General features: G+C 35.9%; 2 protein-coding genes across 7 annotated transcripts; one reads left to right on the top strand and one right to left on the bottom strand.

The window, feature by feature from the left end:
- Positions 1 to 18,437: 18,437 nt before the first annotated feature.
- cep120 (centrosomal protein 120) lies at positions 18,438 to 56,118 on the bottom strand. Its single transcript, XM_015365786.2, has 21 exons — positions 55,837 to 56,118; positions 52,406 to 52,562; positions 51,527 to 51,641; positions 50,950 to 51,082; positions 49,722 to 49,870; positions 47,834 to 48,031; positions 47,223 to 47,450; positions 45,970 to 46,198; positions 44,491 to 44,580; positions 41,763 to 41,949; positions 40,730 to 40,879; positions 37,521 to 37,703; positions 36,869 to 36,965; positions 36,092 to 36,250; positions 35,684 to 35,773; positions 34,403 to 34,495; positions 33,652 to 33,813; positions 26,875 to 26,997; positions 24,562 to 24,660; positions 21,913 to 22,058; positions 18,438 to 20,420 (listed from the first exon to the last, which is right to left on the bottom strand). The coding sequence occupies exons 1-21, from the start codon at positions 55,883 to 55,885 to the stop codon at positions 20,195 to 20,197; spliced, it is 3,063 nt and encodes a 1,020-aa protein (XP_015221272.2). The 5' UTR covers positions 55,886 to 56,118; the 3' UTR covers positions 18,438 to 20,194.
- A 4,387-nt stretch (positions 56,119 to 60,505) lies between these two features.
- Positions 60,506 to 132,904, top strand: LOC102696553 (casein kinase I). Of its 6 annotated transcripts, none has more exons than XM_015368229.2 (14): positions 60,507 to 60,739; positions 79,115 to 79,615; positions 91,298 to 91,338; positions 91,431 to 91,500; positions 115,944 to 116,092; positions 116,652 to 116,886; positions 118,215 to 118,300; positions 118,402 to 118,486; positions 119,793 to 119,941; positions 121,285 to 121,377; positions 125,573 to 125,662; positions 127,394 to 127,500; positions 128,005 to 128,028; positions 130,268 to 132,904. In XM_015368229.2, the coding sequence occupies exons 2-14, from the start codon at positions 79,441 to 79,443 to the stop codon at positions 130,320 to 130,322; spliced, it is 1,359 nt and encodes a 452-aa protein (XP_015223715.1). In that variant the 5' UTR covers positions 60,507 to 60,739; positions 79,115 to 79,440; the 3' UTR covers positions 130,323 to 132,904. The 6 variants fall into 6 exon arrangements, with proteins under 6 accessions (XP_006626911.1, XP_015223715.1, XP_006626909.1 ...); XM_006626845.3 differs by having other exon boundaries at positions 60,511 to 60,739; positions 125,573 to 125,668; XM_015368223.2 differs by lacking the exon at positions 60,507 to 60,739 and adding an exon at positions 75,314 to 75,472 and having other exon boundaries at positions 125,573 to 125,668.
- Positions 132,905 to 137,472: the final 4,568 nt, after the last annotated feature.

Raw genomic sequence — 137,472 nt, 5'->3', positions numbered from 1 at the left:
TTGTTACCATTCCTATAGAGCTGGTACGCAGCCATTTGCAAATTATTTCAATCAAAGCAGGCATTAAAGAAGTCTCTTTTTCACATGTAATCACCACAGAAACAGAACTCTTAAGGACCTTATTTCTTCATATTTACTGTTCATAAGCCTGAGACAAGCCATGGCTACAATAGATGTAACCCTGATGGTGTAATGCATTGTTTTCATCTGGGACTCAACAGTAACTGAAGCAGAAACAGAAAATATACACTCAGTTTCATGTGATTGCTCATGACTACTTACTGTATGTTTTGACCATATTCAATTAGGAAAAAATGCATTTTGTAAAATCTTGAATCTAAGTATCCAATTCAATTTTTCATTAATTTGTAACGATTCTGTAAATTAAAATTTAGCCCAAGTGGTATTATAATGATTACCTATACAACAGTCACAAAACTGACTAAAAAGGGGTGTTTATAGGGTGTGACTAAATACATTTAAGGCAATGTTTTTGTACAGTACTGTATATATGTCACATTTATCTCATTAGAGTTTCATTATGAATACAGTGTATGCTTAAAATGCGTCTATCATATAATCTTGTCTATGTAAGCCCATGGAGTGTTCTTATAGCTATTAATTCAGTTTACAGGAGATTGAGAAGACACAAGATATATTTTAGATATTAAGATATAAGGAAAAATAAATAACTACAGGGTGCACCTGTGCTTTTCATCTTGTCTCTCCCAAACAATTTTATACTGTATATTATGGTTTAATAGTGATAGCTCATCTTTTACAAAAGAAGTAGACAATGAATGTGGTGGAATAGCTTTTATAACTTGTGTGGTATTATCTTCAGCAAATCTGTTAATGTGTGATAATTTAATCCTCAATTTAAGATTTTTTTGTTTGTTGTGTATTAAATAGTATTAAAATGTGTCAGTTTCCAAGCATATTAGATACTTTTATGCAATTTTATAATGCTAATTTGGAAAAAAATTATTTCATACAAATCATAGATTATTCCTGTAGACTTACAGTATGCATACTGTAAAAAAAAGATTTTGGGTGTGCTATTTGCTGGCTGAGAGAACATCTTCTGAGCAGTTAAAACAAGGTCCTATCAGCAGTTTAGAAATTGTGTCCCGATACTATTAGAAAGACAAAATGTTTTACAAGTCCTTGTGGTCTTGATAGTGCAGATGGGATACTTTACAGTATACAGTAGTATAGTATTTTGAGTTCAGGAGATACAGACAACAAGTATTGTATTTGAAACTTTATCAAAACTCAATGAAGCTGGACATTCCTTGCCTCTAATTCAGTCATTGACTTAAGGGATAGGATCTTGACCATGAAAATGAAGTAGTCACCTCCCCCCCAGAAGTTAAAACAATGGGTTGATGTGATAGACGGGTGGCTACTGAGGAATGAATGCTGAGAAGAAAAGTCTTAAGTCTCCATATCTGTGCCAATTACAAATATTCTACAGTCATAGAAGGGAGAGACATATTGTACAAGCTTGCAAAACCTTCCAAATGCTAATCCATCAGGAAATCTCATGTACTCTTACTAAATAGAGAGAATATAAAATTAAAGACTGATTTTGGTCATTGTATATGATTCTAACAATGTTGTTACTATGCTAATACTTTAATATAACCAGAACATTGTTTCCTAAGAGTTCTAGTTCATAGTTTTCAAATGGTATGTTAACCAGTTTTAAGATTTTTGCTTACAGCCTCAGTGGACTTAAATTGCAATATTTAATATCAGGTACTCCAGATTCTTACATTTCCCAATGAGATAAAAAATAAAGAAAATTGAGAATTGGTTATTGAATAGAGGAAACAACAAGGAGAGAAACCCATTAAAGCCTGACAACCCTGACATGTCTATGTTCAAAGGCTTATCCAAAACTGTCTTCTGAAATGTTCTTGCAAAGTGTTGTAAGTAACACTGCTCACATCACATCAGGCTTTGCAATAAAACTAGTGTTTGATTAGCTAGCTGTAACCACATTCACTTGTGTTTGGGTGTTGAAATTAAGGTAAAATCAAGTACCTTAGACTGTGGGGCGAACTGTGAAATTCATTTTTAATTCTGTAGTTTAAAAACGAGTACATATTAAAATTATTTTATTTTGTCTGACATAAGAAATACTTTCTGTATTATATAGACCATACAGTATGAGGATGTCTCTATATTATAAAACAAACAACATTATCCATATATTTAAAGACAGAGAAAAAATACTGAAGCCAAACGGTGTTTAGGAGATGGGCACCATTAATTTTACTGGATATTCGCCATAGGAATTCTTTTTGCATTACTTGCCACCCTGGTACTTTCACAGATAGTACAGTGTTTCCAATAAAATTGTCCTGCAATTCCCGAGACCACACGTGGTACATAAATTATATTCTAAATGCCCTTTTCTAGTACTCACAAGTTTCTAAATGTTTAATTCTGCCCCGACTAAATTATTTCTTTCCACTGCTGCTCAATGTGCCAGAAGAAATACAAATTTAAACACAGCTTACATCAACACCACAGGTTTATTTGTCTTCCACTTCTAGCAGCAGGATCATAAATTTATATTTTTTTGTTTAGGGACTTTAAAAAGGCCCTACAAAACTGGCAATGTTTTAAAACTACCCCCATCTCATTTGCACAATATATTCCTAAATAACTTTTGTATCACTTGTGAGCTGCAACTGTTTTGTACAAGATGCCAAAATAAAATTCTTATGATAACCCTTGGTTAGACCTATGGTTAATGATATGTTCAGAAATTGGGATTAATTGCTTATATCCAATTAATCTACAGTAGAGGTGGGATATTATCACATTCATGTCCCTCTATTAATATTTTATTATTATAATCCATTTCTAAAAGGTCTATATTGTAAATGACACAACCTAATTTAAATTATTGCTGCTAGCTTTGAGACAGAAGACAATTAAATATAATAATAATTGATTGCACCTATATAGCATATATGCTATATATAGCATACTTATATACATATTTCACCTTTTGGGTGAAAGGTTTTATCCCAAATCTTTTTACATATACTGTATGCTGTAGGAGGGAATCCACTTCACACACCACTGACACACAACCTTACTGCCAGCAGCCCCACTACATAGAAAATCAGGTCAAGGATAAAAAAAATGCTTCTAGAAGAAATTCTAGATAGATTCAGCAGACTCAGAGAGGAATTTAGCCCATGGGGGAAACACAAGGGTTAACACCTCTACTCATATGAACAGTGCCATGGGATCTTGAATGACCAAGTGTAGGACCTCAGTATAGCCTCTCATCTGATGTACACACCATTCATCCTACCGAGACATTGTTTGGGATATGGTCCACTAACACCACTCTCAGCAGCAATATGGCTTTTCCCTCCCCATATTCATCATCGCAATGGAAGAGTATGGAACAAAAGGCAAGTAAATAGAGTTGGTCATAGTGAAATAATGTTAAATGTACCTCTGCTGTCAAATCTGATCACAAATAATATATTTTCTCTCCAAGCTTCCTTTTTCAGGACATCTATCCATCAGCACTTTTTACCAACTGTAGTTTTGAGCTCTACTCATTTTAACATCCGTTACATTTATTCCTTTTAAATTGTTAATAATACAGTATTCCATAAAAGCTTTAGCTTTACTTTCCTCAGATGTTTCTCTATTAATTACTGCTGAATTGGTTTATTAAATCTTTACCTTGAACTCAAAATGCAAAGCATCTACTACCTTCTTCATCACAGGAAAGTGCGAGGAATGTAGTCAGAATCCGGAGGTCATACCAATGAAATTGCCAGCCTTTGAGTGATTTAAGCAAATTATTCTCTTGAGAGTTACACAAATTTGTAAAACAAATATAGTTAAAATTTCAGACATCAATCTCATGTTACTATACCATGGGAACAAGAGACCTGTGAAATGTAATTTTACCCTAAGGCCTAACAAATGATCACATGAAAATGATTTTTTTTTCTTTTTCAAATATACATGTGAATGTGGCCCAGGGGTTGAAAACTGGAATTTCCTGTTCAGGAAAATATTAAGCAGAAAAAGACACACTTTCAAAAACAATTAGAGACCAAGCAACAGGCTTTTAAAAAAAAAATCCTCACAAAGGAGTAATTGGAAACATGCAATGCAGAAAAAGTCTATGAGAAATATAAATATTTCTTTAACCTCAATGAATAAAGCATCATGTCATTTATTAGCATAAAAAATAGTTTTCTAAGCATATAAATCCATGTTAAATACATTCTGGATATGGGAGCTTTGACTGTAAGAAAAAAAGACTAATCCTTATACTGTATGTACTTTACTGTATATGTAAGAATATAACTGGATATCCACAGTCACAAGAAACAACCGAATGTTTAACAATAGCTTTAATAAGTAAAATACAGTTCCCATTTTCAAAACAAAGAAAACCTACACAACATGCAGGGAATCATTGGTGGAATTTGAAATTCAAGGATACTTACTGTAAAGACAGAACATATATATATATTTGTAGCCACAACAAAAATAGATAAAACAAACTACTATCGGATCCTTCTGAACTCACAATTGGAATATACTGTAGAGAAATCTACAGTATAACCAGAATCTTACTTCTAATAGAATGAACACTTGATTGTCACCCATTACTACTGTATAAAGGAACATATACAGTGTATAAAACATAAACTAGATATTGTGTCCCAAATGTATAAATCTCCCATTAGATGTTCTTTTATGAGGACATCACAAACATTTCTAAAGTTAGTGAAATTGTGTTCCATCACATTTTGTTAAACTACAGAAGATCCAGTAGAGTTAAAAAACAAAAGTACAAACACATTTAAAAATATGAAAAATATCAATATTTCAGAAAACGTATTTTATGTATGTGACGCATGTTTCCAAAGTAAAAAAAACATCAGTCCTTAATTAGTATATTTCCCAAGTTGAGGCTGTCTTAGCAGCACATCATCCAACAGATCTCTTGACAAGTCCAAATAAATGTTAGAGCAGGACTATCATGAGTTTCTGACTGTTTTAAGTTTCGTTGTTCACTATTCATAATGCGTAAATCATTTCAACATAATGACATTTAAAGTACCAGGCCAAACATACCGGACGCAAATGAGCAGATAAAAAAATAATTCAAATGGATTATTTAAAACGCATAATAAACACAGCAAGAGAAGTGAACAGCAGCAATAAAGCGAGTGAAAACAACAACAAAAAAGTTTCGTTTCTGTTCCGATGGAATCAATAACACATTTCCTTACTGTGACTACCATAATAGGTTCTGTACTATACAACTAATCTTGGAGCTGGTCAGAAAGCTTTTCGATAAGTAGTTATTTATTCAGTGATACAAGGCCCGAGTGACTGAAGTAGAGCACTCAGGTGTTCAGGAACAAGTAATAGGTTTATTCCATGCTGAAAAAAAGAAGAAAGAGAACTCAACGTTTCGGCCGAGGATCCTTCTTCAGGTTTGAGAGAGACGGGGCAGTAGGCAAAGGTAAAGTAGCGGGAGAACAAAGGTTGGGAGGGAGGAGGAGTGAGAGGCGGGAGCAGGGGACAGAAAGAGAGGCCAATCAAGAGGTGTGAAGTCAGAATGGGTGCAGAGAGGTGTGAAATGAAACTTCCAATGCATGGAGAAAATGTAAAAGAACAGTAGTCTGTCTATAAGGGAAGGGAGAATGTGTGATCTTAGCTGCAGAATAATTTTAGTTTCGGTGGACTTTCTGATGTATGAGTTCGGAAAACCGTCTTTGAGAACACAGACGGAGAGATTAGAGTGGTCGTGGCCGTCAGAGGTGAAATGAGAAACAATGGGCTTGGAGAGATCTTTAATTTTCACAGCCCTGACGTGTTCTCTGAAGCGGTCTCCGAGTCTCCTTCCTGTTTCTCCAAAGTAGATGGCTGGGCATTTACTGCAAGAGATACAGTAAATAAGGTGCTCAGCACTCAGGTGTTCCACTCTCTTCGGGTATAACATTGTGGTGTTTAAATTGTCAATGGTATTAGCATCACCTGCAAGTACACATCTCACACCACACTCATTCAAGACCCCTCAGGACAATTCCAGATCACCCAGAGGGCATCTTGTACCTCCAGCAACCTTATTTACTGTATCTCTTGCAGTAAATGCCCAGTCATCTACATTGGAAAAAGAGGAAGGAGACTGTTTCAGAGAACACGTTAGGGCTGTGAAGATTAAAGATATCCCCAAGCCCATTGTTTCTCATTTCACTTCTGACGGCCATGACCACTCTAATCTCTCCATCTTCGTTCTCAAAGATGGTTTTCCGAACTCATACATCAGAAAGACTCCAGAAACCAAAATTATTCTGCAGCTAGGATCACACCTTTCCCCGTCTCTTAACGACAGGCTACTTTTCTTCTAAATTCTCTCTATTCATTGCAGATTTCATTTCACACCTCCCTACACCTATTCTGACTTCACACCTCTTGATTGGCCTTTCTTTCTGTCCCCAGCTCTCGCCTCTCACTCCTCCTCTCTCCCAGCCTTTGTTCTCCCACTACATTACCTTTGCTTACTTCCTTGTCTTTCTCACACCTGAAGAAGGCTCCACAGCCGAAACGTTGTGTTTTCTTTCTTCTTTTTTTTCAGCATGGAATAAACCTCTTACTTGTTCCTTTGCAGCCTACGCATGCTGACGCAGCTACCCACCTGAACTACTAATGGCATCTTTTCCTGGGTGGAAAGATAAGTTTCAATTCACATGGTGGCAGTAAAATATTTTATGTTAGTAGAAGCCCTAGTAAACTAAGATCTACTTTCATCATTTTGACCAATCTGACCAACAGGCACTCCATATTTCCCTAGAAAAGCAAGAGGAAGGAGGAAATATTTGCGGACCGCGTGCATATTTGGGAGGGGATGCAGATTTCTAAGGGGATACAGAATTTTGAAAGGACCTGTAGAAGAAGCAGCTACAGGACCTTTTGCTTCATACCTACCTACAGTTATTTTTATTGTTTTAATACCATGAATAATAAATAAGTTTCTCTTAGCCATTGGCATGTATTAACTATTCACCAGGATTCTGCTCACTCGCTTGATTCTTTCACATCCGGTGTCCATATAGGCATTTAGACCTACAGTATATGGTGTCCTATATCCAACTTTACTGGCATTGCTGCAGACAGAGCTGTAGCTCATGCATGTCTACATAGTGATAAAACTTGAATAAAATTTATTAGATTAGATAAAAAAACAACAATGCTTCACGCTCCTTATTATTGGATATACAATGGAGTGTTTTCATAGTTGATCCTGAAGTCATTTTGAATTTAGACAACCCTTGATTAGAAAGAAGAAAAAAGCAACAAAGATGAGTCTTTTTGGGATTAGATTTTCATATGTTAAATACTGCAAACAACATTCTTATTAAATGGACTAGATGCTATTGATCAGGGATGGTCAACAAGACTCTTCATAGGTCACAACAACAACAATAATAATAATAATAATAATAATAATAATAATAATAATAATAATAATAATAATAATTGATATTACATGAATGATGATAGTGATTATTATTCACTCTTTGATTAATAGTTGAAGTCACCTAACTGCCTAAATAAGTCATATCACCACTTTCATGGACCTAATTGTTTGTTTATTGAAAAGGTCCTATAAAAACAAGTCTGTTGTAGACAATAATAAACAAAACTCAGCAATATTAAACATGTATACCTTAGAGGATAGTAGTTCAGGTGGGTAGCTGCGTCAGCATACGTAGGCTGCAAAGGAACAAGTAATAGGTTTATTCCATGCTTAAAAAAAGAAGAAAGAGAACACAACTTTTCGGCCGTGGAGTCTTCTTCAGGTTTCTTCAGGCCTTCTTCAGGTGTCTTCTTCACACCTGAAGAAGGCTCCACGGCCGAAACGTTGTGTTCTCTTTCTACCTTAGAGGATAACCCTTACCACATTCTCTAAAACAAAGACATTTAAAATGTTTATTTAAAAGCAAAAACGTGTCAGAATTAGTAGTCATGCCTTAAATGGAACATAAATTAACTATTTGCTTTGAGAGATTAGACATTTAATGTTTTTAGTTGGCTGTCTTTTTTCAAAATGTGATTAAGAAATCTCTTCCCACACAATGTGGAATTGGCAACTGCGTTTTTGCATCACGACTCACAGCAACGGCCTCTGTACCCACATGGGGAGAGAGTTGTACTTAGCAAATCAATGAAACATAAATCAAAATGTTCAGTCACAGAGTGTGTGGTGCTGGAGATGTGCAGATAGCCTTTGTTTATATAAGCTACATAAGCTGTCTGTGATGGGCTGTCCTCTTAAGTGCTAAAGATTCAGTCTCAGAGCTTTGGTGACTGTCTAAACAAGCCATATGTCACAATCTGCTTGTTCACATTTTAAAGACCAAATACCAAAACTGAGGTCTTTTCTGCAGAGTAATGTTGGAGTGTTAAGGTGGCCTGTCTCATACATTTGCACAGGGACAAACTACAAAAGGAACACTGCACCTAATTTTATTGATTGAAGGTTTTCTCATGTCCATTTTATGTCACAATGATTTCTTAATCATTTTACCATTGTACTTTAAAGTAATAGGCTACTTTTTTGACATATTTATATTTATTAAAAAGGATTAGGTATACATAAAATACCTTCAAACCAGTTACTTGTGTATTTTCTAGCAGCAGTCCTAATGTACATAAATTTAATTGAGTTGTTCCTTGAAGGCCCCGAGTAAACTGTCATTTGCAGACTGATGTCACAGAGTGAAGAAATGGGTGTGAGACAACAGGTTGCAGGGACTGTGTTGACTTTAAGTTTGCAAAGGAAGTTAGAAAAGGAAGTGCTGCCCTAAGGGTTGGTGCATTTCTTTTCTTGTCCTTTGAGCTCCCCATTGATTGAAGTCCCCCCTTGTACAGATGCACAGTAATTATCCGACAGTTCAGAGGTGACATGTGGGAGTGCAAGACTGGTCTTCTTGGGCCTCAGAGTGAGAGGACAGCTGTAGAACAGGGTCTAAATACACATAAGAATAGGAATAAAAATAATTGCTACACTTTTATAGCGCTTTTCTGGACACTCCACTCAAAGTGCTTTACAGGTAATGGGGACTCCCCTCCACCACCACCACTGTGCAGCCCCACCTGGATGATGCGACGGCCAGAGCCGCTCACCACACACCAGCTCTCAGCGGAAGTCCCCATTACCTGTAAAACACTTCAAGTAGAGTGTCCAGAAATGCGATACTAAAGAGGAGCATTAAGAGCAATAAATAATGATAAACAGGATCTCTGTTACAAATTATTGCATTGAAACCTTTGTAGAAACAAATTGCAGAAATGAATATGAAATTAATTAAGAAATAAAATAAACAAGTGCATTCAATAACAAGATAGGTGAGACCAGTAAAGATGGGAAAGTTTTATGAAAAAAACTTTCTGTAAATCAATTTGCCTATATTTCTACCTTTGAAAAGCTCCTCTCTGCTCCTGCCACTTTCACAGGGAGAGAGATTGCAATCTGAAGGTCTACAGGAGGAGTTCATAATATCCCCAAATTTTGCATTTCCATTATTATCTGAGCATACAGTATGTCTGTTTTGAGATCACTTCACCAACTCTTTTCTGCACTTCAGAAACATTAAGTACTCAATTCTGATTGGTCATTTTCTGACTGCTTCTCTATTAAGATAATCCACATCAGCAACAGAAAGAGCTGCTTTAGGAAGTTTTTCACTCACATTTGAATGTGCTGATTAAAAATATGTTGTGTTGGACATTGAGGGTAGCCTTGGGGCCCTAGACAGTCACCTAGTTCGCCTATGTCCAGGGCCAGTCCTGCAAACTGGATGGTGGGGGGAAAATGAGGGACCTCATTGTTCTGGGAGTAAGAGAATGCCAAAGAACAACCGAAGACCATGGAGGTTCTTCCTTTCCTTTGGTGCGACCGAAGGAGGCCCACCAGGTCACCAAGCAGAGCTCGTTTTGGGAGAATAATTTTGCCGGGGGTCCAAGGCATTCTTGTATGTTCTGCAAGTACAGTAAGTGTCTCTGATGGATACATTGTGTTAGAGTATGTGCTCTATGTGTTGGGTGGCAGTTATAGACACTGTTGTGTAATCAAGATACTTTTGGGTGATGAGTAGATTAATAGACTGTAATAAATTGGAAATTATTTAGGGTGACTGTCCGTGGATACACCGATGCTTCCGAGAGATAAAAAGAACCTGTTGTGGGGGAAATGGCACCCTTTAAAATTGCTAGGTGACATAGTCAGCTACAAAGCAACAGGAGTTTCTGCATTTAGGGGTCACCAGTCGTGACACTGGCACATCAGTCAGTAGCTGGGAACATTGTTTCTAAATGGGAATATGCAAATATGTTTTTCTGTGCTATGGTTCATTTCATGGGTGCATTTGTTAAAATACAAACACAAGCCAAAATACTGTACAACAACACGACAGGGGCAGGGGGCATTACATACTAGGTAGACTCATCTAACAATCCTTGTCTGTTGCGTTGCAAATTTGAAAGCTGTTGCTCAATTTCAGCCCGTGCTCCTCTTCCTGTTCTATCCAACACCCTATCGACAGAACCAGATAAACTCACAAATGTTAAAGCCTACCGTACATATTTTATTAAATACTAACTGCTTTTGCCATGATGAGCATCCTTTGTTGATGAGCATCCTACTGTTGGAGGAGGAATGCACTTCATTGCATAACCAAAGGAATAAAGACAACTGCTTAAATGTTTCTTTCCTTTCATTAAGGTAATGTATTTAATGTATTTTTAATTTTTTAACATTAATAATTAAGATTTTATTAAAGAAAAAGTATGGCTTAAGTCAAGTTAGTTGTGTTTACTATGCATAATATCATAACTATTATACAATATAACATCATACACAATCTAAACATCATTAAACATATCAAAAGTGACCTGTTAGGTTAACTAGGCTTTAATGTCAAATAATTAATATACAGTAAAATAGTAATACTGGTGGCAATCTAATGCTTCTATACTGTTCAAAAAATAAAAATGTAAATGATTCAGGAGCCAGTCAGAGGAATTTAAAACTGTATAATCTTATGGGACTTAATTTTAGATTTACAAAAATTTCACCTCATTTTTCATTGAACACATTACATTCATACATTGAGGGATGTCTGCATACTGAAATTTTGTACTACACATGTATTTTATTTTTGTGTTTCCATAACTCCTGCACATTGTTGTATTTCAGTCTGTACTTTTAATTGTACAGTTACTTTACATTCTTAAGACTTTGCATTTCAACCCTGGAGAATGCTCAGACTGGGTGATGTAATTAGTGGAGTACCACAAGGTTCGGTACTAGGAGCTCTGCTGCTCCTCATTGGTATACAGTAAGTAGGCTAGTTTTTGGTATGGTAGGTAAATTGGTTGGATTTGCAGATAATAGTAAAAAAGGAGGATAAGCAAACACTGTAGAAGTAGCAAATGAAATTCCAAAAGATTCATATAACATTTCCAGACTGGGCTAACATGTGGCAAATTACTTTTATTGCAGGCAAGGTACCAAAAATAAACTATAAATACAAACTGGGAAAAACTGAGCTAGAATGGGCTATTTATGATAAAAATGTAGGTGTTTATGTTGATATTTAGAACTTCTACACAATGTGGGGAAGCAATGAAAAATTAAACAATAATAAAATAAAATAATTAAAAGCATATAATTTATAGCAATAGATGTCATGTTAAAATTTTAAGTTTAGTATTAAAACCTCATTAAGTCTACTGTGTCGAATTTTGGCCTTCACATTATAAAAAAGATATTACTACTCTACTATCAGTCCAGACAAGAGCAACCATTCTGGGGCTTAAAGTAATGTCATTTACTGAGAGGATAAAACATCTGAAGCTTATTAGTTTTGAACAAAGACAACTATGAGAAGATCTAATATGAGTATTCAAAATTTTTGAAAAGCATTGCCAAATCAACTCAGGTCTTTAGTGTTAATAGTAAAACACCAACCAGAGGTCACAGTGAAAACTACAAGAATATACCTGTAAACAAGAGAATAGGAGGCACTTGATTCCATTAAGGCTTATGGGAGTATGGAATATACAGTACAGCCAGCCATGGTTTAGAAGCCAAAACCCTGGCTTTTTCAAATCAATTAGCTACTAACTACAAAATGGGCTCCTCTTGTTTGTAACAGTTCTTATGTTCTTAATTTCCCCTCGGATTTATGAGACATTATATTTTGTAAATTGTGACCCTTGTCAGTCATCTTTAATGAAGAAGTCAGACAAAGGAAGAAGTAAAACCTAAATTACTTGACTGATGCTTTTATGCATTGTGACTTACATTTTTATCTATTTATAAAGCAGAGAATTTTGCTGAAGAATCCTGAGTATTTTGCTCAAAGTAACAAGAGCAAATGTTTGAAACCACAGCCTTCCAGTTCCAAGTCCAGAGCTTTAACATCTGTTGTTGGAAAGAGTATTCTACCTTTCTTTAATGATATGTTCATGTCTAATTTAGTTTAAGCAACAAAATATTTACAGCTACGCAACAGTCTGATAATAAAGCAAATGCATTGAAAAACTTCAAGTAACTAAATATCAGAATACCTGCAAGTGTGCTTTGGCTTACAATGACCTAATATGTGCGCCCCAGAGTTATTATCATTAATTTCTGCTCTGTCTTCCAGGACAGATTGCACCATCACCTTAGCTCTCTGCTCTCTACAGTATTCAAACTGCTTCTCAGTGTAGTTGATGTCAGATATTTTAGCTAATTTTCTCTCAGCTGAGCCATGCGAAACATCATTATTCTGGAGTTATTTTTCGTTTAGCTAAAAGTGCCTCCCATGAGGCGTTTTTTTTTTTCTGAATGGGATCACGGTTACCTCAGATTGACCCAAAGACGGATGGTAGAATTGGCAACATGGTAATGCTTTCCAGCTGTGTACAACAAGTTGACACTCAAAATGTGCCGTTAACAACGCAACCTGCGCTCTGCTAGTCAGCTAAAATACCAGCATTATCTCACACTGTCCTCTTCAACATCAGACTGTTGCCCTGTGAGGACATGCTCATTGATGCACCTCCAAAAAAATATTCTGATAACATAAAAAAAGATAAAAAGTTCAAAGACTATGCCAGTGTACAAGGGTAAATCTGATGAATGAACTATGTTATATACTGATGTATAAATGAAGTGCAGCACTCAGGTGTAATGGATTTAAGTGAAATATTTTGAAGATAGATAAACACATTTCCTGTTTTCTGTAGGATTAATTATTTCATCTGCTGTGTACTTCCTCTTTCTCTGCTTTAACTCAGAAACAAACTACCATAGTGCATAAATTATGTAATATAGAAAATCTGCAGTGTGATAAAGGAAAATACCTTCGGCAAATTGCAAGGTTCTTACAGGGATTCAAAGAATTCTCCAGAAAGACACCAGAAGACACCAAAACTATCCTTAAAATAGGTTCAAACTTTCCTGGCTTTAAATTGACTGAGATCTGTTTAAACCTCTTCGTTCATTTACATATTGACCGGTTTCCCTTCCTTTTAGTCCCGTCCCATTTTCACATGCGAGTACCAACTCCAACATGTTTTTGTTTTGTCCTCCTTACCCCAGCCCTTTGCCTCATATCAGTGCTTTCCCCAGTCCTCCACAAACCTAAAATTGGGATTTTTCTTCTTTTCAAAGGGGTGTTAACCTCTGTTTGTTTCTATGCTCACATACTGACACAACCCCACACTCTAAAATTATAATGTATTGTATGCGGTTTTAAATAAATCTACACCAAAATAACTGTTTTTGAGCATGGACAAAAGGACTTATAAAAGTACTATGTACAGTACTTATAATGACATATTTTACCAGAAGATGGGACTCATATAATTATTTCCTTTGTAACATCTGTCATGTACAAGCAATGGTTACGTGATGGGCAGAAAATAATTAATTAAAAGGCCTTACTGTACAATAAAAGTGGCATATTTTTAAAAGTGTCAAATTAAAGCAGAATCTGTTTCTTGACAACATAAAAGTTACGAGAAAGCCAATGCTATATCAAATAGGCACCAGCACTTGGTATATCTTGAAGTACAGCTAAAACAATAATTGAGAAATATCACAGAACATATTGTTACAACTATTGCAAGTGACTATTGAAGTGTCAACCTACATACAATGGGTAACACCTGGCTAGTGTCGCCATTTCCAATTCTTGTACAGCTTGGGAGCTTCAAAGCAAGGAGATGTTTACTGAGATCTAGGGGTGAGAGATTCTGTGATCAAAGCATTCTTAAAGTTTACCTTGATTTACCTCAGTTAAGTTCTGGAAAAATTATTAAATGCCAATAGATAGTCCAGTAACAGAGCATAAAACAGGCAGACAGAAGAGAGAAAGGCAGGAGGAGAAGAGAGACTGCAGGGATGACAAGTGAGAGAAAGGCTGAAGACGAGAGCTCCTTGTCCTGATCATACATAAAGTCCAGATTGGAGTTAAGTATTTGGAACCTTGTTAAGAGAGCTCACTATTCTGTTGTTAGGAACTTTAATCTCCTGTGCAAAGAATGCGTCTGTTAAAAAATGTCTCTCCCCCTAAGTGGATGCAGTTTTAGAATAGTGAGATCGGTTCCCATTCTTTTTGTAGCACCCAGGCTAAGAGACAAGAAAAAGAGACAGATTTATCCACAGGTCGTATTCTGCTTAGTTAAGAAGGCAGTTTTCTCTTCTTTTGGCCTTTGTAGGTGTTATACAAGAGTTAAATATCTGGTAGCAGCATAGGGTTTTTCTGCATAGTCAGAACGTTTGACCATAGCGTAACTTGTATGTAGTATGTTTATGTTGTGTGAAGCTTAGTGTGTATTGCCTTAATTAATAAAAGTTTGTTTAACCCAGTGTGCCTGAATTATTAATCTTTTCACTAAAGCTGTGCCAGAGAACCAAGACCTCAGGTACCTCTAATTTACCAACCACTCAGGTATATTCCTGGCAAAATCTTTACAAGCTAGGGGTTATGATTATTTAATTTACTCATTGATTAAGCAGCTCAGCCACTTTTCTGATATTCACTATTTTTGTAACCCCCTATTTGTAACAATATATTAAACAAGATATTACCCTTATCTGAAAAAAATAAATAAAAGTATAATAAAGAAATATTAGAAAGGCCTGTGTGAAGGCTAGACTAAATGACAGAGGTCTTTCAGAATCATCAAAAGTAAGGAACACAAGTTTGTAAGAAAACTGATTTCATGCAAAGAGAAAAAAAAAACTCTCCAATCTCTTTTGAAAACAAGAGTTGGGACAGACTTGCACCTTGCTGTTGCTGGGGGCAACGTAATTATTTGCACAAGTTCACAGCCCACCTCGAAGCACACAAGAGCAGGATGCCTCTCCTGATTAGAACCACAGTCCTCCAATTGGGCAATTAATCAATTTCTCAATTGCCTCATAAGCTATATTTAAGATGGCTTTTAATGCTGACCAGCCCTCCGACATTGAGATAAACAGCGACTACTCACTTTCTCTAGCCAAGACATAGCAGCCTGCTTTCTTCTCAATATCTTCAGAGCACTGTTTCAGTGGATGCTCACCTTCATCTCTGCCGTTTCACCAGCCTTGTGAAGACTCAATCCACTGGCTTTCATTATTTTTCTCTAGCCTACTGCTGACATTTTTAAAAAAGGCACCTCCATCACTGCTTTTTTTGCTGCTACTAGACAGGCATCTTTTTCCTCCTCTGGATTTCAGCCCCTTTAACACACAACTTTCGTCCAGCTTTCTACATACTCCAGTCACCAGCCTGGGTGGATCTGTAAGAAGCAATAGTTTGCCAAGCAGCCACCAATTTAAACAGACTGAATGTTGATTGAATTGCAAACATTAAAAAAAATCTCAGAAGCGATGCCTCACCAATAAAACAAAATTTGATGCCCTTTTGTGTTTACTAGAGGCTTTCTTCTTCCTAAATGAAAACCATCAAAAGGGTTTTTAATTTGTGATTAAGAGAGCGATTAATTTTTGATTGATACAACCCTTAGTATCCTTGAGACATACATTTTACATACAGTGATTAACATTAAAGGCCTATTGGATGAATACTGGAACCAGTGCCATTTGCATTGCAGTTATTAATGCCACTCCATCCATAGACATATACATGTTTCATGATACTGGTCATTAATATCATGCATATTCAATGTTTTGCGTAGTTAGTACAGATGGACAAATACAGTATTTTGACTTTAACATTTTTTAAAAATCCAACTACATCCAACATTTCAAATTTTTGCTTTCACACAAGTAGTCTAGGATATGACCCATCTTGATTGACTTATTTTGCAGTTGCTTACTCTATGTAAGGTGTTACAGGACCAAGAAAAAATCATAATAAGCCAAAACAATGTCAAGATAATATTTCATATTGTGTCATAAAAGCTCTTTAAACAACTATGTATTCTTGTTGTTTTGACATATTCTTCCAAAATAATTGGGTTTCTTGAACCACATTGCTACAAAAGGTTTTTTAATGTTTTCACTCAAACTTTTAAAGTATTTATAATGTTTTTGGGATTTATTTCCATGTTACTCAACACCACCAATGTGAAAGATGACTTTAAGAGCAAATGTTGTCTTTGGAAATCTGTTCCATAGCTGCAGGAAATGTGGCATGTTTCTGTTTCCAACAGAACTTTCTGAAAAACAGAGTTCAGACAATGCCGAGAAGTAATTTAAAAAGTCAGGACTTTTTCAAGTATGTTTTTGATAAGCCTGCTTTAATTAGTGCAAAATAAAATCCATTTGTTGGTCAGACTGAATTAAAAGGAACATGAAAAGCAAAAATATGACTTTAAAAAGGAAAAAGGAAGCTTTGGAATCCAAAGTATTACCATCTTATATTGTACACCACCCACCCACACAGATCTCTCACAAACATGATCAGATGCAGTGGATTTGAAAAAAAGTCATGTACCAAATTCTGTACAGGTCTGTGTTTCATCACATCATGTACATCAATAAAGTGTATTTGTAATCCTGGAGAAAACAATGGAAAAAAAAGAACACATTACGGAACAAGTACTGTACAAGAATGCTTAGGCACTTACCTGGACAGAGGTTTGCCTGGTGTGTTAAGATCGGATGTTGAAATCGTGCCCTGGTTTGTGTTTAAGTCAAGAAAGCTTGCTTTGGTTTTTACTGTAACCTCAGGAGGATAAATTTACAAGGGATGATTTCTGTAACTGAGCAATAGAAATGATGACTATGCCGTCACCCTTGTGGCTATGGACCAACAGGCTGAATCCTAATTCCATTGCTTGGAGGCAAACTCAGATAGACAGGGCTGGTGAAGGATATGGGTCAAAGCATGTGTGGTGCTCCTCAGAGCTTACTACAAACAGGTTGAGAAGTAATGTGGTATCTCCGTATTTCAAAGTAAAACAATTTTTAAAAGTGGGAATGATATTATGATATTCTCTATCCTCTATCCCTTCAGAAAAAAAGTATAATATTGTTCTTTCTTAACATTAGTCTTTTAATATTTTGTTTCCTACTTAGATTTTCAAAGAAATATTTTAACTGGCAAAATTGAGTTTTTTAAATCTCTAAAGCAAAACGTCACAGATGTTTTTTTGTGTGTGTTTTTGATCACAAGTAAGTACATTGTATTGATCCCTGCCAGCAGTCCAGACACTTGGAAGAATCTCTTACAATATGTCTCTTCAGACGTGGTGACTAGAAGCCTGCAGCTGGAGAAAAAAATGTTTTTATATGTAACACATTCCGAACCCTCTGTCACCAGGAGAACAATCTCCTCCTAAGTCTAAATGAATGAAATCTAGATTATTATTTCTGTTGTAAGTTTTAATACAACAAAATGCAGTTCATTTGGAACAATCGAGGGCAGGTCATCTAGTTTATTTAGGTTGTTTAATTTCTAGTAGGGTATTGATGCAATGATCTCATCTAAATATTATTGTAAAGAAGCCATGGTATTGACTTCAACAAGATTGCTGGGTAGGTTGTTCCATTCTTCCTCACCTCTTTGTATAAAGAAGTGCCTACTCTTCTGAATATTAAATGCACTTCCCTATGGTTTCAACCATGTCTACCCTTTCATAGTTTACTGCTGACCTTGAAAAAGTTGATTTGACTTTTTAAATATCTTTAAGAATATTGGAAACTTGAATTAACACCTGTACACTTTTCTGTTCAAAACTGAAAAACAAAACTGCCCCCTCTATCAATGTCTTTTATCACAAAATGACAAAAGTTGTACAATACTGCATTTGACCAATAGCCTTGCACACTTTTAACATTGTTCCTTTATTTCAAAAGAGGAAAATGTGCCAGTAATTAAGCCTTTCACAAAAGTGTCTTCAAGTACAGTACCACTAGAGACTTTGATTACCAATTAAGATTTATTGTAATGTGAATTACCAAAGTTAATAAATTTGAACTTATTGACAGAAGGCAATTGTTTCTGGTCAAACTAGTCTGGTAAACCTGAAAAGCTTTTCTTAGTTTCTAAGTAGGAAACGAGGACCAGAGGAAAGACCCACAACATAAAAAAATCCACTTCTATTTTTTCACAAATAGGATGGGATTCTTTTCCAACATGAGTTTCTCCTTTCCAGGCTAATCATAACACTGGTGAGACTGACTCAATTTGCTTCTTTATGTGGTCCCGCTTGACTTGGGAGTCACTTAGTTATCAGCCAAATATGTCTCTTCTTTTTATGTGCCATGGAGCTCTGTCACAGACACCACATTCATGAGGTCAGCTTCAAACAGTAGTCTTAAAGATGTTGTATCTTGATTATGCCTAATTGGTTAAGGTCCCAAACCACATTTCATATATTTGTATTACACTTCTTGGATCAAACCATTATTTTAACCTTAAATATCTTGATGAAGGAAAACACAGTCAAAACCAGGATATCTCACTATCCCTGACACTAGAGGTCGAGGTGGTTGAAGTCGATAATATTTTAAGACCTTTGGACAAATCTCCCACTTTCCCCTTGATGATTTGGTACTTAGCATTTTGCTTTGGTGTTAAGCCACCTTTAAAACAGAGTGAAAGGCAACTTTCAGAAGTTTCTATAAATTTGCTGTGGCTGTGTGAAAATATTAGTGCTTTAAATTTAGAATATCTTAAATACTTTTAGATTGCACAAATACATTGACCTTTTAGCAGAAATAGTTTTTCCAACTACACTACTGATAAATTCTATACTCCTTTTCATACGTTTGTCACATTAATTCTTAAATACTGAAAAACCATTAAGTAAACCTAAATTTCCTATGCTAGATTAACTTCCAAAGCACCATTTCCAAGACAATACTATCAGTGAAGTCTGAGAAATACTGTAATTACAAACGCAGCTATTCACAAGCAGATCTTGTTTGTTCTTAACTTACACAATCATTTTTGATTTAAACAAAGAGGTATTTAAAATATTTTTAATTTGCTTGATCAAAACTTTATTCTGTACAAATGGAATTTATTTTGCTCTTTTAAATTAATAAAAATAGTTTTAAGAATGTTGTATTCCACAAACACAACAGACTTAAGTGAAACGACAAATTGAAGTGAAAAACAAAGTTCTGACCTTATTCCCCCCCAAGAACAGCCTTTCTTAATATTAGAGCTCCCTCTACTGGTCACAGAGACCACATATCCACTTGATCGCAGAGCAGAACTACAATTTAAATCTAATGCAGAGAACACTAGATGAGAAATAACTTAAACAGGGCAATAAATGTAAATCATTGTACAAAGCCCAATCACATGCAGCCTTTACTTTAAGAAACTCCATGTTGGACTTTTCAATGTAGCTATATTTTTACAGCTGTTATAATCATCTTCATGGAGAAAATATTTTCACCACTGCTGTGTTAGCCAATATTTACTTTACGCTCATATCGATGTGATGGGGTCAAATATTTTTACAAAAAATGGAATACTAAAAGAGGACTTTCATTAATACAGAATAATAAATTACACTTAAAATGCTACAAAATGTACACGTTCAAACATACATGTATAAATATGTACACACTTTTCAAATAACTTGTTAACACGTGACACGTTAGGTGCATTGATGGGAAGCAGAAGACTGGAATAAGGTTGGAGATAAGATGGCCCTTCCTGCATCAGTTGCTACCCCTGTTTGCCAAAGCTTCTCGAATCTGCCTGTCCAGCTCGCTGATAATGCGATCCTCGTGAGTGTACACCCCCGTCCTTAGCAGTGTGTCCCGCTCTTCTATCAGTCTGCTCAGATAATCGTCCATGCTTTCACTCAAGCCCTGGACAGGATGTCCATCTGTTGTCCTGGTTGCTGTTTCCCTTGACAGACGTTTGTCTTCATGCTGTTTTAACCTGCAAAGAGGGGGGAGGGATTACCACCCAGGAACAATACTACCACAGATACTTTTAAAAGGCACAGGGAAGCTCAAGCTGAACCACAACCTGGGTTGGAAGTGTACCCATGGTGTAATGACATGATACCCTGAAGTAATTCAGTTGTTTTTGTCTGAATACGCCTGGAACAACAATCTTCCTTTGTATTTTTGAGAAGGAGAAAAAAGACACTCATACCTTTTATTGTATGTTTTTATCACATAGTGCTAATTTCCATAACCACTGAATAAAGCAGGCTTTAAGAGCTCCTTTGCCTGAAACAACTTGTTTAATTGTAAATATGTTATACAAATTAATTATGAATATTTGTTATAAATATATAACAAATTGTAAATATGTTATAAAAATATACATTGTAAATTGTAAATAAGAATAAAAGTCCTACAATTAATAAATTCTTACTTCTGACCAACTTAACAAATGGCCTAATACCACTGGATACCATGCATGTGATGGATGGGGTGGTTTGTTCGAGAACTGGTGTATAAAAGAGCAGGAATTTGTGGAAAAAATAGAAGGCCGTTAGAGCTGCAGGTTATTTCCTAAACACAAACAATAATGTAGCTTGATTTTGATGCAGTGATAAGTTATAGCTAAAAGTTAGGAGCGAGTACTCTGTTATACATCACTACTCCACTTTTGTCTACTAGTCACTGACGTGCCTCTCCCAGTGTAGATGCCAATACATTTTGACAAGATAATATCATGCTGGCTGATGAAACTATGAAACAACTAGACTTTTCCTCAGCTTTTTGGTTAAGGAAGAAGCTTGCAAAACAGAATAGCCTCCAATACTGCCCCTTCGTAAATGAATTACACGTGCACCTCGACATAAAGCTAAGCCTTCCAGATTTGTGGATTCATCTAGATACAGAGCAAAGTACAGGCTGCTAATGACTTCGTTCATTAATTAGCTGCCATAGATTTGATACAACACTCTTGTCTAGGCGGTAAATCAAAATAAATATTTTTTTAGCTCTATCTCCAAGCATAGTGTTTTGAATCCAGTGACAGGTTAATATTCATTTCTCTGTAATTCAAGTATTATGCTTCTCCAGAGCCTCAGTCCCTTCCCCCAGAGATCTCTCACAGAGAGCCTCCTGGCTTCTTTTTATGCTGTGACCTAGGGCCACAGGAACAGCCTTGCTTTTGTATCAGACATTCCTTTTTAAAACACTCCATGACTTTAAGGTTCCCTGGAATCAAGAGATTTTGCTGTGGAATGGTCATCTCTATCTCCAGCACTTGTATTCACAATTGGCTGTTGACATAAGATGAATCTTCAAGAGATCTAGACTGCAGTATTAATCCCGAACTCCAGTTGAAGGATTTGGCTGCTGAAAGTTCTCATTAAGCAGGAAGTATTTTCAGAGCTGATGGAAGACACTTTCACATAAAAAAGCTCTACGCCTCTATCTGAAACTGCTTCTGATCGCTGGTTGGTTTTTACCTGTTAAGTTCGTTTCTGATCTCTTCCAGCTCCTGTTTCTCCGTTTTGACAACTTCCTTTTCCTCTGCTGCCAGGTACCGCAGTCGCATGTGCTCAAGCTCCTGCTGCTGCTTCTTCAGTCGAGCCATGGCGTTCTCCTGTTCTCTCTGGGACACAAGAGGAAAGTAAGACTCACTCCACAAGCACAAAGCAAATGGCTAGGAGAACAGGGCCTGGTGCCACGGTGCTGGCATGATTCCATCAATGTTGTCTCTCAGGGGCTTGATTCTAATAACCAAGAATAAAGCATACTTAGAAATGCAATGTACTGCAACGCTGGGGGGTTTGAATTAGCAATAAATTACACTTAATGTGGATTGCATTTGTTTAACTATAATAGTCAGGAAAACAAACCACATGAAGCATTTAACTGTTAGTGTAAACATTTGCTGGAGTAAAACATTCACAGAAATACATTTTTGGGGCTTTTTTGAATTAGCTTTGTATTTCTTTTTAAACATCTCTGAAGAACTGTTTTCATGGTTTGGCAACAGTTAATGTGGAGCACCTTCAGAGACAAGCCTCTTCAAACAGCTTTAGTCAACAAATGATTGAATATAGCATGTGTTGTTTGAAGAATGTTTTTTTCCTTTTGCAGAGGAATGCGCTTAATGGCTTTAAATGGATTAAAGTAAATATTAAAGCCACAGGTGAAGAAATGAAAAGGGCACTCTGCTTAGCAAACAAGTATCTTCTGTTGGTGGCTACAGTCTATAAATCTAGGGAAAAGTTGTAAACATGAACACACTGGATTAAACAGAGGCCAAATACTGGCCACCACACAGTCTCCCACTCCTACTGAGGGGTGACTAGACTGTGGGAAGCAGCAGAGACTGAACTCAATGGCAGTTTTCTGAAAATAACTAAGGTCTGACAAGTCAAGATGGGGGCCTGGATGATTTCAAATAACACTTTATACCCAAAGCTGAAATACCAAGCTTTTAAAAAAGATAGAAAAATGTGGCTGACCAAACCAACAACAAAATGATCATTTTAATGTATCTATTGGGTTACAAACTACAAGACAAGATAAGAACCTTGTTGGTTAGGAATGTCTGTACTGTCAGAAGGACCTGGCTTTATTGGGCTTCTTCAAAGATTTAGTATGAATTATGCGGAACAATTTCCTTATAAGACTTGAACAAGATTAATTACGCCCCCCCCCCCAAAATTAAACTAAAGGTCTCATTACATTTCTTTTAAAGTGAGGTATTTTGCATTGGATGTTCTACATTTCTTAAAAACAACCAAAGGGCAATTTTAAGAAGAAACTCATGTTGTAGGAACTTGCCACAGAGGCCCACTGAGTAATTCATATCATCTGTATTTCTCTGCTAATTCATATCTTACTTGCACTATTTTTTGTTTTGCTGTTTCAGTGTAGATTGCAATTTGACATGCTAGCCTTTGAAAAGACCTTTAAGGACTGAAATGGAGAAAACGACTAGCAGGAAGTACCTCACATGTTGAACTGGCTACACTATAAAAGCTCTGCAAAATGACATTGGGATGTGACCAGCGTTTAAAAAAAAAACGTGAATTCTTCAGTAAAGTAATTTTAAACAGGAGTATCACCAGATTTTCAGAGAGTAGAATGTATAAGAGAAAAATGGGACAATGTAGAAAGAAGCTACTGCATTATTGAGGATAAAAAAACAGATCTAAAAAACTCTGAGGTTCTTAAGCATGTAACAAATGTATAATTCAAAATGTAACGAACATGAATTAAGATAATTAATTTTAATTCTATTTGAAATAACAACATAAGACTACTAAGATGCTAAATCACTTCAATTACAGATGGAAAAATGAACCTGTAGGTCAGGTGCCAGAATTGTATTTTTTTTTTACTCCTGTAATTGGTAAAAATACTAAGATAAAAAAACATAATAGAAATCAATGTATACAGAATGTGACATTTTAGGCTCCTGTGCACAAGACTCTACTATATATGGAATGAAAGCACCCGATAACTCGCTGCTTTATCTCCAGCACTTCTCTCCTAAGGCTGAAGAAGGGGAACTCCTTGAGTTCAAAAGGCAGCGCCTAAAATGGTTAATCTTGTGGCTAATGCTTTATATAATGCATTTGATTTATAGCACTGTTTCACCTATAGTTATGAACACTTCAGTGTAACCAATAAATTAAGTTGCATTTTTTAACATTTCCCCAGCACTTAAGTAAAAAAAAAATCAAGATTTTCCAGCTGGGGTTTGTCTTTAACAGTTATTAACAATCCCTGATAGAGCTTTTAGCGTCTACAGAAATGTTTTTGTCAGCCCTCCAGTAGGATTTAGAGTGACAAATTGCTAACCGTAGTCACAAACTCGATGCTATTAAGCACAAACAGTTTAGAAACACAGCTAATAAATTAAGGGCAAAGGAGATTCTGGAAGAAGTTCTGAGAAAGGCCTCTGTGATAAAAACTAAAAACCCATCTAAACTAAAGAAATGCCAACCCATGCTATTTGGTCCGGAGTCGCGGTTAACAAAATCTTTATTAGTAGGTGTGCTTTCCTTTTGAATATATTTTTTAGTTTTGGTGTCATGTTCGAATCTGCTAAAAAGAAAAAAAAAAGACAATGTTTTGTTTACATTTGCAAGACATACCTGCTTGAGTCTGGCAAGTTCTTTTAAGGCTCGTCCCCACTGTTGCTTGTAGTGAAGCTTAGATTTTGTGGCAGATTCCAGCTTTCTTTCAAGTTCCACCTTAGACAGCAAGCACATTAAATCAAACAATGTAGTAACATTATCCTAATCCTAACAATCACTGAAAGATGATATATACAAATGTCTGGCTCAGGCAAAGTTTATCTCTTATGAAGCACTGTATGGTTTCAATCCATTATGTCATGTCATGTAAATATTATGGCAGATGAACATTTTCTTTCTTAAAATATGAGCTATTTTATGACTTACACAGTTGCTCACAGATGAACTAGACATCTTAAACCTAAGATGTCTGAAAAAAGAAACTTTTAACCTCTAAGCTAATAAAAATTGTAGTTTTGTCAAACTCTTATCAGTTTTACCTGTCAAGAAAATTGGTTAATGTTTTCTTTCATCTTGGCAAAAAGTATTTTATTTGAAATTTTTAGTGCTCAACACTAACTCAGCTCATTGAAGCAATGAGAACATTTGAAATCACAAGGTTATTAAAGGCGATTCATCTGGTAAAGCTTATTCAAATTTAAAAATCCTCAAAGAACAATTTCACACTGAACTATATAATCTGCTCGACTGTAACTACAAGTCTATAGGCATATTGAAGGTGCACAGTCAAACAAAACCCAGCTATAGCTAGAGAATTTATTGTTCTCTACAACATTTATTGTTCTGATTGTTACCATGTATTACGAACCATTTTGTAATGGACTGTCTGCATTGTGTGGTGTTGTCTGCTGTACTATACATTTTCTGAGAGAACAGAGTGGATAAGAATTCTAGTGTACATGTACATATGACAATAAACTCCTTTACATTGTACTATATAACTCTTAATATCCCAATTACTTTAATTCACACGGTCTAAAAAAACACAAGTGTTTTAAATGTGCCTAAAAACACATTAGCCTGAACAACTAACTATGGCTAATTAAATAATGTAAAATGATTTAATCCTTGCGCTTCTGGAGATCAAAAAGGTACATGAACACTTGCTGTGTACACATCTATGAAAAAGTTGCTTTGCAGTTTGCACAATTATGGCACAGAGTTCAGGTCCACTTCACAATCCACAATGACACAATCCAAGGCTGACCATACTAAGCACGGAGGTTATATTAGTTTCATTTTGAAACCAAGCTAAACGTGCCCTGAAATCCAGAACTGCACAAATGCACTCTTCAGGGGTAGTCCTGAATTCAGTTTTAAATTAAGATTTCCAGCATATGATTAGGTTTGGTAAAGAAGAAACAAGGCACTCGATATCAGGGATAAAGAAGTAGAATTTAAATGACTTTCACTTAATGTCGTATGATAGTTTAACCTGTTACATTACCGGAAAAAATACTGTACCTCCACTGCAGTATATACCAAACAGTGAGTAAAGCATTTGTTGTGGTTAAACTCTTACCTTTGTTCACGATCGGCTTTCTTAAATTGAAAAATTGAAACCAATTCCAAATGAACTAAATTCACTGTAGTAGACACAACATATAGCATGTGTTGCTATGTATTTCACAGGGCTGTGAAATTAGTAGGGCCTTTCCTATACTTACAAAAGTAATACTAATTCTGTGAGTAAATCTGCATTTTTAACTGAAGCTGAAGAGTAAGAGTTGCACTTTATAAAAACATTACTGGGATTACTTGGATATTGTCTAATATCATTAATGTAGTCTGGGAAAATGCTTAAGAATTATTGTATATGATTAATTAAAGCTTTGCTCGTTTAAATGGCATATACCATCATATATTCAGAGCAAAAAGCCAAATACTGATGATGAAAACCTCTAGTAGTGAATTAAATTATACTTATGAATTAATGTACTAGCAAGTCTTTCTTAAAATGCTTTTCATTCACAGTAGTATATAGTGGTTTTTACAAGAACATATTTTGGCATACCAGAATAGTGTTTAGAATTCAGGAGCACTGGTTTATTTTACACAGTAGTGCAGAAACTCAGTCCCAGTCATCTACTAAAATAATAAGCTGAGGTTTTCATGAAAGTTTTTAAAAGTGGTTAGTTACTACTTTAACTGAACATAAAGTGCTGTTGACATTACCAAAATAGTTTTTAAATAAAAAGGAAAATGACAGATTATAACTACAGACAAATCAAATATTTTCTTAAGACATTTTCAGTTTCTATTATTGCATCCTTAAGAAAGAAGCAACCTTTATATTAGTCCTTCTAAAAAGAAAAGGAGACGTTCTTCCATTGGTGATAAGTATCTGTGCCATGACAAAGAGCTTCTTACTTTTTCAAGACTCAGCAGATTGAGCTCTGACTGAAGTCGGATTTCTGGTTTGGTGTTTTGCTGCTCCCTGAACAGGAGAAATTCTTTTTCCAGTAGTCTGTATTTGTGCTCTGCATCCTGAAGCTGCAACAGACAGAAAAAAAGGCAGCCTTAATTGTACAGTAAAATTACAAAATCATTGCATACAAAGAATATTTGTCTTGTTGCAGATGCATCCCTTGTCTTCTGGGTGGCCAGTAAAACTAACATCTTGCCAAAATGATTTAAGTTATAATGTAAAAATTATGGAAAGATAAAAAAACATTGTACAGCTAAAATAGGTCATGGATGGTTCATATGGCTACATTTGACAAGAAGGTACAGAGTGTAGCAGTGGACGTCTAACTATACACACACATATATTTGAAAGGTTTTGGTTTTGTTTTCAACAGATGTCAAAGCTCTAATTCTGTTGTTTATCAATGTGAAGTACTTCATGAATCAGATGTTTATTATGATAGCCAAAGTATAAAAGAAAATTGATTGCTTGGCTAAAAAAATAATGACTGTTATCATCCAGATTCATAGCTTCCCATTAACAGTATTATTCATGTAGCAGTGCAAACACCAGAATGTGCAGATCTATACATACTGCATATATCCAGCACTTCAGGCACAAGATCACCATTTTTACTGCTATGGTTACCTAAATATCCCCAACCTGGACCATTTAATCAGGTTATACCATTAATAACACCACAGATATACAGTTGGTGACAGAGTACTTGTGCATTTCCAAACAAACTGAAAAATCACAAAGAAAGTAATTTCTCTAAATTCTAAACATACTATTGAAATACAGTAATAAAGAAATGTATGTTTAAAATAAACAAATATTACAATTACGCCAAACCTAATTTTGTATTTGGGCACCCTTATTCTTTATGCTCACCCTGAGTCTGGACCAGCACGCAGTCCTTTTGCTGGCATTTCCTGGCACTTTTCCAGAGATATTTTTACCACTTCAACATACCGCAAAAAGATTTGACTTCTGCAATTTCCTTTGGTTTTGTTTTTATAAAAGCAGTCTTCTACAAGTCAATCTACAACATCTCTATAAAGGTCATTCTGAAGATTGAAATTATTAATCCATGCTGGTAACTTTTTCAGAGTTTGCAAAATGCTTAGGGTCGTTAACCTACTGGAACACAAACTTTTGCTCAATAGGCCTTCTAACATTGGGTAGTACATTGGAGTGCAAACCGCTTGATATTTTTCAGTATTTATTGATCCCTCCACAATAAAAGGTTGCTAATGCCCAGGCAAGGAAAAAAAAAATCCATACCATCACACGAATTCCACTATCTTCAGTACAGAGAATTAAACTACTCTCTTCCACCAAACAATCATGCTTTCTTAGTGAAACAATGAACAGGTTTAAGGGAGGATGACGTTTGTCAATTTCCTGACCATCTTCTCTCAGTTAAAAGTTCTTAATTATGTTTGCAGTAATCTGAGGTTTTTGCGGGACTGCTGTCTTCCATAAATGCAAAAATCGTGCTACATTTCTCATACTTGGGCTACCTGTATGCTGAATTACCTGAATATCAAAATATGAAACAATTTGCACAAGAACACTTTTCATTATATATAATGCATTTTTTATTTTTAGTACCTATAATCTTTAAATAAAACAATTTACATACAAAATTTCTTTACAAAAATTACTTCATGTTTTTGCTTTAAAAACAAATTGACACCAATACTTCGGTCTGCAACTGTCCAATTACAAGCAAAGTGTTTTTCTTTTTAGAAGGGGTTGAAACCTAATACTAAATGTTTGGATTTCAGTTCTTGTAATGAGAATGTTAGGTTACTGAAGGAGCTAAAGAAAACATTTTTCCCTGCCACAACTTACAGTGAGAAACATCAGTTTAAGATAATATTCCCCTTAGCAATTCAGTCCTGTATACTAGTGGATATATTTTCTCAACACATCATGTCAAATAAATGGTATGTTCAAACCTTTGTAAGTGACATTACATATCTTTGGTATATACTTTGGCAATGGTTACAAATAAACAGTGCCATAAATGTCCTTTGATAGCCTGACGAAGATAAATGGATTGGTAAAGATACATACATTATACAGTTTCTATAGGAAACAACTTAATCTAGTCTTTGCTGCAAAGTGGTGTGTCCATTAAAAGAGATTTTTAGTCTATCATTTGACATGAAGCAGATGGGACAAAAACTCTTGCACACAATGAATGGGGTAGGCCAGTGGGGAGTATAGAAACTTTAGTACTAATATATTGGACTCTGGTTTGCAAATGGAAGACAAATGCCTCTGTTTACATGATCTTGACACAAGAAGCAAAGATAAAAAGCAGTGTGGCATCTTGTCTGTACTTTTTTTCAATGCAGTCCATTAGTTAGCTTTTACTATATGTCTGAACATGACATTCTTTTTCCTACAGTAGACAAATGCCTTTTTTTCCTTCATACAAAATATGATAACCATGAAGAATATTTTAATATATGGACTCTTCTGTATTGTCTTGTAAATTCAGAGGAATTATGTTATTAGAAAGAAAGCATATTATTGATTTACACAGATTTACACAAAAACATTTATACTACAAAAGCACATTAACTTATGCTTTTGAAGATTAGTTTATTTCTAATATACTTTTTCTCAACTATGTACGTGCCAAATAGATTTGAAATAAGCAGGGAGAAAATTAATTATTTTAAGCAAGAGAAAAACATCTGCTGGCATAAAATTAAACTTTTGTGCTAAATGAAATGTAAAATGAAATGTAAACTAACAAATACATAAAAATATAATGTATCAATGAGTTTGGGTCAGCTATTACAATAGCACAGATCCACTTTTACTGTTTTGCTGTGTTTTATACCAAATGGAACATACTATATCATGAAATTATTTTTAAATACAAAAATAAAACTGTCATGGATGTGGGTCATATGATCTTAATTTTTCACAAAAGAATGCACAGAATATCAGATGTGAAAATGCATTTGAACAAAAATGTGAATTTTAACGTGAAAAACAATTTCTAAACATTTCAATTTTTAAATTAAGCAGAATACTATACAGTACATTAATGAACTATTATGCAAGCATGATTTTTTCATTTTTGTCAGCTACAACAAAAAGTTATTTTAACCTTTTGTAATAAAAAAATGTATATTATCAAGGGGCACTTTAAGCTGATCAATAACTACCTATATTTTAAAACTGTTTTGCCAAATGTGGAAAAAAGTACATTTTGTATAATGTACAGCCCTGTATGAGAGCATCAGAAAATAGAAAATAGGAGATAAGTTTATAGCAGGAGGAATAGTTGTGTTGCACACATAGAACATAGTAAGAGGAGTGCTCATTGCTTAGACCTCTTTGAGTAGTATGGTTTCCCCAAAACCAGTTAAAACTACTATACTATACTATATATATAATATTACTATATTTTGCTCCTGGACCTTTTTTCTAGTCACCTTTAAATTTGTCCACAGATGATTGCTGGCTTTTCAACTCCTAAGATACAACCGAACCCAATAACAGCAGAAAGCAACTAAGCTAAGGATAGAAGTGGTACAGATCCTCCTGCAGGATTCAAAAGAGTTGAAATGAATAAAAAGAAATAGCATTACAAGGCTATTGCAATTCGGATGAATGACTGGGTATCTGGATGGAGACATCCATTGAGACTTAATCTGTGGATGCTGTCAGCTGGTTGAGTGACTTGAGTCCAAGAGGCTTGGATCCCAGCTTTCTTACTTCTGCTGTAACACAGATTTAGCAAAGAACAACTTGACTCTAGGGCAATTGTGTGTACACCAAGAGCAATGGGGCACAGGACTTTAGACGGACAAGTGAGAGCTAACTGGTCCACTGCAGGCAGCAGGTACAGGAAAAAGAATGAAAACCCTAGAGTTTGCCTTGTCCAGCTGCATCCAGACCTTTGATCTCGGTACAAATAGCTGGGAGGAAAATGGGTAGACTGACAGGCTCCAGGGCCACCCAGGAGTCCTCTTCCCCCAGTTAAGGGGAGATAAGTATAGTGGGATACTCAGTTATTAGAGAGGTTATTATATGAATGAGCGATATATGGATTTTATTTGGCGTTGCCTGCAACATGTAACATTTGCAGAGTTTCTTGAAGGAGAGGAGTTTTTACCGACTCTTGACTAGTAGTCATACTCATAAGCGAGTCTCTTATGGTATGTTGCCTGCCTGGTGCTCAGATTGCAGACCTCCACCTGATTGTGAGTGTTAAACCAAAGCTTTGCAAAAGTCAGAGCATGTAACCTGAGAACTACCTGTACTGTATATTCCTGCTTCCTGTGTGGGTCACTTTACATTTAAAATTCATTTGCCAAGTATCTTTCCAATCCATGTGTCACTCCTTTGCTGCTGTTTTAATGTTTGTCATTCATCTGATTTTTGTATCATTAGCATATTTAACAAGTTTATGAATTATACAACAGCAAAAGTTGAATTTCTATGGCTTTTAAAATGAGAATTTAGTCTTTTACAAGGGACCTTAGCTTTCTCAAAATCTACTTACAGTATATTTTGGTGTATGCTTCAGTGTTATCAATTGACCTTGTTACTGGTTTGAAGATGTTTGAAGATGTTTGGTACTTCAATTGAACATGTCCTTCCCTTCCAAAATTCATGTAATTTTTAATTCAGCTATTTTGTAAGCAGTAAGTACTGAGTTTAAAATTTAGTATTGTTTCCATAACTTTACCAATAAAAGCAGTAAGAATGATACATCTGCTTTTTCCTGGTTCAGGTTTATATATCTTTTATGAATTGTTGTAGAATTTTCAACTCTACAGTACAATCAAAGTATAGCATTGAAGTACTATGAATCTATGAATCCTATGAATGGGAAAATATCATTAGGCCCAAGAAATTTATGAGTTTTAAACTAAGGTAGCCCCTGTAAAATGACCAATGGTGCTACTTTTATAACATGGGAAATGTTTGTTTTCTACTCTTCACATCTTATGTAAAATATTTTGTACATGTAATATTAAATCTTCTAGTTTATCCAATATAACTTAAAAAATAAGTGTACATTCTTCTTGCAATATTCAAATATTGTTGACTTAGCATTTTTTTAGTTATGCATATAGCCTGATATGTTTTTTTTTTCTTTGAATCTTGGGCTGTTTTATAAGTGTTAACTTCAATTTGATTTTTTAAATAATTTCTGCATTATACATTTAGGTAGTTTTTGAGACATGGTGATTTATTTAACATAGTTTAAGTACATCCATATTTCTGCCATTCACCTGCTTGTAAGCTCTGTTTCATTCATTCATGGTATGTTTTTCCAAAAGTAGAGCGCATAAGTGTGTGTGCAATGTAAAATTAGTTTTTAACTGCAGTTTATTACTTCTCTTTGGTTCTCATGTCTATTCCCATTATTATATTCTGGTTATATGAGAAGACTAGGTCTATGGAAGACTAGCATCTTCTATAGCAGGTGCCTTTGCAAACTTGTTCAAGGTGTAATCATTCGTTGTTCCAGCCACCTCTTCATTTAAACTTCTGTACACCGCATAAAACAAATTCCAATTTATGTGCTGAAAATTGATAACTAATACCATCTCTACTGCATACGTTCTTGATTATTTTATACAGTAAGCTCCTTGTGCCCGTGCCTGCTTTAGGCGGTCTAGAAGAATTTACCAACCGTTAAATTGTATATTTTCTCATTTAATTCTTATAGAGTCTAAAGTGCCTTAACTTTCATACTTTAATACTCTGTCTCCCAACGTATTCATTACTGCAGCTGCTGTACCAATCTGCTGGTCAGTCAATCCCCTCTACCTTTTCTCACGAACAAGACCCCAAGGTACTTAAACCTGTCTACTTGGCTGTTTCCCTCTCACTTGGAGAGAACAATCACCATAGATAAAGACGTTCCACAGAGTCTTCGGTACTTTCAACATAAAGTCATAGTTATTTGAAACCTTTGTTGAGGATTCTGGTATACAGTAGCACAAAATGCTTTGGTGCTCATAATTAAATGGCTTCCAAAACTATTTCCATTGCAGGATTGTTCAAGAGGATTGCATCTATGCAAGACGGTTTAAGAATTAACCACATGTGATCAAACCGCGGGTCAATGCATGCTTTTTGCAAGTGACACACAAGCCAACAGTCTTACTGATTTTCAGATTTTTTTCTGAAGGAGTAGCACTGATGTTGATTGCCAGGATTTCCAGAATGCTTCAGTTCATTTTTCCTCACTCATTTTGCTCAACTTCATGTTATTTTTATGTTTTCCCCACGGAACACACAAATAGGTTGTGTTTGTCAAGTGTAGACTATGAAATTTAAGTTCATATCACGCAGTTGAAGTCTTTTTTCCCCTTCTTCAACAGCTGTTTGGTTGCAAGACATCCATATGCTGTGCACTGTACTCTTGACTGTAGTTGACTTTAACACGTAGAGCTTCTACTTTGGAGCTTTTAAATATAAAGGCATTAAAGACACATAAAACAGGATTTCTAAACACATAACAGGCTATAGTTATATAGTGACAGATAGTAATATGTAACTATAGTGTATATGTCTATATCGTGATAGTTTAGTGATATATCAATTAGCTCTACAGTGCATTTCAAATCACTGATTAATACATTTTAAAGAAAAACTAGAAGCCATGACTCAATTGAACCCTAGGGTCAACAGTTCAGCTTTGGGACATTTGACCATTGGCCTGGTGCAGAGAATATTTTTTTGCCATCTACCTGTTGTTGTTGACGCTGTTTGTCCTCTTCTAGCTGTTTGACCTTTAATCTCTCCAGTTCCACTTGGTGGGCACAGTCTTCTCGGAGTCGTCGGCTGCTGTCCTGTAGCTCCCTCAGGCTACGGTCATGCTCAGCTTTCATCTCCCGCTGCAGCCTATGAAGCTATTGTTATAAAGACAAACAGCTAAACACCAGTACTGAGGAATATTCAAGTTTCAACATATTCCGACATATACTTTACACAATACACAAACACAATTTCCAAATATGTTCCCATGATTATTTTGATGTATAGCATATGTTACCCTAAAAGTAACTTTATCGTCTCTTTCTGTGCACTATTCGGAAACAGATATGTTTATATTACTTGTGTTTCTTCAAATGTTACATAAGAATCTCAGTCTGATCACATTAAATCTCAGTTAGTGAAATTATTCTTTTAAAAAATAATTCTTTATAATCATATTCTTTTCAGAGACCAGTCCCTGAAAGCATGTAATTACTTTGGGGAAAAAATTACATTTTATCATGAAACACACCAACATAAATTGTTATATCTTTGGACGTGGAATCAATCATAATAATCTAAATAATTCAGGGGATTCAGTCCTTTTAACACAAGGAGAGGTACTTTAAAGAGGATCGCATGAATAAAACAATTTCGAGCAAACTTTCAAAGAGACAGTGGGTATAAATGCATTATGAATTGCAGAATTAAAAGGCAGATGTTCAAGTCTCTCAGGATTCTCACCTCTGTCTCGGAAAAGGCAAGCTGTTTTTCTCTCTTTTCTAAATCAGCCAGGGTTTTCTGAAGCTGTTCCTCCAACATAGTGTACTCTGCTACCTGTATTTCAGCAGATATTATAATTTACCAACACTGAAATAAATTACATTTTTTAATCGAGGCTATAGCTCACTTTCTCATTGCTTTAATATATCAGTTTCCTGTGATACAGTTACTCACACAACAACAGCAGACAGGAATATCACAAATACTCATCTTATTTACAAAGTGCACACTTCAAACAAAGCACATAAAAATGCCCTAAGGAATAAGAAAATGAAAAAAATTATAATGAACAGTTCAAATAATATATTGATAAGCAATTGCCAATTTGATGAAGCTCCTTAGGACTGTATATACAAATAATCAAGATAAAATAAGCATAACGACTTCAGTGTTTTAAAACTCAAAATCAAGATAAAAACAATTTACATTTGGACTTAAAACTACCAAGCAAAGTAGCACTTGAGATATGTTGCACTACATTAGAACAGTAGATGATAACAAAAAGCTCTCTAAGCTTGTTGTAAAATAAGTGGGTGGAGCAAGATCTTACCCTTCATCTTCCAATTAATGCCCAGCACTAGCCTATTATTCAAATATAAATGACAAACTCCTTCAAGTTATTCAGCAATGAAAACTGTAACCCTTGTTTTTTTAGAGATTATCAATAGTATATTTCAAAACCTTCAGTGATACTTAAGAAACTTCAGGATTTAGGTGATGCTGCTGACATTAATTATATTCAGATTCTACTGGATAATGGCGGAGCAGAAACAAATCCCCTGGAATGGATTGCGGCTTTCCTTTTAGGGATAATCTCAGGATAAATCCAATTTGGTGTCTGATGCAAAGCAGAAGCACGGTCCCAAAGAATGAATAAAAAAACAACAATTTTGCCTTGGACTTAGAACTTTTAAAACCTCAAAGCAGCTTTCTATTATAGTCATTTACTACCAATGAATTCCATGTCCATTGGCTTTAATCTTTACATTACATGCTCCCATTCAGTTAAAACTTCTGGACTACGTCTTTGCATACAACGTGTAGATGACCTATGACATACACATGCTGAACCTCCATCTTTTGGTTATTTAAATCCATGCTTTGTAGTTGACAAGGTAACTCTTTATATTGTATTGCAGAGATTATCTTTTGTACAAAGTAAAACCTTATCTGGTTTATTTTTTTAATTCCGCATTATTCAGAAAGAGATAAAGATATGACAGCCTGTACAGTGTCCCCTACTTTTTTCTTTACAAGTGCCTCCCTCTCTCGGTCTCTTTTCTTCCACTCCTCTGCCAGGGCCTGCATATGGGCCAGCTCCTTCTGTTTCAGCTATAAAAAGATGCAGAAATAATAATTACAGCAAATATACATATAGAAATCCAGCTGCCTGCTTAGGAAATGTTTTTCAGGGGAACCTACAGGTGTTAGTTTCTACTGCATGTTTTCACAATTAAACAGCATTTCTGAAATTCAACAAACAAATATATTTTCTAACTATCAAAGAGCTTTGAGATCTAACCCATGTATGAAAAAAACAGATATAAAACTAAATGAACGAGATGGAGCAAACGGCCTTTTAAAACAAAAATGTTACAAAAAATGACTAAACTTTTATTAAAAAAATAGAACACGGATAACAGGTCAAACCTGGTTCTCAAACATGTCTTCTTGCAGTTCCTTCCACATTTCCAATTCCAGGGCAGCCTTGTACTCCAAAGTCTGTCTTGGTTCAGGCTCAGTGTCCAGCTGATGACTGTGTGGAGGCTGACAAGGAGGTCCTGGCCTGGGCTGGCTGGTACTGGTGCTCTGTCATGAAAAACCAAATACTGAGTATCGTTTCTGCAGCCTCACCTAAACGGCCTCGAATTTGAACAAAACAAGAGAGCGGGTGTATAAACAGTTCACTCTTAAAAGAAACACTCTAGTGACCTTCTGTCATATGTTATCCTTACATCAAAGGACTACATTATTACATTTAAATACATGTAATAAACATCACTTAAGAGTACATTAATTATCAACTTTATATATCTGAATGGAAAACATTCTATTTATATATCTTACAAGAAACACCTTTCAGGGTCTTGAGGGTCAGGTACCTTAAGACCAGTTACTATGAATTATGGGAATGTGAATATTAATTAGCTGTGGCCATTTCATAATGCTACAAATCAAAACCACCCAAAAAAAGACTTCTAGTGCCATGTCACATACATAAAGTCAAGGTTAGTAGCCATGGATACGTGGCTTCCACCCTTTTAAGACTCCTCAGTGTGGCACAGCTAGCTTTGGGGAGTAAAATTGGGCATATATTAGATGCATATACCTTTGACGGAATACCTCTCACAAATAAGGTGTTTCTTATATAAACTTAATATGTTCTAACAGCCAATAGTTTGTAACAATCATTTTGATATGCATTACCTGTGAAGATTCAGATATCAAAATCTCTTGAGATCTCACCAGACCAAAGTCCTCTAAAGTCATGAAGTAACACAACTCGGCAACTTTCTCATTGGGGCTGTAGTGGAAGAGGGAAACAGTTGCACAAAACCTAACATCAACCATTTTAAGATTATTATATCATATATCCAAAAATATGACTTCTAAAGGATGCAGATAAGTATATTCTGCTGCCATCTAGTGGAGGATCCCATCATGTACATACAATATTTTATCCATTTTGCAATACTGAAAGTGTATTTAAAAACGAATTAATAGACTTGCCATATATCATCGTCTCAAATTTATGAAGAGTTCAGTACAACTGAAATCTGAACATGGGAAAATAGTTTTAAATGAAAAATGTACTTTTCGGTTATATGAAAGTAAAATGAAGCATTGACCAGTAATTGTACGGTCATGCATTGTTTCTTGGTCTCCTGTTGAATGAAACAAAGAATAAAAGAAATATAATTGAACAAAAAAAAATCCACAGAGGTAAGAATTCTTCCTACAACTAACTCAAGTTAAAAACACAACTAAACTGGTCCACAGAAATTGTGTTGCAAGGTACCCAATTTGAAGATGAAAGGTTTGAATCGCAGTCCGTCTCTAATACTTTAAATTCACTTACTCTTTGGCTGCAGTAACAGGCACTCTCTCAGTGTAGGTCTGTCTCCAGCACTGGTCACCCGACTGGCCTAAGAATCTTGTTTTCTCAGTTGTTAATACATGTGCAAGCTGAATTCTAGCTATGCCCAGAAGCAGGTCTTTGGAGGATTTATCTCTGTGCCAAACCTCCACTAATAGAGGCAGCCTGAAAGAAAAGAAACCAAATGGGAATAACACTGAAATATAAACATCAATTTGAGTGAGAGAGTCTTTAGGCGGTTGTGTTAGAAAGCAGTCCTGAGCAATTTGGTGAGGGCAATGAAAAATTTGCTTACACTACAAAGTATAACTCTTTATAAAATATTAATACAATTACATTATAAATAAAAATAAAAATCATGCAGGTGCAATCTTCGCAAATCTTATTGAAAGCAAATGATCAAAGCTGCTAAACTGTGTGAATTCTGTCTACTTTATCACAATTTATCACAATTATGCTGAAATATCTTTTTAACTGCAAGTCTCCATGTTACATCTGAGAATCATATGAATGTCAAACAGTAAATGGGTAAAATTTTTATTTTCAATTATGTCCCGAACAGCAATAGAAGCCGTGAATAAAGCATACTTCACTATCTGTTAGTGTACAGTACATTATCCATTATATTGACACAAAGTCAATTTACAGGTTTACTTGGATGTACTGTAAATGCTGTTACGGTTGTTTAACATTTAAAAGTCAAACAGGAATGTCACTCTTTCAACTTTTTTTTGGCTACATGTTGTATAATGGTTTTTGTTTTGTAATAAACACTACATGGAGATTTTATTGGATTATCATCCCTAACCTACACTATTATTTCACATGTGAAGGGGATGCACTGGTTTTAACAGGTTTCAAATATGCTAGTAATTTAATTTGAAAAGAAAATCACATCTCAACACAATTTAACTGCTTACTATGTACCAAGTGTTGCACATGCTGGATTGATAAATCATTCATAACAGCCACTACTACATTCCTATTGTTTGAGGTGTTGGATAATTTATTTAAATTGTTTTGAAATCAGTAAGCATCTTGTCAGTTTTACTTTCGCCAGTGTATCTAAATGAAACTGAACGTCTCATAAACCTTTCCCAATATTTGTAGCTAGGATTGGTACAGTATCCATAAAGGCAAGCCTTTACAAAAATGAATTTACAGCATTTAAATACTAATTTAGTATGGAAAAAATAATAGAAATTGAGGGGTTTTAATTACACAATCTTATGATAATGGGGGCTATTAACAGCTAGCTTACCTAAGTGATTAATAAGTAAACTTATTACTTCTATGGTTTATTGATTTACAGTTCAGAGCTCACCAAAATAGTCAATTTGATTTGTCAATATCTACATTTCTGTGCAAAAGTCTTAGACAATTTACATTTGCTACTCTGCTGTATGAGGACCTAAACTAAAATAAACTAAAAACAGTGCCCAATACAAAAATATCTTTATGAAAAAAATCTTAATCAAATAAGCAACTTTACAAATAATATATGATAGCTATAAGCATGTCCATTCAAAACTATGAAGATTTTAGGGACATTAACAAATCATTTATAATTACTCTTGTGGAATAGCATTTTTATACTTCCTAAAAGTCCTTCCAAAGATCTAAAATGCTGGAATCAATTACAGAGATTTGGGCTTTGATGTGGTCATTCCATGCACTGGAAAATGTAAGCAACATCTTTACTTTTGCAAATTAACATTTCAATTATTTCAGATGAATGTTTTGGATCATAATCTTACTGAAAGATGCAGTTTGAACAAATACATCTCAGACCATTGGGAATAGCATGGTGAAGTTTATACCTCATTGTAGTCAATATATTATCCATTTTCAGCAATGTTCGAACCCCACATGAGGATAGGGCACAGCCAAACTTGAACTGAACCTTATTCAGATTCAATTCCTGGCTTAAGGAATGAATCATCATAGGTTTCAGTTGTTTGGTGTCTCATATACTGTCTTCTATTAGATCCAAATAAAGGAAACTGACTTCTGTCCAAAGCATCACTGATCATTCTTCTAACATCCAATTTCTGTGTTCTTGTGCCCAATTTACATTTTATTCTCGTTCCCCTTTCTTAACAGACGTTTTCTTATTGGAACACATCCTTTAGGTCATGATTTCAACACTAAAGTTTTGCACTATATTACGGATGGATGACAACATCTGAGTCTTATGCCAGTTCATTTGGCAATTTAACAATTGTCTTCCTTCTGTGCCAGAAGGATATTTTCTTCAACTATTGCTCATCTTTGTTAGACAGCTTTTTGGGTTGTTCAGTAGTAGATTTGTAAATTACTGTACAGATGTTTCTCTCTTAATTTACTTATTGATTATGCTTCAGATACCACCTCTTGAAAATTGAGGAATGTTAGTTTTTACACAGTGTGTTCCATTCTACCCACAGAAGCGATATTAAAGTGATTTGTTTTTGTGTACAATTTTGCTCACCACTTTTTTTAATCAAATATTGCTGATCTGGAATCAGTCCAGACCAAAGCAACCAAACACATTCCAGAGTTTAAGGGAATGTCATATACTGACAGGTTGAAGAAACAATCTTTTTAGTCTTTAACAGATTTTTTGAGTCTTTAACTTGATCCAAGTATTAAATATCATCAAAGGCACTGACAAACGCAACACAGTGGACTTCTGACTAAATAGCAAAAAGTAAACCAGAGGATACATGTGGGAACTATGAAGAAGTATATTCAAAACTGAGAATGGAATGTAATAATGTACCCAGCCATGTTGTTGAAGCTGATACCTTATATCAATGAATTAGTGTTTCTTGAAAGTAGCCAAGGATCTAATCAAACCACCAAACATGCTAGATGGGCCAAAACGCATTCATTCATTTATAATCTGTATATGTCTTATTGCATATTACGCATCAGTGGAGAAGGAATTACAGTGTAAGTGGTCTGTTTTGAAATATCACTAGTACACTATGAATAAGCAAATAAACTGAAAAATTAACTTTAACACATTTTCTAGAGACACCTTACACTTAAAAAAAACATGCTAGTTTATAGTTCTTTGTTTTTGTATCTTTATTGTATTGTATACTATTTCCTTTTGTGGTATTTTCTTGTTCTATTAATCTTACTGCTCTTTAATGATTATGTGAGCGTTGTTGGAAATTAACAAATAAAATAAAAACACGTAGTACCTGAAAAATGTGTCCTGCAGCTGCTGAGGCATGGCTGCAAAATCAAATGCACAGTATGACTGAGGCAGGAAAACTTCCATGTTCTTTCGAATTTCTGTTGGAGGGTTGGTCATAATGGGGGCCGCACTCCCAAAAAAAGGGTAGGAGTATCTTTAAAAAAAGATAAACGATACATGTGATTTGTGCAATATTCTCTTTAAAACTTTATACAACTTAGAAGTTAAGTATCTGGATTGAATATATGTACTTTCTTAAAATGTAACTATCTGCTTTGTGTAAAACCTTGAAATCAACTTGAAAAGCACAGACAATGTTACACCTGTGAGATTTAATGCAACAATCTAAGTGTTTTTAACTTAGATTTTATTAATACAGACCCTATATTTTTTCATTAATTATTAATGAATACATTTGCTGCAGTATATATGAATATACTGTTATAGTGATGTAACATTTAACATTTTGTCAAGAGAGACAGTGCTGTGCAATACATAATTCTGTACAGGAAGATGAACACCAGCCAAACCTAATATGCAGATATTACATTAAAACAATTAAACAATCTTTAACATCAAATTAAGTGTCAACATCAAAATATAATTTCCCGCAACTATACAAAATTAAAATTAAAAAAGCTCATTTTCTACAAAAGGAATATTTTTGATTACACTAATGAAACTTTTATAGCTATTGTTCTTGGTAACATGACTGAGAACTGTTCTATCATATTAAAACAACATCCTATCGATTGACAACATGAATAAAGGGTCTCAATTCATTGCCCAAGAGTTGTGGTACAATGTAGCTGGAAAACCTGTTTCAGGTGTTTATCCATCTGAGATGTAAACATGGACTCAACAAACATGATTGTATGAGATTTCACATAAGATATTACGTGTAATAAATAATTTATGTTTGTGGTCTTCAATCGTTTCAATTTCACAATTTGGAATAACCACACCAGGCTTTTAATGATAAACCTATGTGCACAATAATAATACATTTTTATAACAAAGAACTTTAACATTATTACCTTAGTATACAATTTACTGAGAAGCCAACATCCATGTCTTTGATGCTTCTTAAATCTAATGAAAAACAGAAATGATGAGCAGATGCTGGGATCGCAACTTTTGGAGCCGATGTATTGACTGAGGTGCTGGAGTTTGGAGCTTCTTCACCCTTGAGCAGAGCCTCTGCAGCACTGGATGAACCAGGGACTAAAAAAAATAAATTATTCACAGAAAACAGATTAACTTCTTTGGGTTTATTTGTAATTCCTTTTCCAAACTAATTCTTCTGTACAACATACTGTAGCATGACAGTATTCAAAACACACATTCTAAGCATGTATTTAACTGCAATATAACATAAATGAAGTATTGACAGCTATTTCTGTACTTTAAATATAACATTACGGAAGCAATAATTAGCACTGAAGAGGCAATAGGATTGAAGAAAACAGACATGGATTTACTTATTTACTGTAATAATTAACAGTAAGATACAAATATTATATACAGATGAAATATTACGATTTGTATTAGGCTTTTGATAAAATTCAAAGTATTGCTCTAAAAGATTAATCATTTTTAAACTGAAGGTAGTAGTCATTCAAGGTAAGCATTCATGTATTTGAATTGATAACTGATTAGCAGACATGAAACGGTACAAATAAAGGTGAATGCTGACATTGTGATGATGTAATTAGTGGAGTACAGCTGGGGTCTATAGTATTTCACAACTCATTTAGATCAAGTACTTAGATACGGTTATAGTTAGTAAATTAGTTGAGTATGGAGATGATAATCAAAATAGGAAGATGGAGGACTGGCCAACACTTTAAATGCTGCAAAGGAAATTCAAAAAGATTTAGACAAATGTTTTAGACACCTGAAAGGTATTTTATAGAGAAATACTGAGGGTTACCTGCATGGTGCAGACAGTAATGCTATATAGCAGGGGTCAGCAAACTACGTCCCATGGGCCATATCCAGCTTGCTGAACTTTTCTGAGTGGCCCACAGCTCACTACTGCTTGAATCTTGGGGGTTACTTTTTGCATCCGATACTGAAAATCCTCTGCCAGTGGCCTCTACTTTTTAGCTCTGCTGCTCTCTCCCAGCGCTTTCGGTCAATTGCAGAACAACAACTATTGCATGTTGCATTTAACTTTTAGCCTATCAGACGTCAGCTTTAGCCTAGGTTACATACGCCTGTGCTACAACTCATTTGGAAATTTAATTGCCTACTGTGATTGGCTCAGTCACACAAATGACGTCTAGTGTATGCCATCTTGTTTGAAAGCAGGTAATGATTTCAAGAGAAAATTTAAAAAAATGTTTGCAGTTACCTGAGCTAGTTATCGAGTATCACAGCTTCTAGCAGCAGCTAGCAAACCCTTTACGGACGGCGAGTTTATTAAGCAATGAATGCAAGAGGTCGCGAAGGAGATGTGCTCGGAGAAACGCGATCTATTGCAGTCGGTGAGTTTATTGGATTTCACTCAGATGGCCCAGCAAGGTTAGTCAAAATCTTTTTGTGGTCCTTGCTATAAAAAGTTTTTCGACCCCTGCTGTATAGCAAACAAAGAGACAATATTGAGACGAAGAAACTGCAGCAGATTCGAAAGCTGCTGTCAGGAAAATGAAAATGATTTTGCAGATTGATACACACAATTTATTGACATAACATGGCTGATCAACATCTGTTATCAACTGGGGGTGTACTGTGAAAGTCAAAGGTGAGTAGTGCGCACCACTGCAAGCAATACATCAGGATATGTGTGACACATATTTAAAGCTGTTAAAGTAACAGCTTCTGTAGCTCCTAGGGACTCAGTACTCACTACATCTACTGAACCTAAAGACCACATATTGTTTGATTCTGGGTTTTGCCATCAGTGGCTGGGAATCCTCAATGCTGTGCACAATTGCCCAGGCAATACCAGGGTTTGGTGTTTTTTTTTAATTGGCAATGGATACTTTGGCTAACTGCATCACAATGACCCCTGTGTCTTGCTAAGCATTTATCCTTAAGGGTAATAATTCTGTTTTCTTTTCTGTGAGGGACTGCAGTCTCAAAAGCAGAGGAGCAACACAGTGCAGTTCTCAGAGGATATGTGCATGTAATCTCACTCGTGTTTGTGCAAGGATTCTACAATTAGTGAGGAACTGATGAACAGCAGAATATTCTAAATTTGGGGAATTATATAAAAAAAGGTCTAATTATGTTTTCAAATATTTTTTAATTTTTATTTAAAATGCACAATTTAGAATCATTAAATACTGTGAGCTGAGATAGAGAGGAAACAGCTCCTGCATCTGCATTCAGCAAATTAAGATGGGTAAAATCCTAATCTGACCCATCTACTCATCAGTCATTCATTTCATAACATACTGCAAAATCTACAGAGCCTTACAGGAGAGTCACTACCAACTCAAGATCTAGTACATTTCTTAACCGACATTATGGAATTCCTTCAGGTGCCAAGGAAGTTGTAGGAGTCGCTGTTTTGCAGAAAGCCAAAAAGATCTTAGCAAACCGATTTCAAACCAACCCTGGTGGCAACCAGCCAATTACGGGACACTATGTTGGGAATCCCAGTTCATGTCATAAGATGACATGACCCTGAGGGCTGGGGCACAGAGCTAAGCCTCTGTTTGGAGAGAGCGTCTTCCCTGGTTGAGCCATTTTAAAGCCTCAGTTCTTTTTTATGGGAAACAATAATGGTAGTCGTCAATTTAAGAAACAAAACATTACTCTGAAGTGAAGGCTGGGGGGGGATGGATGACTTTTCTCGCCTTGGGTGATTTGAAATGGGGAGCTCCTCGCGATATCCTCCATCAGAGTCTGCCAAACGAGAAAGGTAAATCTCATAACACAGCACCTTTCAACACAAAGATTAACAGTCATTACGCTTAACATCCATCTAAACTGATTTTGGCTAGGTATTTTGAAGAAAAAAACAATTTAACTTGCTAATCACTCAATGTGATTTCACATTTAAATAACATTCACGAAGTATCATAGTACTTCCTACACAGTAATTTCCAATCAACTGTTAAGAGTGTTCTTGAAATTTAAATATTTTAAAGTAACATTAAGAAATTATGTTTTCTTATACAATGCAAACTAGAATGCTAAAAAGCTTTTGCTATTGTATCTTTAATTGGTAACATTTTTCTATCATAAAGATAAAGATTTTCCAGTTGTACATGCAATATAGTATAAAACTGCACTCTGCTATAATTAAAAGGTAAACAAATTTTGTTCTGCATCTCAAAACCCTGTATATTTTGGTCTACTGCATCCCCACTTATTTGCTTAGCAAATATTCCACAACAGTCAATTTTGTTTAAAAGGCAAATAAAAAACATAATATCAAACAGATCAAAACATAATGCAACCATTTACGTTACATGTAACTGTAGTTAATGCATGACTTTTCACTGTGAGTATATTTCCTGACAGATTAAAGTATGACAGGTTTCATGCAAGCTGACAGATAACTTAAGATGACAGCATTGCTTATAAATGTGTGCACAATACATCGTAATGGAAGGTTATTTTAAACATGTTTAAGAATGGTTTTTGATCATACAGAATTAAAGATGAGCAATACAACAAAATTTACTGTAAAAAAAGAAGAAAAATCTTAAATGAGTTAAATCTCTGGGGTGGCAGGCACACTCACAGCTTCCATAGAGAACTTTCTCAAGCAGATGTACACTAACTTGACTTTGTTTGTCATTTTACCCGACGATCAATCCAGATAAATAAAATGAACAAAGAAACAATACCAAGCTCAACAGTGAACAATGAGGATAATTTATTTTCTCTGGTCCACATTCATTTCTACAACCTTGTGTAATAGCGTATATATGTATAGAAAAGGGAAACGTCTCTCAGCACTAGGCCAACTTAGGCAGCCTTAGCCAATAACAAGCAATTCCAGTTACCCATGACATGAAACAAGGCCAAGCTGTGATTGAAAACGGAGATTAAAGTCTTATTCTGAATCTTTCTTTCCTATTAGAATTAAAACAGTTAATCATTTTCCATACCAATTTAGCTCCAAAAAGCTAAAAATAGCAGTAGAACGTACACTTATAAGAGTACTCTTCTGAGTTCTTTCCATAAGGGCTCAGGTCTGCTCTGGCGTCAGGTGTACATGGATGAATTTGTGTATTATTGCTCAAGGGGGAGAGAAGGTGTTCTCATTCCTGAGGATCTTCTTACCGTATTGGTCCCTCTTTGCGTGTCTCAGGTCTTCCTGCAAGCTCTCCACCTCACTTTCGGTTGCAGGGTCAACTATGGGGGGGTTTTGGCTCGGGGCAGGGGGACTCCTGGGAGGAGAAACAGAGCGGGCCCTGTGCTCCAGAGCCTGGGACTTAGGGAGGGTAGGAGACACAACTCTCTTCTTCACGGGAGTCCGAGCTACATCTTCACTCACAGCAGGACCTGCAGGCTACACACAATACATTATCCGTTATACAGAATCACAAACATCTTAATTTGCCCTTGATGAATAGCATACAACCTCATTGTTTATGTTATTTACTGAGACATGTTTAGATATTGTTTTTGGACTTTTCTGTTCTTGACTAACGTAGGGGAAGAAAAGCAACTGAACTGATGGGAAACGTCTTACAGAAAGATAACGCACAAAGGAAAATGAAACAGTGATAACGGCATTCAGATCAAATGTATGTAAATTCAAAAAGAACCTCTGTGTGGGATAACTTAACATAACTATCACAACATAACAGGAAAGTTGACTATGCAGTCATAAGATTAAGTATAAGCTTAGGTTCTAAGCCACCTAATTCCAATATGTAACGTTTTACATAAAAATTACATGTAGACAATTTTACAGGAACTACAGTTAGACAATAAATCACTAATTTGCAACAATGCTACACAAAACCCAGGTTGTAACAATTTAGGGGAAACAGACAAATCCAGGACATCTTAAAAACTTAAATTGTATTGCACATTCTAGTAATTAGCAATGAAAACTAAAAATGGGTAATTATGATTTTCATAGATTATGACAACATGAAAAGCATTTTTACCAGAATTTTAGTTTAATAATTTTCTTGTCAATGAAAATTTGAAAACACCGACCCTTGTCCAAAGAAATCTGAGAAGTAATCTGAAAGGCAATACAGTAGGTCGATTTGAAACCCACACACTTTCAAAACCTTATGTAATTAAACTACATATTGACGGTACTTTTCTCTTAAGAAAATCTAAATGAAAACAAGATTTATGTTAAAATCTGAGATGTCATGTTGAAACGACACACAGATGCCCTTATTTTAAAGTATACAGACATTCTTTAAAACAAAACAAGAGAATTTTGTCTTGTTCTTATAAAAGGCAATGTACTGTTTCTTTAGAAATATCACAACTTGTCCACAAAACAATTTTGCATTCGGGAGCTAATTCTGCTAAAAGGAATAGTACAAAGGTTAAAAGGGTAATGGTACCTGTGAATTGTCTGCGTCTTTTCTCAGCGTGACTGACACTCCAACAGTTGGCTGTAACTCAAGAGGAACAGATGGCAGCTTTTGTTTGGCTCTGTTTGGAGGGATCAGAACGAAAGCTCCTTCCACTGCTGCAGGGTGTTTCTCAATGTCAACGCTGCTTTTCTTCAAAATTCCTGCCAGCGAAATCTCTGTACTACCTAGGGACTGGTCTCCGCAGCAAAGGTGTATCTGCATAAATAAAAAAAAAGGAGAGACAATAAAACCACATATTATTTTTTACACACAGGGTACAATCAGCTTTCTGCTGTGACCTGTTTTTGTTTGCCATTCAAAACTATCGATGAAATGACGGTCAGATACTATTACCAGCAATTACTGGCACAAACAAACAGTAGAAACAACTTTGCAAAGGGATGTACGACAGATGGGAGAGACGAAGAAAACTTCTCATTTTTTAAACACAAAACACCCCGAGATGCATTTAAATTGAATTCTCAGAAAAATGTGATTTATATGTTTATGTGTATGTGATTTATATGAATTATCTGAAAAATGTGCTACGTCCACATAGAAGGATCTGGTAACAAGACTGGATGCACAAAAGCTAGAACCTGAAGGCTTGGCTGTGCTGCGAAGAACACCCTGAGAACTTCAGCGCTGCTGCGAATCTTCACTGAGGCTCGCTCTGGCTCAAAGTTAGGGTTGATAAGGTCAGTGAAGGGTTCATTGGTCACGTCGTTTCCCAGCAAGTTGTAATAGAAGAAGAACTCGGGCCTGTCTTCAGGAAGCTTCATGGTGCTGGGAATCAGCTTACAAGAAATCAATTGATCATTAACTGAAGGCACACAGGTTTACGATTTTCTATAAAACACAAACTCTGGTATCAAAAACTGTATGAATGTGTAATATATTCAGGTTTTAGGTCTCTAATCTTGGAAAGAACTAAAAATCCCATTTTTCCATCATCACAGGTTTAAGTACAATTCCTTAAAGATAAACATGATATATTTATCAAAGCTAAAATGCCAATTTATTTTTAGAAATCTCATTAAAATGTCTTTTAAAAAATGTAACTTGAAAACCTTAATCCATAATAGAAACTGATCTCAAGGATAATTTGTCAGGATTAACACAATATCTAGGTTTATAACATAATAAACAATAAGAAAACACCTATGATAAGCGCAATACATAAGATAAATAGAAATGGTTTAGTCAATGAACCCAAATTACAACTGTAAAACTGAATTATATATTAAAAGTTAGTGAAAACATAGGTCATGTTTATTAAGTCAAAGTCTCTCTAATGGAATTGAGCAATAAGAACTTCAGAGAGTGTTCTGTAAAAGAAATACTTATTATCCATTGTGTGGAAACTGGTCATCATCAGAGCTGAATCAGTAGATCTCAGATGAACACTTGTACTAAATGTATGTAATTACCCCTTAAGGGTGCATATTAGTACCTGGTTATTAATATTTCAGCAAGGGCTTTAAGAGAATAATGTTATGCACGTGGAAAAAGATAGCCTTACAATGTTACTAACAGAAGATTCAAATGACAACTTGGTGTGAAAAGTAACTTGAAGGTTGTTCACTAAACCTCGTCAAGGGTTTAATTTCAGCACTGTCATAAACACTGAAATCACCAACTTTGCAAAGCTAATTTTGGAAGCCTATGAGCACATACTCAGTATTGTCACAGGTTAAAATAGCCTAAGGTTTGTGAGATTGTTAAAGACAGTTCAGGTGGGTAGCTGCGTCAGCATGCGTAGGCTGCAAAGGAACAAGTAATAGGTTTATTCCATGCCGAAAAGAGAAGAAAGAAAACAACATTTCGGCCGTGGAGCCTGCTTCAGGTGCGTCACTCACAGTTCTTCACACACCTTAAGAAGGCTCCATGGCTGAAACACTGTTTTCTTTCTTCTCTTTTCAGCATGGAATAAACCTATTACTTGTTCCTTCAAAGATAATATAATACTATATATAAATATAAGATACATGGAAAATGCAGAAACGATAGCAGTAGAAGAATAAAGTGTCTTCCACTTAAACATGCAGTTTCTAAATATGAAATCAGCACAGAGAGCAAGATCAAAAAAGTTTGAATACCAGCTCAAAATGGAACTGATTTTATTGAAAATAAAAAATCACCATCTCTTTGAAAATAAAATGTTTCCTATCATGTGCCACCCGGCTTCATTTGATTTGACACTTTTCAAACTAAAATACAAGAAAGCAGTTATAAACAGACTTTTGTCAAATCAACAGCTCATGCATGAGAAGATGAAAGTCAAGATGACAAAGGCTTAAAAACTGACAAATGCTTCTAAACAACAAAGTCCATATGGTCACAGGTGTCTGAAGATTAGGTGCTGTGTATTATATTTGCTCGGTCAATTCCAACCGTACACTACATTTAGATTACAAGAGGATATCATATTTCTTATTTCAAATGATTAATGATATATTTAATGTCCAAGGGAATACAATATTTTACCTGCTCCAGCTGAGTAGCAAAAGCCACAGTGACAGACAAAACAAAAAAATCAGAGCAGTAATCTCGAGGTCCAATTTGGTGATAACCTTCCTCTTCATTCAGCATTGCAATCAGTTTACTAGGATCCAGATTTGACAATGGTGGAGTAGCTATAAAGAAATATATATGATTACACAATAAGCCAAGACGGTCTGTTACAGGATAAGTCCATATTGTTTTATGATTGGTCATTGATGAAAGCAGAGAACTTGATTATATAGCAATACAGCTGTGCTTTGTCTATACTCAGATGAACTTCGTTGAACCATGTACCACACCTCATGTAAGCAAGATGTTTTATGTTTTGACAATGAACTGAACATTCTTTCTATCTGTTGTGAATTGTGTTAGGTGTTAAATAATGTAATGTCTGCTACAATTTAAGATAAATAAAAAAAAATCAGATGACACACATGTTATCAGGAATATTAGACATTTATATTCTTCATTTACTCATTCTTTTTGGAATTGCGCTGGTTTCTCAGCATTATACGGCTGGGGAAATAATTACAATTTGCATGAATTGGCTTATTCGAGTTCTGGTGGTTTATACTAATATAAACTAAAAAAAACTAAAACTAATTGAATGTACAGGGGCTTGATGCTTTATGAAGGGGTAAGGTGTAAAGAAATAACACTGCAGGAAGATAAAGTGCAGTAATTCTGAAAAATACTCAAGCAAAAATTAAAAAGCCTTTTTATTTTCTGATGATCCCATTGAGAGTTGCCCTTAAGCATGTGATTCTAAAGTGTACTTTTTCCCCACAAAGCATTTCTCCCCCAGCCATACATGTTTCAACATGTATCTAGACACAACCTTAGGCAACACTAGGCAAGCAAGAGATTCATCAAACTCACCTGAGTCTGAAAGCCACTGAGGTTGTTTTACTATAGGCTTGGTTAAATATTTGTGTTTAGCTTTTTGATATAAAGAAAGACACAAGAAGGAAGGATGAAAAGGGAAAAAAGAGGATAAAATAAGAAAAGTGCAATCCTGTAGCATGTAAGCCCACCCAATAAAGCATGTAAGAATTTAAGTATCCGTGCTAGAAAAAATGTCATCTATAATTACCTTAGGTTTACCACAGAATTGTGTACCCAGCAGTGTGTTGTACATTCATGTTTCAGCTTTACATAATTCAAAAGCAATACAGAAATGTTTCAAGCATTTCACCAACTAAAATTTTACCTTGCCTTGGTGGTGCTTCTTTTGCTTTAAATCCATCTGAGTGTTTGGAATCAGTTTCAAGGACCAAGCTGACAAGAATTGCTGGCTTCTGTTTGGTATATTTGCTGCTCAGCAATGGATACCATTTAGGTGCCTGATAAAAAAAAAAAAGATATTAGTTTAAAGCTGAAGTCAAATTCAGATCCACTGCTCCATGTTCTAAATGAATCCAATTTTTATCTATTTCCTTCACATCATTTCTGCCAAAAAATTCTTCATCCAGGACAACTCAAAAAAACTAAAAGCTAACCCATTTTAATTGGAAAATACGGCTCTAAGAAAAACTCTCGGTTTTAAAACTGCTAAGACTGTAAGTAATAAACTTTTACATTAGTAAAAATACAAAATACTCTCCATTTCTTCTGCTGATATTAAAAACATCACTTTAAAAACTAGGTTAAAAATGATAAATTTAGGATTAGGATGAGTCTCAAAACCATAAAAAATGAATCACTCTGAATGTCTAAACAGTTACAACATTTACAAAAAAATTAGGTGTTTAAAAATCACTGGGATAAAATTCCTAGTAAAGACTTGCCTGCTTCATTTCTTGCACAGATCTCAGGTCTAGGATGATGTACCCAACAGACTCCTTTGCAGATGTTAATGAATCAACAGCAAAACATTGCAGTTTAATAGGTGTACGCTGTAATCTGAACGGGAATAAAAAGAACTACATTCATTTTATTTATTCTTCTATACCAGTCATGCAGCAGTATCCCTTATACTTGCCATGAACCTGCAGTCCTGTGTTATTACTGAAAGCAGGATTGGTCTTCTGTTTGACATTGTAGCCCGGCAGGCTTGGAATGTGAAAAGAAACAGATGATGCTGAAAGTGCAAGATGTACACATATTGTTTCTATTCCTCGCAACCTAGTAAAATGGCTGTAGTATCCAACTAAGGAAATTAAAAAGGGTGCATTCCAAAAATGTGAATCATAAGAGGAAAAAAAAAAGGTGTGAATTCCAACAAAAAGGATGCAACATTTTTTTTCATAATACCTAAACAGGAACTACAAAAGGCCACTTTTATTATGAAACTGTAAGATACAAAGAGTTCTGTTCAAGATACTTTGTTCTGATCGATATCAATCAAATAATCTAATTATTTTAGCTGATAGGTACACTGCAAGCAAAACAAACTTCTCAAAAGTTTGGTATTTTATTTGACTTATGAAATGCAATAGTTCAAATGCAATCTCCAGTATGTTCAACAGTCTATAGAAATCCTATTATTAAGTCAATAAAGGACCGTATTGTATAGATGAGAACTCAACTGGGAACAGCATTTTTTTAAAATACATTTGCTCAATCCTTTTTGGCAGAAACAACGGTGCATCATTTTATTAACACTTCATTCCACAGATATAATAGGGACATAAGAACTAATATGTTCTGGTGGTTTCTGATCACACCTGTGCTGGTGGAGTGCCTTTCTATCAAGTTCCCAGGCAAGCTCTGTGGAGAACTGTGGCTGATCCTTATGGTCCACGGGGTCAGTAGCTAACTGTTCTCCATCAAACTTGGCCTCCACAACAAGAAGGTGGCGTGAACGCTTGGGAAAGTGTCGACCTGCAAAGGAGATACTATTAAAGAAACCAAGAACTCCAGGCAGGAAACTCTTTAGCCCATTTTGCATTAAAAGTTTACCAGATCTTACATTCCACAAAAGGCCAGAAAAATACATTAAAATTCAAAATTACTCCTGGAAGATTTTATATGTAATGGGTCTGAGAGAGCGGTGGCACAGTAGTTAGCATTCCTGCTTTGAATAACCATGACCCTAAATTGGAAGAAGTATTAAAAAGAACAGGTGGATCATCTTGATATTAGAAATCATCTAATTATTGGAAATGTAAAGAAACAAAAATGAAAAAGAAAAAAAAAACAGGAATGGACACGGATAAAATCAAATACATTCTTAAATGGATCCCAAGAGGTCAGGAAAATAGCAACTTGGAGGTGTCCAGATGGCATGATGAATTTAAGATGTTTGTGGGAACAATCTGTACACAAATAACTGATTTGACAAAGGACACAAAGAAAACAGAGGTAAGAAGGGACTCTGGGGAGACGTTTATCCAGCCCCAGACTAAAAAGGACTGATGATGATGATCACAGTGAAGGTGTTAAAGATTTTAAATTGCTTCTATTGCCAAATACGTTACTACAACTTTACACAGTGGGTGAAATAGTTAAGCTGCAATTATAAAGGGAAAAAAAATAAAATGGATAATTGGTCAAAGGAACTTGAAGTGAAAATTACACAAATTTCTATTTCATCCTAACAAGAGCTCCAATTCTCACCTCAAGCATACAGTACGTGTACCAAGTTACAAACAGACTCCTGCTTTTCAAATGTCTGTGGCTATACAGTACCTTGCAAAATCATTCATCCCCTGCAGTGTCCATATCGTATTGCTGTCTGAGATTGCAATCATGACACTTTTTTAAAGGGACCTTTACTTAGAATACACAATCTGCTCCAAAGTGATCAAGTTAAAAATCTGACATGTAAATGGGATTTGCGAAGAAAATTAGAAAATTCGCAGTTGCGTATCTATTCAAGTCATTTGATACAGAAACCCTAAGTTCAAATAAAAAAATAATAGTTTGACAGATCACAAACATTGTGTAGAAGTCTCTGTGTGTAACCAATACGGTTTAATATTAAATGCATCTGTTCGTGTAAGTTCCCTTGGACAGATAATGAATTTCCAGCCACAACTCACACAGTGATGTGAGAACTTACCCGTGAAGACCAAAGAATTTTTGAAATAAAAGAGAAATAAGATGATATAGAGGCATAGATCAGGAGAAGGCCACTTAACCCTTTGCAGACAGTGTGAGGGGATATTTCACATTTTTCTAACCTGTTCACTTAGGATGATAACTACATCGCTGTAACTAGGGAAAGGCTGCATTCTAACAGGTGGTTTCTCTATATAAGTGGGTTTGGTGGTTTAAGAAAAGGGTAACCTTTTGAGAATCTAATTTTATAGAAGGATTTGTCCCGGCTTATTTTGCACATTTTAAAATTATACTAATGAAGATAAAAATTTTTTTATTTCCAGACAGTCCAGTAAACCTCTGTCCACTGCAAGACATACAGTAGAGTGATGTCACATGACTTACATCGTTAAGGAGTGGAATATGAATTATAATAATAATAATTGCTTACACTTATATAGCGCTTTTCTGGACACTCCACTCAAAGCGCTTTACAGGTAATGGGAACTCCCTTCCACCACCACCAATGTGCAGCATCCGCCTAGATGATGCGACGGCAGCCATAGTGCGCCAGAACGCTCACCACACATCAGCTATCAGTGGGGAGGAGAGTAGAGTAATGAAGCCAATTCATAGAGGGGGATTATTAGGAGGGCATGATTGGTAAGAGCCAATGGGAAATTTGGCCAGGATGCCGGGGTTACTCCCCTACTCTTTTCGAGAAACGCCCCGGGATTTTTAATGACCACAGAGAGTCCGGATCTCGGTTTTACGTCTCATCCGAAGGACAGCGCCTGTTTACAGTATAGTGTCCCCATCACTATACTGGGGCATTAGGACCCACATGGACCGCAGGGTGAGCACCCCCTGCTGGCCCCACTAACACCTCTTCCAGCAGCAACCTTAGTTTTTCCCAGGATGTCTCCCATCCAGGTACTGACAGGCTCACACCTGCTTAGCTTCAGTGGGTTGCCTGTTGTTGAGTTGCAGGCACAGTGGCTGAGTGGCATAACACTCAGACACTGCTTTGATCAGGCCACCCTTCGAAACCAAGTAACCAGGTAAATGGGAGCTTGGTTAGAGTGGCCACTGTAAAAGCCAATAGTGACTTTGTAAGATTTGCCAGGTTCTATATCTAAGATGCGAAATATTATTTATACATAAACAATATCCTAGTCCCCGCACAAAGATATCTTGTATGGGTGAGCAACAAGAAAGAAACTTTAAAAGATCAGATGAGATTTGAGAATCTGAAACTGGGTCAAAAATTCAAATTGCAGCAGGACAAAGACCTGAAGCATAAGGTAAATTCCCCACTGAAGAGGTCTGACAAAAAGTGAGAATGTCCATGAGGAATCTAGTTAAAATCTTGTCTTTGACAATCAAACAGGGAATTTATGGCAAGGCCTGACTTACAACACATCAGCTATCCCAAATTAACTTGACAGCACTGGAGCAGTTACACCAGGAACACCATCCCACTGTGCAAACCTGATAGAGACCAGTCTAACAATACTGACAGCTAAAATTACTGCCACAAGTACTACTTCTCCAAGAACTAACTTGGAGTCTGAATACTTATGCTATCAGTAAATGTAACTGTGTATGTGTTGTTTGCAGGATTTATTATATTCACATATAATAGTGTGCAATTTGGTGACTGCATTTTGAACACAAGTTATTTCGAAAATGCATTTTGTAATATTTACAACGTCTCGGGGATAACAAGGACATCCTTTATATTTCAACATCGTCCTTATTATTTGTATTACTTAGTGAACGCAGACGAAAGCATACACTGCATTTATTTGACACCGTTATTATGAAAATTTCGAAAAACCTCAGTTTAGAGATCTGTAGCCGTCACCTGCGTGACAAAGAGAGGCTTGCTTCCGTATTATAATTTAAATTTCAGTGCTGACATCCATCACACTTCTCAACAGTTAAAAATACTGGCAAAAATAGTCGGTTGGGAAAGTTACAATAGCTACATGCAAGTGATTTCCCCCTGTAAATCGTTTTCGCATACAGAAATAAATTACTTTAACAATTCAGAAAAAAGCTTAGTCGAATAAAACTCAAAACTACCACATATGTTTACTTTTTTTCACATTACCTTCTAGAATGGAGACAACGATCAGGAGCTGATCTGACTTAGTTCCCATGTTTCTTAACTTGCAGTCAGTATATCCACACCCGTCTCTTTAACTTCTCGACACGCCTCCGTTTTAAATTGCCCCACTATCAGTAAAATTCAGTTACCAAGCACTCCATTAACCGTTTTCTACCCGCTCTGCCATAAATATTTACCGCCTCCCATTTAAAAACGTTCACTTCCGTCTAGCTCTTGGCTACAGCCAGCTGGATTGGAAAAAAAGGAGAAAAACAGCCGCACTTTAGAGTGAAAGGTTAAACGCCAATATCTCGGATGCAAAACTGAGTGAATATAAATAACTTTCGCCCTCTACTGGAAAGGAGGGTATCCAACATAAGAGATGTAAAACTATCTCATTTACAATTAAAAACTTAAAAAGAAAAAATAGTTATATACTTCAATTCAATTCAAGATAATATATATAAAAGCTATGGTATGGTATCTATATAAATGGTATCTATATAAAAGATCATGGAAAGTTTTTGAACTGTTCTATATAGATGCTGTATACCACGTTTTGATATATGCATTATAATTGCATTTATATTACAAAAATTTGTACCGGTAAGTTCATTACTGCGCAAATGAAAAGCTACAAACATATATGTATTTTTTATTTGTTTGCATTCATAGTTATTTTATTGCTCCTTGGGTTTTAAATAATATCTCAGATATCATTATCCCAGTGTGGAGTCTGTAAAACAATGTTATCAACATTATTATTATGATTATTATAAATATGCTGACGTTAATATATTAATAATTAAACCTCATCTAACAGATCTCAGTGTGTCACAAAAACTGAAGCAACCCAAACCACGCGAAAATTGCCCAAGCTCAACAAATCTGAGAGCTTGTCAAACTTACACTGTGCCACTCATGGTCCATGGTTAATGGAACCCAACAAATAAGTTTAGACTGTTGTTGATAAGATCAACAATGAATCCTTTCCCACTGGTCACATGCAAAGTTTTCAGATGAGGTAAGATTCATCCTAGATGTCTCATAGAGGTCTGAGGTGGACATAATGGGATGTGTCATCATGTATGAGGATGTAATCAGCAGCCTGGAATTGTTTCACATGATCAGTGTGGAGAAATATTACTGTTACCAGCAGAACATTTTTCAGGATCATGTGATAGCCTCTGCTCAGAATAGGTAGTGGATAAGTAGTGTAAGTAGTGAAATACTGATCTGATGCCCTGCACCCTTTCAAACACGTTAAATTCTGTGGCTTTATGTGATTGTTTTAGGATCCATTTCATGGTAAAACTGCTCTTGTGATCTATAATAATAATAATAATAATAATAATAATAATAATAATAATAATAATTCCTTACAGTTATATAGCACTTTTCTGCGATGGCAGCCATAGTGCGCCAGTCTGCTCACCACACACCAGCTATCTGTGGGGAGGAGAACAGAGTGATGAAACCAGTTCATAGATGGGGATTATTAGGGGGTCATGATTGGTAATGGACTATGGGAAATTTGGCCAGGACGCTGGGGTAAAAGCCCTACTCTTTCTGAGAAAAGCCCTGGGACTCTATGTAGATTATGGTTGCTATTGCAGCCATTATTATTATTATTATTATTATTATTATTATTATTATTATTAGGTGCTGTACATTGGTGGTGGTGGAGGGGAGTCCCCATTAGCTGTAAAGTGCTTTGAGTGGAGTGTCCAGAAAAGCGCTATATAAGTGTAGCTATATAAGAGTAGTTATTATTCATTATAATATTATTCATTATTCATTCACTTGCCTGTGGTACTGTATATTGTTGTAATCTGTATTCTGTAAAATTATCATTTGACCCTGTAACCCTCACAAGACAAAAATGAAAGGATGTCTGCATACAGTATTTGACTACAAATTAAAAAAAAAATTATGGACTAGATGTAATGTAATTCAAGGGGATATTTCTTCTAGCGTTGGAAGTTCCATTTTTTTAATCCACTCTTCATTCTGCATGCACCTGATGATCTCTGGAACGTACCCAGCCTACTGTACATTATCACAAAAATATCACGTTATTTTAGATGGTGTCAGCAGTTTCACCTGTTAAGAGTTACGATTTAAAAGGCTATACATTATGAGACTTATCTGCTGTTACTTTTGAATGTGTCCATATTAAAATTTTCCTAATACATCATCTCAATGTTTGACATTACATTTTATGATGTTTCCTATAATTACAATTCTTATATTCCTTAACATAGAAGCAGCTAAGTACAACAACGCTTGAAAGCACGTATTTTTGTGGGTTTTTTTTTTGCTCATAGACAATAAATAAATATGTGAATAGACAAATGTTCTAGTCCATTGGTTGATGTGGCTCCTGAATTAGATTGCTTTCCCTGGCTATAGATGACAAGTGACAAATGGAACACTCTTGAAAGATGTAGAAACCCCCAGTGTTACAAAATGAAAGATCACAATGTACCCAACAAGAGAAAGAGAAAAGGAATCGCAGAGGATCAATCAGGCGAATCTGGGGGAAAGCTTTTCCACTTTGATTAGGAGCTGCCTTCACTGAAGTTGAAGCAACATAAATCTCTTACCCCTCAGGGACAAAGGTAACACATCTGATGAAAATTGAACAACAGTTGGTTGGACATAGCTATGACTCCGCTACATGCATTGTGAGAGAGTGTTGAATGTTGACTGTGCTTTTGAATGTCACATCAATCTGAAAACAGTCAAAGTGCATTGGTTGAAGACACTGGCATCAACTTTGACTCTTTGATTGTCCGTTTATTCCTTCATTACTTTAAAATAACCAAAGTAATGAAGACGGGTTATTTAGTAGACTGTTGTTTTGTTGTGCATTTAAACACTGTTCAGTGATTATCTTATAATATATCAAGACCATTTCAAATAATTCTCCAACTTTTATATTTCTAAATGGAGGAACATTTTCATTTTTCAAATTTCATATTTAATTTTATTTCATATTTAATTTTCCCTCTAATTTTGGTGCATCTAGCTATAAGAGTAAACAGTAAAGATGCTGCCTGAAAAGAGATTTTGGGCTTGATGGATGTTGGATGTTGGAATTCTTTATAAGTCAGTAAAACGATACTATAAAATATACAACCCACAGAAGTGTGTCCTTTTAAGAATTGGTCTGCTGGGATCTGTGTTATTAGTAACACTCAGAATATGTTCTTACATACCGCATGCACACAGTAAACAAATCTTAAACTACTTTAGATTTCAAGTATCATAAATGCAAAGCCATACTGTAAAAGAACACTTATGTACATTTACTGAGAGATGACATTTTAAGTTCTGTTGTATCTCTGTGTGTAATATTCAGATTAAAATAAAACTTATTAAATACAATTTTGGAAGAATGCAGGTTTAGGTGTGATAGGTGGGATTTTGTAAATGAAAAAACAGATTATTTTTGTAAATCCAGATTACTAGGATACAGTTGTGTGAACATTTCTCTATTTGTGCTCAGTATATGAAGACAGACTTTCACACACTTCTGTTATAAGCACGTTTCCTGGTGACTAACTGAGGTTTTCTTTGGTAGTGACTTGAAATCGTTTATTTACATTATCAGAACACAAATACCTTTGCAGAGTTTCGTAATAAATTTGATTTGCTTAATAAACCTAATACTGTCTTGTCTCCAAGTTTTTAAAAAGATATTGCTGCTCTGGAATCCAGAATAAGGCAACAGGAGAGATTCCGTGGTTTAAGATAATGTACTACACCGACCGGCTGAAGTAACATAACTTTTTTGTCTTGGCCAGAGAAGACTACAAAGGGAATTGATCCAAGTGTTGAAAATCCTCAAAGTCACTGATAAAGTCAGCTCAATGGACTTCTTCAGAATAAACAGTGAAACATGATCCAGAGGACACAAGTGGAAACTACTTTTCAAACTTATAACATTAGGCACTTCTTGGCTCAAAGATTTGTGGGGGTATGGAACGAGCTTCCTAACCATATGTTGATGCTGATACCCTGGCTTCTTGTAAGAAACAGCTGCAAGAGATCCTTGGTTAAATAATCTGCTAACTACAGGTACCAAAGTAACTATTTAGGCCAAATAGTCTGCTCTCGTTTGCGATTTTTATGTTTTTACATTCAGACCCTGAGAGATGTTTTTGCCTGTAAAATCATTGACCTCACTAAAAACATAAGCCAAGAGATATGTAGGATGTTAAAGAGATATGTAATTGTTAAATTATTACCCACAGGGCATTAAGCTTTGAACGTACTAGCAGGATAATTTTTGTATGTCTTCCCATGGTTAGATAGACTGATTTGTATACAGTATGTACACCATGATTAATATCTTTCATTTTTGCTTACAATGTATGATGATCTGGGTTTCTAATTCCTTTTCAAATCTCCATTTGTATTACACAAGATACAGTATAAATAATCAATAACTTCAGATACTTTTAAACCTTAAGATGAGACGAAAATATATTAGGCAGGTTACATGATTTGAAAAAAATCGAAGTTATTCTGTGATTTACGACATGAAAGATTTGGTCGACACATACTCCAGAACGTTTTGGAGAAAATTATTTGCTGTGATTGCATTCTCACAGGACAGGCCCCTTGGTAGCAGATTCTCACAATGTATCCGTCCATGACTTCCTGGACGGGGAAGGCTGGACGAGGTGGCGAGATGTTCTGTAGCTGCTGACATCATATCACTTCCTGGAGACTAGAGGCACAAGAGGAGGTCTTTAAAGAAAAGCATTGTGAACCTCTTTCCCCCCACCAATAAGACGAATATCATAATAAAAGAGTTCACGGATTCAGCTCTGATAAAGTGGATTGCAAATTTATCTGAAAGAAGACGACGAATTCCAGGCAACAGAACTAGAGGACGGTACGAAAATACTCTGCCTAATTATACTTTTTACAGCGTGTTGTTTTTTTTGTTCATTCGAACGAGTGTGGGAAAGTGGGACCATCGAGCAGATGGTAACACGAACGATAGAGCACTTAAAATGTTATATCCGGTTATGATCAAAACAATAAAAAGGAATGGTTTGTTTTTTGATTCACGGAGCTGTACAGAATATCCTGGCATATGAAAATAAATTGCTATTCAGTGACCGTGTTACTTAATTTATCATATTTTTTAATAGGTGCGGTATTCAGTGTGTATTGTTTTTGATCATTTTTCATATAAGTTCGAGCCATTTCTTTTACGAAGAAGTGCAGAGAAAAAAAATAACAACAAATGATGACATGACCTGTAGCCATGCTGTTGTTGTGTGGAGGGGTAGACAGATCGTAGATTACTGTGTAGTTACAAAACGCAGATCGTGTGATTTACACGTACGCTAAGTGTAGTGTAATTGCTGTTTAAATCATGAAGCTCTGAGATTGTTACATTGTTGCTACTGCAACTGTGACGTCTTTGATGGCATCCCACCCCAGTGTTTCACACAGTATACTGTACTGAATGAAATCATTATGCTGCAGCTTCGACTGTAAACTGAACTTCGGCAGTGACATTGTTAGTAGTATAGTTTGGAAAATCTAATAACTGAAATCACATAATCCATCAATGATATTTATTTAATGTGTATTGTCTGTCGTTTATGAGCTAGCTGATTGGGGAAGTTTAGAGCTTTTACCCAGGAAATTAGAGATGCTTTGCCAAGGTTGTAAAATAGTCTACATACTGTAACACAAAGCTGACTTTTCAGTACCCGTTTACACACATTATGTTTTTAAAGTGATTGCACATGAATGTGAACATATATTTTCTTTTTGTTTTCACTGTATTCTTTTCCAGTGTCCTAACAGTAATAAAATGCAGATTAGATAGTAGTGCTTGCCTTGGAAAAGATGCCAGGCTGGGTTGTAAATACCCAGATTCATCGAGTTTGTCAGGGATTAGAGTTACACAGCTGGGAAATCACCAGTGTTGAACAGTTAGTTGCTGCAAAGATATGGTCCTGATGGTTACTGTCAGTTTTTTGTTCTCAGCATCTGTTGTACTTCTGTGTTTTTAGGGTGAATTTTGCTTTCAGAAAATATATTATTTGAAAGATATGTCCTTGCTTTGGTGAAATATTGGCATTTTAATTTGAGGGGCACCTGTTTATGCATTTTTAAATGCATATGTTTATTTTTTAATTTATAAATGGAGACTAGACATCAGTCTTTCACAGAAATAAAATATGCTCGCTCTTTCAAAAGAAAAAAGTGTCTTTCAATGTCAGATTGTCTTAGGTGCAGAATGCAGTTTTAGAAGCAGAATCTGACTGGAATTAAAGAGGAACAGTATGTAGATCATCTACATTTTTTACACCAGGGGGTGTCAAACATATGGTCCTCAGGCTTGGTCCAGCCAGCCAAACCCATTTGTTTGGCCTACAAGGCAGTTGCAAATGGCATGGATTCAGTTCACGCGTTGTCTGAGCATCAATACAGTAGCCCACCAATGAAGAAGGAACACTAGGTGATGATACTGTATCTGTCTCACGTACACAGTGCTTCCTGTGGTTCACTACCTGTGTCCAATCGCAGTGCCCCTTGTGTGATGACATCATAGATCTAGTTTGACATAGGAGTGTCTTTTCATGACACATGCAAGACGTGTACACATGTTCCCCAAACTCCTCCTCCAAATTTTGGAGCAACCTTATTGATGAAACCACCACTGGTTTCACTTAAACTGTACCTTGTGTTTTTTATGAGTTCAAAAGTACACTTTCAAACATAGCAATAAGGACCTTGTAATTGTGTTAGCTAAGTATGTAATTATGAATTACATTTCTTGACAAGCTGACATGCTTGATTTATATTGCAGGTAAGTGTTGCCAAAGAGCTATAACAGTAGCTGTAGAATTATTTTTTATCACTGATATGTAGCAAATAGTGTTCCATGTTTTAATGTTTATTATTTTGCCATGCATTGTCCATTTTAAGTTTTGCTTTTTCCCAGTTTGTTTCCCAGTTAAGATTGTTACAACTTTGCTAATTATGAAACACTACAAGCTTCTCTCACTTATTATCACAGGCGCTACGTTTGTCAGTACTTCAAGCAACGTTCACTAGTGATGCTGATCACTTATACCAGAGTCTGCAATATTCTCATTTCAGTCCTGCAGTTTACTAATTGATATACATACACACCCATTCCAAAACGCTTAACAGGTAGTGGGGACGCTTCTCCACCACCACTGATGTAACTGTAGCCAAAGCTTTGCCAGGAGGCTCATCACACATCAGCTATCAGAACAGAGTGATGAAGCCAATTCATAGATGGGGATTGTTAGCAGGTGATGATTGGTAAAGTCCAGGGGGAAATCTGACAAGGATACCTGGTTTAACACCTCTACTCTATTTGAGAAGGCCCCTAGATATACTGTACTTTTTATATATATTTTGATAGATTGCATCTCTGGGGATATCTTTTTTCTTTAAAAGGCTTTAACTTGTTATTTTATCTATCACTCTGATGATGGGGTCACCAAGGAACCAATGAAGGGTATGTATGAAAGTTAAATAGACACTCATTTTTTTGTTTTAACCTTTATACAGAAGGCAAAAGATGGTTAGACATTAGATGGTTAGACTAAATTATATCAAAGCAAGTTCTGGTATATGAACATTCCTTGCAACTTAATATCAACATGTCTCAGGGCTATTCCTTCATTCGTTTACATAAAAACAGGAAGAAGTTCCTAGTATTTCAAAGCAGAGACTACCTGTATTATTTTTAGATGACTTCAGGGAAGAGTTGCAGTGAGAATACACCCAACATACTATAAAAATAAAACACAGGAAAGACAGAAGACACAGTTGCATTATAGGATTGAAATTCATAAATTAAAACTTTAAAACAAAGACTGTAAAACATTTCTCAATTGTTCTGTATTCAAATTTATGTTGGCTGAACCTTTAGAAGTTTCTGTTCAATTTTGCCTCCAATTAGACTGTTATAATGCTATAAAACTAATGCTGGGTTGTTCCAGACTGAATAAATTTGGCCTTCCCAATAAAACTTAAAAAACATGTATTGCTTCACAGTTTTTAAAGAAGGTTTTAATTAGATTGAATCTAGCCACTTTGTTTGAAAGCTAATGTATTGAACACTGTGGGACCCTTCTTGGTAATACAGCCTTGGGGCTTAATTATTGAATCTGGAAAACAGTCATTGCACTTGTACCTTTTACAGATTTACACGTGCAAAACAACTTGTTATATGCTTTAATAGCTGTTGATTCTGTGGATTTACTAGAGCAGAGTCATCAAACGCTTTTGGTATAGTAGGCCAGATTTGATTTAAAGGTATTTTAAGTTGGCCACACAGATCATATATTACTGAAATACTAGGAGAAACATTACATAAAAGTATTTGTAGTGTTTTGTGTTGTGGTGTTTACATAACTACTAAATATCTCCCTTTAAATTGCAGTTAGCAATCATTCAGTAGATGCCAATTTATTAGCACTTACTCATTACCTTCTGATTATGGTATGTTCTTTAGCATTACTAAATAAAATGATGTAAATATCATAGTTGTGATTATTGTATGCGATGAAAACCTCTGTTCTGTTGAATAGAATATTGCCGGGCAATGTGCAACTGTATATAAGCAATTTTTTAACACTAATGTATGTATAATGTAATCATAAACATGGAATGGTGTTCTAATTTTGATAATTCAGTACTCTTAAGGTAACAAAAAGTAAATATTGAGATTTTCTAAATCTTGGAAATGAGTAGTAAGTTTTAATTGTAACTTAACTGGAATTTTTCCTTGAGCTTTCCTGTGTTTTTTAGGAAACAAATTATCTTTATGGTCCAAAAGACAGGTATATGTATAGCAACTGATAAACTGCAAGATTGAAATGTGAGTTTTCCAGGTTTTGGGATTAGTGATCAACATCAGCTGTAAATTCTGTTATTACACTATATATAATATTGTGATTATAAGTGAGAAGCTTGCCTTCTTTTGTATTTAGCAGAGATTTAGTGTTTTTAACATGACAGCCAACTCAGCAGAAGACATTAAAGTGACAAAAAAATAAACATAAAAAATTAAATTTTAAAAACACTATTTTCTAGATATCAAATATATAAAATACATTTTAAAAAATAAAAATATATTGAAAGCATCACAAAAATCCCTTCTACAACTATTGCTCTTTGAAAAGTAACTACCTGCTGCATACAAATCAAGCATGCCACCTTTCCATTCACTTTTACAATGGAATGTGGAGAAACTGATTTCACTTGAAATACACAAGAATCTTTTTTTTTATTTAATAACATCATAACACATCCCTTTCTGCTATGTTCAGAAATTTCCTTTTGAGATTGTAAAGACATTTTAGTTTTTTATCATTCATTGAACTTGTTCAGAGTGTATAAGTCTTGCGCTTTTTGTGCAAAGACACACCTTTGTCAATGATCTGTGACATCATTAAAGATGAGTGCTGTGATTGGACTGAGATATGGCACCACAGGGGGAGTATGCGTTTGTGAGACTGATACAGTAATGTCACTAATGGGATGTGCTACTGTATATGTGTGCATTATTCAGGCTCAGACAAGGCATGAATTGAATCCTGGCTGATGGCGCTCTCTGTAACAGCTCACGGGTTGGACAAATGGGTTTGGTGGGACATATGTTTGACAACACTGTACTGTATATGTTTGACAACACTGTACTGTATATGTTTGACAACACTATACTTTGCTTAATTAATTGTTTGGATCTAATGTGTATCTTAAAGCAAACTTTAACTGCTGCTGGAGTTCGAATACACAAGGTGAAACCACCTTGAATAGTGATCCAAAAGCATGTAAGAATTTATCACGTGCTCCCCGTTATTTTATTTATGACATGTTTCATGAAAAGGCTAATATTATAAATTAGGTTGGCTTTACTAGCTTACTCCAGTGTTATTAAGTGCTTTTTTACAGTTTACGATTCAATAAAGTTGGAGAGTATCAAATGGTGAGATCTTCCTGTTTTGTTTTTGTGCTTAAATACAGGATTTCTACAGAAAAAATAAAACATCTTACACAGCGAAGGCTTACTGTATATCATAGCATCATTAAACACCCTCCAACAGGCATTTTAAATTCCCTTATTGAACCATGTTCAGACTTTAATTATATAAACAGATTACATTTTTTTTTCTAACCAAAAGGACAAGCATGACAGGGCTTATGTTTGCAAAGTGATTGTCATTGTTGATTTATTTTTTCCTACTTCTTATTAGAAGTAAAATACCAGTTAGGATGTTGCTACAGAAGAACTAATTTCTGAAAGAAAAGCAAGTTCAGGGAACGTTTCTTTCCAAATGTTTGTTTGCTATTTTTTTGTATAATACACTTTAAGTATTAATGTAATAAAAAGAATGCAAAATAGTTACGTGATAAGTAAAGTCAAGATGTTCCATCAGTCTTTTGTTTTGATGTACATATCAATTACAGCTTTACAAATAATATTGCAGTACATACCTATAACTGCAATTTACATTACATAATTTTATTAACATTGCATTTTACATTCTTCACATGTCCTTGTAGAGAACTGATGTATTCTATGAGGTGTGAAAACTAAACTCCTTCTACAATGGGTTACGATTAGAGAAGAGACATTTGGAATTCATTACCTGTGCTGCCTTACAGCCCTGTGGCCCTGAGTTCAGTTTCTGGGATGCTGTCTTCATGGAGTTTGTACGTTCCGATGTTCACGTGAAGATGCTCTGGTTTCATTCCACAATCCAAACACTTAGATAGGTTAATTGGCTTATGGGGAAACTTGGCCGGGGTGTTAGTGTGTGTTTGTGTCTGTGTGTGCCCTGTGATGGACTGGCATCTCATCCATGATGTGCGTTGTGACCGTTGCTTGCCAGGATAGACTCTAGCTCCCCTTCAACCCTTTATTAGATGAAGTGGTTGAAGAATGGATGGATGGATAACTTACTGCAAAGGAAATGTATTTAAAAAGATACTTAAATAGAAGAAGATCAGATAAATAAGTGGAATGGAACAGCAAATTATATGAGCCAGTATTTAAAAATGTTGAAATGGATAATGTATACTTGGTTGAATTATGGTGAGGATGAGGCCTATAGTTAAGTTCTTAAAGTCCCAAAAACATTTCTATTAATTAAAGGAAATGGAATTGTAAAGCTGTTATGTCAAAAAGACTTTCAAAAATCTAAAAGAAAACAGTCTCAGACTTCCAGATTTAAATGTCTATAATAAATGAAAATGTAAGAATCCCCAAAACATTTTTTTTAAATACAAAATAATAAAATAATAGATGTGACCACGGTGTTTTGCAGAGAGATTAGTGTGGAGAGTTACAGTAACTGCAACAGATCATTTTAAATTTACTTCAGACAGAGCAAAGAACTCATTTTAAAACCTCAGAGTCAACTTCCTGTCTCTGAAGTTCATAAATTTGGCTCAGAAAGGAACACCACAAGTCTGATAAAACTTCAACATATTTATTGAGTTCTATGAGAGCAAAGAAAATAATTCCCTTTGAATCATTTCCTTACTTTTTTGGACAACTGCATCATTTGTACAGATTTGTAAAATTGGGTCTAACTTATTTTGAACCATATTGTATATGAAGTTTCCATTCTTGTAGGGAAACTTTCAGTTTCAGAGATACGTTTTGGGCTGTTACAGAGGACACAGAATACACCATCAATGTTCTACAGGTTTGCAATGTCTGCATTGAAGGATGATTTTATAAAGAGTTATTTATTCCTGTTTTGTTTTTTACAGTTACTTTGTGAAACAAGTCCTTAGCAAGACTCAGAGCTCTAAAGCTGGATAAACTCAGAGCTCTAAGGCTGTGATAGTCTACCAGTGATGCTTACTTTGTACCCTGGGCCTGAATATGTAGAAAATAATCTGATTTTATTTAATCTGAGTTCTTGACACATACTTTAGTTATGGATTAGAGCTGGAAGTAACAAAGCAGTAGAAGGTCCACAATTGTAAGAAATACGGGGATGGATCATAGGACCTACAGGTACTGTCTGAGAGGGTGGGTCTTGAGGAGACTCCAGAAGGTGGAGAGAGATGATGTAGTCCTGATATGCTGAGGTACTTTATTCCATTACAGGCATACTTAAAAGGAATGAGAGAACATGAGAGGGAAGAAGGCAAAGAAAAGGCACAATAAAGTAACTTAGGGCGGTGGCAGAATTTTATTTTCTGATATGAGTGTCATTTTTGAAAAGTAAAAGTCTTTCTACTGGTCGATGACTACTACTGAGATTTTAATTCCAGGTAAATACAACAGGTTCAGCACTCCTGCAGTTATTGTTTTGGAATCCATGCAACTAGAAAATTAGTCTGTGAACTAGTGAAATTCCAAACTATTTTTTTTTCATTTGCATTTTTATTGCTATCATAACTTTCTTAGCAGTTGCATTATACAGAAACTTGCACTTTGCACAGTCAAAAAAGGCTTACATCGCCAAATACATTAAATATTATATAAATCATTGTAATCCTGGAATGTTGCAACACTAATAAATAGGCTACGTTTTATATAAAAACGTTGGTTGGAATGCATGGGAACATTCTACTAATGGAATTCTAAACCCACAACAAACATACCTGTTTATTATGTTTGAAGTGATATATTATTCAATGTACTGATATACTACGCATCCTTTGGTCTTTATTTGTTGTTGAAACCAACATTTTTCATGGTGGAGGTCAAGATCCTAAATTTGGTTTACCATAAAAGATCAGAACTTATAAATATATGTACACTCAGCACACGATCACGAAGCATTCTTACTTCAACTTTTCATTTCTACACTTGAGATCCTCTTCCTTTTGCTCAGACCATGCCAGCAGACACAGCTCCTTTTCCTTCTTCACTCACTTGGGTACTTTTGACAGCTCTGCCTCCTTTTCAGGTGCAGGCCAGAGCAGGGCACCCAGTTCAGCACAGTACAGGGCCATCTTTCCTCCCCCTCCATTAACTAGTGGCCATCCAATAGTATTGTTATCGCACCCTGCATTCCAACCCACAGAGGGCAATCTTCCATAGTATAGTACTGTTCTCGACAATTGTTTATAGTTAAAACTATAGTTTTTGATACATCTTTGCAGTTTCCTGCTAACTCATATCACTTTTGCTATACTCTAAACTGGTAAAAGGTAAATGTAAGGCTTAATGCTGTGTGTTTTTACGTACATTTCATGATTTAAAAACGTTAAAGTTTCAGTCGTGATTCATTTTCAAGACATTTTTCTTGTTCTTGCCTGGGCCTCCAGTGAAAATATTTTGAGAAACACCGTTTTAGACTAGTTACTACGTCTAGTGAGTAGACAGGTCTCCTCCACAATATTTTAAGTAAAATAAACATTTTGAGGTTTAGGTAGAAAAATGATTAAGTACATTTATAATTTTACTGAATTCATTTGATCTCATATTTAACCAAAGTGCCTTAGCACTATCACTTGAGTTCTGCACTTAATTAGATGACCCCAGATAAATCTAATGCAAATTACATATTTCTGTTGACAGGTGATTTGTTGCTGAAACAACAGAAATAGAGGAACAGCTATTATTTACCGCTACTATTGCATGTGTCTGAACTAAGAGATATATCAGTTAAAATTTATTCCTCTGAAAACAAAGAACTTAATTTATGGAGCACATTTTAACGTCACATTTATGAAGTTGTCTAGGGACAGAAAATTCTGTTTTGGATTTCCTTTAAAAAACTTACAAACACAAAAAACACATTTTAACTGTTTTTAGTGAGTGAAGTTGATACCCTCAATTTTTATATGATGACCCACAATGTTATTGAACTTCTTTTCTCATAGATGCTTGGATATAGACAAATATATTTTATGCACTTGGGACACATACTGTAGCCAGAAGAAGGTGTTTGAGATGTCAATCATATACAGTAAGTGCACTGCAAACACATGCAGTGTTGTAGGGGTGTCCTTGAAATACCTGTTGGCATGATGATATTCACAGTTGCTGTAGAAACACCTTTCTGTCAGTAGTTGTGATGGAAGGATCTTTTGTTGCTCCTTCAAGCAGGTCTTTATAATGTCAGCTCTGAGTAGCCGGAGGACATGCCCATGAAGTGCAAGCCGACCTCCCGAAAGAGGACACTGACCTTATAACACAAGAGTATAGCAGTTTATAAACCTCGTAAGGATGTAGGGAATGAAAATGAAAATTACAGACTTTATAACTGCTGCAACACATGACCTACAACTTCCTGTAATATAACATAAAATGAATCACAAATGTGACATCATTTATACAAGAAATATGAGCATGCTACTCAAGGTGTAGGTCGTTAAGCCTACAGTAAATGCTGCAGTACCTTCCTACTTAATTGTACTGAAATGAGTCATTGAGAGAAGTGTCCGGAATAAAACACCAAATGTGTTCCTTTTTAGGATCTGCAGCAAAAATACAGTCCACTAATGCTTTATTTCTAGTGAAATATTCATTTTAGTTCCCCAGTGGTTTGTTTTCTTATGTTCTGTAATAATAAAAAAGGAATCTTTTTTTTCCATTGCCATTTCACAAATACAATGAGACACAAAATGTTATAAATACATAATTAACTACCATCTAAATCGCTGTCCAGCATTTACATTTTTTAAATAAAATTCTTCAGTCTTCAGTGAAGTTTAGCTGAGGAATTATTGACTGTTTATGTTTACTGTAATTAATATAAATATTTAAATTTGCATTTGCTGTTTTATATATATATATTATTTATAATGTTGCTGTAGTTCTTTTAACATTCAAGACTGACCTTAGCATAAGCAGTTTGATACTAAGAGATCACTGCTTACTGTCTATGAAGGCATATAGTAAATACAGTATCTAGAGAGCATTTGCATTAATTGGTTGCATTTCCTGGCACTGTTGAGTAGCTGTGTTCCTTCTGCTGTTTGTAATCCCCAGAATTGACAAAAACTTGGCTGAAGTCACTTTGCAAGTGTGAAGTACTGAAGTATACAGGTTTTTAAAGTTTTTTTAAATGTTTTTAAGAACAAGAGACTGTTAAAAGTCACATTGATAAAAAGAAATATATAAAAGGATATTTTTAGTAGATCCCAGTAATCCACCAAAGAAATTATAATTAAAACTATACTAAATATCTCAAACACCAATGTCATAAATCCCAGTTAACCTGTATTTTTACCTTAATGTCTTGATGAATGTTCAGTTCCCAGCTGTTCCTTCGGGAGAGTTAATATTTAGGAGGAGCATATAATTCAGTATGAAAAGTATGAAAAATTAATATTTGTATAGTCAGAAACAGAGTTTCAAGTGCACTTCCACAAGACCACATACAGTATGAGACCTGGTGCACACTATGTATTGCTTCATATGGTGGCTACCCATGTTACTAGCCTGTGACTTTCATATTGAACCCCTCATGATCAAATTTACATCAGCATAAAATTTAATTATGCCCTCTACAAAATGTTTGTCATTTTCTTGTCAATAATTTGGTGAATTTAATATAAGTGGCACATTTGTTATCAGACACTCATAATGTCCCTTTACTTAGGTGCAGTTAATTAATACCAGTTGTAGATGACAGCCATCTCTAGAGACTTCCAGCAGCTTTTAATTTTAACTTAATCACCCAGCTTCTTCCTGCAATATTTTAATGTTACCTTGCAAACTTCTATGTGGTTTTCTTTGTTTCTTGGGATCCATTCAAACATTTCTTTGGACCAGCAAAGATAATAATAATAATAATAATAATAATAATAATAATAATAATAATAATAACAATAATAATAATAATTGCTTACACTTATATAGTGCTTTTCTGGACACTCAACTCAAAGCGCTTTACAGGTGATAGGGGCTCAACTCCACCACCACCACTGTGCAGCCCCACCTGGATGATGCGACAGCAGCCATAGTGCGCCAGAACTCTCACCACACATCAGCTATCAGTGGGGAGGAGAGCAGAGTGATGTAGCCAGTTTATAGATGGGGGTTATTAGGAGGCCATAATTGTTAAGGGCCAATGGGAAATTTGGCCAGGGCGCCGGTGTTACACCCCTACTCTTTTTGAGAAAAGATCCTTTCCTTTTACTGTCTGCCTTGCTCACTGCCTTTATATCTGATATTTTCTGACATTTTCTGTATATTTTCTTCACTCTTGTATTGATGTTTCTGTCTTTTATTTTTCTAAGCATAGTACTTTTCATGCTTTATTGTTTACTCAACAGATACCATAGTGGTATCATATGTACAAAGTAGTTCAGGTGGGTAGGTGCGTCAGCATGGATAGACTGCAAAGGAACAAGTAAAGGTTTAGTCCATGCTGAACAGAGAAGAAAGGAAACATGGAATAAACCTTTACTTGTTCATATATACAAATATGTTTTCCTTCTAACCTGCAACATAGTTGAATGTGAACCACATGCGTTAATGTTTATTACAACAGAAAAGCAAAAACACCCTGTCAGGACTGAGAACCAGCAGAATCAACAAATGCATATGATTGAAAAATAAACATTGCATGAAGTGTTTTGCAACAGCATTTAATGGTATGTTCAAGAAAGACCATTTTGATGAGATCACACAGCAGCATTTAGAACATTACGAAAGCCAAGTTAGTAAACATTACAAATTGATGAGTTTCCAAATCCGTTTCCATCTGCACAAAAACTGAATTTCCTGCTGTTCCCTAGACTACACATTTCCAGAACTAAGAACCTGAATGGCTGAAAGGTAAAAGTGTATGAATGATCTTTCATCAACTTTTGGGGAACATCAAAGTTCAGATAACTTGATGTTATCATTTGTACCTTCAGTAAAACAATGATTAAACACTGTCTGATCCAAGTATGCTGGTGAAACCACAGTCATTTACACTGCATGCTCCTAGAACTGCCTATAACAGCATCCAGAAAATGGGACAGGAGAACTCTGGAGACAACTTGCATCTCTGTGGATGTCTCTTTTCCTATTAATATTATGGTACTCCTTTAAAAAGAGAAAACCTTCCAATAAAACATTAATGTCAAAATGAATTGTATTGTCAGTTGTATATTTTTTACTCTGACTATAGGGCTGTAGAAGATAGTGAAGAATCCATGTACAGCACCGGAATCACATTTCAACATCAAACATTCCTAGAGGTGAAAAATGCCTTAAGGCCATAAAACAATATATATATATACTGTATGTGGAATTTATACTACCTTTATTAACAGATTAACCAAGAATGAAAATAGGTTTTCCTTGTGTGTTACCTAAATTTGAGTATTTTGGTAACTAATGTTTATGTATTTGGCATAAAACAACATTCTTTAAATTCTTTTTTTTTCATATGTTATGGCAACCTGGAGGTTTTAGAAATTTATAATGATGAAAATGTATATCGAAAAGAAAAATCATTTGTGTTTTTAGTTCCTTGTTTTTGTATTTAGAAGCCTTCCAGGTAATATATGTACATTCTAAAGGCATATTGTCACATTGTTTGAGGTGTGTGTTGCCATTAGCTTTTTTTTCTGTTTTTTAATGGCTTTTTAAATTCCTGTAAGGCTATCTAGAATCAGTGTCTAAGGGATCTTAGCCGTAGATGCCTTGGACCTTTTCCAAATTCTTATGCAGAGCAGGAGGTCCTTTGTCAGATGGTAGCCACAAGCGAGATAAATCATCATGGTTCAGGCACTGCATAGTTTGTATCGAGCCTTTTTGTATGAACATGGCATACAGAGTCCAGTCTCAGCAATCATTACTCAGACTCAACCTGTACTTCATGAGAAGATTGTGTTTTTTCTTATGTGTGTTGTGTGTTGCAGACAATTGGCCTTTTAAACATACGGTATGCAGAATATAGTAAAGCTGTTATTTTTTCCTCTTAGAAATATTGTCTGACTGCATCCTATTTAGGCTCTGTAGCAGCAAAACAAGTTAATCCATTTGTGTGTTTTTTAAATTGATTATTGTAAAACCCTACTTCCAGCAGTCTCTTTTCTATAGCTTCACCTCGGCCTAAGTGACCTTCACTTAGCTCATACTGGTTTATTTTGTGTTTGTACTGTTCACACTCTGTGGGTAACAGTGCCTTTGGCTGTTAAGCCCCCAAGTCCTGAAATATCATACCAAAATTAAATCCGGGTCTCAATGAGTCATTGGACACGTTGGGTGCTTTCAAAGAATAGCTCTAAATTACATTATGTAAAATCATTATATTACTATGAACTGTGATATAAATCTTATAATACATTAAGCAGCTGTGTTCTGCAGAATGAAATTTTTGCATTTAAAGAATGGGATGCAGTTCCTCAAGAACAATGCTCTGCGTTTGATTTGTAGACTGTTGTATCATCCTTGAAATTCAGAATATTTTTAAAACTGTATTATTACTACTACAATTAATATGCTGCTTGGTAGCACATTGGTTAGTTTTGCTGCCTCACAGGGCTGGGGCTCAGGGTTTAGTTCATGGGGCGCTATGTGCTTGGAGTTTGAATGTTCTCGCTGTGTTTCCATGGGTCTCCTGTGTGTATCCAAATTCCTCCCACAGTCCAAAAAAATATACTGTTAGGGTAATTAGCTTCTGGGAAAATCAGCTCTGTTGTGATTGTGTGTTTGTTTGTGTCTGTGTGTACCATTCAATGGACTGGTGTCCCATCTAGATTGTATCCTGCCATGCGTCTATTGCTTTCAAAGATAGGCTCCCTCGTGACCCTAAATTGGATGAAGCAGTTAAAAGTGGATGGGTGGATATATATAACTAATATGAATGTTTACTAATGTTGTCAAAGAAAAACATATTTTTAATTAAATGCTTTTTTAGGTAAATTGATAGGTCTAAACCGTAACTTTGTTCAGTTGCTTTCAAAAGACTAAGTGGAGAAAGGAAAAAACTGTAAAGAAACATACTGAAAGTTTTGCTTCCGATTCTAATTGATCAGTATCCTGAAATGTTTATTAAAAGGTCAGGCAGACTGCAATCAGTTGTGGTCTGCAAAACAGACAAAGAGAATCCCTAAGGCATAAACTGTTCTGTACTTACTGAATAAGCTTTATTTATTATGTTAAAATCAAACATCATATCATATATGTAAAGTAATGGATTGTTATTATTATTTCAATGTGGGAATTGTTTCAGCAATGGGATTTTTATCAACTGGAACCCAATTTAAAACATCTTACCATACTGCTGATGATATTAAAAGTTATCAGAATGGTTTTATTAATAATAGAGCTATTTTAGCCTAATAGGTTCCCGTTTCTGTCCGTCAAGTCGATGCCTTGCCTCCACTCCAGGTCCTATTGTCTGTTATGCGCTTTTTTTTGGTGCGAATTGTGATTCAGTCATGCCCTTGTCACTGGGCGTGTGTTTGCGCTCCCTCGTCTCTCGTTTGCCATCTTCCTTGTCAGTCTTCCTCGGTTTGACCCTCCCTCCTTACCGTCTACTGGCTTATTTCCGCTTTGGGTCCTGTCTTGACTCGGAACATTTTCCCTTCAAACATCGCAGATTGGCCGTCTTTCCCACTCACGACAAAATAGGGGTATTGTTTATCCTAGCCCCCTCCTTTTAAGGAAAATGACCATCTTCAGATTCCTTTCTTCAAATCTATAACGGTAAACATTGTTCTTTTTTCGTTTCTGTTTTGTTGCTGAAGATCAATTGCAGGATCGCTGCGCTGTTTTATGCTGCAAATGCATTGAGCTAGAAATCTAGAGGGGAAAAATCCTATTTATGACGGGACATATCCGTTGTGCACCTTTAAAAACAAGCTTTATTGATTTCTGATACGGTATAACTGCTTGTGTTAACGCGATTTGATTAAAATGTTGAGTTGTACCACCTGTCGTTAGTTTGTAGACCAGTGTTGCTCTTTTCCAGCTAAACAATAATCAGTCAGTGAGGATCCTGGGTTTTCTCTGCACTAGCGCTGCAGGACCAACTGTTCATACAGGCTGCGCAGAGAGGATTTCTTTATTTCTTTTGGCAGTGTTTTAATAGGACCATTCAGTGTGTTGAATAACATTCTCTTAGCGTTTATCAGTCTGGTATCTGGTAATAGTTAAGTACAGTATCAACTGGTGGTTGTTGTGCTACTTACTGTTTCATGCTCACTACAAGAAGCAGCACAGTCAAACAGATCAACCTGTACAGTATTTCCATTTGATACTTTGTGAACTGCTTGAAAATCTGGGTATAATGATGTATTGTTCTGCAGCGCCTCTGATAATGTTACATGGAAATTGCTTATCTGCTGATAATCGTGTTGTTGTCTTAACAACATCAACAAATAGTATAGAATGCAGACGATGTCTGATGTAAAGCACGTACTGTACTACGATTTTGCGCTGGTAATGACTTGTGCTGTTGTAGCAGCTGCTAGAATAGTTGTGGAAATCTGTGGGAATAGTGATGCAGTTTACAGCAGTGTTCTGGAGGAGCCAACATCCACCCATTTTCTGACTGGTTTATCCAATACAGGGTCGCGGGGAGAACGGAGCCCGTCCTGGGAACCTGAAGATGACATATCTAAATTAATTTTGTTGAAAGGCTTGGTATAAATTGAGAAAAGTGGTGGAAATTTTGGAGACTTTTTGCTTTTAACGTTAGCTTTAACTTTTTTGAAAGATGAGTATTTAACTTGGTTTCTAAGTGGAAACTTTCAATTTCCTCTGGCAGGCTTTATTTCTTTTATTGTCCTCTTTCTAACCGGTGATATATTTTGCTGTTGTAAAATAGAATTCTTCCTCAGTTTGGTATTTTTATTTGATCGTATTCTAAATACAAATAACACAGATGGCCTGAATTAAGATTTCATCAAAAATACATTTTATCTACTTTCCCATTCCCTAGAATGCTTAATAATATTGCATAAATCCTAATGCACAGGAAATTGTGTATATTGTTGTAAAATAATTCTGTGATGTATGGGAATGACTATAGATGTTTACTACACTTTTTCCTTTTTATCTGAACTAGGAAACCATAAATTATGCTGAATATTGACTTTGATTTAGACATGTCTATCAAATTATTTCAAATTTGATGGAATGACATTAATAAAGAAGAAAATTAATCCTAGTTTTTTGTATGAAATTCAGCGGAGCCAGTATGAGGTCTAGGCTCACAAATATAAAGCAAAGGGTTTTCTTCCCACTAATTTTAAGCCTTCCTGCTTAGCAGTATGCTTAGCAATAGCAATAATTGATAATGTTAGTGCCTTAAATAAGCATGTTTATCTTTGGATGCTTTTTAAAAAGATTGACAAAAAAAGGCATTTGCTGTCTGGCTTTCTTCAAGTCAGTAATAAGCTATACAGATGGGCCTAGTAGCTGAACCTCTGTAGGTGTGACTTCCTATTACAGGATCTGTGGAATGTTAGGCTGCTTAAAATAGAAACTGTGTAGAACAGGGGACGTGAATGGTTGGAGCAGTTTTTTTTTCTTCATGGGAGCTGAGTATTTAAATTTGTCTTTTTGGAATCAGGCTAACAATTGAGCTCTGCTTTCTCAGTAGGTTCTGTGGCAAAACATTGTTAAATATGTAGGTTTAATAAATTGATAACTCCTAGTATTTACACAGTGCTTTCTATCCTGAAGGATTCCAAAGAGCATAACACACAGAGGAAGACCCACTTTATCCAGTGCTTAACTGCAGCACCCAGTTGACTGTCATGCACCACCTATTATTTGCAACCAGCCCCACTAAACAGCAGTTAATTTCTCAGGACTTCACTTTGGTTATTAAAGATGCCTGGCACTGGTTATAAGAATTGGTGTGATAACTCCCGTATCCTGGTTATCCTCCACAGTGGGCTTGCACTATCTGGCCTACCCCTAAAGATCGCCCTTGATTCAATAGCTGAAGCGATTTCTCACTTCTGAACTGCTGTGTAAAGTGGGCTGCTTCCCACTGCAAATTAAAATATGAAATCATTTTTTTCGGTTACAAAGCTTGGACACTGGCCTGAAGGATCTTGGGTCAAATCTCTCTTGTCCAGGACAATGTTGTGACTTTGATTTTGAATGAATAAATACAGGTGCCTGAATGAATGTTGAACTGTTTTCCAGTATGTCATTCCATTTGTAAAACCCTCTGTTAGCCAGCAGCCTTATCACCCTGCAATTCACAACTGGGAACCAACTGAAGCTAAGCAGGTGTGAGCCAGGTCAGTACATGGATGAGAGACCTCCTGGGAAAAACTAAGGTTGCTGCTGGACGAGGTGTTAGTTGGGCCAGCAGGGGTTGTTCACCCTGCGGTCTGTGTGGGTCTTAATGCCCCAATATAGTGACAAGGACACTATACTGTAAAAAGGCGCCATCCTTCGGATTAGATGTAAAACCAAGGTCCTGACTCTCCGTGGTCATTAAAAATCCCAGGGCGTTACTCGAAAAAAGTAGGGGTGTAACCCCATCGTCCTGGCCAAATTTCCCATTGGCCCTTACCAGTCATGGCCTCCTAAAAATCCCCATCTATGAATTAGCTTCATTACTCTGCTCTCCTCCCCACTGATGTGTGGTGAGCGTTCTGGTGCACTATGGCTTCCAGCGCATCATGCAGGTGGTGGTGGAGGGGAGAACCCATTACCTGTAAAGCGCTTTGAGTAGAATGTCCATATAAGCTATATAAGTGTTAACAATTATATTTCTTCATTAGGGGTGTGTTAATGGATTATATGTCTCTTTTTTTTCTTTTAGGGATTCTTGCAGGTCTTGTCTTTTTATTCAAAGAAAACGGTTACAAAAACTGCAGGCTTCTATAAAACAATATTTAAGAATTTGATCGTAGTTGCACGGGAAATGGTTCCTTAAATATAGACTTTTCGGAAAGCATATTAAATTTAAATTGGATGTGATATGTATGTTTATTTCTTACATTGCTTTAATTCTGAATTTGTAATGTTAATGCAGGAATCATTCTTTTCAAATTTGATGTCTAAAGTTGATATATATTATTTTACTCACTATACTATCTGTTCTGCATTAACCAAGAATTGTTTGAAACAAACATCTGAAAAGATCTAGATATGAAGCAAATTTACTTAAATTTAATGTAAAAAAAAACACATTAACATTAACGTACAGTATCTGCAAAGGTAATAAACTGTGTCCCTGAGGTGTCCGATGCACTCCGTCCTTGACTTCGTAGTTGTACAGGAAGAGTTAATGCTGAAGATGATTGAAAGGACTGTTTTCAATTGCGAGGCTAAGGCAAAACTGAATTCTTTGCTCACCTAGAAATCTTGGTTCTCTTGTAGATCCCAGCCACTGTGGATACTGTCGGTCAGCAGTCTCGACATACACTCCTTCTCAGGTGACACAGCCCCTCTGCAGCTCTCCATTGGCTCTGGAGGAGGATCAAGGAGACCATTCTGCGAATGGGATGAATATGCTGCTGTGGGTCAACGGGCTCCTGAATTACAGCCTCTGAACCCCCTGTGCAGCTGTGGACCCAGAAAACTCATCTGATGCCCCACTCCGCAGCTTGATCTTGGGGGTATTCCCTTCTTTTTCTTCGGGGGTGGGGGGTGGCCCTGACAGAGTTAAAAAAATATTCTTCAAAGTGGAGTACCGTAAACTTGATATGGACAGCAAAAAAAAGGACAAAGACAAACCCGACGAAAGGATGCCACGACCGAGTGGCCGGTCGGGACACACTCCCCGGGGTACTGGCTCCAGTTCAGGGGTCCTCATGGTCGGACCCAACTTCCGAGTGGGCAAGAAGATAGGATGTGGAAACTTTGGAGAACTTAGATTAGGTAAGAACAGACTGCTGTACACAACAGGCAAACTTTTCCTCACTCTCATTTGACCTTTTTTTCCAGCATCTTTCAATCTGTGGATGAAGGAGCAAAGGAAGGATGACTGTTTTTGGTTTTGATGTATCCACAGATGACTTGTCTTCTTTTGGTAGTAAAATATTAACTAATGCTCTGATAACCACAATATGTGGACACTATGAATTAACAAAAAGAAGAAATACAACGTTGATTATAAACAAAATACACCAAACTGTTATTAAATGTTGCTTAAAAGCCTTATGCTTAGAAAGGAAAATGTATTTAATGTGGTACTATAGATTACTGATTAGGTCAGTAGTTTCAAGGGAATTAAGATAATGAAAATACTATTTTTAAATGAATATTACATATTTATTTAGGTGTGGTTTAGATCTGTACCCAAACTCTGCTTGTCACTTCAGTTCACTCTGTACCAGATGGATCTTGCTATTTTTTCTATCCTGTCTTTTTAACTGGAAAAAGGATTTTAGCTAATAGTCACAATATAGGAATGGTTGAAGTACCATCTTTTTGCTTTGCATTTCAACTATAGTGCTATTTCTTGACAAAAACATATGACAGTTAATGCCTGTACCATATACTGTATCTGAGTAGAAAGGGAGAAAAAAAGTTAAATACTTCAATCTTTACTGATAATTGGAGTGTTGTGTGGTGAACGAAGACATTGGAAGCATGGTGTTTATTCTTAAATATTTTGACTGTGCAGACTGTTAAATTGTCAGGTCATAGGGAGAATGACCTAAGCTTTTTCAAGTTGTACAATTTTCAGCAGTAAATGATGGACTACTTTTGTGCCAGGTAGGTATCCAAGATACTGGAATACTTTGGTTGTCGACGAAGGCACACACAATGAATGGGCTCCATACCTTTGCATTACTGTGTAGTAGTGTCAGGCTACAGCATGATAAGGATGAAATTGCTGATGTTACAGCATATGGGGTGGTTTTTTCCTGCCTAATGATTTTTGTCCTCAAGTTCCGTATTTATGTATTTGGCTGACAAATAGACTTGTATGGGAAGATAGTTCAGTATTGATGAAATTTACTTTCATGAAGAAAATAAAAGCCAGTTGAACATCTGCACCAGTTGTGAATTGTGTCTTCTGCTCTGGTAGACACAGAATGTGCACTTGCTCTGGTAGACACAGAATGTGCACAACTCATAAATTGAGTTGCAACTCAGTTTTTCTTTCAGTTAAGTTTCTGGCTAACAACCATAGTACCAAATGCTGTTTTTCTCTATTAATTTTTAAAATATTGAGCACATTTTGCTCATTGTGTTTTTCAAGCGTATCCTTTGGGGAGGTCCATTACAATTTTTTGTGTTGTTGTAGTTTTCCTTTGGGCAACTTATTTATTCTGCTCTTTATTGCATTGCCTTCACTTTATTGCATTATATCCATGTAGTTTACAGCACTACAACAAGTGCAGCCTAAATTGAGTTAACAACTCTTGTTGACTAAGAAGTGCCAATTTTTAAATTTGAGGAAACCATGGAAAGTGAAAGATTGATCCTCTGAAAGCCATTATTTGTGAGTTTATTATTCTAATATTAGGAATAGGACAGTTGGAAGGCCAAGTGCACACATGATTAAAATTATTCTGAAATCTAGGATCACCACACCTTATTTTGCCACAGACTTAGCTGAATACTTAATAACTAACAAAGCTGAGGCAGTTTTTAAAAAAACAACTGCAATATGAAGATATTTTTTGGATTTTGCTAGTGGCCTAATGTATTGAATGTCAGCTCTCTGAATTTCTTTTTCCCCAGCAATATATGGAATTTCAAAAGTGTGTAAGCCATTTATCTTAATTTTCTGAATATTCTCCAAAAATATATGAAAGAAGACCTGACCATTATAACATGTTTCTTAGGCTTCTTGATGTTTTTTACTAGGGAATTCTGAACCTTGACAGAGTGTTAGACAACCCTCCTCTGGACACTCACAATACAGTTTTAGTGAAGGAATGTGATGCATGTGTAAATGTCTTTTTCCTAAATAAAGAAATGCAAGTCAGACATTGCTTCGAAAGACAGATGTTTCAATTAGAACGCAGATGAGGTACAGGATTCAAAGCCAGCACTGCCTCATGGACTGAAAAAATTGAAGTATTAGGTCAGCGATTTCAAGGTGACATTGGAGCTTATGACTGGACCCTCAGCTGAGGAGTGAGTTAACAGTGTACAGCCATTATGCCTCATTACGCCAAAGATGAGGTTGAGATGTGAGAAATCATTTCACCAGTTCAGTTAATGGAGAATGTTGGGCAGTCCAGATACAAGCCTGGAGTGGAATTTAGCTATATCCCTGGGATTTATACCCCTTTTCTCATGAACATGGGATTTTTAATGACCAAGTAGCTAGGACCTTGGTTTACGGTTACATCCAAAGGATTTGCAGCTCCTGTAGAAAGGGGCCACAGCTACCATACTAGTACGTTGGCTTGGAACTTTGGGTCTTGAGGGAAGATGCCACCTACTGGTCCACAATAGTAGTCAACGTAGCCTAATCTTTTAATCAGGCTCTGGAACACACTACAGTCCATAGGTATACAATGTGGCATCAGGGCACATAAATTAATTGGGACATGAATGTTGTAAAGTATGTTGGTTCTTTTAAATACAGCTATTTTCCTTTCAGAGCTAGGGTTTGTTTTTACAAATTGAAAAAATTTGGTCAGATTTTATTCTTTAATTTTTTTTACACAGGTTTACATAGGTTGTCTTGCACAGTATTTGGGGAGTTTATAACATAGCTTTTATTTGTGTGGAATAACTTAATGGACCATTGCATATACAATAATAACGTGTATGGTCTGGATAAAGTACCCATATATATTTTAGAACTTTAAAATGATTTCAACATGTTGCATAAATTAGTGTAAGGAGATAAGGAACCTAAAAGAGGTCATAGACTTGGCCTAGGCCTAAAGGAAATCATAAGGTATAGTGTCACAATAGTTCAGCTTTCTAAAATAGATATGGTGCTATCTTAGCTTTGGTTTTATCTTGTCCCTAGGTTCTTTGGTGAAATATGTTTGAGGATCTGATTTAAGCTTCTATTTGAGATTTGGCTAGTTTCTTTTTTCCCTGATGGGCGGTCCAGGAGTTAATGATAGGGGATGCTGGGGTGAGATTGGAGGTCACTTTACACAGCCGTGAGTGGGAGTTTTCAGTTGGCAATGCTTGCTGGGAACTAGAGATGTCATTTACCTTATGGCACTTAAATGTTTCAAAACATGTTTAACAGAAACTAGCAAAAAGGAGCACTCTTGGGGGAAAAATCTCCAAAGATGGATGCTAATTCTATGGACACAGCAAGAACAGCCTGCAGCTCCCTCAGAGATGGGTAATATCAGCCATATGTAGGCTAGGAGTGATACAGTGACATTCATATTTAACTATGGTGTAGATAGAAGTCTTCCCACAAAATTGTAGGCTTATTAATTTATAACATTGATTTCTGAAAATATAACAGTGGAATGCATGAATGGTAAATGTTAAGTTTCTTCTCGGTCATGTAGAAAATTGAGACGTAATTGGAAGGTGGATGTTAAAGTGATGGATAAAGCACGGCAAATTATGAACAGAGTAACTCCAGTAAGACAGCTGGTCTTGACATGATCAAGAAGATTCTATCAGGATGATTCTGCTTCTTAGGTAATATTGTGATTCTTGTGTGTTTCCTTCAACAGTCGCACCAACATGGGTGATCCCAGTAGAACAGTCCCCCTTCAAAGACTGCTGCAGTAACTCTTCTGTCTGGATCTGGTTTTTTAATCACTTTGGCATTGATGATCTCCTTCGAACCATTCCTCGCCTCTAGAGTGTCTCAGTCATTACAGAGAGCTCAGTGTTCAATTTGATTCAGTGACAATTTTTGTAATACTCTGTGGACTGCAAACTAATCTGGGAAATAGGACAAAATATTAATGCGTGGTATTTTGTAAGGTTTAATTTTGGGGGAGAAAATACAGATTTGCATCTATTTGTTTATGAGGAAAAGGTAAAGGAGTCAAACTCATCACATTAGATGGTGTGGGGGGGGAGGGGGCAGATTAAACCCTCAGAGCCTGATTAATGTTGTGTTATCCACTTTTAGATTTGTGAGCATGACAAACACAAAGTATTCCCTAGCATTGTCTCATAGCTCGCATCTTGCATCACGTTTGTCATTTATTTGTCATTTGTCAAAACATTCTCTAGTACATGCTTATTAGCACATATATAATAGTCATTTGTCATTAACAGTTAGTCTATTGGTCTGCCCTAGTAAAAGTATGAATTAGTCAACAAAGAATTCTACTACAAAAATAGTAATTATGTACTCAAGGACAGCAGTTGTTGTTTTGTGTCTTGGAAAACAAAGAAAAGTGATTTCCACAACCCTTTCAGTTAAGAATTATTATTTTTTTATCCATTAAGTGAACCCTGTCATACACTTCCTGAATCTTTATTTTATATTACGTATCTTTAACGCATGTTGCATCTTTCACTGACCTACCATAAGTTGGCAATTGCATTGGTGCCCACTGATGTGCAGTTTAGCATTGATCCAAAAGAAAATCTTTAGAGATAGGAATATTTTAATCTTGCCTTGGAGAGATATAAGGCTTTCTATAGCTACTGTACAGTGCTGCACAAGCACAACAGCTTCCAGAATGGCTTCATGACATGATAACATAATTTGTAGGTCTAATGGAGGAAAGAAGTCAGAAGGGGCTGGTCAGGGAAAGGCTCTTGGACACTGAAACTAGTGGAAAACTAAACTGAGTTCAAAATGTAGGCCTAGTTAGAAAAGTGACTTTATAAAGCATAAAACTTCAACAGCTTGGATGATAGTTTAACACCAAAATTAAATCCCTGAGAAAACCGTATGAATGCAGATTGGATATAATTTACACATATGCCAGCAACCCATAATTGGTGTTGTGAACCATAATCTTACTGCTAAATATAATTGTAACAATGTTGAACTATCAAATGAGAGCATATTTTTAGTTGTACTGAGGTCAATGAATAAAAGCTTTAACAATAGAATTCCTTAGAACAGTGAAAATTGAAGAGGGTGCATGCAGATAGTTTTTAAGGCTTGTATGTGCATTTAATGTTTTAGACTTTGATTTTCATATAAACTGTACTGTGAAATTCATGTCTTTTTTCGTCTACACAACATGTTATTGGTAGGCAGATTAAAGGACATAAGCCTCAGTAGAGAAATGCAGAGGATAAAAGCTAAATATAGAAACGTTCTGTGGAACATATGAAATTTATTTGTTTGCCTTAACCCTTTGGTTGTGTTTTTCTGTATTTTTTGTATGTAAGAAGTGTTTGACACTGGATATCACTGTGAATGTAATGAGATGATTCTAGGATTATGTGGAAAGGCGTTACCTGTATCACATTGCAGTCATATATCATATTAAAGTGGCTACCTTGTAGTAACACTGTAATATTATTTTTACAGTAGCTATTGTACATCCAAGTCAGCAGCAAAAACATGCTGCCAATAGCAGTGGTGTTAGTGAAGTTGTCTTTTTAATTATTTGTTTAGACCAGGTGTCTTTAACCTTTTTTGTCTGGGGCCTAGAACAAGTTCTGGAGTCATCTTTGCAACCTATGGTTCTGTTTTGAAATATGTTTTTAATTACTGTTGTCTTCAAATTAAATACATTATTGTTAGTTAAATATAAACAGTGTTTAGGGAATTAGGAATTATAAAAAATAATATTAAAATACGATAAATAATTAGTAATTATCATCAAAATGATCAAACAGTAATTACTATATGAATGTGAACTCTGACTTTGCACAAACTCTTGTTCAAGTAATTTATGCTCTGGTTGTAGTCAACTTTAACACTAGTTTTTGCGATGAGTGCTGAAAAACCTGTTTCAGACAAGTAGGTTTTAGAAAAGGATAGTTTCAGAGCCTCATTTCCCTGAATATTTTTTTTTCCAGAACACACTTAGTGATCGTTTCTTTTTGAAAATTGTAGTGCAGTCTCAGAGATGTGGATCTTGAGAAGCTGATCTTGTAGGACAGAAACGCTTGACATGTCATCAGCCAAATCTTCTAAGTCAGTGGTTCTCAAACATTTTGGACCAAGTACCACCCCTAATCCAACCAAAGCATCCAAGTACCACCTACAAGTCATCTTCTCATAGGAACACCAGAAATTCTCAATGACCAACATGAGCGCGCGTGCACACACTCACACATACATATAATAAATATTATAATAATAAACTTAATTTGATAAGGCGCCTTTAAAGGTGGCTTCTCAAAGTGTTTTACAGAAAAAAACATTAACAACAACTAATAAAAAAGCACCATTTCAGTGAGAGGGGTGAGCCTGTTTAGTTGAGCAAAGCAGATGTGAATTAATTTTTCGAGCCTTGGTACAATTCACAACAGAGTCTAACAGGTATTAAATCGTCAGGCATTTTCTTGACGGCAAAGGTCTCGCGGTAGATGTTGTAATGCGTACATTAATTTCTGGAGCAACCTATCTAATTTGTGCAACTACACCGTTATGTTGGCTTGTCATTGCTCTAGCACTGTCTGTACAAACTCAGACGCATTTTATCCAGTCGAGGCCATTCTCTTCGATAAATTCATTCAGAAGCTGAAATATGTGCTCTCCTGTAGTTCCTGTTGGTAGCAGTTTACAGAACAGAAAGTCTTCATGGGACATGCAAAATCGACTACAGACTCATTTAATTGCAGTGAAAAACATCTGCTCATCTTAACGCGCTCTATCAGTGTACTTTTGATATAATCCTTCATTTCAATAATTCTATGAATGACTGTGTCTTTCAGGGGGAGGGGGGCAGCAGGTCGAGCTGTTTAGCAGCTTTTTCTCTACACATAATACGTGTCAGCTCTTTTGCCAAGGTAAATAAGGTTCTTCAAAAATAGTGTAGCTTACCTGCTTTAGCAATCCGCAAGCTTGCATTTTTCCGCGTTTCCATTTTATTTCCATATTTAAAGTTTTTATCACATGCACATGGGAGTGAAACACAGAGACTTCTATATTATATTTTTCTCAAATTAGAACAGTTCTTAAATATTTTTCTGTTATCACGCTTTCGTGTGCTCACAAGATTACCTGCGTTCGTAGCATGTATTTCTATGCATTCCTGTGTTTACAACGTTAGCATTGTTCCAAAATCCAGCACATTCTCCTTTCTCCCTATTTGCTAGAGATACGGTAATTTTTTTTAAATACAATTGGTCATTTGCATCCGTAGCACGCATTCCTATAGAGTGGTATAGAATTACAGAGTATCTCTTGTGTCCACTGAAGTATTAGCGCGCACTGTATCGTAGTACGTAGGCTGCGTATTCGACACGTATTAAAATACAAAATATGAAAACCCGTCCCGATTTTTCAGCGCACTCGACACAGTTCCAGGGTCATTTGGCGTACCACTTGGCGGACTCCACGTACCACTGCCGGTACGAGTACCACAGTTTGAGAACCACTGTTCTAAGTCAATGTCAAATGGGATGTGCAGCTGTACAGTATTTAGTCACATGGTCCAGGATGTAGTGGTCAAAGGCAAGAGTTAGTCCCCCCCACAATAATTTTTTGCATCTGAATATTTAACATTTTTATCTTTCAGAAGCAAGTTTAATGTCGAGAAAGACAATCTTGTTTTCTTTCATTTTCCTCTTTCACCATTTCAGCTTTCCTTTGAAAGCTTATAAATCCTCTGTTAGCCTAACCATTGCTTGATCACAGCCTTGCATTGAAATGTTCAGTTTTTGATTTCAGCAAATAATATCTGAAAAATAGGCTAGTTCTAATATCCACTTGGAGTTCAAGAACCCTGGAGCTAGGATATGACCTTTTTCCTAACACAAATCTTTTTTTTTTTTTTGCTCAAAATGAAGTAAGTAGGAGTGAATTTCTTAGAGCAGACCCGTCTTAACATCCTGTTGTTGAGAAACCTCGCTTTTATAAACATTCACAACATGAATGACGTCTTTCACCACACTATCCAACTCATTCCACAGCATCTTAGAAGCAGGATTCACCCTCTAGAGGAGACAATGAGAAGGTTACACCTGCGGATTAAGTTCCTTCATTTCATCGTTGCACAAACTAAAAACTGATTCTGGGTCATACCTTCTTCACTGAAAAATTAAGTCTGCTTCTATTTAAAAATATCTTCCTATAGTCTGTGGCCAGTAAAACAGAAATTCCTCTTCTATATCCGTTGTCCCTGGATAGCATACATACTGGATGTGCATTGTCTTTCACGTTAGTTGTTTCATACAGCTGAGGATTAAACCTCCCACTTGTTTTTATAGCTGCAATCATTTTCTTTTGAGCTCACTTGACACGTCATGAATACATGTACAAAAGGTATCATTTGACAGCTGTATCTGTTCAATTGGCAGTGTTACCTCCACTGGTCAAGCACCCCATGTGTGTGGATGTCGGTTTCACAGGTTCATTGTCAGTTGGTGTGTCGCTCCTCTTGCTTTGTGATCCACCCAGCAACGTGTTAAGAAACTAGAGTGGCTTCTTGCACAAGATATACAACTCTATTGGCTGGAGTATCAGGTCTCTGTCATTTGATTTGTTGTTCTTTCTTTTCAAAGAAGCTCCAGTCTTTCCCAACAATAGAGCTGTGTTTAGCATCAAGAAGCCTCTTTCACTTATTCTGTTTCAGTGATTAATTACTCAGTACTTCACCACAGGTCTTAACTATTCCATGCTCAGTGATACTGATAAAATATCAGTCAAACTGATATTTTGCTCTATTATGGGGTTATTCAAGACCAAAAATGTCTTACAATACGCGCTCAATGAAACAATAGTCAAGCCACATGAATTACAACAACCCTGAAAAGAGGGCCCAGTTTTTTCATCTCAGAATGTTGACTCGGGGTCAAACTCGTCTCAAGGTCATCTTAGTACTGTCAAATCGGCACTCTTCAATTCATAACACTATGTACTAAAACGAATGGAAGTCAATTAGCACCGCAGAGGGAAAAAAATACTTCAGTTATTAGAAGATAACATTATATTTTGCAATAATTATTGCTTTTTAACTAGATAATTTAAAGATGAATGCCTTTTGTAAATGAAACATGTTGTATATGTCACTATTTGTCTCTCTTAACTGTTTCACTCGTTTTTTTTGTTACCAATTACACGTTACCTGAAAATCATCAGTTGGCAATACCAGCTGATAGATATGTGATTTGTCCATGCAGACACAAAACACATAGTTTTGTTGGATCAGGTGGTTCAGATGTAGTCCGATTGATTGATGTACCTGCAGGTTGTCTTGATCTTTTTAAATTAGAAGCCCCTGAAGTGCTGGGAGAAGTTGGTTAACTGTTCCAGTTAAGCAAATTGTACAATGATTTAGGTTATTAAGAGGAGTTGGGAACAAAAACCTTAAGACATACTGGTCCTTCAAGACCAGAGTTGGGGTTCCCTGGGTTAAGAAATTACTAGTGCCAGTATTTCATAACCATTTAAGTATTTGATCTATTTTAGCATCAGAAGATTTAATAATAGTCTATAGATAGAAAGCATATTAGCAAAAACCACCTTTGGCATGGTCCCAACTGTCTTGCCATGATGTTTCACGGCTGATTAAGTTGGAGAATGTAAAAGAAGCCTGCTGCTGCTTTGGACTTGAGAGATTCTGTGAATACTCTATATTGTAAGCACATGCTCATTACAGCAGTCTGCCCCAATTAAGCTTAATGTAATGACTTTCCTTGGGATTGACCCTCCTACTCCAATGTTTCCTAACAAATTAAGCTTCATCATAGCTTTGTATGATGGCAAATGAAATCCTGAAATCTAACAAAAAATGTGCTTCTGTGTTCCTTAAAAACTCTTATAAAATCTATTATGTCTTGCACATTTGTAAGTAATATAATAATAATAACAAAAAACTTTATTTTATATAGCGCCTTTAAAGGTGGCTTCTCAAAGCGCTTTACAGGATGACAATAACAATAAATAAGGAGAATACACAAGATCAAACACAATTACAATATATAGAGGAGACCGTGGAAGGTGGTACTAAGAAGAGCAGAGGGGTGAAGAATGGAACCAGTTAAGTAAAGGCTTTTCTGAAGAAGAAGGTTTTGAGTCTGGATTTGAAGGAGTTTAGAGAAGGTGACTCTCTGATATCCTCGAGCAAAGAGTTCCAGAGCTTGGGGGCATAACAGGAGAAGGCCCTGTCACCCATACAATGTAGACGGGCTTGGGGGACAGTAAGGATGGCAGAATTTGAAGAGCAGAGGTTGCGAGGTGGGGAGTAGGGCGATAACATGTAAAGGGTGTATACATGATGATTAGGCTAACTTTTCTCCCTTCCGATTTGTAGGGGAAGAATATGATGTAAATACAGTTTGTATTTGTTCCGTTTATACATAGTGTAATACATTTATCCACAAATCCATTTGTAACTAAAGCTCAAAAAGCTGTTTTTTGTATCAGTTTGTTTTTATCTTATACAAGTATTCATTACTAGTTGCGTGAGAGATTTTGCAGTGTATTTTCTGCTTTGTGTCATTGCATTTACCTGATATAGCCAAAGTGTGACACTGATACTATTGCTTATGTGTATGACTGGAAATGTCTAGTCTTGTCTTTCAAGAATATGGTATTGAAGGCCCTCAGTGACAAAACCACACACAGTACGAGCAGTTATTCTACCACTACCAAATAATTTAGACATGGTATTAACATAGAAGAAATTAATTTAGGAGAAGGTTTGTCCATCCTGAAAGCAATCCCCATCATTTCAGGAACACATTTGTCACTGATGTAGGTATTTTATAATATCAAATATATCTTAAAAAGAGATTTGTTAACACTTAATGAATTTGGTTATCTTATACTGGAGCCTCACAACTACAGAATTAATACTGCAAAGGAGTGGGGTGTGCTACAAAGTAGATGATTACACAATTAGTAAAGCTTTGTCTTCTGCTTTCATAGAATGTGCCAAATACTGATGTATCCTAGTTAATAGGAGATTAGTAAGAGATAATTTGCAAGGTCGTACAAGAGGATTATTTTTTACTCAGCCAGTCCTTTTATTGTTTTAAAGATGATATAAGAAGCATGATAAGAGTTTCTATGTAAATCATTATACATTATTGTCAGGAAGGTTAATTTCCCATTAATAGTGTTTAAGTCATTTCATTATTGCAGTTATTAAAATCTGTCTGATACGAGTAATTTAATAAGAACATAGTTTTCAACTCTTCTGTTGTTTTATGCCAATTTTTTTCACGATTTTTCACTGTTTCACTTTTAGGAAATCACTATAGTCAGACTTTAGCTCTCCATATTCTGTATCTCACCTATGAGTGCGAATGATAATGTATTAAACCTATATCGATCCCATTTCTTTGGGATCTTTCCATGAGTGGTCATTTGATCTTACTTGGTTAATACATCTAGCAGCTTGAGTCAAACAATTAAATTAACATTCATTTTCACATTAAGCCTTACTTGTTGTATTTAAGATTGTTAGAATAACCAATTACTCATTAATGTGGATATTCTTTTAACATGAGTACAAATAAAGGTATGCATTTTGAAACCAGCAGCAGCATCTAATTTTTCCCCTGTTCTTTTTTGCTTTACAGGTAAAAATCTGTATACAAATGAATATGTGGCAATTAAGCTGGTGAGTTAAGTATGTTTTGTTCTACTGTACGTCTTTTATATGTTTGTTACATATATGGGCAGTCCTTATTTTTCTGTTTCCTTTGTAAATAGGAACCAATGAAGTCCAGGGCACCACAGTTACACTTGGAATATAGATTCTACAAGCAGTTAGGATCAGGAGGTAAGCATCAGAGGGTTTTTCTTATTGCTGTTGCACTGTACAGTACATTCATGTGCCATATTTTTTAATGGTGCCATTTGTATGTTTTGCATTTTACTGTACACGTCTTTTATGTTGAAAAGCCAAAATTAGTTTTGGAATGAGTGGACTCAGCCTCAGCTATATTTTAAATTCTTCTGTCTTATAAACGTATGGGTAAGCTAAACGATACAAGAAAGCACACCAACAGATGTTCTTTGTTTTTTCTAAATTCTCAAAGGTTTCGTTTTTCGCTTTATACTTCCCAGCTCATTTAAAAAATGAAAGCTTCAGTACCACTGATGTGATGTGAAATTGTACTGCCCACTGTGCGATTTCTTTCTCTTCCTGACTTGTGGTAACCTGTTGCACTGAAGGCTGCTATCTTGATAGTTTTTTGTGCACATTTTCTTTTAAACGACAACTGTTCCTTTGTATTTGCTTTGATGATTTTTGGCCGAGTGTGCAAGGTTTTTCATATCTCTGATTGTGGTTTTAGTTGCTAATTTTCTTTATTTTAGTAGCCATAATAAAATATTAACCAATAACATTTTAAGATTATAGGGCTACAGTGAGAGTTGCAAATGAGTCTCAAAGTCTCTGTTCCACTTTTTCCTACAATTACTGATCAATAAAGTTTCTGCCTGCAAGGAACTTTGGACAGAAGCTTTGGGACTTCAGTCTTTTTGTGGTCCTGTTAATTAAGCAGAAATCTTGAGAATAGATCGGTCCTTTGAGGACGAACTAAATTAAAACTCTTGTGTGGGTTGATACTGCTGCCTACCACTGTACTGAGCAAAGCCTGTACTGCACAATGGAACACTGTTGACCTTCTACAGATAGCCTCCTTTGTTCAACAATAGTACTTATTTATAAGATTAATACCTTTCTTTGAGCTCTCGCTTATATCTATCAAATATATCTATCAACTATCAAATATATTGAGTACAGAAGCATCCACTTATTTTCTCTAAATGATCATTTGTTTAGTTTGATGACAGATAAAGAATCAGATGCTTTCTCTGTTTTTTTTTTCAAATGATTGAAAAATCCACCTTAAACATGCTTTTTTAAAAACATTTTTAATAGTAAAACATTTAGATCACGTGGTAAAATTTACTCCGCTCCAACAGTGGTACATCAACTCCCACTTCTCTAACCAAAATCACAAAACAAAAGGCCTCCTTAACATCAGTTGGGCAGTTTTAGATAGAAGCACTGGTGCAATTAGCAGTACTGTAAGAAATGATGCACATGCCATTTTACTATAGAGAGGTACGTTTGTAGAAAATTGAGAAAGTTGTCTATATATTCAAGCCAATGTCTAGTCATTTGTTTTATTTAGCCATTTAAATTAATTTAAAGTGTTTACTGCGATGGCATGCACATAAAGAAAAGTAAATCTCAGTATTAGTTGATTTGAGGTGTTGGATTGTCAGTATATTCCGAGGTTGGTGGTATTTCTCCATTGCAAAATGTTCTAATAGTATTACATACTTAAACCAATTAATTGTGAAATCTGTACAATTTCAGGGGATATAACTAGCGAGTAAGGCAGAGATAGGGAGAAATAGTTGTAAATATGAAAACAATGTATAACATTTAGTTATGATTTATGGAAATTTAGTCTTATGAGTGGTTATGCAGAAGGTTATTGTTATTGATTATGTGATAACTTAAAAGTTTAAAAGACTGACATTATTGACTATCTTGTGCCTCATATTCCTCCATGCATGCCGGTTAGGAAAGCCTACTTCATATGGCACTAGTTTCAACTAACAAATTGGAAAAAAATGGGACCCTGTAAATCTAAAAAATGTATTTAAACATATATATGGCTTTATGTTTTTGAATTCAATCTGAGCATTGGAACCTAGTTCGTTTTCATTGATTACCTTTGAGCACTAAAAGCCTTCAAATGTGCTGAAATGCTACACTAAGAGCTTAGGACAATTGGTGGTTTTGGCTTAGCCTGGTTTGTGGTGTTGGAACGGCATAACTTCAGAGATCTCCAGATCTGATTCATCACCAGCCTGCTTAATTAGTTCTTTAATCTCTGGCTTGTGAAACTGAGTTAATTTGGGTAGATATTCACAGCTCCGTTAGGTTGACGAAAAAATCGTACCACCAGTTTTTACATTCTGTTTGAAACAAATCATGTGATCTCTGGTTGTCCAGCGTTGTGCAGGATGTTTGTATAACCAAGAGCCCCCCCTGTGAGATTAGGGAGTCTTGACTTTGTTTTCAGAAGACCTTTGAAACAAAGGCAATACTGTAGTTTAGGACATGAGAAAGGTTACAATCAAGAAGATGTCATAGAGACTGTCTAGACAGTTTGTTAGATATTAGCTAATTGATCTGATGATATTATCCAGCCGTTTCTTGAAAGAATCTGGGGTTTCAACTTAAACAACATGGCACTTGGTTTCACAATCCCACGGCCGTTTCCACATAGTTTCCACACATGACCTCTAGTTCTTGAAAAGTTAGAGTTAAAGTTGCAGATGCTGGGTTCAGTTTCAGCCTTTCTCTTGCGACTCGGATCTGGATTCTGATTTATAGTGCCCTTTTGGCAGTACCCATGGTGATGTTACAAGAAGTACAGAAGTATTTCCGTCACTTTGTAAAGTTTTATGGTGGATACTGTTCTGTGCAACCAGCAGCCAATTTTTAGTATTTTTTGACGTACAGTACTTCCTGCCTAGAACTCTGTGTTCACAAGAGGATAGTAACCTCAGTAAAAGAGCAATAGCTTTAAACCTCTGCCCATTGCAGAGCTTGTTTGTGTGAAAAAGGTGGCCAGATTTATGGTGTTTGACTAATTTTGTTTTTTTTAAGATTCTACAATAGATCTCTGTTTCAATAATCTATACCCATAATTTTATCAACTAAAATAAATGGAAATGATAGTGCAGATAGTTTGAGAGGCCCAAAGGGCCAAAATGTTGACTTTATGTTGAAAGTTGAATTTTTAGCTAAGCTTGCATAGATGATAGATACAGTGTACAGCATACACAGGTGTGCAGAACTAGAGAGAAAAATATACGCAATAGTATATTAAATGTAAGTCTAATGAAATGTTTAATATTACATATTATGTTTGTTTCATTGTTCCATTCTTTTATTGAATATGTGGCTGCTTTTGGTGCAGAAGAGTACACTATTTGTAGTTTTCCCCATTTGTGGACATCTCTATGACACATGCCTTGCAAATTATGTCCTCCTGTATTCTTAGCAAAAATAGGTTTTATAGTAGATAAACCCATTACTTGAGTTAATAACTCCAAAGACAAGGCAAACAACCGAGAGAACAGTGAGATTTCTTGACGAGCACCCCTAGAAATTGTAAACTAGAAAGAACACCTGTTGACTGTTAATACCATTGCTAACAATTGATGTATAAAACTATCTCAAGCCCATATTATCTAGTCCTGACTGCAAATGTTCTCTCTCGAGCTGCTCAATACCTCCGTAAGTGTGTAATGTGGAGGAAATGCTGCAAGATGCCCTTTAATAAAGCCTGTATGATTGTGGTGTACTATTGATCATGTATTCTTCATGCTGACATAAAAGCACCTTAAGATACAAGTTACCCAAGCAATTAATAATAATTGCTTGGATCTGCATAATCCTTTTTTTCTAAAAGATCTCATTGAACTTAACATATAGGAAGTGCAACGCTGGATGTCGTCTAGCAACCAGCAAATACAGCAACCAAACCAAAAAGTCAGATAGGAATTTTTCTGGAGGAATGCTGTAGGTAGCAATATTTTCTTCTAAGGCATTTTCATATCTAGTGACATGAACTACACTTACTTATCGTACTCTCATGGATTTATACAATCGTAGAATGACTAGCCATGAGCTTAAAGGGGAACAGCAGTCCCAATTTCTCGGTTGTTAAATCTCGGTAACAAAATAAATTCGTTGACGGTATGGAAATTTTGACAAAAATTGACTTTTGAATTAAGCACAAAATCATGAACTTTGTGAAGTACTATAAGTCGCCATGTTATAAACCTCCGGTCTCGTCAAGAGCGAGAGTTCCCACAAATTGTGACATGATGTAGCCCTTCCTGCTCACTGTAGTAACTAATGTAATGCAATGTACAAGCAAATAAATACAGGTTGTGCGGCAGATATTTCACTGCAGAATTTTTCCAGCGTGATCTGCATGCAGAGTTAACAAGTAAGTTATATTTATTGGCAAAACCGTCTCGAAATGTAGAGCAATATTTCTGTCGGATTAAGAGATATGAATTCACAAGTCTGCTTCTTACAATCTAATAGGGCCTTTTCACGTCATCGGAAGTTTTTGTTGCCTTGTTGTGACTCTAATAACATGGTGCGGTGCGTGCCTGGAAATGTCTTCTGTTTTTTCTGTAAATTGGAAGTTTTACAACTTATTGTGTACGTTTTACTTCTATTGTGGTTTGAAATGCACTCATCAATGCCGATTCTTTCTAACTCTGAAATATAAAAATAGCTTTGGAGTTCCCCCTTTAAAATAAGTTTTATTCAAAGGTATATAGAACAGTATTCTGTATCCAGCTTCATACAGTATGTGAGCTTTTATTGTGTTGAGACATATAAATCCAGTCAGTTATGTCATTTACTGACTTCTAATTCTGTTACTAAAGAGTAACTGGAATAACTGGGCTGCTACTTGAGACTGTTCCACAGAGTGAAAACATTTTTTGTTTATAGTGATGTATCTACTAACTCAGTTCTGTCATTAGTTGGGCTTTTCCATATACAGTATGCATAACTTATATGGTTAGGCCATCAGTTGTGCTTTAGGCCATCAGTTGTGCTTTAAGAGATTCAAATTATTTCCATTACATTCACAATTACATGTTAATTAGACACTGTAACAACTGTATTTTGCCTTTCCAAAAGCATTTTCAAACTCGAAAGACCAGTCCCACACTGGTGTTGCAGAGCTCACTGGATTAGGGAGAGGCAGCTTGAACAACTGTGTAACTACGAAAAAGTTGTTATGGAAGGGGTTGTTTATGTGCTGCCTGCTGCTGCAGTGCTGTTAAAATTGCAGAAGCCAGTTAATGGCCTCTACTTTGGCACAATCTTATCATAATTATTATACATTGGCCTGAAAGAAGTTGGTAGGTGGTGTGAACAAGTTAATTTATATGACCGAATTACAGTTTTTGATACTTATTTGCCTATTCCAGAGGGCATGCAGTAAGTGCAGAAAGCTTTTAAGTGCTCGGCCAGTCTCTAGTACATCAAATGTACTATACTCCTAATTTAGTGAAAGTAGCCAGAAGACTGAATCTGTTCTGAAGATCTGCATAGTGAACAGATGGCAAACCTGGTTTGATTTAGAAAGACATTTATTTTTTGGGCCGCAAGGTGGTGTGGCAGGTAGCACTGCTGCTTCATAGTTTGAGTCTCGACTACAATATGAGGCGTTTGCTCCTTGCCATGTCCACATGGATTTTCTCTGAGCTCTCTGGTTTCCTCCCACAGTCCAAAGACATGCTGTTCAGGTTAATTGGCTTCTCTGTATTGCACCTCTGGCTGGACTAAGATGTCTTTCAGTTATTTAGTCCTGCCTTGTGACCCGTGCCACCCAGTGAGGCTCTGAATCCAAGTATAAAGCGGGTTCTGAAAATGGATGGATGGAAATCGATTTTTTTGTTATTTCAGTATCATTAGCACCTATTGCTCTTATACTCTTCATGCTGTTCAGATACAGGTCAGATCTTTGAATATATGTTTTGAGCAGTAGCTGTGAAATAGAATTTGGTTTTAGTTCAAGACTCTTAAATAGAATTTGAGTTTAGTTAAGTTTTTAATTCAAACAGCCTGTAAATCATTAGGTCTTTGTTATTTTAGATACAGAGACCACATAAATATATTTTCTGTCAGATATTGTTGTTTTTCTGGCACTGTGACTTTCCATGTGCAATAAGAATTCAGGCATACAGTATGTGCATTACTACTGGTGATGCCACATGACACCTCTGTTAGTAGCTACCAGAAGGAGATTTGTGTGGCTGGATGTGGCTTTGTAATGCAGCTTTTAATGGCTTGTTTTAGTAACAGATGTGTATCACTGTAGTGATTATATGCAGTGTTTGCTAGTGTGTTATCAACACACAAACATGTTTAATGAGGGGTTTCTCCAAAGAGAAAATCTGAATCATGCATGGCTGTAAGTAATAAAATAGTGTAGATTAGTGAATAAAACTTTTTAATATTGAAGGAATCTTACATAACCCAGGGCATAGTTTGTAGATTCATTTTATATTTTGGAAATGTTGTTGATTCTAACTCTCTTGTGGTTTTCACTAGTTTGCTTTGGAGTGCATCCAAAATATGAAATGCTGTAGGCTGTCAATGGTGTCTCTGAAGTATTTGCTGTTTTAAAGTCAAATAAATTGCTTATATTTAGTAAAAAAAAACACACGTCTGTATACCTTGGACCTTTTGTAATCTGGATTTACAAGCCTGACAAAAATAACTTGTAAAGTAAGTTGATGGTGCAAGTGGATTTTTAAAATATAGTATTATACACGAGAACAATTTTTGAGTTGAGTTTTTGGATGATTAAGCTACATTTTCTCTAATTAGAATGCAGCAAAGCAATAATTATTATTTTAGCTGAAGGCCTACCAAAGGCAAGGTTTTTTAAAATGTTTTGCAGCAGTAAGTTGTTTTTTGTGGTTTAGTGCTTAATGAATGTTTAATTCTGGGAATTCCCATAAAAGGCTGCAGTAATTTGACAGAGTTTGTATAAGAGAGACCACTCAGATATTTTAATAAAATGTGTTAAGACTGCTGGCAATTGTAATGTAAAATTGCATAATTTTTTATGAATGAAGAGCATATCATTTGTTACTTGCTTTAATTTCACAAAATGCCAGAATAAGCATGGACTCTTCTTTACATCACTTTGAGAACACGTGATAAGGATGCTTTTGGTGTAATACTGTAACTTATTGAGATCATCTTGCCCTGTACTCCAAAACATCACAATTTGGAGAGCATACGTGTGCAAGTATAACACATACTTTGCTCTGCTCATGCATTGTAGCTGGAGATCAAAGGTGGTTTAAACAAGGGGTGTCAAATAAATGTTATGTAAAGCTTCCTCTAAAGTCTTGACACGTCCACTTGTGCATCAAATGTAATGTAAACTGAAAAATGTCCGTATAGGAACTCCGAGCATAGAACGACCCACCAAATCCTGAATGTCGTCAAACAAAATGAGCACTTAATGTTCCACATCAACGTGCTGCTAGTGTAAGAAACGTGTTCAGTGGCTTAATTGAGAGTCTTGCATCATTTGAAAGTATCTCATTGCCTTCAAGATATGAATACTAACAATATGATAGCGCCATGTGTGAAAATTCTGAAGGCTGAGATTGTCAGAACTTTCAGTCACCTTTTATATATGCCCTGCAAAACTGTCAGCAAAAGCCTGTCACCTTATGAAGAATGTGATGTATTCATAACAGCTGGGAGGGGGGGGAGACTGTACAAATCAGAACACTCAGAAATTTGACAGTGTTCTGCCCTCACTGATATGCAGGCAAAAGAAAAATTGAGTGTTAAGAGGACCGTCTGTATCAGGAGGTTAGTAATTTATTTTGAAAAGCTGCATAGATTTTCTACAATGTGGTGTATTGATGTGCAGAGGCTTTGAATAACATTCTCAATAGAAATTATTCCTCGCAAACAAAAGTGACTGAAAATAAAATAGAACAATTTGGAATTGTTTCCCCAATCCATAAAAAATAGCCAGTAATTCAAAATATGTTTTACTCAGATGTTTTGTACATTATACATTACATTACAGAAGGCTAACAAGTGACAAGCACAATAATCAGCTGTTAAAACACTAACACACGTTTTAGTAGAGAAAATAATGATACTTTTAAAAAGAACTTCAACAATATGCTCAATTATCCCTAGCAGCAGCAACAGGGGCCACAAATGCTGATCTGTAGCATTTAATTTGGTTTAAGGCAAAAATCAATACTTACTGAAGCAAATTTATTCAAAAGGTCACTAGCAGTAAAGCATTGTCAAAATCTTAAAATGAAAAATCCTGGATTGAAGGTTGTTGACATCTATATAAGTATTAGCCGATGGAGCATGAATGTAATAATATGAACATGGATTTAAAAAGAGTATGAGCTATAAATAGACTAAGAAAGAAAAGACAAGTCACAGAGCAAACATTATTCAATTGACAGCTGTATTGAATCAGATTAAAAAGTGAACAGTGCAACATAAGAGATAGCCCCTAAACATTTATAGAATAGGAGTTTCTATTTTTATGTACAGTAAATTCTGGAGGTTTTTGCAGCATGCCTACAGTGATCTACAGCTGTGATGCTGCTCAAGACAAAGCCCTGTCTCTTACTGAATGGAGCATTTGATTTCTGAATTCGTTTCTGGTAGGGGAAAGCAGAAGTGATCCATTTCAATGTGCTCCAGCAGGAGGCTGTGATTGATGGTATCGCAAACTCCAGAAAGAGAAGCCGATGAAGTGATCCAAAGAAAGAAGCCATCAGTATATCATTAACTGCCTTAAAAAGAGTGTCTCTTTGTCTAAACCTCTGCCTGTGCACTCATCCATATGTCAAGAGCATGGTGAAGGAGGAGTCATTTGACCATATTGTGTTATTTACATATCACAATTTTTTCAATTTTGCAAGTCAGCTGATCTGCAGTTGCTCACCTGTTTTGCCTTTGCACTTTGTATTAATGCACAGATATCACGATGCTGGAGTGTGAGCCTCCTCCAACTGTTGCAGTTTGCTGATGATGTCTTTCATTCAGGTTGACAAGCTTGCTGCCGTCACCTTAGATACTGTTGCTCATGAAGCGTCAGCAGCTTCAGCTGTCTTGGTCACAGAAGCTCCTGGCAAACGTGCCTCAACACTCACCACCCCCCCTTTTTACATGACCTTAAACACGCTGGGAGGTTATTTGCTTAATTAAATCATGAGATACATCTGTGTGGAAGCCCTTGCTAATCGAGTATGCTTGGTGTTCCTGACTTACCCAAGCGTTTGTATTTATTTTTTTTATGTCCCCTATTTGTAGGTTATCAAATGTGCTGGATCAAAGACTTAACTCTATTCGACATGTTGAACACTGGTGCCAATTAAGTAGGATAACAGTAATATTGTTTTCTCCATTTTAGGGCCTTTCTGGACTTTTACCATCTATAAAAGTAGAGTGAGTTTGTGCTATAATGTTTTAAGGTGTTATGGCTGTTGATTTAAATGGAAGTATCATACTCATATCATACATATCTCCTACATATCAGATATTATGATGGATATGGACTTATGTTACACATTTATTTTTTCCTCCGTACTTCAAAAGTTGGGAAGATCACTTCCAAGATTTTGATTGAGCTGAGTCTATGAGAGTTTTCTTCATTTCTTTAATATGCAGGTTTAATATTGACATTCAGGACCCATTATGCTGAATTTTATTTTTAAATTATTGAAGATCATATTAAGATGCCCTGTATTTTTAAAGTATGCAAAATGCAAAAGCTTTATAGTTTTATATACAGAATATGAAGTTATCAAGTGAAAATAAAAATACCTAACACTTGGTATTTAGTGATGGCCGAAATGTGTTTTTACCATCAAGTTAAGTGCATTTTGTTTGTAATGTCCATATTACTCGTTATGTGATAAAAGATGTAGGGGCTCAAGTTTAAAATATTAATTGATTTAAAAGCACTGCAAAGGACTCATTGATCGGATGCATCAAATATTTATTAATGACAATTGATACTGTACAGCAACATTTCTTTCTAAAATTTTTTATACACAAAATACACAATTACAGCTTACCTTTAATTCAATCAGGTTTAGAATGTTCAAAAAAGTGATAACATACTAGTTTACAATATATGTCATGTTTTGTATCTTACCAATCATAATATAGCATGTCTGTTCTACTTATTTAACTGGTAAACAGCTGAAAGCAATCATTGCAAGTAAACATGCAAAAGAAGTGATTTTGCTGTTGAACATTTGTAATATCGGTAATGACCCTAAATCCATTTCCCATTGGATCACAAAAGAGGAACCTATCTCAGCCTCTGTTTTCTGATGAAAGTCACTCTACAAAACAACATGTAGAGTGACAAAGGACTGAGCAAGGATCATTCCTTTAGAATACGGTGTTCTAAGTACCTACAAAAACTATGGTATAGCCTAAAAAAGGGCTAAAAGAACAGCAACACAAATTCCTGTTCTCTGGATTGTCATCTACAGATCGGTTAAAGGAACTAAATGTCTCCCGCATAGAGCAAAGGAGATTAAGTCCAATTCTATAAAATCCTTTCGGTTATGGATAGAGTCAAGCCAGGGGAAAAGTGAAACAAGGACTCGGGATTCACAGTAGGAATGTCAAACAATGAAAAGTTGTTTGGGAAACTATGAAACTAAATAATATTGTTCAGTGTATTTTCAATGAACCAGAATTTGAATTAAAATGATCAATGGTAAGCGATTGCAATGATCTTTTGCTATCATGTGAAATACATCTCAAAGAAAACATTTTCCTACATTACAATTCACTGTTTGTTTCATGGGTACCTAGAATAATATTGCTTTTTTTTCCCCAAGCGGCTATTTTTTTAAATTAGTTTTTCATACTTGTTCACTGACAAGTTGTATAAAACGTGTTCGATGACGTATTAAAATATTGTGGAAGGATGGACAGTCATTATTCTAGCTGACTGGACGTGTTGATTTGATTTACCTTGAGCTTGTTATCTGCATCAGAGAGAGGTCGTTTTGGAAAACATTTAGAGGAGTTTCTAGTTTTATTCAAGGCTGGTCCATCCAACCTTCTTAAAACGTCTTCATCCAATTCATGGTCATGAAGGAGCCTGAGCCTATTGCAGCAAGCAGTGGGGTACAACCTGGCTGGGACACCAGTCCATCGCAGGGCACACATAGACCCAAGCGTACACACTCACAAGAGGGCCAGTTTTCCCACAAGCTAATTATTCTGTCATCTCTGTTCAGTGGGTGGAAACAGGAGCTCAAGACAGGTCAAAGAGTGAAATGAATTGCTTGTTTGTGCTGCATGATGGGAAGGCTTTATGTTCATTGTGTGAAGAAATGTACTTTCCCGATGTATTTGTTGGTTGGGCTCATTCCTGGGACTTTATAGTCACATTACAGAACATTCAGGCTGCAGGTTATTGTTTTATCATTTCCCCAATGTCATTCCGTTTTTTCAACACAGGGAATTCCATGATGCAGGTCTGCTGCAGTAAAACCAACTCTTGCTGTCTTGATATGCCTCACTAAATATCAGACTTTAATCTGATTTAATATATGATTGGAGGGATGACCGTAACTGTAAGACAGTGGTTTACTGTTGTGTGATCCATAAATGCTTCAAGAAGGGTTTCCCAGAGCTGGAGGTGGAATAATGTTTTTTTCTAATCTACCATAGAATTAAAAAATGGACTCCAGACATCTGAATAACACATTTCTAAGAACAGTGTAAACAGAACCTTAACTGTATAAGGTGGGAAAAAAACCTAAGCTAACTACATACATTCATTTTTTTTCTAAGGATGATTAAAGTACTTTAGCAATATATTATTTTCTTTTAATACGGCTGTATCTACCTAAGCAAGTGTAATGAATCAAAAAACAAACTTTATTTTTCACTGATTCAACCTCTGCTGCATCTCTCCAACCTCTCCAACATCCTGTGGTGACCGAGTAGAGTCAGATGTATCCTGGGGGTCGCTTCTCCAATTCAGAAGACCACTAATTGCAAATTATCCAATATTTTATTTGCTGCATTAAAAAGGAACTAGGTTGAAATGGTTAAATATTTACATCCTGTATACGTGTATTTCAATGCATCCATTTATTTTCTGACCACTTCATCCAATTTAGGGTTGTGGGGGAGCCGGAGCCTATCGCAGCAAGCAGCGGAGGCAAGGCGTGGCACACCCTGGACGGGACGCCAAAAGATAATTCACATCCTGGGAATAACTTTTTTTTTCTCAAATTTTAAAAAGGAGATTAATAACATTTCTCTGGATTCAATGTATTGTGCTTCACTGAATTAGAGAAAACTGATAGAATACTGGTATGTCATCCTGCATTGCACTGTATAAAATGTTGCCATAAAGATGTTAAAATATTAGTTTTAAAATGGACATTTTCGTAAATCTGTTCCTATTAAAATATAATAACTGAAGATGGACTGTGCTATACATATTTTTCCCCATAATGAGACAGGAGCAACAATCATAACAGATCTGCAAATTGGATAATCTCTTTCTAAAAATATTCTACATATATAATAGCATCGTACACGGCAAAATCTAATTTATCATATGTTTTTAATTGAAGTCCAGGAAACATGAGGGTTACATTTCTTCCCATGACAGTAGTTAGTGTTCTGTAAATCCCACTCTGTCATGATTTACACAGACAAGACACCTCCTGTATTGTGCCAGAACCTTGCATTACTTCTTAAGGAGGATTTTTAACCATTCCTCTAGGTCCTTCATTCCTTTTTGTTTCCTTTTGTGAGCAGCCTCCTTGACTTTGGACCAAGAGTGTTCTTGACAGGAATGAGGTCTGGATGACCAGTTGAGAGTGTTTGTGTGTGGCTAATCATTTTGCTGTCTTGCTGGAATGTTCATTTTTTGGCCTGGTATATGTTAAGAGTTCATGACTCATCTTCTCAAGGGCTCCAGAACCCATAAATGCAAACATCTCTTAAGCAGAGTAGACCCCCACCATATATCACAGTGGGCATGAGTGTTTTCTTAACAAGCATACACCCTTTATACACCAAACGTAATCGTCATAAACACATCCTATTCTAAAAGTCCAATTTTAATTTCATCTGACCTAAGATATGGTTCTAGTTGTCATTCAGATGCTTGACAAATTCAAGTCTCCTCAACCTGTTAACAAATGCCACATTCATCCAGACAATGTGAACTCAGAATTTTTTGTATTTTGTATTATAAAGATGCCAGTTGTGGTGCTTTTGAATTTATGGTTTCCCCCTGATCTGCATTTTTTTGTGGGTTCTTATTGGGCAATTTAATGTATTTGTCTTAGGATCGTCAAGGTGCTTGCTAATTTGCTAGTTTCCATTTTAGTTTCTTGCTTGACATATTACTGTTTTATTCTCTGTATCTTTTTTCATTTTTTAAACTGTTGTGTCCTATGTTGTGGCCTGTTTTAAACTGTCAAGCAGCTATGGAAAGGCTTTTCACAGCTGATCACCATGAGGTTTTCAGGACAAGCCAATCCATATTATGCTTTCCTTAAAATACTTTTGAAAAAGCTTTTGTTGCTCTCTTGTTACTCTGTACTTCACTACATTATATTGTTGCATTTATTTGTTCTATCTTCTTAAGCTATTTAAAAGACCTAAGTAAACAGCAAATTACACAGAACATGTACATGAGCGTTTGCAATAAGCAGAACGTTTTCACCTTCATCTTCCTTTAAATTATCTTTTTGTGGTGTTACTGCAAAACAGTGTTAATCATTTCAACAGTTGTCTGTTTTTCAAATTACAGGACCAAGTAGAAAATGGCAATTTATTGTATGGGTGAGGTCGTATATGATTAGAAAAGAGATCTGCAGAAAGTCCTCAATCAGAACATCTAAGAATATCTTGTCAGTTTCTGACATTATAATTTCAGTCTTAGTCTGTATTAAAGTACTCATTAGCTCCAGTGATGTAATGTTTAACTACCCATTTCCCTATTTTTCAGTAAATACTATAGAAGTAAGAGATGCTTTGCACTGAATACTGTCTCAGGTTTCATGCTGTAATTTTCCTGGAATTAATGTCCACTCATCTCTTCACAAATACTACTGTTTTTAAAACTGTAAGGTTCAACATGGTTTGTGTGTCACCCAGGATAGTTTGTAGTACTGCTGAGAAAAAGATATTGGGTTTTTACCTCCAACCTGCCAGTAGCACAATTTGAGCCAGCTTTGAAAGTACAAGGACAGGTTTAATGTGCTCAGACTGTCTCGTGCCCGTCATAGTTCTTGCAGATGCATTTTGAACTGTAAATAATTAATGGCGATAGCATTGAAGTAACCCTCTTAACCCCAGGGACGATTAAAGGACAAAACTCAACTAATGTTCTTCAGGTAAATAACCACTTCACCCCTGAAGAAATATGATAGTAGCAGGGAGTAGAACTGAATCTGAATGTCTTAGTTTCTTACCATTGGACAAGCTTGCACTGTGCCACCATTTCACTCAAGGGAAAAGTTAGAAAGTAACAGTGGTGGGACAAATGTCAGAATCTCAGTTTTATAAATACTTAATTTAAAAATAAATCAACACATCAGCATTGGCCAGATATTCAGACTTCTTCAGCAGGAGAAGTTAGAAGTCCAACTGCTTTACAGACCTAGTTAGAAGGTCTGATTATAAAGTTGTTCCTGGGATTGTCAGCATAACAGAGGAAATTTAATGTATGCTGACAGACCCACTGGGAGCATGTACAGTGTCCTATACTGTATGTTAAACAGTAAAAGTGTGCTAATGGATCCCTGTGGGACACTGAAACCTTAATTGTAGGCAATGTTTGTGTTTTCCATACAGTACACAGAAATCTGATGTGTGACTTTGATTGTTTTACTTAGAGCATTTCTTAGTGACTTATTTAAGCTAGAATACTGTGTAAATTGTGAACTCTGGGACAATGAGCTCATCATGCCTTCCAGCATTCCACTGCATTCTTAAGGTGTGCAGTCTGGTGTATACTGTTGATCTTCTTGCCCCCTGGTGTATACTGTTATGCATGGGAATGTTTTACCCCTTGTACAATTTATATCTTATTGTTTTATAGCACCCACTTTGATACTGTTGTTTAAATGGTCCGCTAACTTCATAAGCACTTTGTATATAAAGATAATCAAGCGTGTTCCTTAGTGGTGGAATTTCAGGTGGACCATAAAGCTTAACTGTCATTGTCCTTCATATATTATGCATAATATGTAAAAAGTAATGGTAAAGTAGTAGGTTGTGGGCAACAGCTTTGCATGCAGTAATTTATTTTTTTCTTAGTTTTTCTGCATCTTAATTATGGTTCATTACCCTTTCTGTGGAGTGATTTTTACATTTACTTTGATATGCAGTATGGTTTTCATTTTAACCAACTGGTAATATGGCTTAGACATTTTTATATGCAAAACACTTTCTCCGCTTTGTGTTTTCCTTTAATTTATTGAGTAGGTGTGGAGTAGCTGAGGCATAGTATGTCATTCTGCCTTGAAACAAATTGTGGACTTTAATGAACTGCCTGCAGTACAACAAATGCTGCTGTGATGAAGGTTCCCTTTAAGTGCAGTTGTTGCAGCATAAATGTGTATTTTGTACAGATTTCTCTGGGACAGGGGTAGCAACTTGCAAAGGCACTACAATTCCACACAGCATTGCAATGTGTTAGTATACCATGTATTGTCTGTTTTTCAAGAGCTGTGCAGTACAACCGCAGGACTAGGTAATTTATGTAAGCTATCAATTTGAATGTCTAGTTGAATTTGCAGGTTCCAAGTTCATTAGGCCTAAGCTTTGCTGGCCCTTTTTATACCTCATTCCTCAACAAATCTCATGCATTTCTTTTAAGTCTAGTTGATGGTGGAAACATCTCACGAGATCAAATAATAATAATCAGCTCCTTCAGATAATTTTAATGTTCTTTTTGCTGGTATAACATTGATTACAAATGTCCTGTGCTTAGATCTCTAAATGTTGGATCAGAGTACACTTAATTTAAATTGAGAAGACATCAGGCATGCCATGATGACAAAGTGATGGGAGACCTACAGTTAGGGCTGGGCGATATGGCCAAAAAGATTGTTTAAAGTGCTCTGTTTTATGTCTGATCGTAAAAAGTCAAAATATCTCCAAGTTACCGAAGTTGAATGACCTTTTCTGTAGACGATGTCAATGTCCTTCGAGCTGGTCGTTGGCAGCACTACATTTGCTTCAGTGTCGCTCATTTCTCCACTCTAACTACAGTCCTGTCAGCCACCACTGTGTGGGTAAACAGCACCACGTTAGCTGCCCGGTCTGCAACACGCGCGCAGTATTTTGTGCGCATGCAGCATAAACATATATATCGAACATTTATCGAACTTGTGTTGAAATTATATATAGGAAAAGTATATTGCGATAATTATCGTTATTGAACTATCGCCCAGCACTACCTACAGTATAAGGAAAACCAGGTTTCTGCTGATGTTGATAGACCACTGGGTAACATACTCCCTCACCATATTTCAAGAACAACCAATGTCCTGGTGTAGCAATTGGAGACACTATAGGATGACCATCCTTTGGGATGTATAGTGCTGTATGAATGCAATTAATATGATGAATTCTATTTTTTGTTTTAGAAATGCTAGCAGAATGATTATCTGTAACTTCCACAAGCACGAATGAGTAAAAGAGACTTCCATTTAACTCAGTTCAAGCATTTGTGGTTATACGCTCTAGAATTTTTTAAAAAAGGAAGTCGAATTATCATCACTACAGCTTGCCTTAGGTTCTTTTCTATTTCAACTAGGCCTAATATGTGACATGTCTGAAATAATACCCAGATAAAAGCATTAAGAGTATGATAGGAAGAAAGTGTGCTTGGTCCAGCTCTGGGAAATGAATTCAGATGAGAAGAAAGAAAATATTGGTGTTTACAGTTTTTGTTCCTGTGTAAACATTAGACAGCTGCTAAATGCACCCGCTCTCAATTGGGTTGGTCTTGACAGCACTGGTTTTTGACTTCCTTTCTTTGCTCTGATTGGCTTGGTTGTAAGATCATTTCAGTTTATTATTAGTTTGAAAAGTGTAATTGTAGTTAAGCTGTGTAAGACAATATGGAATATGTTTTTCTCTGATGTGATTTCTGAGTTGTTTGAAATTATTTGAGCATTGTTCTGCAAAGCAGCTCAAGTATACTGTAGCAAGCAGCTCATTTACATCCTCACACATCTAAAGGAAACCAAATTCATGTTTCTGCAGCCTTACCACCCACACTGTTCAAGCCTGTTTGGTTTTTGAGCTGGACTTGATTTCCTCTTCTTTGTTCTCAGCCTGTAGTGACTAGAAACATCCCCGTTTTCATATTTCAGAATCTTCTGAGTGCAAGAAAGGTCTACATGACGGTAAAGAAAACAAACATCCAGGCTTCAAGCAACTCCTCAAAACTTTGTCATTTAAGAAAAGCAATTTTTCCTTGACATTTTTCTATACAGTGGCACAGACAATGCACTGTAAATGATTTCTGATAGTGAATGGCAATTACAGTACGTGTCCTTTGGTAATCCTGAAGGAAAGCATTGCATGAATTGCGACATTTGTAATTGCTCTAATACAAGAGCAATGGGAAAACAATCTATGTACGTATAAAGCACAGTGGTTTCTTTCAAAATTATATTTCCAAAGACGACGTATAAATAAGCTCTGAACTGAAACATGCCATCTTCACCGACTCATAGTAATTATCATAAAATTAAATGCAGGGAAAACCAGCTGTGAAATGTCTAGGGTGGATAACAATGTTTTATTTTTGTTACAGATATACAGTATACAGTATGGGGGATAATGAAATATAATATCTGGCAGGATCATCAGTAGTTAAAATAAGTGATAATTGTTAAGGATATGCCTAGAATATACCTGTGTAGTTGGTATAGTTAGTCGCAGCTGTGATGGAAGGAATGAACTGGAGACAAACTGGGATAAACAAATATGTATTAACAATAACACAAACTACAGAACACACAACATATAACATACAAGTTAGCTTATTTACAAACTAGCTGTTTAGAGACCTACATCCTGACCAACCAGAAAAACCCAGACTGCTAACACAGTACTTGGAAATATTGTATAATGCCTAACAGACCCACAGAAGAGTTAAACCTGTATCCTTAATAAAAATGAATACAACTAAGAGCTGAATCTCTCTTCCTAAAATCTGGGTGCTCCAAAGCATCTGGAAATGAATCCCTTATTCCATAATTGTACCCACTAGCTAGGAGAGAATGTTTTTAACATTCTAAACAAAATCAAGAGTTTCATAAAAATAAGATAATGGCAAGCTCACTTAAAAAGGGTTCAAGTACTTAACTAAAATCTAGTCTTTAAGGCCGACTCGATCCAGCTCCTCTCGACTGGCATGTTTCTTCTCTCTGTCCATTTTTTCTTCTCTCTTCTTCTCCTTTCTCCGGGCCCCCTCCTCCTCAGCCTTTTATCTGTGTTAATACCATAAAGAACATTACTCATAAGAAATGGAATAATGTATATAATCTATTGATCAGTGTTGCTCTTCATCATCATATAAATATGGCCCATTTTTCATTTTGTGACAGTACTTTCAAGTACTGTTGGAGCACTGTTGGATCAGCTTTTAAGTTTTGCCACATGACTTTGGTTAAAACAGGTTTTAATTGAGCTCCTTTTGTAAATATATACCTCTTAAAATACACACTGTATTCTGTTTTTTTCCATTCATTTAAGTTCTTTGCATGTGCAATCAGTAAATTCCAAATGATCCCCCCGAGCTACAATAATACTTGAAGTTGAGAGGCATGAAACCACAAGGAAGGAAGGAAGTATATATAATTTTGAAAGAAGCCAGTTTAACCCTGTTTGAACATCTGTTTTGTGTGCATATGCTCACCATATGTACTGCTTTATGTATCAAAGGTATTCTCTATCCCTTTGTCATCTATTTTGTCACAGGAATTTTGTTTATAAATGTATATCCCTGTGCACTGTACAGTTAACAGATTCACAGGGCTTTTGTGAGTTTTGGCGTTCCGTACTATTCAGGCTATTAAGAGGATATCATGGTATGGGCAACACCGAGTTCAGAGTTGTATTATATACCTCTATCTCTTGTTACTGGTTGTTATAGTCTTCATACTTAACATGATGGTGTGCTTTCGTGAAAAAAGGCAAACAATTCTAACTGGACAAACCATAGATACTTATTATCTGAGTTGTGAAATAATATTTTTAGATGAGGTATGTGTGAGTATGTACACACAGACTAGTATTTCAGAAAATGTCCAAAGAAATGCTTAAAATGAGTCAAACACTGTGGAATGCAGCATGGTGGAATTCAATTTCTACATGCAAAGAGAATTATCGGCTGCAATTTCATCATTGGCAGGGCAAACATTTAAAATGAGCAGCACCACCTCCGTTGATGAGACTATCTGCTGCACTGGAGGAATGGTCAGGGAAGAAAGGTGTAGTTAAGTTACTGTTGTTGCAACATAATTATGGGGTTGTGCATCCTCCATGGGCATTTAGAATATCCCCAAATGTGCACCCACTGGGAACTGAACTAATAGATGTTCACAATTCCAAACTGATCACCATTCACCTACCGTCCTTTTGCATTGCTGAGGAGAAATGTCTGGAATTGTAAATAACTATTACACACTCCCATCAATGGGCTTGAATTAAAAAAACAGTATGATCTATGCTATAAAATAAACTTGTTTGCCAGTTTCGCTGTTCTAGTGATTTACAGTGCAGCAATTTGGAAGCTGCAGATTGTAGATCTAGGACAGTTGAGCAAATGCTGGAGGGTTTCAGAAACATACAAAATCACTTACTCATAAAGAGAACTGTAGGCTATTTTCATTGTAAAACCACAGGATGTACAAGTGGGTGAGAATAACCTATTGTTTGTTTAAGGAACTCCCAGAAGGTCATTGATGATGTCTTGAAACATTTTTCCTTTTTGTTTTTCCTTAAGCTTATTTAATATCCAACACAATAGTTGAAGTGATGGCATTTATGCTACGTGTGTTTTGATAGTCTTGTTTTTAACATCCAAGCTTTACATTTTATTTAATGATGTTAGACAGTAAAGAAAAAAAACATGCAAAGGGGCCAGTTGGTTTCCAGGTTGTCTTAAACCTTCTGTAGTACATAATTTGGGTAAAATGTCTTTAAAAAGAACAGATTATACAACTTCAGGTGCAGTACTTGATCTAGTCAATCATTTTTCAAAGTTGTATGTTCCCTAAATAAAACTATTGACTAGATGCAACTCCTATATATTGAAGTGGTACTCACTCAAATAAACAAGAATTGAGAGGCATTACAGGAGTACACTGTATGTAAACAAAATGGAAATCACCTGGCATTGTCCTCTGAGCAAATGTATACTATTGATTTATGATTGCAGAGGCAGTGCAAATTTTGAGGGCAAACTAGCAGACTGTTAAAATAATCGCTAACTGATCAAATTAAAATCGAGAATATGTGGTGCCTTTCAGGTTTCAGTTTTGTAAGCCATACAGTATGCATACAGCATGCTTACCCTTGCTGTAACGGGAAATTGTGTCATTGTCTAGACAAACAGTCCTGCTCATTGTTAGCAGCTTTAGTTTCCATAGAAGTGGGATTACACAGAAGTTTAGATTAAAAACAATTAGCTTTAAACTGCGTTCATACAAAGGCAGATTTAATGTTGCATTATGAGCTCTAACTTTCAAAATGCTGCATTTCTTCAGGGGACTTCTATAGGCAATGCAACGGCAGTATAGCAGAACTTAAGTGTGGCTACACACCTTTACCCTTAATCTAAAAGTATTTTATATTGCTCTGTCATTTTGTTTAACCATATGATAAAAATGCTGTGCGATTGTAAAATACAGCTATTATGAATTGCTGTGATATCTTCTGTGTTAAAAAAAAATATCCATTGTAAAAGCTTACGGAGTCGAGCTTTATATTGTAATTAGTGTGGCAGCTTTATGATATATATGTTATATATAGCTTATATGATATACTGTAAGCATTCTTCCATAGTCCTCTGGATACAGATTTTTTAAATTTGCTGTGATGTGATGGGGGGGGATACAGTTGTCTAACATTTTCTTAGAAATAGTAAGAAGTTGCTTATTGGATTTTGAGAACATAACTAAATATTCAGTAACCAGATTTGCTGACATCTGGCAGGCATGTAAACTCTGTTCACCAAGTTTTATATTTCAACAGATGACATCCCCTGTTGGAGTCTTGGAGTGATAATCAATGCAAATGTAAAAGTTGTCACATGCAGACTGTCTAGAGGACTACTTTTTTTTGTTTGTATGTACAGCCATCTTAAAAGTTATGAAAGATGTTTTTTTTTTCTTTTACTTGATTGTATCTGTTGTGGGCTATATTCCTTGATGACTAATGCTCAAAGGAATAGAAGTCCTGTAGAGCCATTAGGTTCTAAGAAAATTGATATTCCACTTATTGGGTTAAATGTTGTGCTATGTATATATAGTATACATTACATATAATAATATATAAATATAAATGTATAAATATATATAAATATATTTATATAAATATATAATGATTTCAATAAAACTTTATAATATAACATGTACTTAAATTTGCAATTTGGATGAAGGAGAAATGTATGTAGGTGTATTCTTGAAAAACCAGCATGTTCACCCTCTAAGATTCCAACCTAAAATTACTAAGTGTGAAGAAGCGAATTGGATATTGAAGATGGAAGCTTATGGTAGAATCTTAGTCCTTAATGCAGTAGTCAACTGATAAAGACCGAAGCTAATCATAAGTTGAGTATAATCTGTTTATATTAATGTATATATGTATATGTACAATTTATGGATATACAGTGCATTGCAAAAGTATTCAGAGCGTTGTACATTTTCTACATTCTGTGGCTTTCAAGCTTGCAGTCAAGACACTTTGAAGCACCAATAAATAGTTTTTGCAAACTCAACCTACACCACATGTTAAAGCAAGAAACAAAGTAAATAGTAACACAAAATTAAAATGGAGAAGTCATAAGTCATAATAAGTCTGAAAAACCCCTCTCTCTTTCAGGATCTTCAGTGACATAGTGAATGTCAAGCAGAGACTCAACCGTAAAAGACTAAGGATCTTTCATGACTCGGGAATAAATCTGTAGAAAAACTCAGTCCAAGAAAAGGGTATAAAAATCCCAAAACATTGAATATTCATTGAGAATGGTGAATTCGTTCATTAAGAAGTGGAAGGCTCCCAGATATTCCTAGATCGATATGTCTAAATTGAGTAGCCATGCAAGGAGGAAACTGGTTGGTTTCCTCCTTGCAGAGGCCAATGCTGACGTTGAAAGAGTCTTGTAAATATACTTATGTGCTAATATAAATAAGTAAATGTGGTTATCCTTTGAAGTCTTCATTTTGTGAATTCAAAATTTAATAGGAACTTATGTATTTGCATCATTTTGTAATTTAACAAAATAGAATACTATAGAGAGAATTTCAATACCTTTCTATTCAGTGTACAATTTTAATCTGTTATCCGTGAGCTTTTGTCTTAGGGCGCATGACCTTCTTTTGCTGGATACAATGATGATTTTAGCTCGTTTTGGTTTCAGTGTCATATGTTGGTCTATCTTTAGTTGATAGGTTAAAAAGGTGAAGAAGTCTTTTTAGAAAAAGTTTTTCAACCACATTGTGAAAGTTCCTGCACAGGTTCTTAATGTACTGAGTATTTTTGTTTATTCAATCTTGTTAAAGATTTCATGAATGGTCTTGTTTGACTTGTTCACAAGACCAGGATGTCAAGAAAACTATACATTTTTACAATAGCCTCACACACAATTCGCAACAGGAAAGCTGCCAGATTCTGTAATTTCTTTAGGAATTCTCACTGGGCAGGGACAGAGATTTCTCTCTCTTGTTTGGTCATCTCCTTTCTGCCCTGACATAATTGCCTGGAAGACTGCTACTCTATATGGCAAACAGAAAAGTTTTCTCAGGTACTGAAAGGTAATTACAGGGCTGGCTTTGCAGCCTTCCAGCAGCAGTGTTCACTAGGCACCTGCGGGATGAGTTGCCTGCCATTTCTGTTTTAATTTGCAATATCAGGTCTGCAGGATTTTAAAGATGCTACCAGAATGTAAATGAACACATTGGCTCCCATTTGATATTCAATGAGATGTGACTTCAAGAAGCTCTGAAACAGTCCAGTGCACCTCAGAAACAATAACAAGGACACTAATGGCATATTGAAACAGGCTTCTGTAAAATAAATTGCTTTTGGTTTGTTTCTGTTCTTTTTATGTTTAAGAGTGTAAAATTTACAGTCCCAGAGGGGTGCACTTCGTAATGGTTTATTTTATAATGCCATTTAATATTAAATATTTATAATATTTTATTACTAAGGAGGGTAAGAATCTCAGTGATCTTTTGTGGGATTTTATTTAAACCCCATTTTAATGCCTGCTTGTAGTGCCTTTGTGGGAATATTTTCCAGTTGGAAAGCACATATTGCAGCACTTTAGGAACATGACCGTGACTGAAAAATAAACCTGCAGGCTAAATTTTGGGATTCCTGCATCAGATACTGTCTATTCTGAGTTGTGCGGCTGTATGAAGTTTATGGTTTATGACGATCTCAGTGATTCTGCAGCTGTAGTGTTGTTATATTGAAGTAATTTAGCATTTGTTTCAAGTCGGTTTTTTTTGAGGATTAGATGACCAAAGATAGGTTACGGTCAGTAGTGCTGCTGGACTGTGGTAATGATGGATGCATGAACCTAGAATTTTGTAGTAACTTCATGTTGCTATTTTTCTCCAACTAGAACATTCCTAGCATCTTCCTTCTCTATGGTAATGTTATAGCCTGTGTACTCACAAGCCTAAGTTTCCATTTTTGTTGCCGTTTTATACCTATGAAATGAAGGGTCACAGTAAAAGTTAACATAACGTTTTCTTCAGGCATGTCATTACCTTTCAAAATTCTTACAATGCTCAGCATGTTGAAATATTAGCATTGCAGAATCTAAATATAAATGAAATGCATGTTTCATTAATCTTTCCCTCTTTTGACAGGACGGTATTGTAGTGAGAGCATGCATTTTATTTTTTCTGGTGCTGAGATGAAGTGATGAGCTTGGCTCCTCTGTTCTTCACCTGTATCCGTCCATCTGTCCATCTGCTTTTCCAGTTCAGGGCTGCAGGGGAGTTGTGGTCTGTCCCATCACACAACTATCACTATGTCTTTGGACTTTGGAAGGAAACCAGAGTACCCCACACATGCATGGGGAGAGCATACAAACTGCATATAGCACCCCAGGTCCAGAATTCAACCAGGGCTTTAGCACTGCGAGGCAGCAATGCTAATGACTGTGCCTCCCCTGTTCTCCCCATTTTGGAAAAAAAAAAGCAAAAATAAAAGACAATCCTACTGGTGTGATTTACGCATTTGGTTTTAGATGCCTGATACCTAGGAAGTACAAAAATGCTTTATATCCTGACTAAAAAAGCAGTTAACCTAATGAAAGTTGTCTTTTTCATTAAATGACACTGTTTGGACGGCATCATTTATTGAACACTTTAATGCATTTTATCCTCTTTTCTTCACAGATGGGATACCTCAGGTTTATTATTTTGGGCCATGTGGGAAATACAATGCAATGGTGCTGGAGTTGCTGGGACCCAGTCTGGAGGATCTTTTTGATCTCTGTGACAGGACATTTTCGCTAAAAACTGTTCTCATGATAGCGATACAGCTTGTAAGTACTTTGCTTTTAATGTATTGTACATATTCACCTTATATTCTAAGCTGTGGCAGCAGCAATGGATAACAAGAAACAAAACTGTATGTATTTTTAGGTTTCCACTACACATTTATTTAGATTCCTTGTGAGAGGTGAGGGGTATCCACATCTACACGAGCAGAATTACAAGGATAAAATGGCAAACAAAGTGAAGGATAATTTGGGTAGCACTATAGAGTGTTAATTAGGGCTTTGGACTATGATCTATAGATTAATGTACTTCGCTGAAAGTTGCTCCAGTGTATACATGGGGAACTTTCAGGGTCCTTTACTATAAATTGGAATTTGTCAGTTGACCTAGTGTGGTTGAATAAAGAACTAAAAATAAAAAAAGCTACTGAGCCTGAGTAAAGGCATAGTACTTGTTCATATATAAATGAATGTTAAAGAAACTATAAAAAAGTTTTTTTGTATGACAGTTTTTGCATGTTGGTTACTAATCCATCTTTTTAAATCAGAATTATCTTATAGACGCTGATAAACACTGACCCTCTTTTCCTTCTTCCTTCAACAGATCACAAGAATGGAGTATGTACACTCAAAGAACTTGATATACAGAGATGTTAAACCAGAGAACTTCCTAATAGGAAGGCCGGGTAGCAAAAACCAGCACATCATTCACATCATAGATTTTGGCCTTGCAAAAGAATACATAGATCCGGAGACTAAGAAGCACATCCCTTACAGAGAACACAAGAGCCTTACAGGAACAGCACGATACATGAGTATAAATACACACCTAGGAAAAGGTAGGGATACAACATAATGCATTCTGCATTTTTATTCATTTTTTTTTTTACTGTCCCTAAGAATTCTCTTAGTGACAGATGCCTCACAAGAATGTGATGTGTACAATTTGGGGAAAAAAATGGCAAATAAAACAAATCATTGATGAAAGTCAAAAAGTATCAAGAGAGGTTGTATTTATATAACATAAGAATGAATATGGACATTATAAATAATAAATCTGCTCCTGCAGCATTTTGGCCTGGGTTTCTTAGTCTACAATGCACAGCCAGCATAAAAAAATGAAAACTATATGCATATCCTTTTAAACATATTACATTTTATTTGTGCTTGTTACATGCTAGGAATTACTATTCCATGTATATCAATGCTAGGAATTAGAATTCATAGACTAAAATAAACATTTTATTTCTGCTTTGAATTGACATTAGGCAGCTTCCGAGAATATGCATTAAGAAGAATATAAACTCTTTTAAATATCATAAAGCTGCTGTTTTTATATATAGTTACATAATTTGCTTTCAGCTAGGATCGTGTTCGTGCCTTTTTGGTACAATGCAAAATACTAGTCAGAGATGCTGTGGCAGGATTAGAAGGAGATTATTCAATGTGTGAAGAGCTGGTGGAGCATGGCTTAGCAGCAGCTTTCTTGCAACATTAAAACACCATGGAAAACTCAATTGAAAAGGTTGTTTCTTTCAGAGTCTGTATTTAATATACAAACCATTTTAAGTAGGCAAAACAGAACAATGATTTTGTTAGTGTCGTGTCTAAGACTTCAATAATAAAAGTACATAAATCTTTGCCTCAAGTGGAGGTTTTTTAAAGAATGCTGAAAATATGTTCTTGAAAGCATTATTTACTCGAACCATTTAACAACACTTCTTATGTTGGGAGTTTTTCTTTGGATTTCCAGTTTCTAAGATCAAAGCATCTGGTTTAATGTGTGCCGCGTTGTGAATAGTTTCTGGCTAGTGGTTCACTGAAATTCAAAACAAGCCTTACACAGCCAGGAATGTAATGCATTGCAATACTGCAGTGTTACACTTGCAGTGGCACAACTCTGTATTTGGTCTGGCAGTGCTCTTAGAAAAAGGGTGGAGATGCTGAGAAATACTGTGGAGACTGTTTCAGCTCGTGTCAAGGAGAATAAAAAGTGAAAGTACTTAATTCTGTAAGATTAATGTTGAGGTATATTTATTCTTAGATATTTTTTCCACTAGCAAGATACTTAGCTCATTTCCAGTTATTTGTAGTTTTGCTCACAAAATAATGCTTTTCATATTTGCTGAAAAAGACCTCCTCCTTGAATTGATATCCTCTCTTTTAGAACAAAGTAGAAGAGATGACCTGGAAGCCTTAGGTCACATGTTTATGTATTTTCTCAGAGGCAGCCTTCCTTGGCAAGGCTTAAAGGTAAGTAGATTTGAGTGGTAATGCATTATCAGAAATAAGTAATTTTCAACATTGTGATTGAGTCTTTTTCAAAACGGTTTTTCTTTAATTTTTCATGGTAGGCAGACACTTTAAAAGAAAGGTATCAGAAAATCGGTGACACAAAAAGGGCAACGCCAATAGAAGTCCTTTGTGAAAGTTTTCCAGGTAGGTTTCTATTAGTTTTAAGATTTTATTAAGCTAGTATTGTTAAGTGGAGTATTGTCAAGTGTTCCCTAAGAAAGGCCCTACAGTTTTATACAAATATAAGGTAAATGTCTACTGACCTTTAAATAACAGCAGTTGTATCTGCAGTTATACTCGGGTAACTTCCTCTTTGGTTGGTCTTCTTTGCATGCTCATCAGCTTTACCAGGTGAAGGAAACATTCTTCTTGTAGTGTGAATGAATATGTTAACAGCAATAAGGACTATAGTGGTGGGGAAAAACTGCTGGGGGTTAGAGAACAGCAATAACACACTTTATTGTCCTGAACCTGCTGCTTAATCTTATGAAAGTTAGGTGTTGTGTGGAGTATAATTTCAATTACAAAAAGGAATAAACATTAAACTTAAATATTCCACAGAAATGTATTGCATACCTGTTTGTAAAATATAGCAAAGGAAAGCATTATTTATTATTAAAACACCAATACAGTTCATGTATGTATGCTAAAGTAAGAATATGAAAATTTATTAAAGCAATATTTATATTGCTGGTTACACCAACTGTAACTTAAATAAGCATTATATATTGCATGAATGGATTTATGACCTTCCACTGCGTATCCACTGAAATTTCTACTTTTAAAATATTTTTTATTTTACAATAAAGCCTTAAATCCATTTCTGTAAATGGAAAAAAAAAAACATTTTTCCTGTGTACCATATTGTCATATATCATTGCCCTAAGTGAATTCATAGAGATTTTATGGTGCAAATATCCTGACACCCATTTGGGAAAAAGTCAGTCTGTTCCACTACAATTAGAGATCCACCATACGGCATGTTTGAAGGCTGATGCGGGCGTGCTTATTGTTAATTTGTCAAACTGACAGTCTGTCTTCATACGCGTTTTTTAAAACTAACAATTAGTATGCAAAATACATGCTAAACAGCAAGGTAGGATACAGTATGATATTAATTCAGTATAGTCCCTTCGTGACCTTTTAAGCTTTTCTTCGTCTCAGAGCTCAAACATTATAGCACTATCAAGAGATTTTAAATTCCAGCACACATGATAATGTTCATAAGATTGGAACAAAACACACTAATGTTATGGGTAGTCTCTGGTAATATTGTTTCATATTCCTGTGTAAAACTGTTTGACAAACATTAATGCCAATAATTCCTGTTTTGGAAATCTCAATTAGAATTTGTATAAGGTATTCAGTTTTTTAGAGCTTGCTTGGGTTTTTATATCCATTTGATTAAGGATGGTTTTGTACTAATAAGATTTGAAATTCCTGTTATCAGAGGAGATGGCGACCTACCTACGATATGTGAGGAGGCTGGACTTCTTTGAAAAACCTGATTATGACTATTTGCGGAAGCTCTTCACAGACCTGTTTGATCGGAAAGGTTTTATGTTCGATTACGAGTACGACTGGGTTGGGAAACAGCTTGTAAGTATTGTGGATTAATTCATTATTTTGAACAATATTTCAATATTTTGAAGGTATTTCATAATGTGAATATCCTGTGTACTGTGGGGCACTAGTCACCCAGCTGTGCAGTGAAGACCCATGAAAGTACCATTATTACTTGTTTAAATCTGATTAGGACTGGTATTTTTGCCTCATAAAACATTGTGTTTTCATGGATATTTTTTTTAAAATGTGTTTTGTCAGTTAAGTTTATTTTACTATTCTACAGTTTTTGTGAATAGTTGTTTAAGTATGAAATTCATGTGCCTTACAAAGTACATTCATGTAATTTAAAATATGCTGCTCTAGATTTTTTACAGATCACATTTTTAGTCATTTCACAATCTCCAGTGAGTTTTCAACTAATTAGCAGTTTTGTTACATAAAAGGCTGCATATTGTGATAGAAAAGGAGCAAGAAGAGTTTAAAATGATGTAATTCTGGTCCTGTGATGTGAACCAGTTTAAAGGCTATAAAATAGTTTTTCTGTTTCCTTACATTATTCTGTGCTTATTTATATTTACTAAAGTAGAGTCTTTCTCATGAGAAGATAATTTAAGGGAGGATGAGGGAATCTGAGTTATTTAGTTTTTTTTGCTTCTTCCTGTCCCCATAAATATTATCCTTTCTAACAGTTATCCAGGCTGAGTATACAAAGAAAGCCTTGCTATTATGGTGCTTACAGAAAATGCCATCATATGTAATTAATGTACTGGGTTCCCATATTACATTTAACTTCTATTCTATTAATACCAACAATTAAGAACACTTGTGTATCAGATTTGTTTGAAATTAAATGTGTTTTCTCCCTTTGTATTATATGAAAAGTTAGTAGTAGACAAAGAGATCTTTGATCCTCCAGACAATTTGTTAGGAGAATTATTCCAAGAATCTTGTTTGCAGATACCCACTCTTAGCTGAGTGTTCTCAGCGGACTAAATGAAATTCTTTGTCATTGTTTGAATTGAGGGCATGGTTTCTTAACTCAAAAACATTTATTATGGTTGACTCCCACCTTTGAAATTTTACAGCAATTTTGACCTTTGAAATGCTTGTGATCAGTTATATGCAAATGTCTTAATTTTTCCTTTTTTCTTTCCCATTATCTTAAAGAGAATGCATGAACCACATTTTAAAAATCTTTTTGATTTTCTATTTTGTATTTATTTAAAACTATCTCTGGGAATTATTTTAGTAATGTGAACCATGTTTTGTCTGTATTTTACCAGTAGTTTCTCCTTTACTGTCAAACCAGTCCAAACGTATCTATCAAGACATAATATCAGTTTTCATTCAAGTTACATCGATGTGTTCAATTTCAGCCCACTCCTGTCGGTCCAGTTCACACGGATGCTGCGCTGTCCTCCTCAAACAGAGATCCACATAGAGATAAAACTCAGCAAGCCAAAAATCAGGTAAGGGCCATGGGGTGAAGTGTTTACTAATATCAGGTTGGATCTTTGTGTCATTTACTCAAATGACTTTGTGTCATTTACTTAACTAAAAAAACTGTTAAGTGCTCAGATGACAGCATTTCCTTCATTGTTTCAAGACTTGTAACCTTACAGTGCTTTGGTACTGAAATAACTGAAATTAAAGAGACTGTGTAGGAATTTTCAAATGATTCAGGAGTTTGAGAAAGGTAAATTAGTAATTTTGAAGAAAAATAAATTGTAATTTTAAACAATTGTAGCCTTATTCTTTTTTTTGTTTCTTGGGATTTTATTGACTGGATTTTGTAATTAAATGGTATTGGATGCAAAAGCTCTTTTGAATTTAGATTTCAAGAAATGTAAATATTTTCAATTCTTGTCAACCAATGCACTGACCAGCAACTGCAGTTATCACTTCCTGTTGTGAGCAAGCATGAGAAAATGGCTGGTGTTTTGAGAGAGCACTATTTTTGAGTATAAACAAGTGAAGATCTGTGCAGATTACCGAGATGTGTTGAAGTATATGATTGTTGATTTTCTAGCAAAGAATGTGTCAGAATAGTTAGTATACAGTACGTCACTAAATTAATCCTGTTTTCTGAACTTTCATTTTCCACCCTGTATGGGGCTGTTTTGCAAAGGTCATATTTTATTAGTTATCTAGATAACTTACTGTGCACACAGTCTGACTTCTCAGTGATTTCTGTTAATTAGACGTTCCTCGGGGCTCGACACTTTCTAATATATGCCTTGTGGGCTGTTTTAGAAGAGTACTTATTTACCATCAGCACAGTGCAGCCTCCTCACTTTTCTGCTGTTCACCTTATATTTAAAAGTTACTTAAAATACAAAGCATGTACAAGAGCCGTTTATTGACTGCTTTCCAATCAAATTGTAAAATTCAAAGCCCTCATTAGAAATAACGACAAACACATGCTACTACATTAATTGCATTAAGTTGTAGAGTCCCCCATCATTGTAAAAGCCTTTAAAAGCACTGTAACTTCAATCTATTATCTGTAACAGCTCCAGCAGCTAAGGACCACTATATACGGTATGGAGGTTAAAACTGTTAGGTTAAACTAGTCATGGTATATCGTAACAAATATTAGCAGCATAGTTGTTAGCATTTGTGCTTCACAGCAGTGGGGCTCTGGCTTCAATTCCCAGGGAAAACCTAAGATGCTGTCTCCTTGGAGTTTTTATATTCTCTGTCTTCATGTGGGTTTTCAACCACAGTCCAAAGACGTTCTGGTTGACATTCTGTGCTTTCTGGAAAAATGCCCTGTAATGAGCATGTTTGATTACCCTGCAATTGACTGTCAATCGCAGCTTTCCTTGCACCCGTAGCTTGCTGGGATAGGCTCTGGCATCCTCAGTGACCTGATAAAGGGGTTAGAAAATAGATTGATATAATGACACTCTTTGGAATCAGTACTCAGTGTAACATGCAGGTTGGTCTCCCTCTGTTCTGTGTTCGTAAACACAGTGCTGTCTTCATACAGGAGACAAAGGATATCCCTCGAGTGTGCCATTTGAAGTCTTCCAAAAGAATAATGTTTAAAACCAATATAAAAGTGCTAAGGTTGACTGTTATGTTCTGTCTCAGTGAACTGGTAGTATAGCGGTAATACCTGTACTCTATGTCAGTTGAAAATGTAAAGAACTATATTTTTCATTTTATAATGTTTTGCCCTTCTTTGAACATATGAAATCCTGACTTGGTCCTACTTGGGGACCACAGATACTGCTACTCATTCCAAGTGACACCCTGAGTCCCATCCTTCTGTGCTTTGTTCTTCTGTTCTCATTATGTGGTCTTACTCTTGTGTGAAGGACTTGTCACCACTGATGTCTTCTAACATGCTGTATGTGAAAAGGGAAATGAGAAAAAAAGGTTTCAGAATCAATGCGATTATTTCCCTTGACAGATTTACCAAAAATAGACCCAAGGTTACACATTCTTACAGATTACTTAACCATTAAGAATGCTTAGGTGAGAATAGAATGTTCTTGTGCTGAAGGTGTTAATTCACTGTATGCTTTGCAATTTTGAGTAGTCTAGTATAATTATGTCCTGAAATGGAAGAAAAAATGATTTAGTTTACAGTGCCATGTATTAGCTTTTTTAAAGATTGGCCATTACTTAAAATGTCACCTTCATCTAACTGTAGTTAGGTAGCTTTTAATCCCCTTCTAGGTTACTTTTTTATTGTTTTTGGAGAGAATTTCATGTACATTTCATGTTTTGTTGGGGGAGATACCTTTAATCTTTGTGAAATTAAGATTATCAAGATGAGAAACTATTTTTTTGTTTGTCTGAACTAAAATTATTTTGAAATGACCTATATCGGGTCAGGAGCTTTTTAGTGTTGACTTTGTGATACTTTTTAATAAACTTGGTATTCTTCTGTCAGACTTTGTTTTGCAGACAACAAGGCTTCCATGAATTTTGGGATTATTTTACTGTGCTATCCATAGTGTACAGCAGTGCCTTTTTTTAATTGTGTATTTCAAATAATAGTCCTCAAACGTGCATATATGTGAATATATATACACCTCTTTTATAAATGCATCTAAAATAGATCATAAAAGCAAACTTTTATTCAGCTAAATACAACATCTATCGGAGGCCAATTGACAGACTGACAATGATTCTTTTCTCCAAGGTGGTCCCTGCTAGACATCCACTATAACCTCAGAGCTAAAATCCCTATTTCTCGAGTCTGTTGTACTATATGAAAAATAATTCTGACTTATACATGCACAGTTACCCTGCCATATTAAAATGAGTACCTTGAACATAACAGAGAATTTCTGTTTGGTCTGCCAGTTCGTGTTGGTGTCACCTTTCTGAATCAAAATCATTTTTCAGGCCTTCTCTGATGCACTAACCCAGTGCATCAGAGTACATACTGCAGTGTTTGTGTGATGTTTTGTATTTGATTCTGCGTATGTCCTTTGTAATGTAGGAGTGGCTCTTATGTGTTCCCATTTTCTGGGCTGCTTGCCTGTTGACACTTATGTCATGGCAGCTCATTTTAATGTGGCAGGATTAGGTGTATACTGCTGATACACATTTATACATAAGAGTATATGCTTTCAGGCATGTTATCTTGTCTTCAGGCACTTTTGTTTCAATGATTGGAGCTGACCTTTGGCTAATCACACAGTCTTTTGTTTTATTTTAATTTGAGTAAATTACAATGTTTAAACTTAATTAAGCTTTTGCTTCATTACACATAGCCCCCCGCCCCATCTTTTTTTTTCTTAAAAGATAAAGCTTAGTGCAGAACTTTCACCACTGCTGGAGGAGGTTCTTCTCAACCATAACTGCTTCCTGCCACTCAATGGAATCTGTTTTTTTTCTTTTTGTTTAGATCATTACATTTGTTCCTTTTTGTGTGAAACAGGTACTGTATTAGTGGTTTGCAAGTGTCATTCTCATGCAGTGGGCTTGTTGTCTGCATGCAATGCCAAGAACAAGACCTGTGAACGATATGGATTGGAAGTATAGTAGACCTACAGTAGGAGCACTCAAGTTGCTGCGCCACAGTCAGTCAAAAGAGAGTGCTCACAAATGACCTTGTGAGCTTTAAGCATACAGAGCATACAACTAAGCATGAGCATAGTTTTTAAATCAAGATTAATTTTATTTTTTTACGTGAAAATGTTCCATCTTAAACTTCCATGGAAGATGAGATAAAAAAAAATCTGTCCTTTTAATAGTGCAGTAATGGTAATATTCTCTCATGGCTCTATACTATAGCTGAAAAAATGCAGTCTCTTCATGTATGACCCCTACTGAATACAAAGGTGTACTTTAGAGTTTCATGAAAATCAATAATAGGAGAAATTAATGCATTAGTCCTACTTAATGATTGCTTCATCATGGCCTGCATGATTTCCAGTATGTTTTACGGTAGCACTTAAGACTTCATCCGCTGTCATTTAAATTTCTGTAGCTAGTGGACGCATTACATTGGTTGATTTTTGTTTTCCTTTTGCTTTTCATGTTTTTCACAGCCCTTTCAGTTCTTCTGCTTGTGTAGTAGTTTGTCCTGAGTGTTCTTTATTTCTGTATACGTTGCTGGCCAAAGCATGCCTGTTTTAATGCTCTTGTGGGTTTTCTCTTCCTCCTCTCTCATGCATGCTCTATGCAAATTAAAATGGGCAGTCGACAGACCACAGGGCAGCTTGGGAGCCCCAGCAGGCCAATCCCCACCAATTGAGAGCTCACCTTGCAGCTGACAGACATGGTGGCTCGGTACAGGTATTTCCCGCTTCTTCGCATGACCAGTTTACTCCCTTGCATCCTCTGTGTGTCCCCCAAGCACACCTCTCTTGCTTTCTAGCATGCTGCTGTGTGCAGAGCCAGGTGTTTCCCCACTTTTCGCACCTGTCCTGTCTGTATTTGAATGCTTAGATTACAGGTCTTTGTAAGTCCCTTAGTTTTTTTCTTCACGTCACATAATTTACTAGTTGGAAACAGTGCAAGTGCATTCTTCAAAACCATTTCTCCGTCAAAGATGGGGAGAGACCTAGGTCTCTTTCATGTGACGGAGGTCTTTTCTATAAAACGTTATACACCTGAAAAAACGTTTCCCTTCAGAAGTGATTGATCCCGTGACAGCATGCCCATGATATGATTGGCTATGCAGATGAAGCAATCATTGTTAAAAGAACTTTCACCCATCACCCATGGTGATGCTGCTTTTACACAAAGCCAACATTATGTTAATTAGAATACCGAAGAGCCTGCTTACATATCTGTGTAAAAGAAATGGTGACATGGGCTGTTTTTGGTTTGTTGGGGTGCCACAGGCATAGAATAAAAACTAATTTTACAGATAAAATGAGTTGTATGTATATTTTTTTATAATGGGGTGGATATCCTTAAAATCATATTGCTCATATTTTTTCAGCTTTGATTTAAATCTATCTGGTTTCACATTTAAATCAGAAATGCTGAATGTACAGTAGACCTACAGCTCTACTACTTATCTTAGCCATACTAGTCATAGTCATAACAATGTAGGAGGTTCTGCTGAGTACAAATGTTATCAACTGCAGCATTGCGTGCATTCCTCTCATTATTACTGTATGTGTGTCTTTATTGGAGTGGAACAATGGTAATCCTGGTGAGACAGCTTGATTTAGTGTCACTTGCTCATTGTTTAACAATTGTATAATCCATTTTCAAAGCTGTGAATTGACTATAGAATCAGGCTGTTGGGTCAGTCCTTTAATGTCTTAGAGATATACAGATAAGAATATAAAGTATGTGGTGTATTTCGTAATGGAGATGCCGTAAAGGAATCATTGCCCACAGTTATTGCACTTTATACAAATGAGTACAAAATGCATTTTGTTTTCATGAACAGTATATTCTGTAAGAAATGTTTTTACAGTTAAAGGTTTGTCTAGTAAAAACACTTTTTAATTCTTTGTAGAATGCAGAATACATGGCATTCTTATTCAATCAGTGCTAATCTGCCTTTTTTTGTTTGAAGGTTACAATTATTTTTAAAACTATAAAACCTGACTTCCCCCAATTTGTAATACAATTTGTGTGTTAAATACAAGGTTCAAATGAATGACTGTCATGTTCTTCTAAAAATGTTTGAACATATCTCTAAATGTACCTTACCGTGTTTAGCCTTAGGCTTTTGAGACTTTTTTTCTCAAGTTAAAGCTAAGGTTCTTTACATCAGTAGGACCCCTTTATCTCTATTTTTATCTTTTTTTTTTGCTCATTAATTAATGATCCTTTTTGTGTTTTTAAAAGAGAAGTCCATTGATATCTAATCTGTGCTGTGTTAAGTTCAACATTTTTTGTTAGGTTTGATGTTTGTGTAGAGTTACAGGATATTTTTCTGAATGGAAACAGTTACTTAGGCTTCAGTTTAACACTCTGGTTTGCTCGGAAGACATCGTGTTAAAGGTGTGGCTTAGGTGATGTTGTCAAGTCAGTCATGCCTGCCTTTTGGGTTTATAGGTGGTGAGTTCAACCAACGGGGAGCTGAACACGGACGACCCCACTGCTGGACACTCGAATGCACCCATCACTGCACCCCCAGAAGTAGAAGTAATGGATGAGACAAAGTATGTGCCTCTTCATTCTGCCACTCTGCAGCTCAGATTTAAAAACATAATTTCTGAAATCTGATGCTCGTCACTGCTTTAGTGTCATATGTAACACCAGAGAACATCAGAAATTGCAATCTGTTAAGCTTCAGTGCCCAAGCATCAATTTCTCTCCATGTGAATAAAGCTGGTCATACTGGGTCAGGTCTGGCAGTCTGTCAGTTGGAGAAATCTGTTTATGAGAGTGGAGCGGACTGTCCCAGTATGTGCTATTGGATGATGTGCAAGGGAGCCCAGCAGTAATGTGGTATTGAATTAGTTTACTATGTAAAACTCCTTATTTTCTTGGATGTGGATTTAATTTTGTATGTTTTGTTACGTTTCTGCTGCTGCTTTTGCTGCTTATGTAATTTGACCTGTCTAAAACGAAGTCTGCCCATAAGGCAATTCATTCAGTTAAATCTGTTTTCTCTCCTGGGCTTTTTTTCATTTCTTTTTTCTCCGTGTTTTTCTTTTGTATAGCTGCCAGAAAGTGTTGAACATGTGGTGAGTTGCTCTAGACTATCTAATGGCATGTGTATCTCCAGAAAATAAGGCATTACTGTATATAGGCAGCTTTTATCTTGTAGGAAATTATATGCTTGCATATATGTGTAAAATACAGAATAGGAGCAAAATAAGATGTACAGTGTGCAATTTAAGGCTTTGGCCACCTTATTAAGGGCTTTGGGCCATCAGGCAAGTTACTATAATTGCTTATTCTGTGTTCCAAGCCCTGGTTTCTGATTGAAACCATGATCATGCTTGAAAACCTTTTAGTACAGTGCAGTATTTTAAGAGATATGTGTTCTGTGGCAAATTAACTGCTTGCGTGTGCATATGTGTTTGCTTGTAAAAACATCAGCAACATTGCTAGCAAGGGAATCGAGAACAAAAACCCTTTTCACATAAGCATTACACCTCTTTCAAAATGAGAGTGGCAAGCTTCATAAGCGTATGCAGTGCAATATCTAGCAGCAGCGAGTCACTCTTTAGGATCAACCGTACTTGTGAATTGGTGAACATGGAAATATTTGTTGTTCACACTTACAATTTCCATTCCATAAATTAGAGTTTGAAAGTAATAAATTTGGCTTTGGTTCAGGGGATTAGTGGAGTGTCCCTGTATTGGGTTCTGTATTACAGTCACTGTTTTTCTCAGTTGTATCAGTGATCTGGATTCTGGTATACTTAGCCAATTTTTCAAAAGACGCCCAAATTGGAAGATTAACTGTAGATGCAGGAAGTCAAAATTCAAATTCAATGGTAATTCAAAAAAATGTACAATTTTAGTCCAAAACCTAGAAGGCAGCACACAACCTAAATAGGAAAACAAACTATAAATAAAAGATAAATAACGAGATTGACAAAGTAGTCAAAGGTGGCAACCAAGATGTTAAGATGCATGCTTATAATTGTGGAATTTAAAACAAGAGGATGTAAAATTAGACAGTGTACTAGTAAGATGTCATTTAAAATTGTGTACAGGTGTGTTCAAGTGGCTTTATCAGTAAAGCTGCTTGTAGTTTCATCATTGGGTCATGTCCCTTGCCAGCTGCCTCTGGGATTCCCCAAAAAGCTGTACTCGGCCATGGTGCTCTTAGCTTTTAGAGACAGTGACCCCTGTGGCCTCCTAGCTGGTTGCAGCCTTGTGATGCAATTGGTGAAGGATGCACCTCTCCTCTAGTTCATGTTGAATGTCTAGTTCAGGGCTATGTTGCTTGTGACGTTAGAAGACAAGTGGCTTGAAGGTGGGCAGGTTGGAGGAGTTCTACTCTTTCAAGAAATAGCAGTATTAGACCCTCAGATCAGTTGGCTGCTACCAACTGAACAAGTTAGATGGGTCAAATGGCTTATGATATAATTCCTATTCGGATATTACTGTCACAGTCTGGAAACGTCAATGTAAAGAATATGCAAAATATAACTTATGAGCCCTTTTCTTCCAAATATTCCTTTTTATACTGGGTCAACAGGTTGGAATTGACACTTTTGATTGGTTAACACTGACACAATGGAAGTCTCCAAGGATAAAGGATGCAGATTTTTTCTAAACAGTCCTTTGCTAGCAATGCCAAGGAAGTGAATCGAAATGTCTTAAAATGTGCACTGTTTGAAGTGGTTGATATTGTTGTATTTTAAGAGACTAAAATCACATTGATATGTACCTGTAATGAAAGAGCTTGTTTTAGCAGTGAGGTTTAGGGTTCTTCTGTACATAGGTTTTTAGAAGACTATAAATGAGTTAAATATCTAAGGAGTAATTGAATATAAAATAGACTATTTTAGACAGCTGAATAATTTTAAAAGATGACCTTCATGCTAATGAAAAGTGACCATATAATGTTTATTTATGTATCTTTATTAAGATTGAGCGTCCAATTATCATAGGCTTTTAAGTTCCTAGAAAGTTTTTAAAGGATACTTTGCATTATAAAAGTCTATTCCAAATAGTACTCGGTAGTCCTATTTGTCCATAGTAATAACTAAATATAAGAATGCACATCAGTATGCTAAAAAAGGGAAAGTCAACAGCAAGATGATCTGACTGTTTTTTAAAATGGTTTCTGAAACGGGATAATTGTAGTGGGTCAGGAATAGGCGCTTAGCTGTTTCATGGGTACAGTAGTAGAAGTTTAACGTTGTAGTGGTTACGGCCTGTGCTGTACAGCTGTACAGTTCAATGCAAAGAGCCACAGGAACACATCTGTCTGTTAATTGGATTTTTTTTGTGTGTTCTTTCCAGGTGCTGCTGCTTTTTCAAGCGAAGAAAAAGGAAAACAATTCAGCGCCACAAATGACTCTGGAGGCGAACAGACAATGGGGAATTACTGACATGTTCATCTGCGGCCTCCTGATCACAGAAATCATCTCGGCGGTGACAAAGCAACCAAGAAAGCATTCTCAAAGGGTTCCTCCTTAGACATTACATGGCGTATCCTTCGGTTTAGTTGTCTACAGATATGATTTTTTAAAAGTATTTTTATTCTGCCCAGTCCTCTGGAAGCTTTAAAGATTCTTTCAAACATAGCTATTTATTTTGAAATTTAAAACCGAAAAATTAAGGGTCACGCTGTCCCTGGCATTTGCCAAATCTTTTTTTTTTAAAGTAAAGTTGAAATGGAGAATATTTTTTTTTTTTCCCCAGTCATATATGGAATGATACAGGGAAGTCCAGAGATGGAATAATGCATTTCATTGATCATCCTGCAAAGGACATGGATTTTGCATTAGCTGCAGGGTTGGAAGTTTTGACTGCAGAGGACCTTCCCATGAGAAGAGATGAAAAAAGAGAAATGTGCTGTCTTATTCTGACCAATTTAGAGATTATTTTTTCTCATTCTTTGAGGTTTTCCTTTTTTTTACAATAACTGCACTGATTTTTTTCCCCTTTCTAGTATTAATGATGGTACTGTACTTGTGTTTGGGTGTAGCAGTACATTCTTCTTTCTGCAATACAGTTGGTACAGCCACTGTCCAGAGGTACCTATGAAGGAGTGAACAGATACTATGATGTAGTGTTTTATTTTTAGCAGATGACAGATCTGAGTGCGTTTGGTGGAGTACATACAACATCCGATGGCCATGAATTCATGAGTGCTCCTGCCTCTGAAGTACCTCAGATGGGGATCCAGTGTAGTAGAAACAGCAGCATGTGCTTGTTCAATATTACAAAGTGTTTGTATTATGTAAATTGTGCTTCCTGAAGAATTTTGTGGGGATAGAAAGACACAGTATGTAATCAGAGAGGAGCGTGCTTGAGACTTGAAAATAAATAAACACAATTATGTTTTAGGGAAGTTTGGATTCAGAGTTAAAAAAGGGACATTGTGGATCATCGATGAATGTATATCTGGACAATGCTGGGGTAGTGTATAGACCAAAATATCTTTTAAAAACTGGAGTTTATACCTGTTGCTGGACAACAATGATTACCCTCCATTAGATGACAGCCTGGATGTGCCATGAAATGGTGTTTAAATCTGCCTGTACAATTATCTGTGCTTTGGTTTATGGTATGTTAGGAAGAATAATGGAGATAGGTCAGACAATACTGCCTTGTGCATACAATAGATATAGTACCAGTGCTATACTCTTAAACCTTTGACGCTGCCAGATAGAGATTTCATATGACTGTCAGAGGTGTCACAAAAGAGACAGCCTGGTACCCCCCCCCCCCCACATACAGTCCCTAGAAGTGCCTGCATTACGAACAAACCAGCTCTTGTATAATAAAAGGCCATTCATTCCACTTTCCATTCTGTGCTTTCAGTCAGATAATAATGGCGAAGGTGTGCTTGGAGGACTTTTTTCTTGAGGAAAACGAGATGAAAAATACTTCAGTAATGGAGAGCACCACAGGGGGGAAGAAAACAGATTTTACAGGGATATATGTACAACATTTTGAGAGATGTAGTGCTTTCTGCCCAGTCAACATTGCTGCATTGAGCCATTAAAGTCATAGCAGAAAAAAGTTATCGTCGTGAACGCACACCTCTTAAGTTCATTATGTTTAGGTTGCAGGTGTCTCTTTTGTTTTGTTTTTGTTTTATCTGTCAGTCACAGAAATTACTGGCTGAACAGATCACTTGGAATTGTGTGCATTAACCTGTAATTTGATACCTTGGCATTCTCTGTACCATTTCCTCTAAGAATTTCTACTTCCAGATATCTTGCGTTGCTTTGTTTTCTGTCCTACGGAGTGCTCTCTTGTAACCTTTGATCCAAAATGTTGCAACTAGCTCATTTAATATTAAAAATGTCTTAAGAGATCAATTATTATGTAAAATTCCATTCTATGGGCTTCAAAAATAAAGGTCTGGGGAGCTTGTCGCACTGCACTGAAAACACCTCAGTCTCTGTAGTAATTTGACCAAATCCTTATTTTAACCTCTATTTCTGTGTAAATGTGTGAAGTATGATTTCTGTATTCCTAAAATCGTACATAGTTCACTTTTTTCGTAGGACCTCCTCTTTGCCTGTGCAGTGTTTATACAGTCTGGACTTTTCACAGGTACCAAGCTGTGTGCGTGTGTACAATTACTGCAGTTATGGACTGTAACCATAAGGAAGTTAAACCTTTTCATTTTGCTGCAGTGGAGGCCAGTGCATATAGACTTGCTTGTTACCAATATTTAAGTAATGCGTTTGTATGACCTGGATTTTTAATTTTATTTTGTATGTTTTTTTTTTCTGGCATTTCATACTGGTCCTAAAGGGGGTATTGCAGCCATGTTGGGTTTAGACCGACAATATTGTGCATTCATTGCTTTCCTATTCATACTAATGAAGTCAACTTTGCCTGACTGTCTAAGTAATGTAATACATCCCTGTTTAAGAATATGTAACTGAGGAAAAATTAATAAAAGTAGTTTTTTTAATATTGGTGCGTCCATTTAATTACAAAAAATGATAATATACATTAGGCACAGATCTCAGTCTGGTTATAATTAATATATTTCTCTGGGTGGAAAAACATTAATGGACACTCACATCTCACCTAAATCTTTATAAAATCTTTTTTGGAGGGGTTAAATTGCTTCTTTTAGAAAATAGGAAGCTTTTAAGTAAGAAAAAATCCACTCACCTAAAGACATCAAATCTATCAATTTGCTGTACAGTAGATTTGAGGTTTATTGAGAGTTTAAATATGATTATTAAGGCATCCCTATTTTCTGTCCAGGTTACCAAGAAAAGAAAACCTAATTGGAACTGACTATCCAGCTTTAGACAACAAATTTGAAGGGAGATTGCAAATCTTGAAGTAATTTAACATTACAGTTATTACTATATATGTAATTGCAGATGGGAGCCATTTGATTTTAGTCAGCCACGTCTAATCTGTGGTTGTGTATGCTGTTTCATCTAGTAGTGTAATAAGGCTTGCATTATATGGGTGAGATAATATAGGGTTATTTTTGGTTTTAAACTGGTCATAGAAGGAAGTAAATTCTCTGACCTTTATTCCTGAAGTAACATTAATTAGTTAAAAACTATATTTTTTCATATTGAGGCAATATAATTCATGTTCTTCTTAACTTAGTGTGTACTAATATGACAACTACTTCTACATTGTTGGCAGGAAATATGATCTCTGGGGAAACCAGAAAGGACAGGAAACTTGCCTGCTCAACTGTGATCAGCTCAGGAAAATAACAGTTAATAATGTATGAACTGATAACAGTGCATTAACTCCACAGACCACTGTGTGTTAAGAATGTACACTTCCAAAGCCTCTTGAAAAGGAATTAGTTTATTATTCCTGGAATTACGTAGTTATTGTTTATCCAGTCTAAATGTAGGTATTTTATTCTCCAGGAAATTTATGTAACTGAAGCCCATTTAAAACATTTCTCCACTTATTCACTCAGCAGGTGTCAGAAAGATGAATAAAATGTGCTGTTGAGCATTGTTTTTTAAAGCTGTTTTAAATGCTGTAATGATTAATGAATTTGTCTGAGGTTTAAAAGGGTATACTTAGCTTGTGTCCGACTTCTTTAATTGTTAAAGCCACTTAAATGACTGAAATGTTCATTTGCACAGGATGTTATTTATCAACTGTTAATGGATGTAGGATGACTGGGTAATTTTATATATAAACACAGACCCCTGATTTTACCAAGAGAAATTAATTAAGACATTACTGTTACATTTTCTGTTTTGAAGATTTTATAGCAGTGAATTGAGAGGAGTGATGTTCTTCGGTAGCAGTAGCAGGTAATACTGTAATATATTTATATATAAAGTATTTCACTATTTTATAATTATGCAGTTAAAGGGTTCAATATCCTCTGAAAAACAACTAAGGTTCTGTATCTATTGAAAAAGACCTCATTGACAAAATTGTTAGGTGCCACTATAGTTTGTGTGGTTCTGCATTTTATGTACTTTTATGATATTGGGTCATCACAGAAACTCAAAAGAAAATGCCTATCTTATACTCTCCTTAAAATATCACACAGAAAGATCCTCAGCCTGCCTTTGAAGAATTTAGGTATCTATAAGGCTTTGTGACCACACAAGTTGATTTATTTGAGATGAACACTGGCACAAATATAAACTTACGGAACCTTGTTTTCTTTTGTCTCTTATGTATGTTTCATGATCATACTCTGAAAAAATCTTAGCATCAACCAGCAGCCAGTTATAAGTTTTAATATTTTAAAATTATTTCACACAAAATATGTTTTGTTTTTAAACCATTGCAATTTCACTCTGTTGTGACTTTTTGCAATACCACTTTCTCCGATATGTTAGATGATTAACAATGTGCTCATGAGAGTGTATGGCTCATCAGGTTCAGTTGGTTGATATAGCATTGCAATTAATTTTCTTTTCTTCTGTGAGCTGTTGATCCGTGTTAGTTGGATTTGTGTAGTGTTAGTCTGTTTTTTCCAAATAATACCTGAATCCAAATGTATTTTTAAAAATTCAAGAGAAATAACATCACCCAAAGGAAAAATGCATTTAAAGATTTAAATTACAGTCATGGAGGTTGTATGTTCTCCCTGTGTTTGTTTGTTTTTCCTCCAGGTGCTCAGTTTCTTCCTGCAGTACAAAGACACACTGGTGGGCTAATTGGTTTCTGGGAAAATTGGTCCTTAGTGTGTTCGTGTCTGGTTTGCGATGGACTTATGTCCCATCCAGGGTGTATCCTGCCTTGCATCCATTGCTTGCCAAAATCGGCAGGTTTTCCCGCAATGCTGAATTAGAAGAAGCAGTTACAAAATAGTTAACCCACTTGGCTGAGGGCCAACCACCTTGCCACAGGATGAGGAAGTTAGGAGTGCAAAGGTGGAGAGTGATGTCATGGAGAATTACTAGAGTAGCCGAGGTATTGACCCTACTAAAATCCAGGTAGTCCAAACCAGCAGCCTAATTGAAGTTATACAAACATTGGTGATGCTGTATAGATATTGTCTTTATGGATTTCTTTCCCATTCCCTTCATAATATCTGAATAAGCTCCTGTTTGAAACATAAGGTGCAAAATTCTAAATATTTTTAATAACTCATCCTTGAATTAACAGAAATCCTTCATCCCCATTTGTCAAGAAATTGTCTTGGAAATCAAATTTACTCTGATCAATGTCAAGCTGAGCTAATAAAATCAGACGTAATGTACAGCAAATGCATTTCTATGCCAAAGGAAGACATACAAATAATTAACTGAAAAAACAAATGCATAGTCTAAACATTCATCGATTCCATCATCTCTTGATTTATTGTTCTTTTAGAAAATAGGATTGAGATTCAGCATTTTTCAACTGTCCTTCAGAAATAAATATTTTATATATTAACAATATACCAAGGATGGCAAATGTAATACATTTTTTCTAAGTCTTAACTTTATTAAGCATCTCAGCTAACATTATTAGAATAGCTTCTGGGTCAGACTGTATTGCACTCAATGATGTCTTTCACAAAACAAATTGTACTCATACAAAGAACTTTTGTAAGGGTAAATCACATTTTTTAACAAAACATCCCATTCAGCCAAAACGTGACTGGAGGCAAGCACAAACAATACACAAAAGGCAGGCTGCACCTGTTTCAGCAGGCTGCATCAATATCAGCTGGCTATTGATTTCATGACTGAATTAATACATAAAACAATAATACACCTATTGAACAGCAGAATTTAAATGACATCTTGGCATCTCTTCCGTATCGCATAATGGGGCTGGCAGAGGTAAAAGTAAATATCTCCCATCACGTTTATTAAGACCCCTGAATATGACAATGGATCGTATTCATGGTGAAAACGGAAAATAGTTTATTTAAAATTGCATCCATTATGATTGGTTACTAAGACTTCTAGCTAAGTGTATCCCTTAACAAGATGAGTTATAGCAGGAACAATTTTTACCTTCTGGTCCTGATTTTTCAACAACTGTATATTCAGTTGTAGTTTGGTTAGATCCTAATAAATGTGAAAGACGGACAAAGTATGCAGAGGCAAAGTACATTTGGTGTACCTCACCTGGCGGAGGGAATTTGGCTGCCTCACTGTAAGGATGTATAGCGGGGATTGAGCCAGGGAGCTGCTGCAGGGGTGTAGGTGGGGTGGCGGGAGCGGTATGAGGGACACGCTCTATGGGAAGTTCCGGGAACGAGAATTATAATCTCAGGCAAGAAGAAGTGTGTGCGGTTAGGATCTATCCTACCTCCCAAATTGCTGTTATAACTTTGTTATAATTCCATTTTGCCAAGCAGGTGTGTCTCATTCAGGGCTAGTGTGGGTATTGAGGCACCCAACGATGAGGCTGAATGTCCTGGCTTCCAGGCCATTGTTTTGGCATCATTATTCCTCATTGAATTTGAATGTAGTGGTTAGCATTTCTGCCTTTCAGCTCTGGGACACTGGGTTCAATTCTTGGGGTTTTATCTGCATGGAATTTGTACAATATGTGCTCCTCATGTTTGCATAGGTTTGGCTGGGTACTCCTGTTTCCTCCCACAGCCCAAAGACATACTTGTAGGTTAATTGGCTTCTGTGAAAATTGACCCTAGTGTGGGTGTGTATGTGTTTGTGTCTGTGTGTTCCCTGTGCCTGGCATGGCATCCCAACCAGGATGTACAATATCCTGCCTTGCGCCTGCATTGCTTACCTGGATAGGATCCAGCTCCCCATGATCCTGTATTTGATAAAGCAGTTAGAAGATAGATGGATAAATGCCTGATGAAGAAATCATTCCTGTGCTTGAGACTAAGCCCTTGAGATTTCATTTACCTTAAGCTATTTGTGGGTTGTATGCAGTATACAGAATGAAAAAAAATGTCTGTGACTTTCTTTGGGATGGCACACTGCCTTGGTTGTTGGCATTGCTGCCTCAGAATTCCTGTGTTCAATTCCAGAATGGGGTATCAGTTGGTGGAATTTGCATTTTCTTCTCATGTTCACTTGAATTCCTCTGCATGATCCAGTTTCTGCAGTCTCTGAACTAATGTC

The sequence above is a fragment of the Lepisosteus oculatus genome, chromosome 3, assembly GCF_040954835.1.
Source record: "Lepisosteus oculatus isolate fLepOcu1 chromosome 3, fLepOcu1.hap2, whole genome shotgun sequence".
Taxonomy (NCBI): domain Eukaryota; kingdom Metazoa; phylum Chordata; class Actinopteri; order Semionotiformes; family Lepisosteidae; genus Lepisosteus; species Lepisosteus oculatus.
This window is presented reverse-complemented; position numbering and strand designations above follow the sequence as displayed.

Coding starts and splice junctions, on each gene's coding strand:
- LOC102696553 (XM_006626845.3), top strand. CDS start 79,441: ATGGACAGCAAAAAAAAGGACAAAGACAAACCCGACGAAAGGATGCCA. Junction 79,616..91,297: donor CTTTGGAGAACTTAGATTAG/GTAAGAACAGAC, acceptor TTTGCTTTACAG/GTAAAAATCTGTATACAAAT. Junction 118,487..119,792: donor CCTTTGTGAAAGTTTTCCAG/GTAGGTTTCTAT, acceptor TCCTGTTATCAG/AGGAGATGGCGACCTACCTA.
- cep120 (XM_015365786.2), bottom strand. CDS start 55,885: ATGGGAACTAAGTCAGATCAGCTCCTGATCGTTGTCTCCATTCTAGAA. Junction 51,083..51,526: donor CTGTGCAAGAAATGAAGCAG/GCAAGTCTTTAC, acceptor TTTTTTTATCAG/GCACCTAAATGGTATCCATT. Junction 24,661..26,874: donor ATCTGCTGAGTCTTGAAAAA/GTAAGAAGCTCT, acceptor TTGCTGTCTAAG/GTGGAACTTGAAAGAAAGCT.